We start from the raw sequence: 144179 nt of genomic DNA, 5'->3' as shown, positions 1-144179 counted from the left end.
TATTCATCTTATAGCTGAAAGTCTGTTCCCTATTTTCCCCACCCCAACCCCCAGCCCCTGGAAACCACTTTTCTACTCTCTGTTTCTATGAGTTCAACTTTTTTTTTTTGAAGATTCCACATATAAGTGATACCATGTGGTATTTGTCTTTCTCTGTCTGGCTTATTTCACTTAGTGTCATACCTTCTAGGTTCATCCACGTTATTGCAAATGATAGGATTTCCTTCCTTTTTCTAAGAATATATATATATATATAATTCAATTATATATACATTATATATATATATATATATATATATCACATTTACTTTATCCATTCATCTATTGACATACACTTATGTTGTTTCCATCTTTGGGCTATGTGAATAATGCCACTAGGAACATAGAAGAATAGATACCTCTTCGAGATAATGATTTCCTTTCCTTTGGCTATATACCCAGAAGTGGAATTGCCGAATCATATGGTACTTCTATGTTTAATTTATCCAATGTGCTTTAGATACATAGAAGATGCCTTTGGCGCCTACCATGTCTCTAGCCCCTTCTGGGGAGTTCAGAGGAGCAGGGAAAGGCAGTGAGCAGAGCCTCTAGGCAGCGGAAGCCCTGGATGAGCAGAAGCAAGAGATAGAGCTGGTTATTCAGCCATGGCCTTGGAAAGCCTGGATCTCCAGAACGACAGAGCTGTAGCGTGGAGAGCCAAGGGCAAATCCCACCCAAGGAACTGATGACGGCATCTCTAGAAGTGTGCTGCCCTCAGCTTCCCTGCCAGGGCTGGATGCAGTCTGGCTGTGCTGCCACTGCGGGTGCCCTCCCCAGCCCAAATGTCTGAGACCGAGGGCACCTGAGTGGGTCCCACTCCTCACTGCGTCAAAGAGTGAATTTACCAGTGAGTGTCAGGAGCCTCAGGGGATCAGGGTCTTAGGAGGGTGGCTTGGCCTGTGCTGAGCCCTGTCCTGTCCCTGAAACTTTGGGGCTTCACTTTCTCATCACACGGCAGTTTTTTGAAGAGGGCCCCTCATCTGTAGGGGCTCCCTGTGCAGCCAAGTCACGGCTACCTCTCCACAGGCGAGGAAGCAGGAATGGAGGGCCCAGGGACTCTCCCAGAGTCATTCACGAGGGGAGGGATAGAGCCAGGTTCTGCATCCAAATACGATTAAATACAAAGCCAGTATTTTTAACCACTGTGTTGGGCTACTCTATGGTCTATTTTTGTCATTTATGCTTATCGTGGGTATTGATATAGGAGTCTCCTAAAGACACCACGGATTGAGAGTGTCAAACATGAAAGCAAAACACGTTGTGGTGTGTTTTTTTTTTTTTTTTTTTTTTTTTGCGGTACGCGGGCCTCTCACTGTTGTGGCCTCTCCCGTTACGGAGCACAGGCTCCGGACGCGCAGGCTCAGCGGCCATGGCTCACGGGCTTAGTTGCTCCACGGCATGTGGGATCTTCCCGGACCGGGGCACGAACCCGTGTCCCCTGCATCGGCAGACGGACTCTTAACCACTGCGCCACCAGGGAATCCCACGTTGTGTTTTTAATAGGATGTCATCCTTCATATATGAAGATAAGGCTATTAACTCTGCGCATACAGCACACACGTTGAGCTTTTTTTTTTTTCTTAAAAACAGTAGGAGAATTTTGCTTATTCACATATATTCTGAGTGGGTCTCACTTGTCTTGTGCCCAGCAGCTTACATGTTGCAATACCTGGCATTTAAAGAGGAGTTTCCTGAAATAAAGAATGGAGGTGGGTGACCTAAGGGGAGAGTATGGAAAGACTAGAAAGGGGATTTTCTCTTCGCATCCAGTGAATGTGATATTTTCTATTCCAAACAGTAAGTCTAATTCACCAATTGATAGGTCAGGGAATGACTGGATAAAGATGGACAGAGAGAACCACTGAATTGCCCATGACAGGGCTGTGTGTGTGTGTTATGTTGTGTTCACCAAGATAAAATCTTCCCAGCCAGTTCCTGTGGGTGTTGGGGTCCAGGAAACGTGTGTCAGGATTGAGGGCAGGGGTCACAGGACTAAAATGCATATGATTCCCATGGAAGAATTATTGGTTTTACAGTTAATGGAGATGGAAATTTGCTTTTAATATGACATTTTTCTTTTCTTCTTTATACTAAAAACCTTATTTTATAAACTTATTACAAAGGTAACATACCTTCATTTTATTTTGTTGGGTTTTTTGGCTGCGTTGGGTCTTTTTAAAATTTATTTATTTATTTATATTTTATTTTAAGCTGCGTTGGGTCTTCATTGCTGTGCGCGGGATTTCTGTAGTTGCAGCGAGCGGGGGCTACTCTAAATTGTGGTGTGCGGGCTTCTCATTACGGTGGCTTCTCTTTGTTGCAGAGCACAGGCTCTAGGCATGAAGGCTTCAGCAGTTGTGGCTCGCGGGCTCTAGAGCACAGGCTCAGTAGTTGTGGCGCACGGGCTTAGTTGATCTGCGGCATGTGGGATCTTCCTGGACCAGGGCTCGAACCCGTGTCCCCTGCATTGGCAGGCGGATTCTTAACCACTGCGCCACCAGGGAAGTCCCAAAATCTTGACTTTCATCCTTGGTCCCTTGATTGTTCCTCCGAAGCACGAATAAGAAATTTCCAAAAAGATAGAAAGCCCGAATCTACATCTTGCTTTCTCAACATTTGTGGCCCTTGAGGGAGCTGAGTTTTCACTGTCCCTGCACCAGCCCCTATTTGCCACGGGACAGGGAAGCGCTGGATGGACCCCTGTCCTCCCTCCCTCGCAGGCTCTCATGGTTTCAAATATCACCTCTTGACTCCAAAATCTGGATTTCCAATCTCAACAGTCCATGTAATCAATCTTCTACAGAAAATGCACTGTTCACTCCACTTTCCTCTCTCCTTCGGTCGTGTTAAGACATCTCTATTACCAAATGCCAAGACTGTAACAACATCCTCTAAACTGGTCTCCCTCACTCCAGGGCCTTCTTCTAACCCATCCTTTATCCTGGGATTAGCTTTAATTTTCTAAAGCAACACTTTGAACGTTGGCCTTTTCCTTGTGCCTCTTTGGTGCCTCTTTGATGCCTCCAGGGTAATGTGCTAACACTTGACCCTGAAAATCAAAATGCTTTGCAATCTTGACCTTATTTACTTGATCGATCCATCTTTCTCATTATGATCCAGGTATGGCAGAAACGATTCGCTTTTACTGAAAATCCCCATGCTCCCCTGCATTTCTCAGCCTCTCTTGCTGTTAGACTGGGCCCAGGTGGCTCAGTTCTGCCTGAAGAGATGTGGGTAGAAATAAGGTTCGTCATTTCAAGGCTTGGCCTCGACGGCCCCTACCTGGCTCTCCAGTTCTCTCTTCAGGTTTTGTGGTGTCTCCAGAGGCCACTTATTTAGAAGGTTCAGCTACAATATGGTGGCACCTCCATCAGCCTGGGTCCCCGAGTGTCCATGTGGAGTACAGCCAAGTTGACCATCGTTGGATGTGTAATATGAGGAAGAAATAGGTTTGCTTTTGTGTTAAGCCTTTGAGATTTTAGGCTTAGGTTGTTAGTAGACCTCTTGATTCTAAGTTAAGAGGCAGGAGCACTCTTTATTTTGGCCACGCCACACGGCTTGTGGGATCTTGAACTCCCTGACCAGGGATCGAACCCACGTCCCCTGAATTGGAAGCATGAAGTCCTAACTACTGGACCGCCAGGGCAGTCCCTAGAGGTGGGAACACTCTTGAGCAGTTACACCAAGATGTGTGTGCATGTATGGGGTCAAGGGTGCATGTATGGGGTCAAGGGTGCATGGGGTGGGGAAAAGCTTCTTACACAGCTAATAAGTGGCAGGGGTGGGATTTGAACCCAGGTCTCACTCTACCATCTGAGAGGCACACTGCTCTCGAGACACTGAAGACTCAAGTCTGCAGGGCTAGCCCACAGAACTACCCAAGTTTCCCGGCATGTCTCTGGGGCCTTCATTCGGTTCCCATGTTGCTGACTCCCTTGCCTCAACTTACCGCCTTGTGCCTGGTTAGGTCTTTCTAGGCTCAGCGGTGGGTGTCACTTCTCCTGGGAACATTCCCGAAACTGAAGACATGAGTCTTTTTCCTCTCACAGCACCCTGGATATGTATCATAGTAGAGTACTTCCTGTCTGCTAATTATCTACTTCCTGTGTTCACTGATGATGTCACTCCGGGCAGCGTGGAGATCCTACCCCTGTATTCCCACTGCCTCCTTAATTTGCCCATCCTAAACCTTTGTCACGTTTGTTCAATAAATGAATGAACACGTGTCCGAATGACCACATCTAGAAGATGCCTCCCTGTTATTACGCTGTCTTGCATTAGAAGAAACGTGTGCTAAGTGTTTGCGATTCTTTTTTTTTTATCATGGTCACTTCAGAGGGTTGAAATTTTCTTCTTTCCGTTACCTCTGGCTATAACTTATTGACAACTTCAGCCTAAAATAGTATCTAGCAGCTTTTCACTGTTCCTGTTTGGGGAACTTCCTGACGGCACATTTCAGAAGGTGAATTACTTATAAATGCCCCTTGCTCCATGTCTCAAACAGGTGTCTGCTTTCCGCTATCTTTTACGGTTATTGAAGGCACTAAAGATTTTAAACTTTGCCTTTTTGACCTGCATCTGAAAATGATGGCTTTCTCCCCAGTTCTAATTCTGACACTTGGAGTGACAGAAGAGGGAGCTCGGAGTTAGGTAATCGTGGCCCACCTTTGGGGAAGCTTCTCCTTGCTCTAGGCCCGGATGATGGACGGCTTAGTAACTCTTGAGGATGGAAACGAATCTGCGAGGGAACAAGGATCCATCGTGCCGAGCACCTCGCCGGAGGACGGTCCTGGGTGTGAGGAGGCGACTGCCAGCGTGGGGAGAGAGACCTCAGAGCCCCCTCCTCCAGAGTAACGCCCGGACCTCCCAGGCAGTAGGTCCCCTTGCCAGTGGTGGTGAATCCGTCCTCACTGGCATCGCCCATCCAGAAGAGGATGTTGTGGTGCAGAGGGAGGGGAAGTAGCGGTCTCTTGGGCCCCCTGGTCCGCACCCTAAGCCCTTCACCCGTGGAGGGCTTCCTTGGTTGTGCCCAATACAGGGAAGAATGGGCCGGGCCCCCTTGCTTCTCCCCTGTGGCAGAGTGCACGCCCTGATCTGTGGCTGCCGGAGAGGCTGATGGAAAGGGAAGGGGGGCCCTCAAACCAGGCGCAAGATTCAACCGCTCCCAGCTCGTCCTTCTGAAAACCACCGGATCCCAGGACCGTGATGCATGGCCGAAGGGCCGCAAGAAACTGGTGCGACAGAGGCCCTGTCGCAGGTGAAACCGCCCACAGCGCGTGGCCTGGCTCCGCCACTGGGTTTGCACAAGGCCAGGACAACCGGTCAGTTCAGGGAAGGCCGTCACCTGTGCCCTCAGTCAGCGGGCCGCTGGCGCAAGGCCCCTTTCCCCCGTCCCTCACCCCTGCTGACACCCACACACACCGATGGTCTACAGCTTTGCAGGAGAACCCTTGGATTGTTCTTCCTGGGATGGTCTTCTAATGTTCACCCTGGCTTTCTCCTCTCGATTTACAGAGACTGTGAGAACCACAGAATTCAAGCTATTCCATGAAGGACGGAGCCTGGATGGGACCTCCGGCCCAATCCTCCTGCTATCACATCAACAGACCACATCTACCAGCCGAAATGTGGTCCCCTGGCCACACCCCCTTTTTGTCATATAACTGCTCCCTGACTTTCTTCTTCCAAATGACAAGGGCTTTTATTTTATTTGGTCATTTATAGTTTTTACAATAATGCTAAATTAACATTCAGAATTCTGACAAAGAAAAAAAATAGCAGATAAACCAAAAGCACAGCATTTATGTTCTTATTATTTTTATCACTGATTATTTTATTATCATACTTAAACTATTTCTTTAAAAATTATTTTTAAATTATTACATTATTTTATTATCATTAATTAGTTTTGATTCGTGTAAAATTTGCTTAACATAAATTTAACCATTTTCAAGGGGGCGACTCAGTGGCATTTGGTACAATCGCAGTGTTGTGCGTCCATCACCTCTATGGAATTCCAAACCATTTTCATCAGCCCCAAAGGAGCCCCCATACCCACTGGCAGTCCCTCTCCCCCCTTCCTTCTTCTCCTTGGCCTCTGGCAACTATTAATCTGATTTCTGTCCCTATGGATTTACCTATATTCAATATTTCATACGAATGGAATCACACAATATGTGATTTTTGTGCCTGACTTTTTCATTATTTTAAAACACCGTTTTCTACTTTAAGAAGTAGATAAAGTGGAAAACATTAAACTTAGTAGGATTATTAAGTGTTCACTCCTTAGTAGACTTTCATGTTCAAGGGTGTGGTGGTATTTTATTTATTCTTTTTAAATAAATTTATTTATTTACTTATTTACTTGTGGCTGCGTTGGGTCTTCATTGCTGCGCGCGGGCTTTCTCTAGTTGCAGCGAGTGGGGGCTACTCTTCATTGTGGTGCGCGTGCTTCTCATTGCAGTGGCTTCTCTTGTTGTGGAGCAAGGGCACGGGCTTCAGTAGTTGTGGCACGCAGGCTCAGTAGTTTTGGCTCACGGGCTCTAGAGCGCAGGCTCAGTATTTGTGGTGCAGGGGTAAGTTGCTCCGCGGCATGTGGGATCTTCCTGGACCAGGGCTCGAGCCCGTGTCCCCTGCATTGGCAGGTGGATTCTCAACCACTGCGCCACCAGGGAAGTCCCTTTTTTTTTTTTTTTTAAACCATGCTGTACTTTACATCCCCAGGACTAATGTGTCTTATAACTGGAAGTTTGTTCCTTTTGACCCCTTCACCCATCCCCCACTCCCTGTCTCTAGCAACCCCAATCTCTTCTCCACATCTATGAGTTCATTTTTTTTTAAGATGCCACATATAAGTGAGATCATTCAGTATTTGTCTTTATCCCTCTTATTTCCCATAACGTAATGCCGTCAAGGTCTATTGAGGTCCAAAAATAAACAAATATTTCGTCTATCCTTGATGCATCCCTCTGCCTGGGCAAACTAGTACCACTGCCTTATGTGTATTTTATTACTATTATTATTAATAATATACTTTATTTTTAGAACAATTTTAGATTCACAGGAAAATTAAGCAGATAGTACAGAGAGTTAGTACAGAGAGCGTATAGGAATATACTACCCTACACCCTTCACACAATTTCCCTTATCATTAATATCTTACGTTAGTACAGTACAATTAATGAGCCAGTATCAATACATCATTATTAAAATCCATAGTTTATTCAGATCTCCTTAGTTTTTACCTAATGTCCTTCTGCTGTTCTAGGATCCCATCCAGGATACCACGTTTACATAGAGATGTCATGTCTCCTTAGACTCCTTGTAGCTGGGACAGTTTCTCAGACTCTCCTCGTTTTTGAGGGCCTTGGCAGTTTCAAGGAGGACTGGTCAGGTTTATTATAGGATACCCCGTTACTGGGACTTGTCTGATGTTTTTCTCACCATGAGACTGGTGTTCTAGGTTTTTGAAAGGAAGGTCACAGATGTAAAGTGCCATTTTCATCACATGATATTAAGGGTACAGATCAACATAATTTATGACTGTTGATCTTGACGTGGGTCACCTCGCTAAAGCAGTGTTTGTCAGTTTCCTCCACTGTAAAGTTACTCTTTGTCCATCCCTTCCTGACTTTTAAATTTCAAAAAATCTTATTCTCGTGACTAGATTGTGTTGCTTATGTAACCAAGTGGATGCTTTGTGTAGACACAGCCTTGAAGGTTTGCGTGGCCTTGCTGTCTGTTCTGTAGTGCAATCGTCCAAATGGAGGCAAACATATTCAGAGGTCGTGTGTGCCCCAAACTGCAGCTGTGGTGCTGAACATGGGGAACGAACCACATTGACAGGAGAACCACAGTTTCTGCTGGAACGCTGGACACCTTCTGGGAACAGCCAGCAGTTCTTCTCTGCTTGAAATCTTATTTAAAACTCTTCCCCGTTTTATCAGTCATGGAATCACAGCCAGTATGAGCAAAAGCAGGAATGCAGGAGCAAATGACAGAATCAAGTTCGTGTAGTCATTCAACAAACGTTCTTACAATGGGCCCGACATTCAACAAGGGCACTTCATCTGGATAATTAAGCTCCCTGTGACAAACAGGGATTGTCCTTCTGAAGTGTCACAAACAATGCTTAACAAAGCGAGGGAAGCCATTTAATACATGGTGTATAATGGAAAACCCAAAAGTATAGCTACAAAACCTATGAAAATAGTCATGCTGTTGCTTCCATGAAAATTCAAGTCATGGGCGACTAACTCAAGGCTCTCGACACTGAGATTTAGGAATAAACCTTTGCCTGGATGTTCTCAGTTAGAGATAAAGGGTAACACGGTCGATGTGGATGGTGGAGAGGTTATGCCCAAGGCCCCCTTCCCTGTACTTGGTAACAACTCCAGGGTTCTTTGGTGAAAAACTTGCCATTCATAAAAACTTCTGAAAAGAGAGGACGGTAGGCACCCCTCCTTATCAAATAAGACTGAGAGGGAACTGAATACAGTTAACTGGGTAATTGGAGACTTTACACAATTATGTGGAAAATAACTTTCTGGGCCAGGAGCTTCAAATGCAGAACAGCACATCACTCCACGGACCCACGCTTTGGCTACAGCACCAGAGCATGGGAGCGGGCGGAGAGAGGGGAGGGAGGGAAGAGTATGTGGAGGACGAGGATGTCTGGCCGCTAGGCTGGGTAGTCTGTGTCTTGGAGGAGGTCATTCTGGGGCTCCTTTGAAGGCACAGGTGACAGGTGATGAGCAGCAGACAAAAGCCATTGAATAGTAAACACACTTAGAAAGGTGGTTGAGAGGAAGACAGAAAACACCCACCTGATGGCTGATTATCACCCCCCTGATCATCACAGTATGATTAACTTGTACAGGGCGTTCTGGTCTCCAAGGGCCGTCATATCCATTTTCTCAATAGATCTTTAAGAATGGGGATTTCAAATTGGTCAGTTCCTTTGAGTGACGTAACTGTTAATGAACTGAATGTTTGGTATCTGCCCCGAATTCATATGTTGAAGCCCTAACCCCCTAACGTGGCTGGAATGAAATGTAGCCTCTGAGGAAGGAACTAAGGTCAAATGAGATCATAAAGGTGAGGCCCTGAGCCAGTAGGATTAGTGTCCTTATAATAAGCGTCATCCGAGAGCTTGCTTTCTCTCTCTCTCCCGGTTCAGACACGCCGAGGAAAGGCCACATGAGGTCACAGTAGGAAGGTGGTCATGTGCAAGCCAGGAAGAGAGCCCTCACCAGAAACCGAACTGGCTAGAAACTTTGTCTTGGGCTTCTGCCCGATGTCTGTTGTTTAAGCCACCCGGCCTGGTGTTTTGTTATGGCAGCCCAAGCAGACTAAGATATTAGAGGCAGATGGAGCCTTTCAGCTGGAGCTTCAGGACTCTGCGGTACTTGCCACCGGAGGTGAGGAACTAGGTTCATAGACTTAAGTCGAAACCTTACGTTGGGGTACTTTGCAGTCACTGCCAAGACATGTTTCAGTCTCCTTGGAAAGGGTGAAAGGAGCACTGTGGTGGGTTTCCGTTAATGTCTCTGGTCCACCCGGCAGGGGGACCGGCTTATCTGGGTTTGTCAGGTTTCATCACTGTGAGTCCACCTCTGTCCCTGGCAAACCCAGACAGCTGGTCACCCTGCCACCCAGTAATCGGCCCTGGATATCTTCATTTTAATAACCTGGTTTATGAATAATCTGGATTCATTTTAGTCTGAAATGACTAACTGACCTTAGAGTGGGTCTCTCTGCCTGTTCCCGTAGGGCGTTCAAATGACGGAGCGGGCTGCAGGCACAGCTCCACTGGGAACCATCTTAACATACCAAGGTCAGGTATGTGTCAGGAAACCTGGAAGGCCACTGCTACCATCTAGTGATCCAGTAACACCATTGTTCTCATCGGCGGGTCACACTAACTCTGCAGAAAGCAAAATGCCCCCAAAGCTGGGACTTGGGGCCAGAGAAAATGATGGTAGGAAAATTGGAAAGCTGCCAGGCTTGTGGCCGAGTTGGGGAATTCCTGAAGAGGAGTTCCTGGGAGAAACTGAGTTGCATCAGGGTCCCTAAGGGCCTGGCTCTGGTGCTCAGGACAGGAAGGACCCTCCTGGAGAGGGGAGCAGGAAAGGGTGGGCTGATCCCATTTCCAGTGGAGTCGCCTTTGGGACTGTCAGCTGCCGTTGTGACTCCTACTAGCTTTGATCTCCAGGACAGGCCAAATGGACCCCTTCCATTTCCTTGAAATGGTAGGATTTATTTATGTCTATATCATCTCTGTAGACGTGTATGATGTGGGTTTCCAACACTGTGTTTCTTCAGCTGCACTTTCATAATTTATTCTGCCAGGCTCAGCCTATCCTTGACATACCAAGCCATTAACTTGAAATCAGAAAATGTCTGTGAGGCCTCTACATTCTTTCCTCTGATTATCAGGCCCTACGCTAGTTGGAAATAAAGTCACCAGGCTGGAAGAGGAAAAAGAATTGGTCTAAACGGTCATGGAAAAGTCTAAACAGAAGATTTTCTTTCTCTCTCCACTTGGAATGATTTATTTTCATGGTTTTATGAGACTTTAATGAGGAAACCTTATCTCTATGCCTGGTAATTATCAACCAAATTTCCATTTCCTGTCAGAAAATCCACAATAAGTAAAACAAAAATGGTGGAATCGGGAGACTCTTTGACCTCTGCAACCTGTATGGCTGAGGAAAAACTCACTGCCACATGGAAGAGGTGACAACGAAACACGTGTGTGACTTCCCTGGTACACCGCTGCTGCATCCGGACTGACGTGTAAGTCGATCAGTTCAGTGTAACTCAGTGCAAGCAGACGAAGTTGCCCTGGTCTTTCTGAATGCTATCCCACGACACAGCTGATTAGAACAAAGGAAAGTACCATTTCCCTCTTTAGGATTTAATGTAATTTCTAGTCTGGTAAACAGTTCCTTCTGCTGGATGAATGAGGTCACACCTGAAGCAAAGGCCTGACAAGATGCTATGGACTTTGCATTTTGAAAAGCTGAGTTTTGGGTTTTTTGTTTTGGGGGGTTTCTTTGACCACACATCGCAGCTCTTGCCTGTACATGAAGAAGCTACCATTTGGGTCACTCAGTGAAATTGCCATGATTCAAGCCATAAGGATGGGTGCTCCCCAGGATCTTGGGATTCAAGCAGAGCGCTTGTCAAACCTCCCAAACCTCTAGGATGGAAGAGGAGCTCAACTGAGCTCACCAGAAAGATGGAGGCCAGTGAGAGTGTTAGAATCTTCTTAGAATTTTAAGGTGCCATAGCACCCAGAGCAGCCAGGAAGTCAGAACACATCAAATCTTTATTTTCAGTTCCAGTTTACTTAACAAGGTGAGAATCTCTTTTTCGTACGCTTTTCTCTAGGTGTAAAATTTGTCATGTCCCAAATGACCTATGGATTTCTTTCTGCTTGTTCTGTCATTTGAAAAGAATTATGCTCATACTCTATTGTATATTTATTAGCATCTGGGCCAGTGATAAGAGAACCTGAATAAGAATGTAATGACTTACTTTAAATTAAAGAAATACTCTTCAAAAAAGTATTTTCGCCTCCCCTGGTGGCGCAGTGGTTGACAGTCCGCCTGCTGATGCAGGGGACACGGGTTCATGCCCCGGTCTGGGAAGATCCCACATGCCGCAGAGCGGCTGGGCCCATGAGCCATGGCCGCTGGGCCTGCGCGTCCGGAGCCTGTGCTCTGCAGCGGGAGAGGCCCGTGTACCGCAAAAAAAAAAAAAAAGTATTTTCAAGTCACTGCAGATAGGACTGGATAGGCTTGTCTCAGGTTCAACAAAGTGAACTCCAGGAGAAAGTAGGATGGCTCTCATTTGCCCTCGTCCCCCCTAGAGCTGGGTTCCAACTCCCTCACCCCATCTCTGCATCCCTCCCGTTCTTCCCTCCCCCACAGGGGCAGGCAGGAGCAGAATACCAGAAGATAGAGCTACTCTATAGCACGTGAGTGGTCACCAGCTTTAGACATAGCCGCTATTTTTATTATCTTTTCAGTGGTTAATTAATTTATACCCTTTGACTCTATATATTGGAGGGGTATTCATGTCTGGCAGGCTTTTTGGACTAATGAACGAGCCGGGTCAGGCCTTTTTTTCCTCCTCTTTTCTCCCTTGAGGAGCCATTACAATTTAATCACCCTGTTAAGATCCCAATGAAGAACGGGCTCTTGACATACCAGTATCATCCAGAAGAAGCACACACCAAGATCAAGCACTTCTATAAATTAAGACCCAGATGGTATACTGATCTAGAACCATACTGTCCAACAGAAATATAATGTGAGTCACAGAAGAAAATTAAAATTTTCTGGTAACCGTATTTACAAAAGAAAAACAAAACAAGTGAAATTCATTTTAATATATTTTAGCTCAAAGTATTTCCAAAACATTACTATTTCCACATTTATTGGATAAATTAGCCTTTACCCAATGTAAAAATGTTAATTAAATCTTTTCTACGTTTTTGCATTAAATCTGTGAAATCTGGTGTGTCTTTTATACGTATATTAAATCTCCGTTCGGACGAGCCACATTTTAAGTTCTCAGTAGCCACATGTGGCTAGTGGCTACCCGATTACGCAGCATGAATACACAATATTTATCTGCTCCAACTAACTACACAACCTCAGTCACTTACCACTTGCTGTTCTAGGTGCACAAGTGACCTAGTAATGGTGTGGAGTCTGCCCCAGAAAATTCTGCTTCCCCTGTTACCTCCACTATCCATTCTGAAGCAGAATTTAGAACAAGGGTTAGAATTCAGATAGGCCCGGCCCATCTCTGCCTTCAGAGAAGTATGCGTTAGTTCACCTGCAGGCTGTAAAATTTAGATCCCTGATTCTCAAAGTCCGGGCTGCAGAAGAATCAGCTTAGTTAAATTCAGGTGACCGGGCAGAGCTCCGAGCCAATCGATGATGGTTTCTGGAGGTAAGGCCTGGAAATCACCGCTCATCAAAGTCACCAGGTGATTTGAATTCTCCCTTAAGTTTGAGAACCACAGACCCTCAAACAACATATGACGGGGTTTCTCCGGGAACTTCTGGTTGCTACTCATCCAGGCCTTTGTACAGCTTCACGCGGCAACTCACATCACACACGTCCCAGGCCCACGGAGCCTGCTGGGAAGGCTGTCGGTCAATTTCCGCCCTGCAGGTTATCATTGCCCAGCTCTAAGCCAGTTGCACCCGGAGACCTATATAACACCCACGACAACTGAGGTACATCTCTGGGATGTATTTTTAAGACTCCAACTCTCCTTTTTGAACTTCTACCCTCTATTTTTGTGTGTGCCAACATAGCTGGGCATGTGCAACACATTATGCTTATACAACCACCATCCCCAGGGGCTTTCAGGATATTTATAAACATCTTGTCATTAATCTTCATGGCACCCTTGTAAAGGAAATAACTAGTGAGATTGTCTTTAACTGGCAGGAGGGAAATTGAGGCGTTCGAGAGTTGATGTGTGAAGAAAATTGGGGTCTACTGTATAAACGGTTTGTTAAATCACTTCTCTTTTTGGTGGCCACCGTGTGCCTTCCCTTTCCTGACCACTGAGCTCTGCCGTGGTCATGGAAACCCATTTGGAAACACTTCCGATAGAAACATTTTCCTGGACGTGTGCCAACTTCCTGCTTCGAGTGAAGAGAGAGGATCCTTCTATGTCCATGTTGGGAGACTTCAGGCGGGAGGTATGTTCTTCCATTTTATATTTATTTGGAAAGGAATGATCTCTAGATCCCAATTCCCAGGAGCCAAGGGGTAAGCATTTGAAATGAAGGGTGGTATCTTGCCGTGCTTACGTCCTCTTGCTCCCCAGCAGAGCTGGTGGAATATGATTAAGTCCCCCATAGGTACCTCTGGGTGCACATTTTCTCATGTGGCCCCAAGGCCATTTCTGTCTGTAGACTTGAGGAATCTTTCTGTCATGAGAGACAGATGTGTGTGTATAACTACCTCAGAGAAGGTGTCCTTTAAAAAAGATTTTTAAATTGCTCTCTTTTGGCTGCCTGATAATCCTCTTTCAAAACATATACCTTGGGCTTCCCTGGTGGCGCAGTGGTTGAGAGTCCGCCTGCCGATGCAGGGGACACGGGTTCGTGCCCCGGTCTGGGAGGATCCCGCATGCCGCGGAGCGGCTGGGCCCGTGAGCCATGGCCGCTGAGCCTGTGCTCCGGAGCCTGTGCTCCGCGGGGGGAGAGGCCACAACAGTGAGAGGCCCGCCTACCGCAAAAAAAAAAAAAAAAAACATATACCTTAATAAATTTATTTTTTTATGTGTGTTTTCATAGCATAATTTTGTTCTCTTTTTATTTTAAAGCTCTATTTTTTCAATTACAAATTCATTATAGAAAATCTGTAATATATATAAAATATAAAGAAGAAAATCAAAATCACCTACAATCCTACCACCCCCAGAAATAAGAAATACCTGTTACTATTTTGGTGTAATTTTTTAAGGTTTTTTTCCCTGGCTTTTGTTTTTTTGGGGGGGTACATATTTGAGAGGACATGTGGGAAGTGGTATTTAAAAAATCACAACATGGATACTAGGAATACTACTGGATATATAATTGTTTCTAAGTCTGTTTAGCAGTTAGAGCTAGAAAATATATATTTAAAGATAAAATCTCTAAGAGTTTTTATTGACCTTTTTTTTTACTTTCCACATCACTTTTTGAAAATTATAATTTTTTAAATTGAAGTATAGTTGGTGTACCATATTATATGTTACAGGTGTACAATATAGTGATTCACAATTTTTAAAGGTTATACTCCATTTATAGTCATTATAAAAATGGGATATATTCCCCATGTTGTACAATGATATTTCTAATTCAAGTTCAGGACATAGGAGTTTTATTTACCCTCTTCCAGTTTATATCTGCATCTCTTTTCTTCCACTCTGCAAATCCTGGTTCTCAATGACACAGGAATGATATAATTAGAATATCCCATATTAACTCTCATGCTTTACTCTACATTACTTACACAATAGTCTCAGGACAAGAGTACAGTTATTCCCACCACCAATAAGACTACTGACAAGAGTTAATTTTTTTTTGCCAAGTCTCTCCCCATTTATCTTCCCTCCATTTAAAAAGTTATACCATATCTACATTGCCAAAGCACATAGACACTGCACACTGCCCTCTCTCCCTTGTTCTGTAATAACTGTTTATTTCATGTTCATCACTAGGCCTTATGTCCATGTGTCCCTGGTCAGTTTGATTGTCTGAAGCTTGTGCTCTAATAGATTCATCAGAAAAGACTCGTGGGCACAGTATTTCCTAAGTTCTTTCCTATTGATAACAATTTGAACCTTTCATACTTGAAAGTCAGTTTTGCTGGATATAAAAATCCTTGACTCGCATTTTCTTTTCATTAGTATCTCAAATATGTTAGTCCATTTTCTTCTGTCCTTTTGTGTTGGAAAAGGCATTTTTTATTATAAATCACTTCCTCTTTTTCTTAGATGCCCAAAGGATTTTTTTCTTGGTCTTAAAATCCAGTAATTTGTGGGTTTGATATTAGTGGCTCTGGTTGACAGTCTCAGATATGTGAAGTATTCTTTTAGTATATAGTGTTAGTTTTTTTTCTTTTTAATTTCAAAAAAGTTTCCTTGTATTACAGTTTTAACATTTATTCTATTCCTTTGCTTTGGTTTTCTTCTTCTTGGATTCATGTTACTGTATATTCAGTTTTCTTTACTTGTCTTCAGTATCTGTCACTTTCTGTTGAGTCTTTTTTTTTTAATCTCTTAATTTTGATTTCTTAACCCTCCTTTTTACCTTATATTCCTCCTAAAGCATTATCTGTTGTGATTATTAACTCTCTGGTCCATCTAGCTTAGATTTTATTTCTGAAATTAATTTTATCTCTTATTCTTTCTTGAGTTCAACCCTTTCTGCCTTCTTATAATTTGATTTATGTTGTTCTTTCATATTGTTTTCTTAATGTATTTTGGTTCATCTTGAAATAGTAAGTCATGGTTTCAGTCTGCTTTGTGATCAGGTCTTTCTGGCATGATTTCACTGATTGTTGGACTATTATTCTGCTCCTCATTATCATTTAAAAATAGTATCTTAATATGGAATTTGACTTCAATACTTTTTACATTTTTATTTGAAATTAGTTTTTCTAAACTTTAGAAGGAGATGTGGTTCAGGATAGTCTTTCTGATTTTATACGGTATCTTCTATTGTTGTCATGTAGTATTCAAAAGTATGACATTTCTGGCTAGAAATTCCTGGCTCTCTTTTTTTCTGCCATGCTTATCTGGACCTTCTCTTTCTTTCGCCTCTATTGTCCCTGTCTTGCTGGATTTTTTTTTTTTTTTTTAATTTTATTTATTTATTTATTTATTTATTTATTTATCCTGTGTTGGGTCTTCGTTTCTGTGCGAGGGCTTTCTCTAGTTGTGGCAAGTGGGGGCCACTCTTCATCGCGATGCGCGGGCCTCTCACTATCGCGGCCTCTCTTGTTGCGGAGCACGGGCTCCAGACGCGCAGGCTCAGTAGTTGTGGCTCACGGGCCCAGTTGCTCCGCAGCATGTGGGATCTTCCCAGACCAGGGCTCGAACCCGTGTCCCCTGCATTGGCAGGCAGATTCTCAACCACTGCGCCACCAGGGAAGCCCGTCTTGCTGGATTTTGATTTAACTTTCAGCAGAGTCTCCTCAGTTTAGGGTCTTGTCCCAGCATTGAGACCTGACTGGTCAGTTTCAAGGGCTTCTAGTGGATAGACTGCCCCATCCCCTCCAGATGCCACTGTGGGAGTGGAGGGGTCCTTCTGAGCACCACCTGGTTCTGGAATATGGTGGAAATTCAGCTCCTGCCTGTCCTGCTGACACCACACTGAGGCCAGACTTTCCTGAGCAGCAAAAGGGTAGGGGGGTAGAAACACAGCTATTCCAGGAAGGGGATTTCTTAAACACCGCTTTCCTCCCTCTGAAGGCTTTTCTCCACTTCCTCCCATCATCCACTCCTCACTTCTCAGTAGCAAAGACAGATCAGACTCAGAAGGCATGGGAGGGAGGGAGCCGGTGACTGGAACTCTTCCTCCTTCTCCACATGCTACGTCTTTAGCATCCAAGGCTCTGAACCCCCTTCTCCTGTCTCTTCCAAGCCGTAGGGAGATGACAGTACAGGCTTGTGTTCGCATCTTGTTGAAAAGTCGAATTAAGCATGGTGAAGACAGGGTTCATTTATCTTTTCTTCCTTTCTTCCCATCTGCTGCACTTCCTCGTGTTCATGGCTAAAGAGGGGGCCTGCTGAAATGTTGAAAAAGGAACCCCTGCCCTCTGTATTTCGTGTCACACATTAGTCATTTGTCAAATCCTTCTACTTTCTACAAGATGTTTCCTAACTCTGGCTTTTCCAACCCATTGCTACTGTGAGGAGCTCTGTCCAAATTTAGGTGACCTGACCAGACTGTGCTAACCTTTTCCCCTCCTTCCTTCCATAATTCATTCATTTTATCAGGCAATTATCAACTATTTTGTGGCAGACTTTGTTGGTGCTGCAGGTTTGGTTTGGAGACTCCAAAAAAGAAGATACAATCCTGGCATTCTGCTTAACTTACAGCCTAGTTGGAGAACACTTGACAACAACTTATTACAAGGCAATGTGACTTGCTTTGCAATAAACGAAACAAGAAAAGAATGTGAAAGCACAAAAGCCTTACAGAGAATCTAGGCTCTGAAGGATAAATGAAAGTTTGCTAGATGGAGAGTGGGAAGGTCCATCCCAGACATGGGGCCAACGTAAGAGAGTTGACAATGACACATTCAGGGGCTAAGCTGAGAAATCTGAGGTGAAGCATTGAGAGATGTAGGGGGAAGTCAAACTGTAGAAAAGGATGGGAAGCAGAATTTGGAATTTAATTACATAGGAAAGAGAGACAAGGGTGGTTTTTTAACCAGGTGAGTAATGTGATCAGCCTTGCTTTTGCTGCCAGATAATCCCGCAGGCCAGGCAAAGAGCCGACAGGCATGAAGACATCAAATGGCCAAGAGCAAGATCCCAGAGGAGGCAGGGGGTGAGGTCCCTGACACCAGAGCCTCTGCTCTAGAGCTGATGCCGTCCTTCAGTAACAGGTGTTACTCCTGTTTTCTCTGAAATTCTCTCCATGCATTGCCCATAGCAACTGGAACATTTTGTTCTACAGAAATGAGAATTCAGCTGTGTTGAAAAATGGAAGAAATGACATAGGGAACGATATTCAGTATCTTGTAATAAACCATAATGGAAAAGAATATGAAGAGGAATACACATGAATATGAATCACTCTGCTGTACACCAGAAACTAACACAAAACTGTAAATCAACTATACTTCAATAAAACATAAATTTAAAAAAAAAAAATAGAAGAAAGGAAATGACTCTATTGTGAGTTCTGTGAGGACAGTAATGGTCTTTTTTCCTCTATGCATCCCCAAAACATAGCCCAGTACCTGCTGTGAAGGAGGAACTCAAGAAATCTTTGATGAACTAGACTCACTACTCCGAAAGCAATCTGAAGGGTGTGTTAGTTTCCTGTAACAAACTACCAGAAACTGGGTGGCTTAAAACAACAGACATGTATTCTCTCACGGTTGTGGAAGCGAGAAGTCTGAAATCAAGGTGTCGGCAGTGCCGCTCTCCCTCTAAAGGCTCTAGGGGAGGACCCTTACTTGCCTCTTCCAGCTACTAGTATCTTGATGGGTGGGGTTGCATGCGGCTGGTGTAGAGAGTGTACAGCCGGGGGGCCTAACCTGGTCAAGAGGGGTGTAAGGAAACATTTAGCCCGAGTTCTAAGGCAAGGGGACACTTACTAGATGAGGATGGGGGTACTAATCAAGGAGGAGAAAGTGATGTGAGGGAAGTGCCCTAAGGCAAGAAGAGCTTACGGAGTGAAAGGGAGGGTGACATGAGATCAGGTAGAGAGAAGGGCGGACCTGGTGCCAACCCCGATGAAGCTACAGGTGTGAGATTAAGACGCAGGGAGTCAATGTCGGGGTTTGGGCAGGGACGTGACCTGGTCTGACTTGCATTTGAGAGAGACCCTCAAATGGAAGAGAGGAGAACGAGCTGGAGCCAGCCCTCGGCATCTCAAGGAAAAGTGTCAGGAAGCCAACACACAATGATACGTAGAGCTTCTGGCTGGGATGCTGGTGAGAAGGGGCATGTGGGCTGTTACTGGTTTCCAGGGTGAAGCCATGAGGATGCTCTGGGAGAGACTGAGTACATTTGAGTGGTAACATTGGCTATAGACTGGACTCAGGCCGCCACAGGGATCATGGTTATTGCATTTTCATGAAATATTCCAAATAGACAAATCTGTAGAGACTGAGTGCAGCTTAGAGGTTGCCTGGGAGCAGGGTGGGGGGAAAAGGGGAGTGAGTGCTAACGTGCTCGTGGATATGGAGTCTCTTTTGGGGGCGATAAAAATGTTCTAAAGTTGACTGGGGCTTCCCTGGTGGCGCAGTGGTTGAGAGTCCGCCTGCCGATGCAGGGGACGCGGGTTCGTGCCCCGGTCCGGGAGGATCCCACATGCCGCGGAGCGGCTGGGCCCGTGAGCCACAGCTGCTGAGCCTGCGCGTCCGGAGCCTGTGCTCCGCAACGGGAGAGGCCACAACAGTGAGAGGCCCGCGTACGGCAAAAAAAAAAAAAAAAAGTTCTAAAGTTGCTTGTGGTGATGGTTGCACAATTCTGTGACTATACTGATGCCGTTAAATTGATACTTTAAAGGGAAGGATTGCATGTGAATTGAATCTCGATAAAACTGTTTTATTTTTAAAAAGTAAATACGCTTAGTATATTTAAAATCTAATCTCCTGCCTTCCTTCCTTCCATCCATCTGTCAAGTTTATAAGCTTGAAATGGAATATGCTTAGTCCATGAAATGAAGTATAATTATATTGTCAGTTGGGTGATAAGAAAAAATAACAACCCAAAAAGGAAAGGTTTGTTTAATTTGAGGAACTACAGACAGAGAGAATATCTGCTGTGTAAGCAAGTCTCCTCAGTGATATTCATTCTTTTTCTCATTCAACACATATTTATGGGACATTTATGAAGCATTTGAGGCACCGCACTAGGTGCTATTTTATGATTTCAAAGCAACACATAAGTAGAACTTCCATAGCAGAGACCTGAGACCAAGTTTCCCATGTTTTATAACCAGGCTGTCAAGGCTACCATCTCTCTTCCTCCTAGTAAGTAGTTTACAGGCGCTGACTTTGGTCTATCACAGATTGCTTACAAAGATTAAACACACTATCACATTTGGAAATCTCTCGATATTTACAGAAATGTAAAACATTTTCACAGAAAATTCATAAAAGAGCTGTGTGTCTTGAACAGTGAGTTTGTCTGGTAGCACCGTTGGGGATCTTAGACTCCCAGGGACTTGGGTGTGGAGAAGCCTCTCCATCACTGGGGCTTACAGACCCGCTTTGGTTTAAGAAGGGCGGAAATCTGACCCAGCTGGGATCAGTGGCCAATGCCAGCCTGATGGCTCCTGAAAAACCTGGCAGATTATGAAGTTGCTGTCAGGAGACTCAGGTCTACCAAGGTCAAATCAGAACCCATCTCTCCTGAGAGCAAACCCAGACCTTAGAGTCATGTGACTTAAAAGTGTTGTCCACGCCAGATCCTCTGAACCTGCATCTCTGGAAGAGGGCCAGATGATGCTTGCAGTCCCAGAAAGTTTGAAAACTGCTGTCTGTGGCTGAATTCAGACCTGCTGTGGATTTCCAAGAGCCCTTTAAAAGTAAAGAGAGTTGGGACTTGAGCCCAAGTCTGGGCTCTTGAAGGCTAGAAAGAATTTCCTGGGCCTGCTCTTATTTATGTTTAAGTCTTCAGAAGTTAACTGAGTTGGGTTCTGGCGATTAGGCCTATGGGCAGGGAAAGTAGCCATTCATCTTATCTTTAATTTAAAGATCATTCCTTTCATCTATCTTCAGTATTTGCAGGTCAGTCCAATTACCTTCCTCCTGGAATTAGCAATGAAGTAGTAAAATAGCCCAGGAGAAAAGGTGTGTGTATGGTCCTAGCAGATATTATTCCGATGGAACAAAATGCGTTTAGAGAAAGTAGAACTTCCCTTGGGAAAATAACATAACTTTAAAACAAAAATCAAAAGAAAAAATTCTAGCCAAATAATGAAGCCACTAAAATATATGTGTTGCTTTAGGTAAAAAGTTTTTTGCTCCATTCAGTGTCTGAATTTTCTTTATTATTTACCAATAGTCATGATTCCAAAAGTATCTTATTCTCATTTATCTATTCAAGACTACTTATCGAGTAACTATACTTTGTCAGACAAATATCTGAAATTTTATTATGTAAGTTGAAGATGTTAAGGATGAGGGAGGGGGAAAATTGGTAGAACAGAGCAGGGGGACAAATGCAAGACTGTGTACCTGTTTGTACCCCGGTGGACTTGGATGATCCACTTTTAATTGAGTCACTGGGTTTCTTTTAGGTCTCCTTCCTTCACAAGGGAGCACAGTGGGCCGCACTGGATTCATTAGAACCCAGTCCTTTAAGGAGAAAGAAAACTTTGAACAGTAGATGCCTATTTCAACAAGCAGCGCCAATGTTCTGAAAGCACTAATTGGCTTTCAGCCAGAGAACAAAGGCTGATTTGCCTTTCCAGTTGGTTCGATGGTCTGCTGGCACTTTAAAAACCCATTACATAAATCCTTAGAAATCTTTTGTGAAGATAAATATGATATTTTTAAGCAGTGATCCTTTGCTCTCATGATTCAAGGCCCAGGAACGGTTCCCAACCTTCTTGAATCAGGGTGAGCGTAGATTTTCATTTTTCAAGGTAAACAACACATAAGGGCTTCATCGTCCTGACAAGACCTGAACTTTTGCCTTTTCCTGACAAAAAGCCTCATTTGCAGATGTGCCTCATTTAGTGCAAACTCATTTTTAATGCGATGATATATGTATATGACTCTGATCATATAGAAATGCAGTTATCCCTTGTGTTGCAACAAGAGCTCCTACAGCAAACTTAGAGACTAAACTACAAACATTTCATCTCAGGCTCAGTGCCTCTTTTTCGGGGTTTCTTAAGGTCTCTGAGGCGGCACTTCGACCAGACTGTTTCCTAATCCAGTGGCTAAATGGTTAGTGACTGGGATGTGACTCCGTCGTGTGGCTGCCATTCCCTGCGCCCCACCATTTTCCTTGGAATTCTGGGTCACTCAGGGGTCCACTTTGCTGTGGCTGTTGAATAAGCAGTGCTCCAGAACACTGGTGCATCAAACTTACGCTTAATTGCATCACCATTTCAAGCAATGACGTGAGATTTCTTTAAGTATGTCCACACCATCGTCAGCCAGACACCCCCTTCCCCGCCCGTGATGATGTCAGGGGTCGCTAGTGTCTACACTCTGAGTGTAGGCAACCCAGCGCCTGCCGTGTGCATGTTCACACCACGATACGCTACAAGGAGGCTCACAGAAGCCCGTATCTATTGGAAACTCTTCTGCTTCTTCAGGCAGGGAGAAACTTTCGTGCACTCAGACTTTGGGAAGGAACGCACATCTTTCACTTTGTTCCGTGAATTCTGCACTTCCCATTGACTTTGATTGCTGGGTGAGCCAAGCTCAGATACGCCCTTTCTGGGACTTTGTATAAGGTGAAGAAACCCCACGAGCTGAGTTAGAAATAGCAGCTACTGCTTCGCAGGGGCCTCCTTTGTCCCAGACGGAAGGAGCCATACGGGATGCTGGCCGTAGACCCTGAGGGGGGCTCCCGGGTTTAGACAGGGCACAGGCAAGGGCCTGCTTTGTGCAGAGCAGGACAGAGAGGGGCCGGGATTCCATGGAATACCCGCCCAAGGTCTGGTCGCTACAGGGGTAGGCCCTGCTTAGTTCATCTGAGTACATGGAAAGAAAGGAGAAAATAACCTATAGTTGAACAAATGAAAAGCTAGGAGTTTCCCTACCTCCGGAAAAAGCAAAGTGTTTTTGTTTTTGTTTTTTTAAGAAATAGGGACTTTTATGTATAGAACCATCCAAGACTAATACATTTACAATTGTATGGCCTTGATTGAATTGACGAAGCTATTAGTGAAACAGGAAACGGCAAGGCCTCCCCCGTGGGGCACGGCACACACTGCGCTAGGCGTTCAGGACAGCAGCACCAGCAGGACCAAGGCCAACGTGCAGGCGCCCGGCCGCGCAGCCAGGGCCGAGCTGGCCGGGTCCTTCAGCATGCATGTCACCCGGGACCAGGACCCGTTGTTGGGTAGGGGGGCGACACCTGCCACGTTGCACATGACGTTGTAGACATCCACGGATCTGATGGGAGCAGCTCTGAAGTTGGATTTGAAATCTGAAAGGGAAAGGCAAGCAAACGAGTTGTCACGGTCACTCCTGGGCAGGGCAGAGACAGGCATGGAGTCACAGTGTGGAGGAATTACATTCAGCATCCAGGCAGCTTGGGACTGGAAAATCCGCCTCGTCCGCGGGGCCTGGCCAAGGGATTGTGAACCTGGAAGGAGATCTGGAAGGTTCTAGGTTATGATAGGAGGTTGCTTTCTATGGCTCGTGGAGATGTTTCTCTGAAAGACAGATCAGACAGCAAACTCTCTCTGTGCATAACTGTGCTTCCCTTATGACAACAGAGCTTTCCTTGGGGACCCAAGAGCCATCTGAAGCTGCTCATTTCTGCAAGCACTGCAGAGCCGCTGTGGTCACAGAAGGTTGACTGTCCTGCCAGGCTCCCCAAACCCAATCCAGCTGCATACTCTTCTTCCAGGCCACCTATCTGGCAGGGGCTGGTTAGCCTGGGTGCTCCCCAGTTCAAGAATGTTTCCCATTTTCCTGCCACATGGAGGTCCCAGGACTGGATGGAACCTGAAATTATATAGTTTTCTCAGTGCGCCTAATTCACAAGCAATAGCAACGGTCTCCTTGGGAGCCTTTCACTGGCAAATAAAGTAACTTAGCTGTGGCGAAAATAAAGAAACTGGTAGTGGAGTCAGAGACCTGAGTGAAGGCTCAAGGGAACTCATGAGGGAGAGGGCTGTGCCTCTACCCAAGGCTGTGCCAGACTCCACGGGGACACAGGCCCCCAAGGGCCTGGCTGGCTATTCACAGCATAGCAAGTAAGGGTGCTGAAGGAGGGACTTCAGTCCGAAGTGGACCCTCTCTTTCTCCACAGGAGGCAGAAAAGATGATGAATGAAAAGTGTTTGTTTAAAGAGTGACTATGAGACTTCAATAATATTCATAAGCAGCTTCACTTTTAGGTTCCCAACCAGAGCTTCCAACAAAGTACCCAAAACTTAAGAAGCTGAATTCAGGAAGGAGTTTTATCCATCAATAAAGGCCCATGCATGTGATTTTAGTCCCTCTAAAAAAAAGTTTTTTTAAAACAGGTAGTTTGGGGGCTGTAAAGCCAAGTTTTCTATCTTAGAAAATAATCTTTATAATTGCTCTGCTAAAATGATCACATATACTTGATTTAAAAAGCAAAAAACAGCAACATAGCCCAGAAGTGTCCACACCAAATTCTACTCTTGTATTAACCCTGAAATTATAAATACAGAAGGAAGCTATACACTGAAAACTCTGCCACAGCATATGTTAGACCCGGGGCAACTTCCCAAGTGACGGGTTTTGCTTATTTTGAAGAATTAAAGTTGAAGTCAGTATAAAGAGGTTCACGGGCTCTACAACCAGCCTGTAGCCACTTACTAGCTGGGTAACCTCAGGGAACAGGCATGGAGGTGGCGCCTAAATCTTAGTTCCAGCCACACTGTATGTGCTCAATAAACGGGAGCTGTTATTAGTAACAGAATAAATGCCCAGCAAGGGAAAGTATGGATCAAGAATATTCACCCTATAGATTATTTGAAGGGTTCACTTTACTTTCAGGGCAGGGAGGGTAAGAGTCAGCATCACCTCAGGGTAAACGCTTACTTTAAAAAATCCAGGGCTTCCCTGGTGGCGCAGTGGTTGAGAGTCCGCCTGCCGATGCAGGGGACACAGGTTCGTGCCCCAGTCCGGGAAGATCCTACATGCCGCGGAGCGGCTGGGCCCATGAGCCATGGCTGCTGAGCCTGCGCGTCCGCAGCCTGTGCTCCGCAACGGGAGAGGCCACAACAGTGAGAGGCCCGCGTACCGCAAAAAAAAAAAAAAAAAAAAAATCCAGAACTCCCTGGAAAGGAGAATGTGGAGGCTGCCCTGGAATGCCAACCTTTCCAATATCAAGGAAAACATTACAGTTAGAGGGTGGTGGTAACGCTTCCCCAGAGAAGAATCAGCTGCAGCTGAGAAATCAGTGGCAAGGTTGTCCCAGGGACGTGGGAGCAACTCCTCTCCCTCTGACTTGCCGTGGACCTGGATGTGAGATCATCCTGCCACATCACCTGGTGGCCATGTCCTGTCACATGGGAGGGTGGCAGACAACAGCATATCCAAGACAGCCGTCCCCAGCCTTTCAAACATCTCCTTCTTTAACATTTGGCAAGAAAATTTGAGATCAAGCTCTACTGACAAAAAAAAAAATGTTAGAAAAGATCATCTTTTTATGTTGAAAGTACAAAATCAAATCCGGTACATGTAAGCAGGAAGGAGAATTGGGGTTTCTTTCCCACTGCATCTGGTTCACGGCTTCCCGGTCTACAGGGCTGGGATTTGGGGCCCAGTGCAGAGATGATCCAGACTGGAATGAGAGCTTCTAGAAAATTCCTCAATAGCAAAACAATACCTGATCCAATTGGGAGAGGCCAGACAAGCCCTGCTAGCTCAAGATGGTGTGTGAACCTGGAATGGGAATCCAAGTTATTTCCATGGGTTTACATTTTTTGGATATTTAAACTGTTTCTCCTAAAGAGAGAAGGTTCTGGAGGCTCCCGCTGTGCCTGACCACCTTGGGCTGCTTTCCAAGTGAGGCTTGCTAGCTCGCTGGCAGCTCACTGAATCACACTCCTGCTGTCTTATCTCGAATGTGGAGTTCTCCACAGCAAGATTAGGTTGTTCAAATTAGAAACTGGGATTAACCAGAGAGAGGCTATCTTCCAGAATTATTTCCCTTTCTCTTAGCTGGACCAGACTTACTGACTTCTAAAGCTGTATCTGGGCAGCCGCAGCGATGCTCAGCGTCCTCCATGAGCGAGAAGTACCTACAATTAATCAGGTGGGATGTACCTTTATCTCAAAGTGCAGCTAGATGGCTATTAAAGGCCTCGCTCTTAAATTTTCTTCTGGGTAAACAGTCAGTGTGTAAAGCTGTTCAATCTTTCATGAGAATTAGAGCCAGAAACCTGATGGTTTGTGGGAGGCTCTCAAGGCTGTATCTGCCTGGAAACATTTTTGCAATTAGCCCAGTCCAGTCTCATCAGGGGTCGTCTTTCTGTCTATAAAAGACTTAGGCTTTTAGTTTTAAAGGAATGTATGATGGAGGCCTTTGCTAATGGACAAAATCTCCCCACTGAATTTAAGCTATTGCAGCTTTGGGTACTTTGTTTAAAATTTTCGGTTTGACGCTAGACGTGCTTCTGCTTTAAAATCTGCCCGAGACTCTTACTCATAAACACTCCAGCTGACAACTGTTTCACATTCATGATCTGATCCCTCTCTTCTGGGGAAAGAGGAGGCGATGTCTTTGAATGAAAGCCCTGCTGGCTAATGTTCCCCCATATGAAGGCCATGGCCCTGGAACGTCTGTAACCTGATCTAGCAGCTGTCACCTCCACATCCTCAAGGCTCCATCCTGAATTCACTCGGCTTTTGAGCTGCGCAGCTCTAGCCTGGGGCTTGGCTAACAGGGAGGGTCTGTTAACTGTTATCAGTTGATGGCGTCATACTGGGGCATCCTCTGAACTCTGTCTTAGGCCAATGTCACGACCCCAGTTGTGCTCTATAAATGTTTGCTGCTACTGGTGCTGATGCTTCCTTAAGGACACTGGAACCTGGATGACACGTGGGCAATGATTTGGACTGACATGTTCCCTAAGCTCAGGCTCCCAGAGGCGCCCAAGGAGGGTGCAAAAGCTGGCACCTTGTAGTTCTCCGCAGCTACTTTGTGGTAGGTAGAGTGACCTGAGGCAGATGGAATGAAGAGGGCTGATACATTTCTCTGTCCTGTGACATCAAGGAGAAGGGCACGGCTTCTAGGCGTGATCTCTAACCCATAATTTGAAAGGAAAACATGGATTTTCATGGGCTGAAACATTTTGATCAACATCCAGAGAAAGGAACATGGAATATGGATACTGGTGAAGCTTATTGTGTTTAATAAGGAGTGTGGACAGCAGGAAGGAAGAAGATTAGTAGCTCATGAGCCAGTCCACTGATTGCTGATGGCGGTTGACTGCTTTTTACTCTATTTTTTTTTAAGGGGGTATTCAGGTAGTAGTATGATCTTTAGAGTGTTTGATAAACTTTTCTAAAATGTGAATTTACAGTGCTGTTTATTTTTTATTTATTTTTTAAACGCATTTAAAGTTTATTTGCTAAAACTTTGCATTTTCAAGAGATTGCACTCATGGCCCCAGTTATCCTAAAAAATGAAGTGTGAAATGTGCTGCATCTTGCATATAAATAATTATTTAGGATTTAGTGTCCAGTGTATTCTTTTTTTTTTTTTTTTTTTTTTTTTTACAGTGCTGTGTTTATTAAAGCAAATAACCAAAGAGGCTCTCTCCATCTCCCCTCTCTTCCTGCCCTGGGAATGTAGGTCAAGGAAGGCGTAGTAAATTTGCTTTCACCCAAGACATCCCGAGTCGTTCTGGCTCATTCTCAAAGTAGTCACAGAATCATTTCCTAGCCTGCCGTTGAGCACATCCTAGCTTCTGGTGGGCCCTAAACCGAATGACCTGCACAGGGGTGGGTGCTCTGGACAGGGAGGAACTGTGGAAGAGTCGGACCCTGTGAAGCGATCGCGGCAACCTCAGGACGCGCAGCTGTCAGCAACCTGGTGCCTGATAAGCTTTCCTGGCCATCAGATGGCTGTGAGAGAACATTTTGATGAATTAAGTAAAAAATGAATCATAAACATGTGGAACATTTTTTTCACTGCGCTTGAGATTTAAAACTTACAAGGAAAAGTATTTGGCCACGTTTGCCAAAACCAAGAAGCATTTGAAAGCCAGCCAGCCAAAGACACTTCATGGAGACCGGCTGGGTTTGCTCAGCTTTGCTCATAAAGAGGGTCCATAAAGAAATCACTCCAGCTTTACTAGTGCCGTCAGCCCCCGCTGGCTGGCGCTTCCTTAGGAAGGGGTGACTAAGAGAATTGGGTCATGTCTTCCTACCGGGTCCGAAGGCCAGGAAGATGCCCCGCATGTCCCTGAGCTCGTTGTCGTATCCATGCCATCCGCGCTGCCAGCCTTCCCTCTTGCCAGTGCTGTTCATCCAGAATGGAAGCATCTCTCGATTCTGAAATCAAGCAAGGCATTGACATCGCCCTGTGTCCAGACATCCGGATGAGTGAGCATCCGGTCCAAACTACCACCCAGCGGATTTCCTGCTCAGCGGTCTCAGTCAGGGTCATCCAACCTCAGCTGGATCACTTCCTACTCCAGGTAGCTCAGACCTTTGGAGACGGCCCATTAAATTGCCAAAGAGCTCTAGTTCTGAAGGTATCTTCTTATATCGGGCTGGACTGTACCTCGTAAGCGGTTTTAGAGTCACAAGGTATAGCATGTCAGAGACAGAGGGACGTGAAAGTCTACCTGTGGTATAATAAAAAATATAGTTGGCCTTTGTCCCGGGTTCCCTGGCCCAGAATGCCTAAACCCTTGGAATTTCCTGAGTGATGGGAGTGTTTTGTTATTCGAAATGAGCCCTTTGCTCTGATACCTGAGTTTATGCTAATGAGATGACTCGTTGGGGTAGAGAGCTACATAGCTTCAGGAGAGGGACTGGTCACCTGAGGAATGAACCACAGGATGAGAGGGCTAGAACTTTCAGCCACATCCTCTGACCTCTAAGATGGAGTTCAGTCACGTGGCCATGATTTAATGACCCATATGCCATCGCAATGAGACCCCAGATAAAACCCCGGGAACAGCGTAGTCCAGGGAGCTTCTGGATTAATGAACACACTGTTGTGACGGGACGGTGATGCACCCAGAGAGGGCCCGGGTTCTCTGCACCACTCACCGCATACTTTGCCCTGTGCCTCTCTTCCATTTGCCTGTCCCTGAGTAGCATCCTTTGTAATAAGACTGTAATCGTAACTATAGCACCTTTCTGAGTGCTGTGATTCATCCCAGTGAATTATCGAACCTGAAGGGGGGCTGTGAGAACCCTCACATTTGTAGCCAAGTCGGACACAAGAGTGGGCAGCCTGAGGACCCAGGACTTGCGGCCAGAATTCAGATGTGCAGGCAGTCTTGTGGGACGGGACCCCTTAAAGTGTGTGTCTGCTCTACCTTGGGGTGATGTCAGAATTGAATCGAATGGTAGGACACCCAATTGCTATGGGAGAATTGTTGCTGGAAAACACAGCGTCTAATCGAATCACTTTGTTTCTTTAGTACAGCACGGAAGCCCCGAGGCAGCCGGCTTACCGCAATCCCAGGGGCGCCCGCCGCAGGGACCACCCGTCCTCCGGGGGGTGGACTCGGAGCATACGAGTCCCCTCCTCTCCATTGAGTCAACATTTGAAGATGGCGCCCGTGTCCCTCTGCCCAAGGCCTTGTGTACCTTCACTTTCTTCGACCATCCTTCGCTCACGATGGCTTCCAGAACTGTCACTGCCCTGTCACCCTTCTTTCCTGCAAAACTAAATTTTCTTAGACTGCAGCTGCTTACTTGAGAGACAACAAGCTTAAAGAAGGTTTTGCAAATCCTAAGGAGGCTGCAGCCAGTTGGACACAACCTGAGCCCTTCTTGGCAGACTAAGCCTTCATTTCCGATATTCCAGTCATCTTCTTGCTCAGCACAGGGCTTAATATGACAAGTTTTCCAAACGCAGGAGGTAGAACTGACTGGTTGTGATGACTGAGTGGAAGCAGAAGAGCTCAAGGACCAGGGATGTACAGGTTGGCTCACAAGACTCGTAACAGCACGTGTATTCTGTGTGCTGTACGGTTCACCAAGGGCCTCCCCCAGCATCCACTTAATCATCACCACCTCCCACTGTGGATGGTATTATTTTTCCTACCTTGGCACAGAGAGGCTAAGTGACACTCTTAAAGTCACACAGCTGTTGAGAGGCAGGGCTGGGATTGGAACCCGGGTCGACAGTCTCCTGGTCCTCATGCGCCTTCCAGGACCCCATAGCCAGAGGTCGCTGCAGGGCTCCTGCCAGCACTGGACAGTGGGCTGTCCCTGTCCCTTGCCTCTTCACTCACTGAGTGGTGGCCAGTTACAGAGTATGGAGATGAGATTTTGGAATAGGATGTGGGTTAAATTCCAGTTTGCCACTTTCCAGCTCTGTGATCCTGGGCAAGCTGCATTAGTTCTCCAAGCTTCAGCTTCCTTGCTGGGTGTGATAATACCTGCCTCACAGAGATTCTGGAGGATAACCTGGCGGTGCGCTAAGCCCAAAACACAGTAGGTGCTCGATAGATGGCTGGGGATGGTCACCAGATGCCACTGGCTGCGGGGCGAGGCGCTCGGGTCCTGTGCAGCAGGGTCGAGCCCTCCTTTGCTTATTTAGCTGTCATATCGCATTGCACACCCATCCAGTCTCACCCCATAAATCACTCCCTGGCATTACCGCTTTCCAAATCACACTGTTTCATTGACTCTGTTTCCTGAATTTCCACCGTCCCCATCCCGCCTTCTCCAGCTGTAGCTTGTATTTTTCAACGGGAATATATTTATTAACTTACTGCATTTCTGACTTATACTGTTTTTTGTTCTTTGTCTGTGGTGATGATCACAACACATCCCAATGTAGTTTCGTCTGCTAATTTCACATGCTGCTCCCCCACCCCAGTCTTTAGTGATTCCTGAAGAACTAGGTAGAACATATCACTAGAGATGTCACTAATCATGAACCCCATGGGGCATATGTGTCCCATGACCAAGGGACAGGTGGAAGAGAGATGAGGACTGATTTTAAAATTCCAGCTTAATTCCACAATTACAAACATACAGCAACAGAAAATCTCAGCCCTGAAGGTAACTAGGGATCTGTCTGATCATAGGTCAATCCACCAGTTCTTATTAACACGAGAGGTTGCTCCAGTGAAACAACTACTCTTACTGATTTTAAAAAGTAATAGTAAACTGGCTGGTTATGTGAGAAGCGAAGTGATTGAATGGATTACATGACATAATCTAATTACATTATGTAATTAACCTCAAGAAGGTGCAGGGATGATTTCCTTCCTTGTCCTCTCCTGGTGGCTTTCACCGTTTCGCTGGGTTCTGTATCCCCACATTAGCATCCCAGCGCAGGCCTGTGCAGCCGTGTGACACATACCACACAGGGGCAGCCCTGCGGGTGAAGCACCCCAGACCTCAGTCCCCAGACAGGGGGTCCTCAAGCTACTGGTTGAGCCTCACCCCTCCTGACCCTATCAGGCCCAGGGGCTGCTGCACAGCACCGCATAGTGACATCCCGGGGAGGTGCCCGAACCCTCCAGGAGAGCGAGGGTAGAGGGGTCTGTGTGTGAGCGTGAGTGTGTGAGCGTGAGTCTGTGTGTCAGTTTGTGTGTGTGAGCATGAGTCTGTGTGTGTGTGTGTGAGCGTGAGTCTGTGTGAGCATGTGTATGAGTCTGTGTGTGAGCGTGTGAGCATTAGACTGTGTGTGTGTGAGCGTGAGTCTTGTGTCAGTTTGTGTGTGTGAGCATAAGTCTGTGTGTGAGCGTGAGTCTGTGTGTGTGTGCGAGTCTGTGTGTGTGTGCGAGTCTGTGTGTGAGCGAGTGTGAGCGTGAGTCTGTGTGTGAGCATGAGTCTGTGTGAGCGAGTGTGAGCGTGAGTCTGTGTGTGAGTGTGAGTCTGTGTGTGAGCGTGTCTTATGTGAGCGAGTGTGAGCGTGAGTCTGTGTGAGCGTGAGTCTGTGTGTGAGCGTGAGTCTGTGTGTGTGTGTGAGAGAGAGTGAGGAGGCCACCAGACGGCTCTAGCGCAGAGCGCCGGCAGCCTTGCGGCTCCCCAGTAGCGGCCCCCAGGGAGCTCTGAGTGGCGGAAGGGCTGGCACAGAGGAGGCCCTGCGAGGCCAGGGGACCTTGTGTAGTGACCGCACATGGGGAGAGCGTGAGAAGAAGGCACCGTGAGGCTGTCGGGAGGAGTGAGGCGGTGTCTACCCGAGGCTGTGCCAGTCCGACAGGGTGACCAACTGTCCCGGTTTGTTGGGGACTGAGGGGGTCCAGGGATGCAAAACTTCCTGTTTTAAAACCAGGACAGGCCTAGGCGAACCGGGGCAAGTTGGTCGCTCTGTAATGAACACTCTCTTGTCAGTTCAAATAAAATCCTCACCAAGTCCACTTGTTCAGCACCTTCCAGTACCTTCCGGGACCCCTCCTCTGTACATGGGTGGACAGCAGTGCCGGGACGCCCCCCTTCATGAGCCCCTAAACTAGTTCGTCATCTCCCACAGGAAGGACCCAGAAAGAGTTCATGGGAGGAACACCGTGAGCAATGCTTGTTATTACGTTTATAGACTTGGGTTCTTTTATTTGGTGCCTGTGCTGTATTTTAATGCCTCACTCCACTACCAGCTCACCATGAAATGTCTACCAGAAGCTTGCTGAACTGGCGAAGCCAAGAGATTACTTATGAGATAAGACTTGTCGTTTCTAGACTAGATCTTTGTCTTATTCATCCTTGGCATTAAAAAAAAAAAAAAGTTGCATTCACTGTTTACCCCCAAATCAGCAAACCAGCTAATGAAGTTGGTTCAACAACTGCCCGGACCTGTCTCTTTGACTTGCCAGTTTTGGATGCCTTTCTGCTGCCGAGGTGCGATGTCTGGGTAGCACAGTCAGAAGTGGGGGTGGCACTGAGAACGAGGATCGGGGTGGAAGCGGGGACGGAAGGCTGGGGGGAAGCAGAGGGCGGCCTGAACAGTCTGTAGTCGTTACTGTCTGTCTGCACGTGGCCGAGGCACTTGCCTCCATAAACTGTCTGGTCATTTACTCGCTTTGTACTGTTGCATTTGGGGAATATATTAGCACGTATATTTCTCACCGCCTCCTTCCGATTTCCCCTCCGCATAGATCAGAAAATGGTTACTAAGCCACAGAGAAGAATACTCCTGAGGGGGCAGGGAATGCTTTCCAGCTCCAGGAAAACATCTGGACTCCCGGTCTTGCCTTGCACCCAAAATGACTTCTCTTGGGGCAGCCAAGGAGGTGGTAATCCGTTCTTCGTGGCTTCCCTCCCAGGCCAGAGGCGCCGTTCGGGGTCTTGTCTGGGTCTCCCTGCTCCATCTGGGTGACCCCCACTCCAGTCTTCCCCCTTGAAACTCACCGTCTACACTGCTGGATCCCAAGCCTGGCTGTGCACACAGTGCCCTGAGCTTATCCCGGCTCCTACTTTGGGTATTTGGATTCAGCAGGTCTGTAAAGCAGGAACTCTATCTAATCATCGTCCCCCAGGTGACTGGGATGCATCGTCTGGCCTGGAAACCGCTGGCAGTCATTCACCTGCATCTGTCCTGTGCTGTGTTCAGTGAGTATCCATCGTTTTCTGAGAATGCTTCGCGTTACGCTGGGTTACCACGCTGAGGTCAGAGGCTGTGCCTCAGGCCCCTTCGTGAGGTCCCACATAGCAGCGCAGGGCCTCCCTCCCAGAGAGAGCACAGGGCCTCCCCGCAGCAGGCGCAGAGTCCAGCATGGAATTGCTCACACAGGCTGCTTTCCAAAGAGGAACTGGGCGGCCGACTGGCTTTTCCCACATGCCATCGAGGCTCATTGGCCGGCGCCAGGTTCACTGTTGGTCAAACATTTCGACCATCACCCCTCGTGCCAGCCACTAAAAGTGTCATTCCTGTCGAGGAGTAGGATCAGGGACCCGAGGGTCCCCTCTTCCTCTCTTGATGAGGCCTCTCACCCCACCTCTAGGGCACTGGGGAACAAAGTTGAAATCTGGTCCGATTAAAATCAATAAATAAAATGTGAACACCTGTCTAAGGTGTGTGAGGGGCCTAATACAAATGAAATAGCGACTTCCCATGCCCTCCACGTTGCAATAAACTCACATCATCTCAGGCTGGAAAAGGCACCCAGTGATGTAGCAGAAGTGGCTTCGATTAGAACTCTTGTGGAAGGGAGCGCAGTCTGGCTGGCTCTGGGCTTTTGCTGCTAGGGTTAAGGTCGAGCTAGGCGTCTATTACAAAGCACTGTGTCTCTGGTTTTGTGGCATCATCATCATTTTTTTTTTTTTTTTTTTTTTTTGCGTTATGGGGGCCTCTCACTGTTGTGGCCTCTCCCGTTGCGGAGCACAGGCTCCGGACGCGCAGGCTCAGCGGCCATGGCTCACGGGCCCAGCCGCTCTGCGGCATGTGGGATCTTCCCAGACCAAGGCACGAACCCGTGTCCCCTGCATTGGCAGGCGGACTCTCAACCACTGCGCCACCAGGGAAGCCCCTGTGGCATCATCATTTTAAACCCTCCTCCCGAGAGGCTTCCTGTGGGGATGACTCCTTGGAGCCCCCCAGGAATGGTGGTCATGAACCTTCAGATGTGTGTTTGCCATGCGCCACTGTAAAGACTAGTCCCCCAACAGTTTCTCTTTCTCCGTCTTAGAAGGCTGCCTCTTTCTAGAACAGAATTTAATTGCTCAGGCCTCAGGCCCCGGTCTGACCCTGGCAAGCCTGCTGCCACATGCAGCCTAATCCTGGAAATGGAAAATGCCAGACAGCAAAATCAGCAGGGACCAAGGGCAGCAGAATTCCTTGGAGTGGAGGGAAGTATTGAGGAGAGCACTGAGTGGATGGGCTTCCTTTTACTCTTTTCTCCCCCTGGACATGTTTACTGAAGCGTGCCAACAGGGAGGAGGGCGTCCGTGTGGTCTCCGACAGGGCGTACCAATGACCCTAGTCACCCCCAGAAAGCAAGCAGCTTCCAGCCCCCAACACCAGCTTCCTGAAGCTCCATTACTTGGGCCTGGACAAAACCACTCCAGCTGCCACTAAAACTCAGAAGCCACATTCTCCAGCTTGTCTTGATTTCCCCAAATATTTTGGGTTCAGGCCTAACTGCCATTCAACCCCAGGCCTTAGAATTGAGCCCGGCATTTCATATCCTTTGCCAAGTTTCAAAGTAAATCTTTCCTCTGGAGACAAATTCGGGCCTCCCTTGGAAGCTTGGGCCTGAATTTGCCAGATTTCCCTCCACTCAGACGAGAGTCCAGAAGATCAAAAATGAAGCACCCTGTCTCACAATCTTTCACCAGCTTCTGGGTGCATCTGGCTGATTTTTTGAGCACAGTGGCATGAAGTGGACGCTGTTCAGGAGAGGCCGCAGGAAGTAGCTCCTGGAGCTGAGTAGGGTCTGGGGAGAGCTGATGTATCCGCCCGCCCTTGGGCTCCAGCTGTGGGCTAACTGAAGCTAGGACAATTGCCATTAGTGGTTTCAACACCTTTTTTTCTGTTGAAATCTCTTCTAGGGGTACTAATAATTAGCCAAAGTTAAAGGCCTGACTCAGCTTTCCTCTCTGTCTAATTGGTCACTGATTTACTAACCTACAAAATAAACAACCTGTCAACAAGTAATCAAGAAACAACTGTCTCAATATTTATGAATTCATCTCTTAATTCATATATCACAAACATGTACCGAGTTTCTGCCGTGTACTAGGTTCCACAGAGGGAAACAAAGGTCAAGATGCCACAGATCTGCCCTCAGGGAGCTTCTACCCCAGGAAGGAAGAGTTCAAAAGCAGACAAACAAGTGCAGCACCTGGGGAGTGACTCAGGGTTTTGTGAGATTCCAAGATGGAGGAAATGAGGGAAGAGCTGGGTATTTCATGGAAGAGATGGTATTTGGGTTGGGCTTAAAAAACAGGCGGGGGCTTCCCTGGTGGCGCAGTGGTTGAGAGTCCGCCTGCCGATGCAGGGGACATGGGTTAGTGCCCCGGTCCGGGAAGATCCCACATGCCGCGGAGTGGCTGGGCCCGTGAGCCATGGCCGCTGAGCCTGCGCGTCCGGAGCCTGTGCTCTGCAACGGGAGAGGCCCCAACAGTGAGAGGCCCGCGTACCGCCAAAAAAAAAAAAAAAAAGATAGGGAAACCTATTGACTTTGTCACCTGGAATTGCACAAGTATCCAGCGTGACGGCTGGCATCATACAAGCAAGCTCCCTGCCCAGTGGCTCCCCCAGTTTGCTTCTCACTGTGCTCCTTAGTATACAGACTAGATTTCCAACTACTGCCAGTCCCTTCTCTGGCCTCCCCTCCTGCAGGGACAGAAACCTGAAGGTGTTCATCTTCCCAGAGGACTAACCATGAAGAGGCAAAAGACACAGGCCACCTGCCTAGCTTAAGCCCCATCCTGTCACACCTGCCAAGCTCCTTTCTTCAAGGATGGAAACAGGGCTTCCTAAATGGAGGCCCCGCCCCTCTGTCTCCCTAAGACCTGGTCACCATCCTCTGTAAGCCCTCTCTTTGCTTGTCCTTGCCAGGGGACGAGGGTCACGCTCTTCACGGAAGCATCTGAGCCGAGCACAAGGTGGCCTCTCTCTCCCAGCCCATGTGCTTTTCTCACGGTCCTTTCCACTCACCCATGCTCTGCACCCATCTCTCCACCAGGGGGCACTGAGGCTGTCACAATGTCTAGGGTGGTCCACGGGCCCTCAGGAGGGTGGTCCACGGGCCCTCAGGAGGCTGGTCCAGTGATGCTAAATGTCCTTGGCATATGGGGTAGATAGGGACAACAGAGCAAAATGCAAAGTGGAGACATTCTGTGGGTAGTTTCCGCCAAACTCAAGTACATTCTTCCAAACTCCACATACCTAAAAAAATCACTCATCTGCTAAATTCAACAGACATCTGCTGAGCGCCCGCCCCATGTAACCTACCAAAGTTCTGACTCCAATGAGAGTACGGAGCCCCTGGGAGCTCCTGCCCTCGTGGAGCTCACAGTCCAGGGAAGGAGCCAGATATTAAATAAGCACGCATGCCATACAAAGGGATAAGCGTGCAGTTACAAGGTGCACTGTGTTATAATGGAGACAGAGCGTTATGAAAGAGACGGTCTGGGAGGAGAGGAAGCCTGCCTCAGCCGAGAGGCAGAAGGTCTCTGACAAAGTGACCTCCAGGCTGGAACTTGAAGGATGAGGGGCCGTCGACGGGGCAGGGAGAAGGGGTCGCTTTCCTGGCCGACGGAGTGGGATGCGGGAGGGAGGAAAGGGCCTTGAGAGTTAGAGAAACTGAAGGGATGGACCCAGCGGCACGTGCAGGGAGTGAGGAGAGGGACAGCGACGCGTCTGAGGCTGCCCGGGGCGGCGGGGCCTGAGCAGGCCCAGCCACGGGCAAGACTTCAGATCCCACTTTAAGTGCAAGGGGAAACCATCGGGAATTTCAACAAGGGGGGAGCGTGCTCCATAATCCTCAGGATACTGTAACTCACAACTCACAAGAAAAACAAGAGTTTGAGCAACTGAGGCTGTGAGCAGTCCCCCCCAATTCTTATATTTCTTATGTCTACCCACTAAATACAGAGACCATCAGTGTTTTTTCACACACCTCTCCTTAGTGACAGTGAGCCCTGTAAAATTAATCTTCATTTATCACGGATCATTAGAACCTTTAGAATGAGCTCCCCACTACCATCCCCCAAAAGTTTCAATGATACATGCATCCAGTTATTGTGCATTTTTCAGATAATAAATATATCTAGAAAATTGTCTTTTAAAAATGTTGGTCAACAACAACAGCAGCAACAGTAATAATAGCTACCTTGAATTAAGTGTCTCCTGCTTGCTGTTTCTGCATTGTGGATGTTATCCCGATTTTACTGAGTTAAGTGAGGCTCAGAGTTTTAAATGTCTTGACTAAGGTCCCAGAGCTAAGAGTGACAAAAAATTACAACCCGGATGTAACCGTTAAGCACGAAGTCCATCCAGTTCTCCAAAGAGCCTTCAAATCTTCCACTACAATGTTCAAGGTATTTCTGATTTCGTGGATTGGAATTATGGACTCACCCTTCTGATTCCTAGTGGGGTCTGGAGATAAGTCTCAGCTCCTTCACAAAAGTTCTAACGTTGGCATTCATTTTTTTCTTGCTTTTGTCACAATGCAACAAACTCTTCCTAACCAGCCCTCTCCTTTCCTCTCACCAACATGGGAGATTTGCACATACTTGAACCAGAATTTTCATATTTGTGAAAATGATTTTTCTAATGCAAGACTCAAGCGTTGGGTGTCAAGTGGTTGGATCCCAACGTACTTCATGCTCTCCTGACCTGCTCTCCACACCTGTACTCAGTGGATTCTGGTACCATCAAGAGCCCAATAAACCATCAGTAGAATCTAGAGTGCCTTCTCCTTCCTGATTCCTGCCTGTTTTTTGTTTTTGTTTTTGTTTTTTTGCGGTATGCGGGCCTCTCACTGTCGTGGCCTCTCCCGTTGCGGAGCACAGGCTCCGGATGCCCAGGCTCAGTGGCCATGGCTCACGGGCCCAGCCGCTCCACGGCATGTGGGATCTTCCTGGACCAGGGCACGAACCCGTGTCCCCTGCATCGGCAGGCGGACTCTCAACCACTGCGCCACCAGGGAAGCCCAGGTTTCCCTATCTTTATCTTTTTTAGTGACAGCTCTCCAAATGACCATTAAGAAAAAAAAAAGAACTCAGTTGCGTCTTCCTGTTAGAGCAGCTGCCTTAGAGTCTGCAAAACTTAAATTGGTGGCAAAAAGTTGGTGTTTATATGGGAATGGCATTTTTGCCAAGGAAGCCTAATCTTGTATGTTTACGGGATGGTGGTTGTAGGGAAAAAGGAAGGGGAGGTGGGATTCTATTTTATTGGCCCCAACCAGCATCGATTTGTCCTGACTCAGCTGTTTTCCTAAGCATGTCAAAGCCAGGAAAAAAAAAAAAAAAAAAGACTCCTCTGCTATCCAAACCTGGACCCAGAGAAGTTGCTTTCAGGGCTGAGAATTCGCCCTGCTGCAGATGTAAAGTGCAGTCCAGAACAGGAACATCCTCACCCGGGCTGTGCACTGGTATTTAGGTTACAGAGCAAACACAATGTTCTTTTACCATGTGGGGAGAGATTTTGCAAATAAGAATGTGGGAGATGAATAGTCCTGGCACAGTGCAGGAACAGGGATCTAGAACAGTGTTTTCAATTCTCTATAGTCAAGTAGGTATAATAAACAACAGAGAGATGTAAAAGAAAAAAGTCTAAGGCAGCAGGGAAAGAATGGGCACTCGTTTTTAGGATTTTTCAGAAGATAAAGAGATAAAACCCCAGTATTAAATCTAAGTAGGCTCAGAAATTATAATTTTCATATATGAATCTTAAAAATAAAAATCCGTAAATTTGAAGACAGGAGTAAAATGATTAAGGTATTCAGTCTAGAAAACTAAGGTACCGCAAAAGATTGACTAAAAAATACCTAAATTTCTCTCAGGACCAGGGACTGGCATGATTTTCTAAAGAAACATTTGTGTTTTTATGTTACAGACACTGTAAGTTACATTGATAAAACTGATTGCACTTTCGACTCTGAGTTGGCGGCCAGGAAGCTCAGAACCACCTTGGGTTCCATTCTATGTTATGGTAAGTGATTTTCAGGACTAACAATATCTACAATGCAGAGTCATGGAGAGAAACAGAAATAGTAACTAGGAGATACTTAATCCAAGATGGCTATTATTATTGTGGCCGATGTTGCCAACCAACATTTTAAGAAGAAATTTTTCTTGACAGATTTTTTTTTTTTTTTTTTTTGCGGTACGCGGGCCTCTCACTGTTGTGGCCTCTCCCGTTGTGGAGCACAGGCTCCGGACGCGCAGGCTCAGCGGCCATGGCTCACGGGCCCAGCCGCTCCGCGGCATGTGGGATCTTCCCGGACCGGGGCACGAACCCGTGTCCCCTGCATCGGCAGGTGGACTCTCAACCACTGCGCCACCAGGGAAGCCCTTGACAGATTTCTTATATGTGCAAATTTTATATTAATTTGACATTTCTGACCAGTTCTGCTTTGTTTCCTCAGCGACCAGCTGCTTCTCTGGTCTGAGAGCACACAGGAACAACTCAGTCCTCCTGAATGACTGAAGTTTGCGTCAGGGAATCCCCATTTTGCACACCTGGGTCGCTAGACGTCCACTCATTTTGCCTGATCAGTATTTCTGCTGATCGCCCCCTGCCCTCACTCTGGTAGATTAAATACCACTCTTAGGCCTTATACAGTCGTCCCTCGGTATCCACAGGGGATTGTTTCCAGGATCCCCTCGGATACCAAAATCTGTGGATGCTCAAGTCCCTTATACAAAACAGCATAGTATTTGCATATAACTACACACATCCTCCTGTGTATTTTAAATCATCTCTGGATTACTTATGATACCTAGTACAATGAAATGCTTTGTAAATAGTTGTAAATACAATGAAAATGTGATGTAAATGGTTGCCGACATCCAGCAAATTCAAGTTTTGCTTTTTGGAAATTTCTGGAATTTTCTTCCCCTGAATATTTCTGATCAGAGTTGGTTGAATCTACAGATGCGCAACCTCGAATTTGACTGTACTTTGTTGGCCTCGACCAACAACTCTCATGTGCCAACATCTGCTACTCTCTTTTACCCTGTAGTCTGATCAGTTTGTAACCCAGCTTCATACCCATACTGACAGTGATCCAGGCCCTGTCTGGGAACTGACTCTAAACAGGACGTGACTGCGGATTCCCCTTTGGGGTGTCTTACCAGCTGGCTGGGTATCAGAAGCTGATGCAAGGGCCTGGTGAGTTTGGAGTCCAGGTGGGCAAGGAGGAAGCTGCTGAAATCATCCGGGCACCAGGCAATTAGGGTTTGGGCCCAAAATGCAAGATAAGCTCTGTAAAATCAAGTTGGCAAACCAGAGACCTGGACCTGTGGACTTTTGTTTGCCAATCATTTCTCTTTAAGGTGAAAGCAAAGCCGAGCCTCTCCTGGCTTTTCGCTGCCCTAAAGCAATTGCTTTGGTTCATAGTAACTGTTCCACTTTAAACTGAATAGGCTACACTGTAAGCCTGGCTAATTGAGTTAAGGCCCATTTGTTAAAATACAGCAAGTCTGGAGCCATGAAGTCTAAACCATGGCTCTGGGTCGGAGTCTCCAGTTTGCATCTACAAAGTCACCTGACCGAGCCTTTGGATTCTCTAAAGAAGGAAATAATACAACAAATGAGACTTAAGCAAAAACGAAATTTTTCAGGTGGAAAAGGTAAATAATTGTTTACCTTTGGCTGTTTGATAGAATTTGTATAATGAATATCTTGTCATATGTTTTATATTTACCTCAGTTATGAACCATCCTTCATCGGCCACTAAGGTCAAAGGAGAGACAAATTTCCCTTTCTTGTAATAGAACCTGCTCGGGATGGCCTCCTTCTCGTAGACAGTCATGTGCTCCACTGTTCTCAATTTGTTATATATCTGCAAAGATAACCAAGAATGACCAGTTTTGCATTCTCTCTCTTAAATGTATGTGAATATTTATTGGACCTGGAGGAGAGGGAGGACTTTATAAAAACTTATTTATGTCAAAAATACTATAGTAAAATAAAAAGGTGAATGAGAAATTGGTCTGCCTGATGTTAAACACCACCAAGATCAAAGAAAAGCATTTATTCTTTGACTAGACCTAGAGCATGTCCTATCTACACCTGATTTTTTAAAATAAATTTATTTATTTTATTTTTATTTATTTTTGGCTGCATTGGGTCTTTGTTGCTGGGCGTGGGCTTTCTCTAGTTGCGGCGAGCGGGAGCTATTCTTCATTGCAGTGGCTTCTCTTGTCACGGAGCACGGGCTCTAGGCGCGCGGGCTTCAGTAGTTGTGGCACGCAGGCTTCAGTAGTTGTGGCTGGCATGCTCCAGAGCGCAGGCTCAGTAGTTGTAGCGCACGGGTTTAGTTGCTCCGCGGCACTTGGGATCTTCCCAGACCAGGGCTCGAACCCATGTCACCTGCGTTGGCAAGCGGATTCTTAACCGCTGCACCACCAGGGAAGCTCTACGCCTGATTTTAAAATACTAGTGACTGTTTGCCATTAATTACACTGCTAATTTTCTGATGAAGATGTAAACCCTGTACCTCTTTCCAATATTTAGCAGCAGCTTAAATCTTTATGGCTAAAATTAAAATCAACCGGCTGGTGTTGATTTGTTGGCCCTTAGTCAAAGCAGGCATATATTCCTGGGTAGAACTGAATATAAAATTGAGTTTATCAGTTCAACTCTGGAAAATAATTAGTCTTTAGGCTGTTTAGTAGAGAGTTTCTACTGGCCCCAGGAGTTATGATTTCTTACTTAAGAAAATCCATAATTCTTAAGGAAAGTAGGGGGCATTACCAGAAAGATTTTGTATAAGTGAAAACTCTGATGGCACATAACGGGTGTCACAAACTGTTGTGTCCGTCACGTGACAAACTGTCACCCAAACATAGCCCCAGTTCTGAATAATCTACCAACTGCTTTAGGCAGCTTGCAACTGCCTGATGTACACACCACATTGGAAGAAAAAAGCTCTTCCCAGCTCGCGAGCTGTTGATGCTCTAGCATCCTGGAGACCGCATGTCCCTAGGTGCCAGATAGGAGATAACGGATGATGTTCCTTGCCAGGAAAACAGAACTTCTTTGCAAGAAGCCATTTACTGTGGGACCTGCCAACGTGTAAAATATTCTTCCCAGTTTCATATTTAAGGAGTTCACGAGAAGCCTGTGCAAACATATTCAGCACCTCCACTTGCTGACTGTGGAGCCTGAGAAAAGGGGGCACCCGTCGGGGGAAGGGGACGAGGCTGGGGAGAAGCCGCATTGCGGGCACCGAGTTCCTCAACCCCAGACAGACAGATCTCAGACTCTCACGTGGGAGGAAGCGGTCAGGGCTGGGAGGAAGGTCTCTGTCTGGGCCAAAAGGGCCGGACCCCAGCCTACACCAGTGCTCCATCAATACCAACCGCGTCACTGCCGTGGGGAAGCAAGGGCAGGCAGCCGGCCCAGCCGAGGCTGATTCCCATCTCCCTGCGGATGCCCCGCCCCTGGCAGCGGTGGAGGCCTCCCCAGGGAAGAGAGGCCCAGAGCCCGTGCTGGGAGACGCCCAGGCCACACGGGGCAAAGCAGTCAGCCGGCGGGGCCACTCGCTCCTTCACGTTCTCAGCGTGGTTTACCCGCCACTCGGAGGGAAGGACTGTTTGGAAGGAGGGGTAAGCAGGGGCCTTGTCACCGAGCGCGCCGAGTCCCCGGGAGCCCTGCCCCACGCCATCCGCACGCCGTGGGAACTCCGCCACAGCCTCGTGGGGACGCCCCCTCGGATGGCGGTAATCGCCGTAGGCGACACACACATCGTGCCTGCAGCGGGTCCAGCTGCTTCCCGAGCTTCACGGCCGCCTAGGAGGGCAGCTACAGTGTGGTCAGCGCACGCAGCAGAGAAGCGGCAGGAGGGCCGCTTAGGGAGCTGCTCGGCCGCTGAGAGCGGGGCTCTGAAGCCCAGCCGGCCGCGGGGCTCCGAGCTAAGGGCCCGACCCACGGCACACGCGGCCTCAGCCTGTGCTCGTCTGTCGCCTTCTTCTCTCCAGTCCCTGGTGAGAACAGATCAGACTGGCGGCTTCCTCTGGAGAAGGGCCTTCTGTGCAGGCTTCCGCTGCCCCCAGCTGCGCAGGAGAAACGCTGCATTTTGGCCAAGAACGAAACGGCCCCCGCGCCACGTGCTGAGCACCGCACACCCCCCCGTCTCGTTTCGTGTCCACTAACGTTCAGGGCCCGTTTCAGAGGAGAGAAGACACAGGAGGATGAAGCACCGGACAGAGGTGCCTCGGCGAGGAAGGGAGCACGTGGGTCATCTGCCCCCGGAGTCCCGGCTCCCGAGGCTGCCCTGCGCCTCCGCCTTAACGCTACGCACAAGCTCAGAGCAGAGTCATGGCCTCCGGGGGTGCGCTCCGCCCCCGTCCCCCCACCCCCCTGCTCCCCCGTCTTGCCTCAGAATGCTTCCCGGGCGCCGGCCACACGCTCACAACTGGCCCTCGGTCCTTCACCTGCTGCAGGTCGTGCAGGCTGATGTACTTATCCAGCTCGATCACTCTGTCCATCCAGAAAATGTCAGTCATCCCGTGATCCGAGAAGATGACGACGTTGAGGTCGTCCTGCAGCTCGCGCTCCTGGGGGGAAACAGGCAGTCAGGACGGCGCCCCGAGGGGGACCCTCTCACACCAGCTGCCTGGCAAAGAGGTGTTTTCAGCTACGGGTTATAGGAGAAAGGCTTCTTCCCCAGTTCTGAATTTAAGCATCTGCTTGTCTGCCCTGATAAGACACGGTTCAAAATCATAGCACAAGTGCTGCAGGGAGGGAACGAGCGGCCAGTCCCCATCCGATTAGCGCTGAATAGAATACATACGAGGCTCCGACAGCCTTTCTGTTTTCATCCTCTTTGGGTCTTTCAACCAACTTGTGTGGGAATACGACAACGATCACTCGCCCGTTTTATACATGTGAAAAATTAACCCCACAAAAGTTTAAAAAAATAGTATTTTAAGTCAGACAAAGACAAATATCATATGATATCACTTATAGATGAGATTTTAAAAAATGATACAAATGAACTTATTTAAAAAACAGAAATAGACTCACAGACAGAAAACAAACTTATGGTTACCGAAGGGAAAGTGGCGGGAGAGGGATAAATTAGGAGTTTGGGATTAACAGATACACACTACTTATATAAAATAAACAACAAGGACCCACTGTATGGCACAGGGAACTGTATTCAATACCCTGTAATAGCCTTTAACGGAAAAGAAGCATATATAATCTCCCTATTTATCTATCTCTCTATATATATATCTGAATCACTTTGCTGTACACCTGAAACTAACACACTAACACAACATTGTAAATCAACTATACTTCAATAAAAAATAAAATTTTAAAAAGTTTAAAAATAATACTTTGCTAAAAGTCATTCAGTAAGGGTATGGCAGGATCAGGGAGAGAACCCAGGCCTGGGTTCCACACCCACACCAATCTGGTTACCAGACTGAATGGTTTGGTAAAGCATCAGGCCATCTCGCCAGCTGAGCCAGGCGGTAATGCAGATCTGGGTCATTTCAGTGCCACTGGCCTGGCTGTAAGACAAGGGAGCTCGTGGTACCTGGGGAGGCGTTGTGTGAAGAAAAGAGACCCCTCAGACCCTTGAGCTGGCCCAGTCAGCTCTCAGCAGTAAGAAGGAAGATGTCGAGGGGTGGGACAGTCAAGGAGACAGAAGAAGAGTGACAGAGGGAAGGTTAGCCCAGTGGTCCTGCTTTTCGGTCACCTGGATCCACTTGGTCATGTACTTCAGGACGGTGTCCACAGCCCTCAGGGCTTCTTTCCTCTGCGGCGACGAGGGCCCATAGTGGTGGCCTTCCACATCGATGCGCTCGTAGTAGATGGCCACCAGGTCCGCCTGGCCGCTCCTGGGGAGGGGGCGGGCAGGGTGAGAGCTGAGAGAGGCCCTGCCAGCTTTCTCCCCTCCCACCCGGCGGTCCTGGCGGAGGCATGGGCGTCCTCCAGCCCGTGCCCTGTGGTCCAGGCACAGCTGATACCTTAAAGAGAACAAGGGGGTTCTCCAAGGGAGAGACAGGAATACTGCACCAAGACGTGCCAGTCCTGAGCACCCTGGTGACAAAAGTCAGAGGGCATGCTTATGGGTCACCTCCCCTTTCAGCTCATCATGACCCAGGAATCGGAAGAGGTGGCGACAGGCAGGGGACAGTTCTGACAACTCCCCTCACCACCGGCTGTCACCAGAAGCTCAGCGAAAAGAGAAGCAATCATTCAAAAAAACGTCTCCTCGGATACGGAGGGTGGGAGGGAGACGCAGGAGGGAGGAGATATGGGGATATAAGTACATGTAGAGCTGATTCACTTTGTTATACAGCAGAAACTAACACACCATTGTAAAGCAATTATACTCCCGTAAAGATGTTAAAAAAAAAAAAGTCTCCTCCATTATTGCTGGTCTTCGAGGAAGCCTCTAAATAAAACACTAGACTGTAGGTTTCACTGACCCGCAAGAATAAGAACAAGCTTTACCAGGCAACCTTGTAGGAGGCAGACGGGTTTGTGTTTGTGTTCAGGGCCTGACGTCTCTGGGGACCCAGGAAGGGTCAGCTCCAGGGTGGGCACAGGGTGAATTCTAGCACTGACCACACTTTCTGCATCCCAGAAAAACGCCCCCCTCGGCCAGAGTACTGGTGGTAAAAATCCAACTATTTAACCCTCCGTGCGAAGCTGAGACTGAGTGGGAACTAGTGACAAAGCTGGAGTAGGAGGCTGAGGGAATCAGGGGTTGGGGGAGAAAACACCGTGCGATGTGCCCCCTCCTCCACGCAGCACACAGCTTCCCACTGTGACTGCCCTGCCCACGACGTCCCCCAAAGCACCTGAACAGAGCAACGATGCTGATGACGGTGATGGTGCGGGTAGCGGTAACAGCATCGGACAAAAGAGGAAGCAGTGGAAAAGGAATGAAGGCTAACTCCTTTGTTTGGACTTTAAGGGTTAATAACTAATCCTCTTGGCAGACTGCCTTATTTCTCTTGAAAAACTCTATTTAAACAAACACACAAGTGAGGCGGCCTGGTCTCTCCTGGTGTGGTCTCCCCCGACACTTGGAATGAGAGAACGTGTATCCCCAGCGCCTGTGGCGCCTTGGGCCTTGCAATCCACAGAAGAGGAAAAGGAACCTCACAGAAGTTCCAGAGCGTGGTTTGCACAACCCCGCCCATCCTTCGGTCTCAGGAAGATGGTGCTTCTTCCAGGAAGCATCCCTGATGCCCAGGCTCAGTCGGGTGGCCCTCCTGGCCACTCCCACGGCTTTCCTGGTTCATCTCTGGGTTGTGATTTTTCACACTGTGCTGTAATTGCCCATTTATGTGTCCTTCCCTTCCCTCTGAATTGCGGGGGTTTTCACCCTGGGATGCATTCATTCTCCATTGTGTCTCAGCTCAGCCTAGGATCTGGCATACAGTAGGAGCTCTGTAACTGTCAGCTGAAGGTATAATGATAGTAAGTGCTCAATAAATGATAGTTATGCTAGGTCGGGCACTATGTTGAGGGCTTTGCATACATTATCATAATTCATCCTCAGAGCAACCCTATCAGGCAGGAATACATTAAACAGAGAGTTCGGTACCGTTGTCCACATCACACAGCTCATGAGAAGCGGAGCCAGTGCTGAGCCCCAGGTGGCGCTCCAACACCCTGACCCAGATACTCTGAGAGAACGCAACAGCCCACACCCATGGGGAAACATTCTGCTAAACCCAAATGACCACATGGAAGTGGTTCTTATTCTGCTATAAGAATCCCACCAACCCCAAGAAAGTGGGGCATGAGACAAGGCAAAGGCAGCAGGGAAACTGAGTCACTTTCATTTCTCGGCATGAGCTCCATGTCTGCGGCTTGGATGTGCCTCCAAATTCTGGATCTGAGATGAAAAGTGTCCCTAGAGAAAAGCACTTGCAGATTTTGCAGATGAGGAAATAGGCCAAAAAGGATTCTAGGCCTCACAGACCTCTGAGACACGGCTAGGACTGGAAATGTGAACTTCCACATCCAAGGTCAGAACGCTTGACTCCACCAGCCCGGGCTTTTGAATGTCCACACCGACTCCATTCACTACACGGGGATCGGTTCCAGAGGATGTTCAGCCTGGCGTCTTCCATCACCATGGTCATACTTGCCAAGAGGGCACAACACCTTTTAATGATGCTGTGATGTTCTTGTACCCTGAGGTGTACTTCATTCACAGTTTGGAGGATATACTGGTTTCCAGTTAAGGGAAATTGCTAGTCAAGTGTTCTTTTCTCTTTTTAGAACAAAACAGACTGGCCCTTCTTTTTTTGTGTGTGTGTTACGCGGGCCTCTCACTGTTGTGGCCTCTCCCGTTGCGGAGCACAGGCTCCAGACGCGCAGGCTCAGCGGCCATGGCTCACGGGCCCAGCCGCTCCGCGGCATGTGGGATCTTCCCGGCGGAAGGGAAGCAGCAGGCGGACTCTCAACCACTGCGCCACCAGGGAAGCCCAGAATGGCCCCTCTTTAACAAATGCCATGTCCACCATCCTCCACGATGGGCATTGGGGTAAGTTATTGTTTGGTTGTTTCTCACAAATATTATCATCATTCATACTCGCTAGTATGAATGACTAATACAAATGCCCCCTGCATCTACAGACAGCAGAGAACAAAAAGTCACTAAGGGTTCCACACGTGTGCAGGCAGTAGGGAAAAGTTCTAACTTGGGAGTGGCATTTTCATACATATCCCTAAACTCTTCTGAGGCCCATGTTCATTACACTGATGGACTGATGGTATTTCTGCCACCACGTTTGAAGATAATGGAACTTTCCACAAAATCATGCCCTCGGATATGTCTCCGCATTTAGCTGCCTTTTGTATTTGTGCCTGTAGCATCCCAGATGTGCTGGTTCACACAGAACATCCTATGTTTAGGTGTGTACACTTCCAGGGTGGGGCTTGTATGTGGGAAAAATTTCACAAGGTTTACTGGTTGCACTAAAGCTCAATGAAATGCTTTCAGGTCACTACATTTTAGACACTTCACCTTAATACAGCAGCCACTGGGCTGGTTTCTTTAAGGCTATTTGCCATAGTCATAAATCTCCATGTGATCAGAAAGCTAACAAGTCTCACAGATTTACCTGATGGCTCTGTGTCAGGAAGCTGTCAACCCCAGATGCCAGGAAAACTGGAATTGCGATGGTTGACATTCGGGGATTTATACATATGCCTTTTGTGAAAGACCTCTATGTTGGAGCTCATTGATTCATGAGGGACCTGAGTCTTCAAGGGCTAAGAGCTCTTGCCTGTTGGAGTTTAGCTGACAAATTCTTGGTGGCCAGCTGTTTTCCACATGGATCTGGTCTCCATCACTGGTCAGCTCATTTGTAATGGAGCGGTTGGGTGAGGAGTGATGGGTGGAAACGCCTGCAGATCTGTTATTGGCCATTTATAGCTTTCAGCCCAGGAACCATGCCAGAAGGACATGTGGCCATCAGCCCAATTACCTGAGAGCTGCAAGGGGCCCCCAACCCTGGATTTCAGGGACACTCAGGTCTCCCATTACCTTAGGATCCTGTCCAGATTTCTTTTCAATGTAAAGAGTTCAGAATGTCACATCCATTTTCCTTACTGAAGTGGGTTGGAGAGAAATAGGGAGAGAGAAATGGAAGTAGTTTAAAGGAATGGTTGAAGTTGCTGTGCATTAAAAAAAAAATTGAGGGACTTCCCTGGTGGCACAGTGGTTAAGAATCTGCCTGCCAGTGCAGGGGACACGGGTTTGAGCTCTGGTCCGGGAAGATCCCACATGCCACAGAGCAACTAAGCCTGTGTGCCACAACTACTGAGGCTGCAATCTAGAGCCCGCGAGCCACAACTACTGAACCCGTGTGCCACAACTACTGAAGCCTGCATGCCTAGAGCCTATGCTCCACAACAAGAGAAGCCACCGAAATGAGAAGCCTGTGCACCGCAACAAAGAGTAGCCCCCTCTCGCCACAACTAGAGAAAGCCCGCAGGCAGCAATGAAGACCCAACCCAGCCAAAAATAAATAAATAAATACTTTTTTTTTTTATTGAAAACTTAGAAATAAGTCAGTTTCCCTGACACACTCTTGTGTGCTATTCAGACCATTACTGATTTCTGTATTTTTCAAACTGGGTGTGATAGTTCCATGTGGAAGAGAAAAAAAAAAAAGGTTCTATGTACTAATATGCTAATAGGCTTTGTACATTTCCACGAAGATGGCAGAGTAGGCAATTTTTCCAAACTTATTCCACCAAAGATCTTCCTTCTTTTGTCAAAAACTTATATCTTCGGAGAGTCAGGCATTCACTATATCATGATTAGAGAAACGCTGACATTCACACTGCTTCTCTATTTTCCATCAACACAAAGAAGAAAGTCCTAAACCCCTGGGGACTTCCTTGCTCTCAATTCAACGTTTCCAAAGGGTGCCCCTACCTAAAATTACTCAACGCACAATCATCCTCTACTAGAGGGTAGCAATCACCGTGTGAGAGGCTCACTACCTCTCTGAGACATATTTCACCTATACCAAGCCTTCTTAATCCACTTTAGCATTCATTATTGGTCCCGGAAACAGGAAGAACAGCGGCATGGCTAAGAATTTGGGACACTTACTTGAAGAAGTCAAGAGCATCGCTGACTGCATTGGCAAAATTGATATCCGTTGGGACATTTTTATATTCTAGGCAGTAAGTAGGTCTGACACCAAGAATCTCAACCTCACAGCCTAAGAAGGAAAAAGATGGTAAATGGTTACTTTCTTCAATAATCAAGGTAGGGTCATGAGCCTATTTTAGGAAGCAAATACCATTAGTCAAAACAAAAAATTTTGTTCCTTTTCATGAAATAAAAGAATGTATTATTGATAAGTGGTGTATTTAACTCTAATTTTGTTTAACTGGAACAGAGGCTCTTAAATGTCATTCCTATACAGCACTGGTGTCTCATGACAGGGACTAGCAAAGATTGGTTAATGGTTGTCTTTCCCAATTTGAAACAACAGTAACAAAAATTAATTAGTACACAGAATGTCTCAATTAAAACTTTTTTCTATAGATTTTTTATAACTGCTAATTCTTCTAGTGCATCTTTGCCTATTCTAGAACCAAGTATGAGGTAATATCTGATTAGCCTGAGAATAAGAAAATAAAGACGTCACTAGTCTAACTGGACTCAGAAGTACTGCACTGATGGGCAAGTCTAAAAATCACTGAGTTAAAGCAAGGATCCTGAGCCAGGCCCTTACCTCTCCCAAAATGAAGTAAAAGAATGAAAGGTATTCAGATGTTAGGAGCTGCTGTGGCCTCAGCTTTTCTGCCCCAGACCCCTGAACAAGTTGAAATGGTTGCCCCGAGGAAGAGACATCCAACCTCATTATCAGAAAATAGGGCAGGAGAGGAATGTGCCAGCCTCATTTTGTTAGTTGGGTGTATTTATTGGGCACCTACTATGAACTAGTCACTATGTTCAGACATAGTGTCTCCATCCTGTGGCATCCCAGAATCTAGCCTAGTAGGAGGAGGATGCCGTGCAAACAGTGTAACAGTTGAAGTCTAAAGTGAAGTGCACATTTACTGGGTGGTGAGGGAACTCAGAAGAGGCACATTTAATGCAGATATTATTTCCTTCTGGAAGCTTTCCTCAAATCCCCATGTTGGGCTCAGTCTTACAGACTGTGTCTGGCCCATGCGTTGGGGTTAGAAGTGGGAAGAAAGGGACGTCCAAGCAAAGAGAGCAGCGGAAGCAGAAGTTCAAAGTGAGAAACAATAAGGTGTGTGTGTAGAACAGCAAGCGCGGTAACGTTCCCAGGCAAGGGGGTCTGGAGACCAGATGGGGAGCTTTCTTGTAGCCCAGAGAAAATGATTCCCACTTACACTTGGTATGATCCTTAGGAATCCTATAAAATAGCTGATGGTGCCTTCATTTTACACAGGAGGAACTGAGTCGAAAAGGTGAAGCGACTTCCCCATTGTCTCAGGGCAATAATGAGGAAGGGCTAACATTTGAATCTAGTTTTATCTGACTCCAAGACTTTAGGTATTCTTTTAAAACAGTATCTGACGAATTCAGACATGCAAGGACAGACATTATGGACATTAAGGACAGACAGACAGTTTTCCATACTATTAAGATTTACTCAAGCTAATCGAGAAATAAGTCAAAATAAAAGAACCCAAGAATGAATAAGATAGGGTTTTAAAATAAATAGCAGTAAATGATGAAATCACAAAATATAGTTAAGTATTAGTAATATTAATGTAGTTATGTGAAAATATTTTATTGAAAAATAAGGTGCATATTTTTAAAAAATGTTTAATGTAATAACCTGGATCTAAAGTTCCCAATTATTTAAACAAAAATGAAAGGAAAAGCATTTTCATAGTTGTTGGAGGGAAGGGATGGTCAATATATAGTGTTCATTCTAGACATTGATTTAAAAGTTTGGAATATACAGAAGAAAGTTGTATGCATAACTTCCAAATCACTAAAGGAAGAAAAAGAGGCATACAAAATTAATCAAATATCAAAGTACATGAAAAGAAAAAAAAAAAGGAAATATCTAGGAAGCACTAATATTGAAAGCATAATAAAAGAGAAAATCAAGTATATTCGTTTCAAAATAAATGTGAATGGGTTACACGCTACAAGAATGTCAACATGAAGTAACTATAAACGATTTTTTTAATTTACAGGTTAAGTAAAATGACACAGCAAGGTTAGATATAAAAGAATAGACCAAATAAACTCCCCCAAAAGTAAACCAAAAAATCAGCTCTATCAATAGTATTCAAGTTGATTATGGTCTCAAAACCCTGAAACAGCTACAAATCCACATTAACAGTTTAGAATGTAAATGAGTATTTATATATCATAAATATACACAAATATACATAATTGTTATTAAAGAATTCTTATAAGAATGGAATTGTTATAAAAACACAAAAGTTGGAAAAACTGATCGTATCCTCATCCACAAAGAAAATCTCATTAACTTCCAAAAAAGTAGAAATTATATAGCACAATGCATATTATCTGACCACAGGTAATAAAAATATAAATTGATTATAACAGTTAACTAAAAATAAATCCAACTCCTTATAAATAAAAAAGAAGGGCTTCCCTGGTGGCGCAGTGGTTGAGAGTCCGCCTGCCGATGCGGGGGACATCGGTTCGTGCCCCAGTCCGGGAAGATCCCACATGCTGCGGAGCGGCTGGGCCCGTGAGCCATGGCCGCTGAGCCTGCGCGTCTGGAGCCCGTGCTCCGCAATGGGAGAGGCCACAACAGTGAGAGGCCCACGTAATGCAAAAAAAAAAAAAAAGAAAGAAAACCTTTATGAAACGATGTAAAGAGGAAATGAAAACTTCACTGACAGGCTAGTTATTAACAGTGAAAATTCTACATTTTAAAACTTCATGGGGGGACTTCCCTGGAGGTCCAGTGGTAAAGAATCTGCCTTACAGTGCAGGAGACGCAGGTTCAACCCCTGGTCAGGGAGCTAAGATCCCGCATGCTGCGGGGCAACTAAGCCCGCGTGCCACAACTACTGAGCTCACACGCCTCAACTAGAACCTGCACGCCACAACTACAGAACCCACGCGCCCTGGAGCCCGTGAGCCACAACTAGAGAAGAGAAAACCCATACGCCACAACTAGAGAGAAGCCCGGGCACCACAACGAAAGATCCCACATGCCTCAACGAAGATCCTGCGTGCTGCAACTAAGACCATATGCAGCCAAAAATAAATTAAATAAATAAATAAATAATAAATAAATCTTAAAAAAAAAAACTTCATGGGACACATTTTCATTTAGGTCTGAAGCAAATCAGGGGCGCTGCCATCACCACTATAATCTGTTACTGTTATAGAATTTCTTATCAAGGCAATTAACAACAAACAGAAATTTTAAATGAGTGCTGGAAATCAGGAGGCATGCATGAGTGTTCCTCTCTGGGAACATTTTTAAAAAATTTTTGTCTGTAACCCTTGGCAAAATACTCATTTTGTTTCATGACACAGTACAGAACACACACTCTCACAGAAGAAACAGAAATTTCACTAAAATATGAGCAAAGCATGCTAATACTTTATTCTATTCTGTTTTATGTGGGTTTTTAAAACACTGGTTAACAATCCACAAATTGATGTCACTGTCCGTTATGAATCAAGATCAGTGTTTGAAAAACACCAGTATGAGGCACACAGCCAGGAGTGGGTTTCTGGGTCACTCTCCTCCAGAGTGGCAATGTTTGGCAATATTTATATAAATTTTATTGTATACATTCTTTTCCTTGAAAACCACTTCAGAGAACATATTCTAAGAAAATAAATTTGTATATACAAGCCCCTTTATTACAATATTATTTAGAATATAAAATTAAGAAGCAATTTAAACATTTGGTAATAAAGGTATGGTTAAATTACAGCACATCCAAATAATGAAATACCATGCAGGCATATAAAATTATTATGCCTTTTGTATTTACTGCCATACTATTTTAAGTGAAAAAAGGCTAGTAAGTAGTTTGTGAAGGATGATCTCATTTTTGTAAATATTTAAAGCATATTTAGGGCTTCCCTGGTGGAGCAGTGGTGAAGAATCTGCCTGCCAATGCAGGGGACATGGGTTCGAGCCCTGGTCCGGGAAGATCCCACATGCCATGGAGCAACTAAGCCCATGCGCCACAACTACTGAGCCTGCACTCTAGAGCCCGAGAGCCACAACTACTGAAGCCCACGTGCCACAACTACTGAAGCCCGCGTGCCTAGAGCCGGTGCTCCGCAGCAAGAGAAACCACCGCGATGAGAAGCCCACACACTGCAACGAAGAGTAGTCCCCGCTCATTGCAACTAGAGAAAGCCTGCGTGCAGCAATGAAGACCCAATGCAGACAAAAATAAATAAATACATACATACATTTATTTTTTTTTTAAATCATATTTATGTCTAAGAAAGAGTGGAAGTGAATATAACAAAATATAAGATGCTAAAATTTGTGTGGCTGCCTTGGTAGACTTTTTTGGGCTAAACTGAAGCCATTCTGAACTTCTTTCTTCCTTTCCATCCCTTACTAAAGAAAGAGGAAAGCTTTCTCATCTGCCCAGGGTCCCTTGTGAGTAGGAATGGTCATGTGACTCACTACTGGCATTGAGATCTGCTGAGATGCTTAGAGTGGGAGGCTTTGCTTTGATATGAAAAAATTAACATGAGTTGCTAGCACCACCTCTTTTCTTCTTTTGCAGTTTGGAATGTAGGTTGTAAGGACATGATTCCTGGACCGGCAGCAACCATTCTGAAACCATGAGTCAACAAGCATGAAGGGAAAAAGTTAATATGATAATATAGAGCAGAAGGATCGAAAGAGCCTAGGTTTTTAAAATGACATTGTTAAACAGCTGAACTACATAAAGTACATACTTCTTATGTGATACAAATAAATTCCTATATGTTTAGTCACTGTTGGCCAGGTTTTCTCAAACTTGCAGTAGATAGTTCATAGTTATGAACTGATACAGAAGTATCATAGTTGACTTTTATATTCTTATTATTGTTTATCGAATTGCACTAACTTTCCTAAAATAAGTATCTGTTATTTTTGTAATAAGAAACCAAAAACATATTTTTAGTGATAACTTCCAACTTCCTTCTAATATACCCATTAAGACACAAAAGTTCTATTGTATGAATATCCAGTTTTTAAAAATTATGAGTAATGCTGATATAAACATTCTTGTACATGTTCTTTGATGTACTTAGGTATGCATTTCTGTTGTAATATGTGTAGGAGTAGAATTGCCAGATTTGGGGTGTGCATATGTTCACCTTTATTAGATAATGCCAAATAGGCTTTCAAAGTTGCTATATTAATTTGCTCCTCCTGGCACTATATGAGACTTTGTTACTCCACCCTTGTCATCACTTGGATGTATAACTATTAATTTCCATTTAAGAATGACTTTACTTGCATCCCACAATCCAAATATCCATAGTTACTTCTTCTTTGAACCATGAGTTATTTAGAAGTCTCTGGTTATTTTCCAAATATATAGAATTGAAATTTTTCTTTTTATTATTGATTATACTTTAATTACACTGTAGTCGGAGAACACATTCTGTATGGTTTCATACAGTTCCAATTTGTTGAGAAATGCTTTATGGCTAAAATATGGTCATTTTTGACAAATGTTCCATGTGTACTTGAGAATAATGTGTATTTAGTGGTAGTTGGGTACAGTGTTCTAGTAATATCAATTAGGTAAATATGTTAATTATGCTTCATAAATTTTCTGTATCCTATTTTTTTATTTTCTTATATTATCAGTTACTGAGAAAGATGTCTTAAAACTTATTATCATTGTGAATTTACCCATTTCTCCTTTTGGTTTTATCAATATTTGCTTTATTTATTTTGAGATTGTGTAATTAGGAGCATGAAAATTTAGAATTATTACAACTTCTTGGTAGACTGAACTTTATATCAATGTGAACTGTCTTTCTTTACCTTAAAAATAGTCTAAGCTTAGAGTCTGCACCGACTGATGTTATAGCTGCACCGGCTCTCCTTTGGTGAGTGTGTGCTATGTCTTTTAAAAATGCTATTACTTTCAACTTTTCTGCATACTTACGTTTAATGTACATCTTTTATAAGCAGCATATATTAGTTTTTGCTTTTATCCAGTCTGATAGTTGTTTTAAATGTGAATTTCTATTAAAGTTTAACATAGATACATACAAAGTGAATAAATGGTAAGTGTACTGTTCATCCTGACAAAGTAAATGCAGCTGTGTAGCCAGCACCCAGATCAGGAAACAGAACATAACCTTCACATACAGGCACCTTCTCATGCCCCATTTTAGTCACTGTTCTTCCAAGTGTAAACACTATTCTAACACTGTAGATTAGTTTTACCTGCTTTTGAACTTTATATAAATAGACTCATTCAGATTAATTGGAGCATTTAATGAAATATTAGTAAAAAAAATAAACGTTTACTTGCAAAGTACTTAAAGAAATTTTTATGTTTAAATCAGCCACCTAAATACATGTCTTGTATTCATTACACATTTGACAGTTTTTCTCTCCTTTCTTAATTCCTTTTGGATTATGTATGTATGATTATTATTGCTCCTTTTCCTCTCCTCTATTACCTTGCTATTTGTATATTTTAATTAATCTCTTTCTGGAATAGTGCCCTAGAGATGATTTTTTAAAATTGAAATATTGGTCAATCGAAATCTAATATAAATTTGCACTCCCACAACTTCCCAGGCAATGCAAAAACATTTAAACACTTTAACTTTGAATTTTACATTTCTCCTACCTCTGTGCTTCTGTTGTCATGTATTTCCATTCCATATGGGTTTTTAATCTAAACATTATTATTACTACTATTATTATTAATTTAGTTTTTCCTACACATTTACCCTTTCTGTGGCTCTTCATCCCTTCCTCCATCTCTGGGCTTCCATTTGTGATAATTTTCCTTCCACCTTAAGAATTTAGCATTTCCTCCACTCTAAATGTGCTGACAATAAATTCTCTCAGTGTTCTGTCTATAGAAAAAGTCATTATTTTGCCTTCCTTTTAAAAAATTTTTTTATTTATTTGGCTACGCTGGGTCTCAGTTGTGGCACGCAGGATCTATTTCCCTGACCAGGGATTGAACCCAGGCCCCCTGCATTGGGAGCACGGAGTCTTAACCACTGAACCACCTGGGAAGTCCCTTACCTTCATTTTTGAGGGGTATTTTCACTGGATATAGAACTGATCATTATTTTTCTTTTATCATTTGGGGATATCATTCTATTGTCTTTCTGGATTCCAGTATTTCTGTTGGAAAGTCAGCTGTCAGTCTTATCACTGCTTCTCTGAACAATTTTCTACTGCTGCTTTTAAGTTTTTCTCATTTCTGTGGTATCAGCAGTTCTGAAATTCATGGGTTTCACAGCACTTCTTGAGTCTATGATTTGATATTTCTTGTCTGTTTCAGAAAGTTCTCAAACTTTATCTCTCAAATATTACTTGTGTCTCATCTTCTCTCTCTAATCCTTCTGTGGCCTTTTCACTATGTCCCATATGTCTCGAACATTCTTTTCTGCCTTTTTCATCTTTTTGCCTATTTAAGCTGGAGAGCTGTCTTCAGTTATAGAGCTCACTTTTTAAAAAAGATTCTAGTTTACTAGTGCAGGTCTCCATTTTGTCATTTAGTTCTTTCATCATAGCTCTCTTTAAAGTCATATCGGTATCTGGACCAGTGGGTGTAAGTCTACTGTCTACTGCTTTTCTCTTGATTTTTCAGTCAAGACTTGTTTATTTCTCCTGAGTTTCCAGTCAGACCTTTTTTCCCATATTCTGGTTATTTTTTATAACTGAATGCTGCATATGGTATACAAAAAATTGTAGATATCATTTGACACTCCATATGTTGTTATCTTTTTCTAGAGAGCCCTGGCTTTTGCTTATGAAGGGCACCTAGGCTATAGGCAGACCATCTTAACCCAGAGTGGATTTAGTCAGGGATAAAGATGACTCGAAGCTCAGCTTGGGCTTTATGAAGGCTTCAGTCCTCCAGAGGGTTTCACCCCTAGTTTACTTCTAGCTCCTTCTTACTCCAAGGGCATTGTCCTTTATTGTCCCAACTGAAAGTCTAGGATGTTTACTAGATCTCTTCTGTTTGGTGGCCTGTGAACTCCACAATTTTTGTCATTTCCCCCATCCTGTGATTCTGTCAAAACCTCAGTTCAGTTTCTTAGTCTCTCAGCTGCTGCTTCTGCGATCAGTGTTTAAATGAAGGGGAGACATGGTGCCAATTTCCAGATACACCTTGTTCTCTAGGTCTTAGTCTGTCTCTGATCCATCACACTGTGTGCGCGTGCACGCGCACACGCACACACACACACACACACAGAGTCCAGCAGCGTTTTCAGTTGTTGCTGGCAAGAACAGTTGTTTCAAAGTAGCTTTGCCTGTCATTGTACCAGTGGAATCCCAAATTTCAATAAATGATCTTTTAAAATAAAAAGTTACATTTTATTGGAAATGCATCTCATAATGAAAGGAATAGGATGCTTTTAAAAATCAGTTTGTATATCCATGGATGAATATGATTGATCTCTAGAATGAGACAAGTTCAGAATCCATTCTATTCCTATTTGTTAAATCTAAGTGATAAGAAAGTTGTTTACATAAATAAGTAGATGGAAATAGAAGTAGTCTGTCATTTAATTCTTTGAATAGCTCCTTTGAATGCCAACATTCACATAGTGATCTATCATCATCAATTTTTAAATAGTGTTTCAGCTGACAACTCAATTAAGTTTTTCTTAAATAATTTAAAAGAGAGCATTGGGAAATACTTGACTATTTTTACGTTTTGTTATTTTGTCACTAGATGCATTCTTTTCTATACACCTACACCAACATTTTGAACTGTTTCTTTGTTTGGCCCTGGAGGCTTTTATATACTGAGACAATGCACCTTAGTAAGGTTCTTGATTGCTGAGGGATACTCCTTTCTTATATAAAGTAGGAAAAGGACATGTTTTTAATCAGGACAATTTTTGCAATATATATGAAAGTTGATGATCTTAAGACAGATTCCCTTAAAATTAATCTTGCTCTTGGAAATCCTTACAGTTTGAAGACACTGAACCAGGAAACTAGGCATTAGTGCTGCTACTCTAAGGGAACTGTAAAGTTCAGAAAGCAGCAGGGCTTAGAGTGGTGCAGGCAGTTGGAGGTAAGATATGACTGAGAGTTGTCATTTATTCTCAGGGTTGTTCCCCAGCTGAAGCTCTATAAGCTGAGCAGAGAGAGGAAAAACCTTGACTGCAGAGCAAACGGAGCATTATTGCTTACTGTCTCTTCAGATAAGCAGAGAGCCAGACAGAGGAGTGAAAAGATTGTGTCTCAACCCAGCAGAGATGCCCTGACGCTGCAGACACAATTAATTTGGATCGAAGCTACATACCTTCATGTGGCCCTGAGAAGGGAGAGACCGGTACCCAAGTTCACAAAAACTGAGGCAAGTGCAGTCATTCTGCACTCTCTGTCCTGAATGGTCTTTCCCAGGTGAAATCTCCAAAGTCACTAGACCTCTAATCTTAAAACCCAGAATGAATAAAAATGACCTGCAAAGGAAACAGCCAGCAAGCAATGACAGATGCCACGATGCAATGGAACATGGAATTAGTGAAGGTGGTAGATTTAGAGAGAGCAAGGCTCATTATTCCTGGAAGAATTAGTCTGGGGGCTTCATTTGGTTTTCCTTAGTCTTTACCTGATGGAAATCATCAGACTGGAAGGGGTGTGTTGTGTGGATCCCACGCGCTATTTCTCTAATCAGGAGCCTGTGGGCCCCTTTCTGGACCCACCGTGGGCTCAGTCCATGAACCTAGGCGCACTGCTCAGCCTCTTGGGCTGTTGCCTCCAGGCCATTTTCATGGCCTCCCAGGGAGTGTGGATCTGGTCAACTGAGGTCCTTCAGGTCAGCCCACTGTGCCTGAGGAAAGCAGGGATTCCTGATTCTCTGCACAGGGGTGTGTGGGGACACAAAGGCAGTGGCCTGGCTTTTGCAGTTTCAAAGACCAACCAGGAATTTGGCAGTAAGATTTTGGTTTCACCAGTGCTTCAAGGGCAGGCTTTGACTTTCCTCCATCTTATTTCCTCGTTGTTCCCAGGGAACTTGAAAGGGAATTGCCCTTAATTAGGGCTCATTGTTCAGGTCCTCATATTATGTCTGTCTAGAGTCTGCCTTCCTGCTGGGATAGTCCCATCTCAGCAACCTAATAAATATATCCTGAGCAGAAAATATAGAGTTGGATGGAACTTAAAGGACAACCAAAGAGGACCACCACTAAGCCCATGCATCTTTGTGCCAAAAAAAATTTTTTTTAGTCACTTCTTCAAAACACTTAACTTACTTCTGCTAGACAATTTTTTTTTTTTTTTTTTTTTTTTTTTTTGCGGTACGCGGGACTCCCACTGCCACGGCTCCTCCAGTTGCGGAGCACAGGCTCCGGACGCGCAGGCTCAGCGACCATTGCTCACGGGCCCAGCCGCTCCATGGCACGTGGGATCCTCCCGGACCGGGGCACGAACCCATGTCCCCTGCATCGGCAGGCAGACTCCCAACCACTGCGCCACCAGGGAAGCCCTAGACAATTATTTTAATATATCTATTTTGTCATAGCAACATGACTGTCAGAGACCAACATATTGTCAAAACAAATATGCAAATCTATGACGACTATAGTGTGAGCCACGCCCCCGTGGACACAGCATCCGGGCACAACGAACAGCTTTCACGGCCCTTCACGGCAGCCTTACATCAGTGCCTCTTATTTTGCAGCTGAGAAAACAAAGGCCTGAGATGGGAGAAGTGACTGTTCCAAGGTCTCCTTGCCACCTAGCAATCAGCTTCCTGGCTCTGATACTTTTCCACTGCTTTCCTGACTGATCCTGGCTTCCTGCCAACTCCCTCCAAGGAAGCTGAGCCCATGAAAATCACATTTCTCTAAACTTCCTGGAACACACGTCCCAGCTTCCAAGTGCCGCCCGGCTTCCAACTTCCACACACACCTTGTGACAATAACCCCTGTGAGCTGCGTTTTATGGGACATGAGGCAGGTGTACTACGGTTGAATATGTGTCTCAGGAGAGCTTATCAAAACAGCTAAGTTAATTAACTCTTAGAAACATGTCACCTTTTCCAGGAAGATACAGCCCATGCACAGGAGCTTATGGGGACAAGTCCTTGGGGAAAGTGTGGCCTTTGATCTCAGACACCCTTTCCCAGGTCAGCCGGGCCCACAGGGCTGGGAGGTCTCTTCTGATCTGGGGCGGGGGGGGTGGGCTGGCCTGAACACAGGATGCCATGCAGACTGGCCTTGTGCACAGGGGCAGACAGGTGAGATGAGAAGCACTCATCCATTAGAGCAGATTCTGGAAACTCAACTGGAAAGGACTCAATGAGTCCTGAGAGGAACCTGAGGGCAGAGGGGCAGGTGCCTAACCCAGGCTGGGTGTCTGCTTTAGGAAGGCAGTGGCAAAACCTTAGCAAGGCATCACGAGGCCAAAGGTGAGACGCGATCTCTGCCTCTGTGAGTCAGCTTTAGACGGGCAAGTCTCTGTGCCAGGGTCAGGGACCGTCCTCTTCCCCAGCAGGCCCAGGTGAGGAGTGAGGGACTCCTGGTGCCCCTCATATCAGCCACGAGCAGCATCTCTGGGTCCGAGGCACATGCCTCAAGGTCATCTAAATCTTGCAAGTGATGTCATGCTCCCCAGGGGGAAGGCATCTCGACTGCTGCACACGTGGTGGTCCCCACCAGAGCCTCCTCCCGGAGCAGGTGGTTTCCTGGTATTTGGATCCAAGAAGCCTGGGCCTCCTCGGGATGCAGGATGCCGGCAAGCCCTTGACCACAGGCTCAGCCTTGCCAGCGGCTTTGCCAGAACTCTAGCGCCGACCCAGGGATTCCTCACCCTCCAGTCCTCCAGTTTGAGCCTGTGATCTCCAGGTCTTACAAAGTGCCCTTTTCCTCCCACCATGTATCTGGGGGAACTCTCCAACTTCTGAGTTGGTTCTGAACCACTTCCAGGAATGGCTGGGAGCAGGAGTGAGTGCTGCATGTGGCCCTGCAAAGCCAGCGATCTGCACATCTGGGCAAAGAGCCCAAGGGCCACCCCAGTGGCCACACCTCGAGCACTCAGTGCCACCTCTGCACAGAGTCCTGTGTGCACAGCTCGCCCTGTCCATGGCTTCTGCCCCGCAGCCCTGAGGCATCAAAAAGCCAGACTCTGTCCTCTTTCCCTCCTCTGATGACCCAGTGGCCAGACCCCTCCATCCACCCCTTTCCTGGGAAACTCCTTTCCCGTCCCTGACTGGCCATGATGGCCTGTCTCAGAACTCTCATGGCGATTTAAAACAGGACTTGTGTTTCACTCTGTGGCCTTTGCTGCAAGTGTGCATTTGAATCCCTGATGTGACCTTGCAGCATTGTTTTGGGCCAAGAGTGACCTGGCCAGAGCTTCCCCCTCCCCCCGTGCACCCCATGTGACACATTAGAAGGACACAGGCTGAAGCTCCCTTTTAAGAATCGGGGGGCAAGGGTGGGGTTACTATATAGCTCCTAACCATATATTCTGGTCGGATATTCTGTATATCCTATCTCATTTCACGTGCCCAGCAAGCCTGAGAGGTACACGTAGTCATTCCTGTGGGACAGATAAGGAATCCGCCGCACAGAGAGATTAAGTGACTGCCCCCAGGTCCCACGGCAAAGAAGTGGCTGAACTGGTCTCTTTCCGGTCATGTTCTGGCTCTTTACGTTGCCCTGAGGTTCCTCAAGGGCTCCATCCAGCACAGCAGGGAGAACAGGAGGGGAGAGGCCGGGAGGGCACGGAGCTCTCTGCACACAAAGGGCTCTGGTGAGGTGAAAGGGCCACGTCTCTGTCCCACCCTAAGGAATCCCTCTGACAGACGCTGGATCCGGATCCGACAGCCAGCGGCCCACCAGCTGGGAAAAGCACTGCAGAGGTGGCTGAGCCCCTCTGCCCACTGACAACGAGGGCGTGTTGGGTGCCGAGGGGGAAAGTGGAACAGACCTGGGGGTGGGTGTAGGCCTGCCTCGGCCACCAAAGGCCAAGCCTCCAGCATTCTCTGCCGGGGACTGAGTTTCAGGAAGTCCCGACTCCGGGCTCTTTTCTTCACTTTATCAGGATCCTTCCCCCTGAATCCCTCTGCTCCCACCCTGGGCTGTGGAGGGGAGCTGAACTGGCAAACCTGGGATGGCCGGTGGGAAGACCCTCCCCGGCCTCGGCCAAGCTCAGGGAGGGACCCTGCGCGGGGCGTGGACTCAGGCAGCCCCGGCAGCAGCCCAGCCGGCTTACTGTGTCCTGGCTGTGTGTTCTGGGAACTTCCATGCCCCCGTCTGTAAAGTGGGGATGACAGCAGTCCTGTCTTAGGACTGTTGTGAGGATTGAGTGAAATTATGTCTGCGAAGTGCTGAGTTCGCTTCAGGTGCTCAAACTACTCATCTCTTCTCCTTTCCCTGTTGATGTCAGGTTTCAGAGAGGCCAGCGCCAATGACACAGAGTGACCCTGGGGACTGGGGCAGGGGGGAGAGAAGGACAGGAAGAGGCTTCTTGGGACAGTGTGACCGGCAGAGATGGGAGTGCAGGGCTGGAAGCCACGCCGTGGCTGTGGGCACCCAGGGCAGGCACACTAGGTCTGTGCACCAGGCCCACTGCAGAGGGTCTCTCGCTGTAGTCCTCAGCCCCTCGTCCCACACCAGTGATGTCGGAACCTCTGAGGATGCAGCCTGGGCTCTGATATTTCATAATGGCCTCAGGGGATTCTTAACATACCCAGGGTGGAGAATCACTCCTAAGGAGGGAGAAACAAGAACAGAGATGTCCCTTAAACAGCAAGAAAGGAAGACCCAGCGGGAGTAAAGAGGATCATGACCTCGTCCAAACGATTACTTCCCAAAGGCCTCACCTCCAGACATCACCACATGGGGGACTAGGGCTCCAAGGTACGGATTTGGGGGACACGTTTCAGTCCCCACCAGTGTCTGCATCCTTGTTCAGAGAGTCAACTGTTGATCACAATTACCCTTTTCAGACTTTCTGTAGCAAAAAATAAACTTCCATTGGGTTAAGCCACTGAGACTTTGGGGCTTATCTGTTTCTGCAACTGATATGACCTAAAACACCTTTGTTCCTTAAATGCAAGTCCCTTTACATACCAGGGCCCAAGTCCCTGATTCTTAAGATCTGGCCATTTCCAGTTTCCGATCTCTTCACTCCTGCCTTAGTCACTCAGCTGCAACCTTGTCGTATTCTTTGTAGTTTCAGGAACACAACATGCCCTTGCCTGCTCATCTTTGAACCTTAGTACATGTTCCTTCCCTCTGCCTCAGATGCTCCTAGGAATCTGTCCCACCTGCGCATGCATTACCGTGTCTATTATAGTCCCAGCATCATCCATGGTGGATGGTGACTGCTGACTCCTTATCTGGCCTCCCGACCTGAGGAGATGTGCTTGTTCATCGTTAGAATATACGAACTCCCAGCAGGAGTCAGAGGGTTCACTAACCAGAACAATAAAAGGTGGGGGTTTTTTTGTTTTTTTAATGTTACTTTTCCTGTTTAATTGAAAATCGTCTTTGCGGAAAAAAATCATGGCAAATTTTATTCTTTGTACACTTTGTTTTCTTCAAAACCAGTATTAGATGAGGTACAACGATCATTGTCGCTATTCAAGCAGACTCTCGGGCAATAGAGGGAAATTAAAGGCTACCCTGGGGTTATTATAATGGACCTTTCTTGAGACTGAGTTGAAAAATGTTAAAGAAATTAACAGCTACAAAGTTCAGAGCTTGCCAGCAATGCCCCAGATAATAAATCCACACGCTGTCTCTGCCGCCCCGCAGTGTCGCTCGACAGTGAGTCCAGGGATGGCCACTCCCCTCTTGAAACCATTTGGTTCCTCTGGTCTCTGTCACAAGAGGGGCCAACAGATTTCAGCTGGTGTCGCTCTCCAGTGGCGCCTCCCCTGCCTCTCGGGTGACATCAAGCCACCCATCAGATGCCTTCAAAGGATGGCATCACTCTCCTTACACTTTTCCCAGCTCTTCTGGCTTCTCTCCTGCTTCCCGAGGAAGTCCAGCTTTGTTTCCTCCGCAGACTCACTCGCCCCATCTGATCGTTAAGCATGAACCTCCTCCACTCCAGGCTGTGTCTGGGGCCATCGTCTCTCTTCACGTGGGCTCTCCCCCGGCTGACCTTCCTGCCCACAGCTTCACCGGCCCCGGGCCCTCCCGAGAACCACACATCTGTGTATCTCCAGCTCACTCGTCGAGCTCCAGGCACACAACGCGACATGTCTCAGAGTCAACGCAGATGTTCCTCTGCCTCCAAACCACTCCTCTTTCAATTTCACGGAATGGGCAAAGACACACCTTCCCTCCTTAGTCCTGTAAGCCAGAAACCAAGTGTCATGCCCGTCACTGCTCGGTCCCTTAATCCCAAATCTGGTGCATCACCAGGCCCTGGCAATTTCAATTCCTAAATATGTCCCCAACCCACCCATTTCTCCCCACTTCCTTTACCCTCATCCACACTGTTCTCACCTCTTTCCTAGGTCTGTGCGGTACCTTCCTGACGGGTTGGTCGCCCCTCCTCCAGGCCCTCTGACGCCTAGGTCCCTTTCTCCACGGTGCTGCCAGAGTAATCTTGCCAAATTCAAATATGGTACTGTCACCTTCTTCCTTAAAACCTTCCAGTGACTTCTTACTCCTCTCAGGATAAGACCAAATTCTTCAGTTGGCCCATGGAGCCTGGCCTGGCCTCAGCTTCTCTCCAGCCCATCCACATGCCACATCCATCCCTTAACATACGCCGTTCGCTGGGTCTGGATGTTCCCTCCCGCCAGCTCCTGCGCTCCCACCCTGCTACCCTGTCCATCCCCTCAGGTGTTAACTCACCTCACCCTCTGGGTGAAACCAGATCCCCTATTAGATGAGGTCATAATGCAATATACTTTTCACTGTTATACTTTAAACAAGTGTCCTTTTCATTTCTCTGGGCGAGTATCAGATTATCACATGTCTCCTTGACTGAATGGATGGTAGGTTCTCTGGGGGGCTGGGGGTAGGGTGGGGAGAGCTTGTATCTGGTGTTGCTCACAGTCGTCTCCTGAGAGCTTATTACAGTGCCTTGAGTCACACCCTTTTAAGATGTTTTATGAAGAAACAGATTTGCCATGATTTGTGAAGAGTGGAAGTTTGTCCCTGGATTTCTCTTTAAGGCTTCCTAGTTACCGTAACAGATGCTGCTGAGAAACTATGGGCTCTTTTGGCCAAGACACCATCCTGCAAAAGGAGACTGGATGTGGCTGGACAGCTCGGAAGACTTCCGAGTGCTGGGGGAGTCACCCCTGCAGGCAGCAGTCCAGAAAGGCACCACCTCCTCAATTTCTCTGCAGCAGAAATGGTTGACCCCTAGAAATCCTGCAGGATGCTTTTGAAGATAGATCACTTCTCTGAGACAACCTCTAACTTGCGATGTGAATTTGTAATCTCCTTGTTGCTGACGCAGACAGACAAGAGCAATGAGGCAGACCTTACCCAAGTTACCAACAAACAAAGGAAAGGACTCAAGGTGAATCTGACCCAGAGAGTCTTAGAGAATTTTAACCCAAGCCTACTCTTGGCAGACAACATTAACTAGAGGAGTCTGGGCTTCATTGATACTTTACTGAGTTTCTAAGACGTTTCCCTCACATTGAAAAAAATCAAATCAACTAGATATTATACATATGTATGTATTGCCACGTCAAAGACCATCTGGCAGTCCTCATCATTGTAGTCTCTTGTATTACATGAGCACAAAATTGTGTGTATAGTATGTATGTGTTTGTTTTTCTAATAAAAAAAATTCCATAGTTTTTATCAGTATCCTAAGGAGGCCTTGATTTACAAGTGTAGGAACCAGCAAACTACATACAGAATAAAGCCTCTTCTGGTCCTAAAATTACATACATCTTAAAGCTTAATGCCAAATTGGTGGCAGTGTTGGAAAATTTAGTGAAAATCTGGACCCCCTGTATTTGATTGTTAAATATTTGCCTGAAAAAAAAATTCAGTTTTTATGCAGATATTTGGAGTCATGTAGGTAGAGTCCAAGACCTTGGCTGTAATGCTAACCCACACATTTGCATGATTGATGCTGGGCTCCGGACCTCCCCTGAGGCTAAGCGCATTCATCTAAGTGCAGCCCAATGGAAGATTGTCAGGGACCCAGCACAGCAGGGAAGCGGAAGATTCTGTGAACAACCACAACTCCTGATCCTAGTCAGTACGTGCCTCCTCACGCATCCAGAGGAAATCCTCTTGATTTTAACAACCAAGACTTGACTGGAGCTGAGTCAGATACCCATCTGTTAACTCCCCAGCCAGCCCACCTCTGGGAAGTAGGGGAGGAGAAGCCAGCTGGAAATGTGTCTTTCCCCACATAAAAGGTGTCTTATTTGTCTCAACACCTGCACAGGACGGGGAGAGACCAGCAGAAGACCCCAGACCCACACCCAACACCCTCCCGGAGCCATATGAATGGTTGCCCCCAATTCCTCCTGACTGCTTGGCCATAAGGAGTTAATACTGCAAAATCATGACTGAAGATGTAGAACTGAGAGTCTTCAGACCCTTGCTCCAAAGAGTTTTTAAACCACAGACTCCTAAAAGGCTGCTGTTTTTTGTTCCTTTTTTTGTATTTCATGATAGCCGTAAGAATAAACTTAAAAACTGCTGCCATTATGTAAGGGAGCATCGACTGTCCAAGGAGTTCAAACTCTACTTCCATGCAATATCTTATCAATACTCATCCTCCTATATTCCCCCACTTCACCTCCTCCCCCAAGGCATCCTTCTCTTTGGGTTGCTCTTGATATGAAGTGAATATTGGAGCCTCTTCTTTCCCCCCACTTCAATGAAACTCCTTTGACCTCAAACCAGAGGGATGGAATAGGGGAATAAAATTAGTGAATGACACACACTCAGCTCTCATCCTTTCCAGAGCACTCCTAGGTCCTGGTGACGCTGGTCCTGGCTGATCTGGGGGAGCCTTACCCCCCAGATATTTGAGTTAGGGCCTGGGATCATTCCCTGAGGCACATTTTCCTCTGCACAGCTCCACGGCACCACTGGGTGGGGTAATAAAGGGTCTGTTTACGATATTAAATTTCTCAAGGCTTGAGGTGGGGTCTTTTGGACTCTTTACCAGTGATCAATTTTTCAGTCTGCTGCTTTATCTACCTGACAGGAAGACTTGAACTACTGCCATTTCTAAATTGCACTTCTAAATATTGACTTAATGGCAAGGCTCAAAGTGTCATAACACAGCTCACTGGAGCAATAAAGATTTTCCAGGCCTCATCAAGAGGTCTGTACAATGTCTGGTGGCGACTGGAGAAGGAAGAGGAGGGTTTGAGAAGAAAAATAAAACCAAGTCATGTTTAGAAGAAATGCCACTGCACTTCACTAAATCTTGCGGAGACAAATGAACACTCACTGGGCTATGAGCTGTGGCCGGAGGGGACCAAGGTGGAGGGAGAAAGGACAGCAGTGATCGTTAATCCCTCAGCTGTCAACCAGTAAGAATGCAGGGGCCAGAGCACGCCTGGCTTGGGCTGGGCGGCAGGGCCTTCAGAGACAGCTGGTTCTCAGGGAGCCTTTATTTGTGGATCCAGTTTAGAAGGACTGGACAGTGTCTAAGAAACAGGAGACTTTTCATCCCATTTCTATCAAGACTTCAACACGACCAGATGGTTAGCTAATCTCCATTTAGATCACTGAGGAAATTCTAGGAGGTTATCTGTTTTAGCTTCTGCCCTCCTGGTAGGGAACTCCATAAACTGATCTCAAGGCATATTTGTCACATCACATTAGCTGCTGAACTGTGAATCAAAGAAAGCGATTGGCCGTTTCTTGCCCTTCAGGAGCTATTTTGGAGGAGCGACAAGATATTTTACAGTCACGTTAGCATTGAGACTTTGTAGCTACTCAGTGGTACATGAATTCAAATTGCTGATTATGATTAAGGAGCCAGACTCTCCAGGATGAGATAAAGAGTGATGTTCTGTAATACAGCTGAGAGAAGTCTGAGACATGGCAACCATCTCCTTTAAGATCTTCCCCCTCTTTCCACGAGCACTGGCATCCATGGCTACCCAGAAGGCCATCCGAGGAGAGTGTATGTGCAGGAGGCATGTGGGGATCTGGGAGGAGATGCCGGGGGAGGTGCTCTTCAGAGCAAGAAGAGATCAAGTTCCAAGACACAGAAAGTTACATTAACCGGATACTGTGGAAGATGGCCCTTATGGAATCGGGACAGCATTCGTCTTGATGGTCCTCAGGTTCGTTTGGAGGTGGTCCCTGAGAGCGCGTGTTTGCTCCCTGCCCCCTCCCAGGCCTGTGCCTGTGGGCCCTTGTGTTTGTTGATGATGATTGCTGAGAAAGACCTCAAAGCACAGCAACGTCTTTCAGCTCTGGATCTCGTCACGTTGGGCTGAACCTGAGCTGGGCTCCTCTATCAAGTCTGATTAGCTTGGCTGATGCACCCACTTGTTTTCTTAACCTTACGTCCAACTCTGTGAAAAGTTGAGCCTCCATTTAAGGTAGAGTTCTCTTCAACCCTTCCCGTGCTTGAAAGCTTCTTCTTATGTCAGCCCAGGTGGCTGCTATGGACCGAACCCCAGGCGTCTTCTGAAGCAACTCCAGCACTCCCCCGACACTGCATCTGCCCGCAGAACCAGCCTGTCTGTTTGTTCTCCTGCCGGGTTTTGAAGTAACGCAGCTGCCCTGGCCGTCCTGGGCTCACCGCTGGATGCTAGTCTCTGCCCTGCGGCAGCTTTCAGGGCCCTCAGCACAGCGCAGCCGTGGGCCTACTTTCCCTGCTCTCCATCCATCCTTGCTTGACGCTCCTCCTCCGAGAGCTGGCACAGCCTTGAGCCCCCGGAGCAGCTCTCCATGTGACCACCTGCAGCCAGCATCCTCCAAACTCTCGCTCCAGGCCCACGTCCTCGGTGTGGCCCCCTGTGACTCAGCCCGGGCCCGCTCCCCCGCCCCCCAGAACCCGCCAGGCTTGCACAGTTCCATCAGGCGGCCGCCGTCTCCAGCCCAGGCCAGCAAGATCCATCCACATGCTTCTCCCCACTTATCCCTTCATTTCTTCTAGGCCTCCCTGATCTCTTCTCCCACAATGACAATCATCAGTATTGCACCATGAAGAGCTAGGAAAAACGTGTCAACAGCCACGTGCATGGAAAAGTTATACTGTCCACTCACCAGGAACACACCCTACCAATGCGAAGTCAGTGGTGAGTTTGAGTATTCTGTTGTCACTGAATCCTGGCATCCTTAATGAAAGAGTTTGGCTGACAAGATGAGAGTCTCCTGAAGCCCCCTCACAGCAGCCAGGGCAGTCTGCATGAGTGCTTACCTCCCTCACTGAAGTAAGTTAAGTACTTTAGTTTCTCATTGATTTAGGATGTACAGGAGGAATGTTAATATAAAGGGACTTCATTTAATGCACAGCCAGAAAGTTGTAAGAGCTTTGAATCCTCTTTTCAGTATTGTAGGGGAGCTCAAAATCTGTAGAAATGGTACTCCAAGTTCTTTTGTAAAGCAAATAAGCACCCTATAATTTATCTCTCCAGTGTATCCAAAATTTTACCCATGAAAACGCATAATATACTGCAGAAACACTGATGAACCAAGGGAATTAGGAAATGGCATTATGTCTGGTCTGATGTTAGAGAGTTTGAATCAAAATTTAAAGAAACATGTCCATAAGAAACATGTCCATAAGAAACATGTCCAAAATTTAAAGAAACATGTCCATAAACATGTCCATAAGACATTTCTTGAACAAAGACCCCATTATCTAAATCCTACCTTGGTCTTCAAACACGTCTACATGCTTTGTTCTCAGAGACTACAATGGTGCTTTGAGATTTGGAAGGTTGGACAGGCACGGATGTCAACACACTCACCTGGCCAGTAGTACATGTAGACCTTCCTTTTGGCCTTGGTCAGAGTGATCCACAGAGGTTCTGATCCGTTCCACCAGAGAGGCATCAGGCTGTCTCTGTTGACCCCTATGTCAAATGACTTGTTGGTGGCGGGGTCCCACATGTAGTTCCCAATCATCTGATGCACCTCACAGTGGCGACCTATGTTAATGAAAACACAAGGCTGTCAGTTTATTGCTCTGGTATTCTTACATTTCATCTTTATTTTCTGAATTTAAAAGCCATTCAGGCTCATTTAGGGAGGACAGAAGAGCATAAATATTTGCTTTTGATTTTTTTTTAAATCATAGATGTTTCTTCTCTCTTAGATTGTACCATAAAGGCAAACAATCCAGTAAGAAGTCCAATATTGATTGAGGATGGGGACATTTTGAGTGAAGTTAATTTGCCATGTCTGAAGCTATTTTAAGTTAAACTGAGGGCATCAGGTGTAAAATCTGACCCACTGTTCGTGGCCTGACGTCTGAAGAAGCATCAGTGTGGACATTGTAGATTTCCGTGGCACGTGGGTTATATTCTCAACCCAGAGCTCTCTCTGCACCCTTTCCACACCCTCCTCCCACCAGATCACAAATCTAGATGCTATGGAGTTTGTTCCCTTTTTTCCTGGATAAGAGGAGTTATCACTTCAGCGCTGGACAACAATAGAACCTATGACATTTGGAACAGGATGGTGAAAAATAGATTCTTTTTTTTTTGGAGGGATACTAAATTTTATAACAGCTGTATTGAGATATAATTCACTTGCCATAAAATTCATCCTTTAAAAGTATACATCCAGTGCTTTTATTGTATTCACAAAGTTGTGCAACCATCACTACTGTCTAATTCTACATTTTCATCACCCCCAAAAGAAACCTCGTGCAAATTAGCAGCCACTCTCCATTTCCTCCTACTCCCAATCCCAGGTACCCATTCATCTACTTTCTGTCTCCATGAATTTGCCTATTCTGGATATTTTGTATAAATGGGATCATACAATATGTGGCCTTTTATGTCTGGCTTCTTGCATTTAGCATAATGTTTTTAAGGCTCATCCATGTCGTAATATCTATCAGTACGTCATTGTTTTTCGTGACTTAATAATATTCTACTTTGAAAAACAAAGCAAGAAAACAACCCTCCCAAAGGAGTGTTACATAGAGAGGAGGGTTGCTTCTGTTGGTTACAGAAGTGAAAGACACAGCGCTTGGAATCTTTTGAAACATTAGGCTTAAATTATTTATTTTGGAGCAATCTGTTACATCTTTAAAGTAAAAATAACACAAACATTGGCATGTGCATCAAAAATTGCTGCAATTTTAGTGAGCGTCATTTGGCATCGGGCTGAAACACGCTTCACGGAGCTCACTGACTGTGCTTAATCAAAGTGGCTTTTTTTTGTTTGCTTGTTTGTTTGCTGTTGCTCTGTCTTCTTGCCAGCAAGCCCCCCAACACCCACACTTTATTTTTAATCAGAAAAAAAGGAGAAACCGTAAAATAAAACTTTGAAAATTTGTAGGCCCAAAATATCTTAAAGGAAAAACCTTTTATTTCACCACAGAAACCCACGGATTCCACAAATGATGCTTGCAACTTAAAGCCCTGAGAGCCAAACAAAATGATTTTTACCCAAAGCTGTAGAGTTAGTTTTTTGACCCTGACTGAAGCTTTCACATGTAAACTGATAAAATTAAAAAATAAAAACTTTGAGAAAATGATCCAGTGATTAAGGAACTTCTTAGTTTTATTTATTCCTTCAACTAACATTTATTAAATGCTCCTATGAACTATACATTGTGATAGGTGTAGAGACTCAAATCTGAATAAATGTAGTCCCCATCCTCAAGTGCATTGTTATGTAATACTCAACAAAGGGTCCTCTGCATAAAAGAGACAGGCCTCCTGGGAGGCACTAAGAAGGGGACCATGTTGTAGTCTTTTTTTTTAATAAATTTATTTATTTTATTTAATTATTTTTGGCTGCGTTGGGTCTTCGTTGCTGCACACAGGCTTTCCCTAGTTGAGGCGAGTGGGAGCTATTCTTCTTTGTGGTGCGCGGGCTTCTCATTGTGGTGGCTTCTCTTGTTGCGGAGCACGGGCTCTAGGCGTGCGGGCTTCAGTAGTGGTGGCAGGCGAGCTTCAGTACTTGTGGCGTGTGAGCTTCAGTAGTTATGGCTTGCAGGCTCTAGAGCGCAGGCTCAGTAGTTATCACACACGGATTTAGTTGCTCCGAGGCATGTGGGATCTTCCTGGACCAGGGCTCGAACCTGTGTCCCCTGCATTGGCAGGCAGATTCTTAACCTCTGCGCCACCAGGGAAGCCCAGGTTGTTGTCTTACTTGGAGAATTATGAGGATTGTCACCATCTTGGGTGCTCAGGATAATTCCTACTATTAAAAGTAGAGGCATCCTTCTTATTGGTTTTTGCTCAGGATATATGTTATCCTTTTGGTGTATCAGAGTTTAACAGTATTAAGGGAACCTGCCTCATGAGTAAAAGTTCTTATCTATTTCCTTAACCCAAAATACTGCACCCCCTATCTAAAAATTTCTATCATCCTAATGATGCTCACTCACCCTTTTCACGAGGCAAGATAATCATGATAATAGTCGTGGGAAATGTGTCCTTTAGGTTCTTTCTCTGTAGATGCTCTCTAGTGCTCTCCCAAGGGCAGGGAGGGCATCTCACCTGGTGCTGGTGTGTACAAACTCACAGGAAGGGTGAAAATTAGAAGGGGGTATGAAAAGCGTTACTGAAGTCAGTAGACCAAAAGGAGCCTCTGAGTGAAATCGCCAGGAGAGCGTCGGAAGGGCTACAGCTATCGGATATGGGAATAGTAAGGGAAGGTACCAAGCGGGGTTGTGTGTGTGCAGGAGTCTCTACTTTTAACTGGAACTGTTTCAACTATTCTAGAAGGAATGCGTGAAACCCAAATCTAAGCAGGGGCCTCACGTGATTCAGTTTTCAAAACGTGCTACATTCAGAGAAGCATGGAGCAACTGAAGATATTTTTTTAAGTACTTATAACCTTTACTTGTAGATCTCAGAACCCCACAATATCATGTGATAAAATTTCCCTCTTCTTTTCAACACTCACGTTCAACACTCTAGACCCAAAGGGTGGTGCAGGATCTCTCACCTCCTTTGCTCTTTTCCTCATGGGTAAAATATTATGGCCTCCTTTAGATTGTAGAGCCGTAGTGTGACTGGATTGTGGTGTGTGTGTGTGTGTGTGTGTGTGTCAGAGACAGAGACAGAAAGAATATTCTCCCAGAGAATTTCTGCTAAATTCTCTACCTCTCACACTTATTTTTTTAAAACACCCGTAAGGCCTCATTGAGGAGAGGTAGGATCTATGTGTGCAGTTAACACACAGTTCTACCACATTTTTACATTTCAGATGATGAAGCCCTGTTTCCTGCGGTTCTCTGGGTCCCTTAGCTTTTTTCATAATGGGTCTTCTCTCCTCACCATTAGGTAGGAGGTAGCATTCGCTTTCATAGTTTCTTTTCATACCAATTGGCTGTGGTGCCCGTAGACTCAGGTGAGCTTCAAAGCCTTTAATTATGGCGTTCTTCAGGGAAGCGTCTTTGAGACGAGGCCTCCAGAGACGGCTTTGGTTCCTGTTCCCACCTAGTGTCCTGGCTGGTCTAGGCTGGCCCAGAGAGGCACATCCATTCTATGGGGAACTCAGACCCATGGAGGTAAGTGATCCATTCCCACTCCCCCGAGACCCAACCCTTCTCCAAAGGCTGGACTGAGGCACCAGTGTGGAGGGTCCTGCCCACTTCCTGTGAGTGAATGGTGCTGAAGAAGACCCTGCGAGCAGTGGTTTTCCTTATATGATTAAAGGGTTTCCAAGTGTCGAGGGAGCTGTTTCAACAAGAAGGTCATCTCAGACCCCTGTTTAGAAAGCGGGTTTTATTCTTTTAGTGGATTGGGCCTTGAGTTGAAGTGAGAGGGTGTATTCTTCAAAGGCTTAATCACAGATGCAGTGCCAGTCCCCAGAGGCATCCCTTTGTTCTGGGAAGCACTGCCTTTCATGGAAGCCAGCAGGAGACGTACGCTCTCCATCTCATCATCTGCTCCAATCTTCTCTCCCAGCTGAGCTGATTTTCCTTCCCGTGAATATATTAAGGCTGGTAGTCTGTGTTTGTAACAGTATGAGTCTGCTCTTCCTCAAGCTGGTTTCCTTACCTACGCAGGCCCTCTCTTGCTCTTTGGTTTTTATTGCTTGGCTGAAAGAACACAACACAACACAACATGAGGTACTGGCTTCTGCAGCCTACAAGCTCTGGTCTCCGTATTTCTGCCTGACCTGTATCTATTTTTATGCATCTGCAACGTTGCTTGATTTTTCTCTGCTTTGGGCTTTCTAAGCAGACCTTGCTGTAGTTTGATTATTTGGACCCTTTGCTCAAGGCGTCAGTAGAACCCTTCCTGACACTGTCACAAACCACAGATCTCAGGTGGCTTTCGAGTATGGTGTAAGGAAGGTCTACTTCTGCTCCTCCCCACCTCTTCCTCCTCCAAATGCAGCTCTGTGGGTCTTTAAAATTTGTGCCAGAGGCTCAACACTCACTGTGAAAATGCAGGCAGCTCCTAGTACAAACATTTCCCAACACAGATGAACATTTTTCTCCCTTTTCCTCCCTTATCCCTAAGACCTAAGAGTTTATAGACTTATTAATATAAAAAGTGGCAGTCAGCCCGAAACTTGACGGAGCTGTGGACTCTTAACCCATCTGTAGACCCCACCTCAGCTCAAGAGCTCCTGCATTTGACTGGGAGCTGCTAGTGGCTCTCGCGCGCCGGGGGGCCAGGGTGGGGCCACTGTTTGTCTCTCTCAGTGGGAGCTGATGCAATAGCGTCCATACCTAGAACTGCTGTAAGAAAGCAGCAGGATAGGACACCTTCATTTTTTATTCCTCAAAGCCTTAGACAGGTGTGTTCTGATGTAATGACCATCACCAGAAGTTTCTTAGCAAGTACCCATAATCCTCTGCACCATATTAAATATTTCCAAACATCTCAGAAATGGCTGGCATTCACATCAAATGAGATGCTTGAGGATCTGCCCATTTTACCCGGAACTGGGAATCAGTAAGGTTGCTGCTACTTAGTCTTCAATCAGTCTTAATCTTTTCTCATTATTTTCAAACACTGAACATTAATTCCTTTTATGGTTTCTTACTTCATTTATTCTTTTTTTTTTCATTCACTCAACATATATTTATCAAATAATGTTTACATGCCAGGTATACAAAGATCAAAAGATGTGGTCCTTGTCTTTGAAGTGCTCAGAGCCCAGTAGGGGCAACAATAGTGGTTAAGGGGACAGGTCTTGGTGTCAGAGTGCATAGGTTCAAATCCAAGCTCTACTATTCACTATCTGCATGACCTTGGACAGGTAGCTTACACCCCCCTGAAGCCTCAATTTCCTCATCTGAGTAACGGGCTTAATAACAGTTACCATGAGATATATACATAAGCAGTCCTCTCTCTGCCTGGCAGTATGGGGCCACAGAAATGACCATGCTAGCTGAAACCATGCAAAGCTATCTTAATAATCAATGGGGAAATTACAACTGTTCCATGACCTTTAAAATTATTTGTCAAAATATTTTAAAACTCTCTTACTGTAAGTTATAAAGAAAATAGTGAAATTAATATTTATTAGTACACTGTAATTTAAAATATTAGGAATATTGAGAGTTAAAGAGTTTTACTTATTTAAAAAAAATCTTATCAAGAATGGTGTGAACAGTGCTTGACTTCCTCCTAAGATATAAAACAATACAAGGGAGCATCTTTTCTATACTGAGGCAAATTTTCAGACCCTTTCTAAGTGTGGATCGTCTTCAGACATTTTATCCTTTGTGTTTTCAGTGTCATGAAATATGTCTGAGACTTGTTTTAATGTGAAGTAGTTTTGCTGGTGTCACTTCCTCTAGGACATCTTCCTCCTTTTCATCACAACCCCTTTCTTCGTCGATAAGTTCGCCTTCACTAAGCTCCTCCGGCTGCATAGTGAGTCTCCAATAGTGCCAGTGTCAACATTCCCATGGTCAACTATTTCCTCTATGATTCCAATTCCTTTTGATTCAAATCCTGCAAAGTTATTTGCACAGTAAATGCAAAAATTTCTGCCACACCACACACATATTACTTGCTGTCACTTTCTGCCATGATGCTTGAATGTTTTCAGTTGCATGTTCTATGTCATATTTCCTCCAAAATTCAGCTAAAGAAATTGCATGATCTCCCACTGTACCCTCAATAGCCTGTCCAAAAGTCCATCTAAGATAATAGGCTTTAAAAAGTGAAATAAGTCTATGGTCTATTTGCTGGATTATTGAAATTGCTTTTGTCAGAAAAAGAAAATGTTCAAATCATCAGGTGTCCAAGAGAATCAGGGTGACCTGGAGCATTATCCAACAGTAGTAGTTCATTAAAAATTAAATTACCTGCATTTATCACTGGAAGACAAAGAGGGAACACAATTATATGCTTTGCTGTCTGTGTATGAACTAAATAACAGATGGGCAGCAACCAATCAGCAACAGACCTTGAAAGAAGTGATGTGATTGGTCACTGATTATGATGCACATTTGTTATTTACACATGATTTGTGGACTGATGAGCTAGGAATTAAGGTTATATTTTATGCTGCAATAGTTACAATTAAGGTTGCCAGATTTATTTTAGTTAATATACCATGGTAACTGAAATTTGAATCATGTTGTTGCAGAACTGGTATTGTTTAGCTAAACTGCAGTAATTGGATTTTGTGCTTATCCAAACAGTGCAAAGGGAGGAGCGTGTCTGTGTACAGAGACACATGTAAATACATATATGAATACACAGCACACAGTAAAAACTGTTCTGATTAACTTATATTATTATTATTAGGGTAGAGAGTCACACAAACAAATGTAATCAAGAGATCAGCTGGAGCCTCCTTTCTTTCGAGGTCTCCACATGATATGTCCCAACCCTGTTTCCACCAGACTCTTGCACTTCCCTGCGACACTCACTGACTTGCAGGCATCTCTACTTCTAGCCTCCTGCTCCCATAACATATGGCTCCCCAGAAGTGAGGCTCAGTGCTTTACGGCATCACACAAAGAAACCCACTCACATGACATAGTCATGAGGGGGGTGAACTTTACTGGGGATCCAGTGGGGTGCAGAGGGGAAGACTGAACACAGTGCAAAGAACTTCACATTGAGCGCTAGACATCCACGTTATTCAAAGTCATTCCAGCCTCCCCCTCCAGGGCCTCCTCCTCGGCCTGTCGTTGGAAAGATCGTAGCCTTGCGCATCTTACTGACTCATGTCTGCTCCATTCTGTGCTCCACAGCACCCACCTCCGAAACTTCTCTCGGGACCTCAAAGTTTTCTCAGAAGCAGTTCAGCCCTCCAGAGCTCCTGCTGAGCTCCTAAATTTGCATAGCTCATTAGCTGATAGAATGCTGAAAAATGTGGGGGCGGGCAGGAAGAAAATAAGGAAGGAAGAAACCAAAAGAAAGTGTTTCTTTGAACAGGAATCGCCGACTTTAGAAGGCCATTCTAGTCAGAGTTGCCAGGTTTATTTTAGCAAAAAAACAAAACAACAACAAAATGCTGGAAGCTTCCCAGTTAAATTTGAGTTTCAGATAAACAATTTTTTACTGTAAGTATGTCCCAAATACTCCATGGAATGTACCTCTGCGAAACAATTATTGGTTGTTTATCTAAAATTCTAACTGAATATCCTGTACTTTATCTGGCCACTCTAGAGAAAGCATCCTTTATTTGTCCCTATTTCACAGTAACAGTAAAGCCTAAGAAGTGGAATCAGGAGGTGTGGGCGGAGCCCAAAAGGAATGTAGAACGAGGAGTGGCGGAGACTGCCTGCAAGAATCAGAGGAAGCTTCTAGAGAGCTGGGAGTTGAGAGCTAAGTAGGACGTTTCCGGGCACAAAGAGCACTGCAGACAGAGATGACGGCATGTGCAAAACTATGACGGGATTGGGGGGTATGGATACTTCTTATTCAGGGAAAATGTAGAATCTTGCTCTCCATCACTCAGGGTTCCCTTTCCTTGAAAGGCGAGATGCTCTTAATGATATGCTGAGCTAATACCATTCAAGACAGTCAGAGCTTCACTCAGCCAAGGTCCTGGCACAATACGTCGCTGGTCATTAAAGGGGTGATTTGCAAAGGGGTGGCCAGGGTCCTGGGGAGCCAAAGAGACATGGTGAAGCACCCCAGGCTTAGTCGTCGCAGGGAGCCACTTCCACGCACCCTGCACCTGCTCCCCAGGCTTGAAGAGCAAGTGCAGCGGGTGTGGCCAGCAGGGAGCCTGGTGGAGATCAATACCCCGACTCTGCTGTCCCTCCCGCTGTCCAGCTGAGGCGCTGCACCTCCTGGGGCTCCAGGCAGGCCAGGGAAGAGGGAGCAAGGCAAAGAGGCAAACAGACAATATCCAGCACAACCGCCAAAGAAAATCGTAAGATGTGGCTTTCTCAAGAAAATCATGTTGACCTCTTGGGCAGGAGTCCTTAATTAAACATGGGACACGACCTGAGCCTGAGGTCCCCGGCAGAGGGTCTTATGAGTGTGTACGATCCCACACACATCTCAGAAATGGAAGGGACCTCAGCTGGCCTCCTGGTCTAACCCTCCACCTGAGAATTCAGAAGTGAGGAATGACTCTCTGCATTTTATATATATTAGCTGCAAAAGGGTTGAATATTTTGCTCACTGTCCCAGTGCTAATAAATGGTGTGTGCGGTGCAGGGGCAAAGAGAACACGAACAACCTGAACTTGAATCACCACCCTTTCACCTTTCACGGCTGCAATAGATTTAGTGGTTACGTTTGTATTTTGGAACATAAAACTACGCTGGTTTCAAGATGAGACCTCTTGGCTCTTTTTTAAAACCATTTACTTATGTCTCTAAACACACATGCAGAAAAACAACTACATAGCGAATGGTATCGCTAAACACTCAGGTTCCACAGCCAGTGAGGAATTTCTCTATTATACAAGAGGCTTTCTTAATTCTTGGTGTATAATCACCTTTACAAAGTAATATTAAAGCCATTAGTTGTGTTCTTCTGACATCCATGTGTTTCCATTAGATGAATATGGCTATGTCTACTAGATACCAAAACAGCCGGGTGAAAAGTGAAAAATTAAGTTATATTTTAGGCACATCAATTTAGCCAAAACATAGAGATATAAATACAGGTTACAAAATATTAATACAGACCTTGGAAATGATTCTTTCCTTAGAACATATACATTTTCACCCAGAGGCAGCATTCAGGTGAGATCTGAGTCCACAGCTGCAGGCAGGCCTCTGGGGCCACCCGCTGGAAGTCTGGGTTACAGCCATGTGTGATGGGCACACGGAACAGGCTGTGGGCAACCTGTCCATCCCTGGGAGGTGATGGGTACGATGGAGAGAGGACGGACATGTGGTCAGACAGATCAGAGTTGGGGTTAAGGGGTCTTCCCCCTTTCTAGTTGTGTGAATTGAGGCTAATCTTTAACCTCTCAGAGCCTCATTTTTCCATCTCTAAAATGGGAATAACATTACTTCCCTGGCTGGATTGGGGTGAGTATTAAAGATAAAAATAGTTAACACGTGTGTAATGCTTACTACGTTCTAAGGATTGTTCTAAGTTCATCTGTTACAGGTTGAACTGTACCCTCCCAGAAAAGATACGTTGGAGTCCTTAACCCCTAGTAGCTCAAAATGTGACCTTATTTGGAAATTGGCTCTTTACAGAGATAATCAAGTTATTGAATAAAATGAGGTGATAGGGTGGACCCTGATGTCCTTATAAAAGGGGAAATTTGGACACAGAGACAGACATGCACAGAGGGAAGATGATGTGAAGCCACAGGGAGAAGATGGCCATCTACAAGCCAAGCAACAGGAGGAGCCACCAGAGGCAGCAAGAAGCAAGGAAGGACCGTCCCCTAGAGCCTTCAGAGGGACCACGACCCTGCCAACACCTTGATTTCTGACTTCTGGCCTCCAGAACAGTGAGACAATACGTCTGTGTTGTTCTAAGCCACCCAATTTGTGGAATTTAAAGCAGCCTCAGGAAACTAACACATTTAATCTTCACGACTACCCTAAGGGGTAAGTACTATTGGTGGCCCTACTTTACAGGTAAAGTAACTGAGGCCCAGAGAGGTAGCCTGCCTAAATTCTCACACCAGTGGGTAGAGTGGAGCCAGGATTCAACCGAGGGAGGCTGGACACGGAGTCCTCACTCTTCAGGACTACGACCCACTAACACTAGTTCACCAGTGTATGACCCGGCACTTGATACAACCCTCAGCCTTAAGAAGCCCGCGGAGAGGGAGCTGCTGCCACTCTGTGCTTGCTTTCATGCCATCTGTAGAGCTCCTTCCCTCAAGGACAGGTTGACTTCAGGGGACCGTTCAGTCCAGGTGTCAGGTTCCAGGGATCAGCCCACTCAGGAAGCACTTTACCTGGGGCACCGCATGGATGGGCTAGAGGCCAGGTTAGACTCGGGAGGGGTCATAACCTGAAGGCCAAAGGCCTGAGCCAACTTGACGGGTGTCTGCTGATAAGCTTAGTAACAGGACTAGTTACCAGCTCTTGGCCACCTTCCATGTATCTGAAACTAGGTGCTTTGTGCTTCCATCTCATTTAGTCTTCAACACAAGTCTAAGAGGTAGATAATACTGTCCTCATGTTGCAGGTGGGAGAACTAAGGCTCAAAGTGGCTGTGTGGCGAGGCCAGCACCACGCAGCTAGTAAGAGAACGGAGCCCCAGTTCAAAGCCAGGTCTCACTGACTTAGTGCCCACGTTTTTCCCAGCAGCTGCTCCCTTCTGGCCACTGGGTGGCTCACCAGCCCCATAGGGCTTGGTCATTTTAATAGAAATTGCCCCGCAATCCAGGACTGCCTCTAAGACTCTCACCAAGGTAAGCACATGAGGTGCTCAGATCTCCAGAAAGCCAGATGCTCCTGCCTCTTGCAATGGATTATCATGCACAGACTTTACCATAAATATCTCTGAAGGAGGGAAGGCTGCCAGACGAGGGATACGAACAAAGCGGACGGGAATCTTACCCTCCCTCTCCCTCTGGAAGGGGTCCAGCTGTGGAACGAGAGGCTCCCAAAGGTCTGAAATCTGGAGATCTCAAGCTAATGGGTGCATTTTAGAGAGTGAATGTATGTATATACATCACCTCAAATTGACATGACGCCAAGAGGTAACTACACACCAGATCCAGAGCCAGGCAGCCTGAGCACGTTATATAAGCCAGACTTTCCCACCGCTAGACTCCTCTCTGAGCTTTTCCTTTAGCATTTGGAGGGTCTAAAGATGAGTTTAGACCCTGTTTAGACTAGTGAATTTTCAAATAACTACTTGATACCCAAGAGACTTGAATTAACAGTGCATTGCTCAAAGTTAACTACCTAACTTACAAACCGAAATTTGCTTTATGGATCACCTCTGCTAGGAAATATATCTTATTTTCTTAAGTTGTTCAAAGACAGAATTTGGTATGTTAAGAAGTGGTTTCAAATGAAATATGCAAGATCAAGTTGAAAGACAAGTTCACAATTTGCACATTTTTAAACGCAACTACTGATGTATGTGCAGACACAGTCCTGATCAAGTCTGAGTCACAAATATTGCAAGACCAAGATAACAGGCTTTGATTATAGTGTGAAATATATGGACTGCAACAAAAATAACCCCAAAATGTTAAAAGGGGAGATATTTTTTGATTAGAGATATTCATGCTCATAGTTTTGAGGTCACTGGGCTCAAAAGAATGTATTGTTTTATTTTTCTGGAGTGTACTAGCTTGGTGCAATTATTTAACAACTAGAATACAGGGAACAGAAACAAAAATTATTTTCCTGAATAAGGACAAAAATGTAAGTTTGGGACTTTTTGTTTTAAACACTCTTTATTTGGGGAAAGCTAATTTTTATCAAAGTTCAAAGAAATTTCCAGACAATTTAATCTATCCTTACCTCTGTGCAGAGTTGGAAAAGAGCTTGAATTAATTACTGCATTTAAGATGGAATCCCTTTTGAAACACACTCCCATTGTACTAAGTATTTCTAGGGACTTCTAAAGATGGTAGGTGTTTGGAGGGGGAAAGTCTGTATTCCTAGCCCTTATCCTTCCATACATGAGAGAGACCCAGCCAATATCTCCATCCACAAGCCTCTCCGCTCTCTCCCTGGTCATAAAGCTTCCATCTCCTCCCCGATCATCCAGCCACCCTCCTCTTCCCCAGTGACATCAGGTCGGCCACATTCCTCACACCACTAGGAGTGGTTACCTTGGCATAAAACAGGCTCCAGCCCCCTCCCGTCCTGTCTGCCTTCAGGTGGTGGAAGGCCCCTTTTTTGTTCTCTCCCCGTAAATCCACCCAGGACAGGAGTCCTCCTTGCGCCAGGGCAGGGGGGTTCTTTAAGTTCTCCAGCTGCCCCGCCTGTGACTGGGGCAGGGGTGGGATAAGGATGGAGAGTTCAATGATGTAAAAAAAAAAGGGGGTCACATTTAGGTCTTGGATCCAAGCCACATTCCCCAATCCATCTTTTCAATTGGTGTAGAACCTGGAATGGCTGATGGGTGAGCTCCAAAGACAGGTACCAAAACATTATTGGATCAACCACTAATGTCAGGAATTGATAAAGAATGATCAAATTCAGCTATTCAGGTGTGTGAGGTAATCGACAGCTTTATTGGCTCAATCTAGTGTGAACCAACCAATCTACAATAAACAAACAAACAAAAACCTATGTGTGAAGTATGATGCTGGCCCATCAAGTTCACTGCCTTGGGTCAGGTGTGACCACAGAATAGTGAGACCAGTCTCCCAAGTCACGAGAGGAAAAAACAGTTTAGGTCATGGTTGTAGCCACAGCTTATCTGCCCTGATCAACGAGCACCGGCGATCAGCATATAAACAGTGTTTGGAGCTGACACTGCACCTGGCCTAATGATGTGTGTATATAATCCTCCTTGGGTGCTCTTAACATATATAAAATGTGTTGAAAGATAATTTGCCTTAGGGATGAAAGAGTAACTCAAATGAGCAATTCATCACTTGGTTAGGTGTGAGGAGTATCTTTTTTTTTTTTTTTTTTTGCGGTACGCGGGCCTCTCACTGCTGTGGCCTCTCCCGTTGCGGAGCACAGGCTCCGGACGCGCAGGCTCAGCGGCCATGGCTCACGGGCCCAGCCGCTCCGCGGCATGTGGGATCTTCCCGAACCGGAGCACGAACCCGTGTCCCCTGCATCGGCAGGTGGACTCTCAACCACTGCGCCACCAGGGAAGGCCCGAGAAGTATCTTTTTGATGTATTGATAGTTTCCCAGTCCAAACAGTAGACATCTTTGGAATAGAGGAGCTTTTTGAGTTAAAAATAGAAGCATCAGGAAGGATGAAAACTGGCAGGAACCTATGAGAAGCACGTGGCCTAGTGGAAAGCATTTGGGGGCCCAACAGACCAAAGTCTATCCCTGCCCGGGATCTCATACAAGTCACTGAACTGCAGTGAGCCTCAGCTTTCTCCTCTGAAAAACGGAGATAATCATACCTTTGTCCAGAGTTAAATAATTTGGGGTAGGCAAAACTTTAGCACAGTGTCTGGTACGTAATAGGCATTTGATAAATGCACACCACCACCTAAATCCTCCTTTAGAGGGCAACCCTGCCTCGTATTTACATACCAACTCCTGAAGCAGACTCTCAAATCTCCTTGAAGGAAAAAAAAAAAAAAAGCACTACCACTCATTACCATTGCTCAGGAAGGTTTGCAAGGAGTGAATCCCAAATTCAGAAACGAACCACGGGGCTCTGGATGGCTGAGAAAGTGCCTCCCCTGTGCCTGGGAAATGCCTGGCCTGACACTGCCCTCTACTGGCCGTCACAATAATCTCCACCACCCGCAGCCTCACCCACGGTCTTGCTGGGCGCCACGCACCTGTAGGAGCCTCGCATCTTGTCCTTGCATCTCACGATGTAAAGGCACCCCAGAATTTCTAGCTGCTTGTGAAGATCCTAAATATGCCAAGAATTCAGGCCGAGGCAGAGCGCGTGGCCAGCGGGGCCAGGTGGCCACACCCCCAGGGCGGCCCCCTTAAGTCAGTGCAGCAAACGTGAACCGTGCACCCTGCGGAAGGAGGCGGGATCCCGTGGTCTGGACTTGATTCCTTCTAGGTCTCTGTTGTGTTTCCACGTCCTCATCCCCATACTCCACCTCACCCTAATCCTCGTTTCATTTCACTTTTCTTTTTAGGATCGTTGCTTCTATTTGGTATTTTATTACCCTTGACCCCAGCCCTTTATCCCCCTGCTTCTCTTCTTTCCTCTTTCGGTTAAGGTCGGTGATCGTTTTCTACCCCAATCTGTAATGGTCACTGCAGTGGACATTTAGCTTCTCTAGCACCCTTTGTTCTTTTAGGAGCAGCTACCACTGCCCCTTGGGAAATTCCTTCCCTCCATCCCCTACACGTGGTCCTTTCAGGAGCTTACAAGACCTGACCTCTCTAGCTGCGGGTTAGTGGGCATCCATCCCAAGCTGTGCCAGTTAGAGTGCCCACCCCTGGCCACAGGGACAGGTGCTCTAGGATCCAGGCTGGGCGGGTCAGAGCTGTGGCCCCCACACTCGTGCTGGGAGACCCAGCTGGGAAGAAGTGCCCCCAGCGTGAATACACGCTCCCTGGGGGGAGAAATCCAGGCTGCAGTAGGGGCGAATGTGGATCACGTGGGCTGTAGGAAAGGAGCAGCGGAGGCCGAGGTGGCGGTACGGTCCCGGCAGGGTTGGGCCCTTAGCTCTGCTCCCAGATCCCCCTGTGCCGCTGGGTGCAGGGACTCCAGAACCTTCTCTCTGCCGAGAGTCACAGGCTTGGACCTCCACCACGGGCATCCTTCACCTTTTCCGGGACTCAGCTCCCTGGAGCTGGCACATGGACTCTGTGGGCATTTCTGGGCACTTTGCCCTCTTCCCTCTGAACTCACAGTGCCTTGCCCAGACATGGCTGCGGAGGCTGCTGACTCGGGACCACGTTAGGTGGAGGCCCTGGACCTGCGTGGTGCGTGGCTTCTGAGCACCGGGCCTCAGCAGTCTCGCTGGGCTTCTCCCTCCAAAGCTTACTCACCCATGGCAAATCTCACACGTCAGTTTGCTTTAAAAGTGCTCATGGTCTAAGTCTAGGTTCGCCCCTGCTGAAGAGCTTAGATACAATTTAAAAGTTCTCTATTATGGAAATTTTCAAACGTCCAAAAACAGTATGATAAACAACAACAGAGAACATTCTGCCCTGGTTTTGTATGTTTTCCTTCCCCTACTGGAATATTTTTAAAGCAAATGCCAGACATCATATCTTAAATCTTAAATACTTCTGTGCCTATCTCTCATACTGAAGAAGTTTTTTTTAAAAATGACACTTTTGGGGCTTCCCTGGTGGCGCAGTGGTTGAGAGTCCGCCTGCCGATGCAGGGGACACGGGTTCGTGCCCCGGTCCGGGAAGACCCCACATGCCGCACAGCGGCTGGGCCCGTGAGCCATGGCCGCTGGGCCTACGCGTCCAGAGCCTGTGCTCTGCAACGGGAGAGGCCACAACAGTGAGAGGCCCAAGTACCGGAAAAAAAAAAAAGACACTTTTGTTTCATACCCAACAAAATGAACGATAATTCTTCGCCATCATCTAGTACCCAGTCCATGGTCAATTTTCCCTGATTATCTCAAAAATGCCTCCATGCAGTTGGTTTCTTCAAATCAGGGTTCTAACAAAACGCATAGTGTATTTGGTTATGACTCTTGGTCTCCTTTAATCTGTAAGGATTCACCTCTATTTTGTTTATTTATTATTTATTCACCATTTATTTATTGATGAAACTGAGTCTTTTGTCCTGAAAACGTCTCATATTCTGGATTTGGCCAATTAGAGCATCGTGGTGTTATTGACATGTTCCTTCAGCTCTTGTATTTCTTACCAACTACTAGTTTGATCTAGAGTTCTGATTAGATTCAGGTTCAATTTTTTAACACAAGAATCCATTACAGATGGTGCTGTGTACTTGCTCCTGCACCACGTCATGTGCTCAGAACATCTGGCTGTCTCGCTTTTTGTTAAGCTTGATCTGTGGGTTTGGATGGTGTCAGGCTAATCCATTTACTATAAAGTTTCCCATCAACCTTCACCTACTGGTTTTAGCAACCACTGATGATCCTCACCTACATCCATCCCTTTTATAAGGGTTCCCAAGTGAAACTATTTTCTGAAAACACGTTCTTTTTTGAATCTCTCTTTGCCTGAATGTCCCTTGCATGGAAGTGGGTGGGTGTATCAGTTATCTACTGCTGTGTAACAAACAAGCCTCAAACCTTCAGTGGCTTAAAACAACAACAATCATGTATCCCTCTCACAAATCTGTAGTTTGAACGGAGGTTGGAAGGGAAAGCTCTTCTCTGCTCTATGTGGCATCAGCAGGGGCAGCTCAAAGGCTGGGGGTGATGAACACCTGGGTGCTGGAATTATTTGAAGGCAGTTGATGCTGGCTGCTGGCTGGCACCTGAGCCAGGGCTGTCAGTTGCTATACTACACATGACCCCTCCGTGTGGCTGCTTGTCTTTCTCGAAGCATGGTGACTGTCTTCCAAGAGTGAGCAACCCAAGAGAGCAAGGAGAAAATACTTGGCATTTTTATGACCCAGACCCAAAGGTCACATAGCATCACTTCTGTTGTACTCTACTGATTAAAGCTGTGAAAGCTTTAACCCCCATGAAAGCATCAGTGAACCACGTACCCTTTACCGAGGGTTTCCTAACAATACACTGTGCGCAGCACTTACTCCGAAACCCCTGTGAGATACGATTTCCAAGTCTCTCTTTTCGGCCTCGCAGCTCCCAGGATCCCCCTCTCTCTCACCCCTCAGCTCATTCCAGTCCCAGTTTCCAAACCTGCAGACCCACACCCATCTCCCTGCTTCAGCAAACTAAAATCCACCCCCCTTCCCGATCAGCGAGGACTATAAACAACCTGTTCCTTTCTTCCTCTCACAATGATGATAGAGAGAGAATTCCTGTAAAAGAATCGCATAGTAATCCCTGAGTTGAGTTTGGGGCTGACGTGTACATGCTGCTATTTTTAAAATAGATAACCAGCAAGGACCTACTGTATAGCACAGGGCACTCTGCTCAATACTCTGTAATAACGTAAATAGGAAAAGAATTTGAAAAGGAATAGATACATCTCTATGTATAACAGAGTCACTTTGCTGTAAACCAGAAACTGACCCAACATTGTTAATCAACTGTACTCCAACATCACATAAAAATTTAAAAAATAACTCCTGAGTTAAGGGCAGCTGTGATTTTCATAGCAGCCCTGTTTTCTCCCTTCTACACCACTACTGAGTTGATGCCAAGGGTAAGTGACAGAAAAGCCCTAGGCTTGGGGCTACCTCTGCAGAAGAGGGCACTTTATCACACCACTGGGAGAAAGCAAAGCCGGTGCTAGAATGGGAATCTATAAGTTGTCAACTTGTGGGCCAAAAATTAGGCACTCTCTCTAAATGGAAGCTCCGCCAACTGCAAAGCTGGAGCTGAATTCTCATTCTGCAGCACTGAGAAGTAGGAGTCCACTTACATCAAACCTGCTCTGCATTCCCACCCCCAGTGGGGCAGTGCATATGTGAGAACAGAACTAGAAGACCTGGGCCCGATCTGCCATAAACCACCAGCTGCACTAGCATCACTGTCCCTCCAGTGGCACAAGGTCAGATGTCCACAAAAGTGGCAGGTTGTATGTGGGTGGGATGGAGGAGAGGACAGTGATACCTGTCCAGTACAAAACCATCTTAGGAGCCGTGTACCATTGTTACCTCCACTGAACAGAGACCAGGAGAGGCTGAGTATCCCAAGTTCATGTAGTTGGTAAAGGGCAGAGCCAGGGATCCGACTCCAGGACCAGCGCCCTTGGCCATAGACCAAGGCCTCGCCAAGCATCATCTTCACCATCACAGCCAGCAGGTACCAAATACTGAGTCTATGTCAAGTAGGATACTAGGGGCATCACCAGAATTCTTTTTTAATCCTCACACCGACCCTATGAAGAAGATACTACCATCATCCTCTTTTCACACAGGGGAGCAGATGGAAGCCCAGAGGAGTCAAGTGGCTTATTCAAGGTGATGAGGGGCCGGGAGAGAAGGTGTGTGCAGGTATCTGACCTGGGGTGTAGCTCTTGAGTGCCGTGCCACGCTGCCTGTCCACCGGGCCACAGGGAGCACACCTCCTTCTGCCCTGAACTGCAGGAAGGAAGGACTGTGCTGAGGATCAGAGCTCTGGATACCACGGGGTGGGGGCATGAGCTATGAGGAATGAATGTTCTCAGGCTGGGGATGAGGGGTCTAAGGAAAACCCTGTTAGAGTTGACTGAACCTTTTTCAAAGTGACTCAGTGGGAAATTTCATCATGAGAATTTAGCACAGGATTATGAAAGCATCAAAGCATGAGCAACAGATATCTGCATACCACCTTTGCTGCCCAGGCCCTGAAGGTTGTCACTGCAGGGGGAGCATGTGGGCCAGAGGAAGGAATCTGGGCCTTGGCCTTGAGAGACTCTGCCTTCAGCTACAACCTTCTGAGGCTCAGTTTTCTCATTTCTAAAGTGGGACTAAAAGAATCTCACCTCTTTGGACAAGATTAAGAAAAATTTAATATCCTTAATCCTTAAACTTAAGGATACAAGAGTCAATAAATATGAAAATGTTTGAGAAATTTTTGGAAGAAAGATGCTACATAAATGTGGTGTGGTGTTTGTGTGTACTACGCGCACGCCATGCTTGTATATGTTATTGCACCAAGGGATTTTTTGCTTCCTATTAGTACTAAACCAGATTGTCAGACTAATGGGACCTAACAAGAATATCTGATTCTATTAGGCAGATATTGAATATGTAGAAATAACTGAATAGCTTTTAATTTTAGATTTCCAGCTGTTGCACAGCCAATGAAATAGATTAAACTCGAATATTATGAGCATAGATACTTTTCACCATTGACAGGCAAGTGAGCAACACTGACGTGAATGCTCTGGAGGACTCTCCCTCTACAATATAACTACAATACACAATATAACTAGATCCTGGATAAAATACACACACACACTTGTGTGTGCATGAGTTTAAAATATTGCTAAGCTCACAACTGGTCCCAGGTCAGTAGTGTCCCTTCTTTCCTAGAAATGCAAACGAATATCTTCCTTCAAGGAAAGTTCCAATTTAAGCCCTCAGATTTTCCATAGACTAAGTTCAATCAAATACGATTTAAAAAAAAAAAAAAAAAGGCCAAACACACAGAGAAATAAATCGTGTGGCTCAGGCAAGTAGTTCTCAGAGAAGAACTTCTCAGAGAAGGCAAGTGTCCCTTGCCTTCCTTCCATAGTGAAAAATCATTGCTGGGACACAACAGCCCAGCCAGTGATGCTAGTTTCCAGCCACCCTTGCGTCTAGGTGGAGCCATGACCCGTGCTTTGGTCAACAGAAAGAAGGCAGAAAGTGGCAGATTCCATTTCCAGGCCTGGCCCACAGAGACCACCTCTGGGATCCTCTACGGGCTCCCCTGTCCACGAGCAGAATGTTGGTGCTCAGGGTGATCTTGGAGGCCACATGTTGAATATGGCAGAGGCTTCCTCAGTCAGGGTCCAGGGACCTTTCAGGAATGACAGCACAGAGCAAAGTCCCACCTCAATCTACCAGCTTGATGTTATGGGAGTAAGAAAAGAAGATCCAGAGTGTCAAGGCACTGCGAGTTTGGAGTTTAAGTGTGCAGGAGTTGAATCTACCTTAACTAATCCGTCCTTGTGAGAGTCAGCAGAAACAAGAAACCACAAACTTAGCACCAAGGGCTTTAGAGTTTGGAATTATCATATTTAGAATATGAAATGAGCCTTATGACATGTTGAAAGAAACAAAAGAGAATCAGAATTATCGAAGGGCAAAAGACTATCAAAAATAAACAGGCAGGATTAAGAAGGAATCAAACAGCACTTTGGACATTAAAAATATAATCATTTGAATTAAAATTTGGTGGTAAGCTAAATAGCAGAATAAACACAGCTGAAAAGGTAGTGAAATGGAAGACATAAATGAATGACCCAGAGGAAAGAGATTAAAGAGAAAGAGATTAAAATATGAAAGAAAGACTGTAGTGGGCTGAATGGTGGCTCCTCAAAAGATACATCCACTCAGAGCCTGTGGATGTGACTGTATTTGGGGAAAGCTTCTTCACAAGTGAAACTAAGGATCTTGAGATAAGATCATCCTAGATTATCCAAGTGCCCTTATAAGAAGAGGAGACCCAGAAACACAAAATGGAGAAGGCCGCGTGGAGACAGAGGCAGAGATCAGAGTGATGAATCTACAAGTCAAGAACACTGAGGAATTCTGGCAGCACCAGAAGCTGGGAGAGAAGCACAGAACATTCTCCCTCAGAGGCTCTAGAAGGAACCAACCCTGTCAACATCTTGATTTTGGACTTTTGGCCTCTCGAACTGTGAGAGAAAAAAATTCTGTTGTTTTAAGCCACCTAGTTTGTGGCAATGTGTTATAGCAGCCCTGGGAAACTAAGACAAAGGCTAAGAGATAAGGAGAATTAGAATGAGAGGTTCTATGTTACATCTAATAAAAGACTCATAAGGAAGAAGAGGGAGAGTGGAGGAAGGGCAACATTATAAGACGTAACAACTGATACTTTCCCAAACTGATGAAATACACAAATCCGTAGATAAGTAATCCAACGCATCAAAAAGTAGGTTAAATTGTAATATCGAAATTCATACCAAAACAAACTGTAGTGAGAATGCTGAACATCTGCTTCCTCACAGTACGTACCTGGGAGCAGAATTACTGGGTCATGGGTAGTATTTTCCCAGGACAGTTCTGGTTTACACCTGTTGTTCCTGATTCTTAGCTCCTTTTTCATTTTCAAAAGTGTCCTGATTTGCACAGATTTTGAATGTCACCAAATCCCTCCATAGAGACAAACAGAGCAACACAAACATCCCATGGACAACATCTATGACAAAACTAAGTGACAAATTCTCCCTGTGAACCTTTAGGTAAAAGCCTCTGGGAACAACCCAACCAAGGCTACCAAGAGCCACCCGATGTCAGCATCCATGCAGGGCAGCAGAGGGAGAGCTGCAGGGACCCTCTTCTGGAACTGTACAGACACCTTAGACCTTTTTACACTTGTCACCATGTCCTAACTTGAATGACCCCTTGTCCTAATTTGGATTTTTTAAAATGTAGTATTCTTGCCAAAAACAGTTTAATGAATCTAACCATGAAGAAAAATCAGACAAATCTAAAATGCAGCCAGTTTACCACATAACTGTCTGGGCTTTTCAAGTATGTCAACATGGTGGAAGTCTAAATGAAACAAAAAGGCAAGGATGCCACTCTTTTTTTTTTTTTTTGCGGTACGCGGGCCTCTCACTGTTGTGGCCTCTCCCGTTGCGGAGCACAGGCTCAGTGGCCATGGCTCACGGGCCCAGCCGCTCTGCGGCACGTGGGATCTTGCCGGACCGGGGCACAAACCCATGTCCCCTGCATCAGCAGGCGGACTCTCAACCACTGCGCCACCAGGGAAGCCCAAGGGTGCCACTCTTAATGGAGAGCAAAGAAACATGGCAGCTGAATGGACTGCTTGAAACTTGATTCGATTTTTATTTCAGGAAAGGTTATAAAAGATATTTTGTTGGCAATTGAGAAAATCTGAAAATAACTGTGGTCATGTGTGAGAATATTCTAGACATGCGGAGTGGGGGAGATGAGGTGTCATGATGCTAGCAATTGACTTTCAACTGGTTCAGCAAGCACAAAAAACAAAATAAAACAGAAACCTGTATTTCTCAAGTGAGAATAAAAACAAACATGCCAAATGTTAACAATTTAGAGAATCACAGCACACGGATACTCATAATACTATTTCAGCGTTTTTGTAGCCTTAAGATTTTTTTTTAATTATAAAAACGTGGGAGATATCCATATGATGGACTACTACTCAGCAATAAAAAGGAACACACTATGGACACGCCACCAGGTGAATGAGCCTCAAAACTATTATGCTCAGTAAAAGAAGCAAGACCCAAGGGACCACATATTGAATGACTCCATTTATGTGAAATATCCATGAAAGGCAAAGTTAAAAAGACATAAAGTAGATTAGTGGTCCTCCGGGGCAGAAGTGGTGACAGATGAGAACTACCAATAAATGTGCATGAGGGGTAAGACCTCATGAGGGATGAGACCACCAAGATGAGAAGAGAGAACAGGCAAAGACCAGAGAACAAGAACCAAACTCTTCTTGGAGCCTCAGTGTGAAGGGCTGGCAAAAGAGAAGTCAGTGGAAGTTACTAGAAGGGGAGATTGAGAGGAGGATGGAAACTTGGGACCCAATAAAGAGACAGTCTGTAGAAGGCAGGGAGGGTCAAAAGGTAAAATTCCACAGAGAGAGGTTGAAAGATGGCATTGGATGTTGCTATTAGAAGGTCTTGGGTGAACATAGGGAGAGCAGTGATGGTAGAAGGATGACATCAAAAGTTAGACTGCCGGGGCTTCCCTGGTGGTGCAGTGGTTGAGAGTCCGCCCGCCGATACAGGGGACACGGGTTCGTGCCCCGGTCCGGGAAGATCCCACATGCCGCGGAGCGGCTGGGCCCGTGAGCCATGGCCGCTGAGCCTGCGCGTCCGGAGCCTGTGCTCCGCAACGGGAGAGGCCACAACGGTGAGAGGCCCGTGTACCGCAAAAAAAAAAAAAAAAAGTTAGACTGCCACTCATACATCTGCCCGACCCTGCTTCCACCCTCACCCTCGCTGGTCCCCATTCTCTGCCCCAGTAGCCAGAGTGATTTTCTAAGATGAAAGTTATATCACACCACTCCTCTGCTCAAAACCCTCCCGTGCCTTTCTCTGCACTCAGAATAAGGTCCAGAGTCTGCATGACCTCCAGGGACCTGATGTGGCCTTGCGTTAGCTCAGGCCCTTCGGAAAGGAGACAGTGAGAGAAGAATAGACATGCATGAAATTTGCTGAGGGAAGCAGCTGTTACAGGTGAAGAGGAGAAAGCAGGAGTAGGTGGGAGGATCCTCCACTTGTGAAGGTCTGACATCTGCGAAAGGAGATGGAGAAGGAAGGGACTGGGAAGAAAGGGCCTCTGCAAATGTAAGAAAGTTTGGCCAGATTGATGGGGGTCCTTCAGCCAGTCACCCATTAGAGGAATGGGCAAAGGTAGGACCCCGGCCTTGCTCAGTCATTGGTTAGGATCAGCCTGGGGGAAGTGGGGCTTCGGCACCGGCACAGTGGTGGGCCCAGCGGGCAGCAGGGGAACCATGGGTTAACCAGGCTCCCCGCAGCTGGACGTCGGAGCCGAGCATTTCTGTGGCCGCCACACCCCTTGTTAGGCCCCGGGCCTCGTCTGCCACTCTCCCCATCACTCACTTCTGTTGTGGCTACCCTGGTTTTGCTGTCCCTCCAAGATCCCGAGCATGTTTCTGCCTCTGAGCGCTCATCCTTGCTGGTCCCTCGTCTGGAACTCCTTGCTGTCACATATCTATGTGGCCAGCCCCCTTACTCGCTCCAGGTCTTTGCTTGAATTCTATCCTATCAGAGAGGCATTTGCAGACCACTCTACATAAAGTGGCATTCTCAGCGCTCTCGGAGCCCTTAACCTTTTTCACTTTTTCCATAGAATTTTTTACTACATGACTTTATTTGTTTGTTTATTTGTCTGTAGCACTTCGCAGGAATATAAGTTCCATGAGGGTGGAAACTCTGGCCTGTTTTGTTCATGTGTATCTCCAGTAGCTAGAAGAGTGTACCTCTGGGCTCACGAAAGGCACTGGATGCTTTTTTTTTTCTTTTTTTTTTTTGGGTTCTGGGGCCTCTCACTGTTGTGGCCTCTCCCGTTGCGGAGCACAGGCTCCGGACACGCAGGCTCAGCAGCCATGGCTCACGGGCCCAGCCGCTCCGCGGCATGTGGGATCTTCCCGGACCGGGGCACCAACCCGTGTCCCCTGCATCGGCAGGCGGACTCTCAACCACTGTGCCACCAGGGAAGCACACTGGATGCTTTTTGAGTAAAGAATAAATGAAAGATGAACACCTCTCATGTCCACATAGCAAGTGCTCTGGGAATATTTATGTAATGGATGAATGAGTCAGGCACTGTTCCAGGAGCTGTGGATACAGCAGTGAACAAGACTCCCCACTATCACAGAGTATACATTCTTTAATAAAAATAAAAGACTGATTATTGGATGCTAGAGTCTAATAGATCATTTATGGGAGCAGAAGTATCTTGTCATAAGTCTCTCTGAGCTAACATTAAAGGCACGTGCTCTCTTAGGAGCCTATCCCAGGAAAGAATGTAACATGGCCACGAGTTGAACAAGCCCAGTGGTCTTTGCTTTCATTCTCGTGTTTACGTTTCAATTCCAGAAGTCAAGCATTGGTTTTCATTGTGCCTGAAGCCTTTCCCTGTGGTGTCTCCTTGTGGAAACGGTAACCGAGCTCAGCTGCAGTGGGGAGATTCCGCAAAGCGAACATTTTCTTAAAATACCAACCCTATTCTAGTTAACAGAATCAAACGTCATTCAAGATTTTTGCTCCAAGTAAAGAAGGTCATTTCTTCACCAACTGCCGTATCTACTCCTCCCAATATTATCTGAAGATCTGGAAACCTATGTTCCATTTGTGTCATCGTGGGCACGTGATGAGAAGCTTCCATCCTGAAGCCGCGCCTTGGCCTGACCACTCTATGTTTGCTGGTGGTCGCTAGGAGTCCCCTCCGTGGGAGCGCAGACGGGCGTCTCTTGTAAGATGTAAAGGGAATTCAGGAGAAGCCACCTGTGGAAAGTGATGCCAAGTAGCTCCAGAGGTTGGAAAATGTAGGAACAATTTAGTTTCAGGGAGAAGCAATTCTGATGAGAAAAGATTCAGGAGAATACCAATTAAATGGTGGGGACATTTCAAAATAAAGACATCAAACCGCAATTGTGAGATTCATTGGTAATCCACTGGGCCCACTGACAGGGCCATTTTTGCATTTTATTTGTTTCCTTATGTGACAGAATAGGTACTGATACCATGTAGAAGTCAACATCCGGTCTTATTAACACTTGACTTGAAACCGAATCCATCTAGAAAGATTGATAGGAATCGAAATGACAGGTAAGGTGCTTAAGCAAGCCAATGTATTTGCCATTCTTTTAAAAAACTTCATTTCCTGGATTTTCCATCTGTGACCCTCCAGGGCGGCCACTTGGCCTGTCAGGCTGTTTCAGAGGGTTGGAACCTAGCAGCTCTGTGTGCCTGGCGGGCCAGCAGGCCCTGCGCGGGGAAAGTGGATTGGAGTTGGTACAGTGAACAGCTCCTCCTGGCTACACCGGAGAACGCCTCTCTCACCCTCCTCCTTTCCCTGCCACGGCTCTACCTGGGGGTTATTCCAGTGAAACAGAGGGGATGGAGTCCATTAGGTTTTTCCCAAGAAAGAATTAAACTTTGTTCCTCAGGTCAATTGGTAGTGAAGGATGTGATTTTAAGTAGAAATTTCTGGCCTAGGCTTCTAATCCCCCAAATCCGACCTCGAGCCAGGCCATTTTCCCCCTTTTTAAAATCATAACTCGCGAGGCGTGGGGGGCAAAAACTACACTCCTGCTTTGAAAAATAAATGTATGGTCGTCTGGCTTCAAATGCTAACCGCAGCCGCAGTGCCCGTTCGGTTCAGGAGCGACGCAGTGAAGAGGGGCACGATCAGCTAACAGCACTGCCTTCCCCGTGACCTGAGCCAAGGTCAGAAGGTTCGGCGGAGGCAGAGCAGAAGTGGTCACGACGACAGATAAGAAAGAGGACCTGGGGCTTCCCTGGTGGCGCAGTGGTTGGGAGTCCGCCTGCCGATGCAGGGGACGCGGGTTCGTGCCCCGGTCCGGGAAGATCCCACATGCCGCGGAGCGGCTGGGTCCGTGAGCCATGGCCGCTGAGCCTGCGCGTCCGGAGCCTGTGCTCCGCAACGGGAGAGGCCACAACAGTGAGAGGCCCGGGTACCGCAAAAAAATAAAATAAAATAAAGAAAGAGGACTTTGCCACAGCATTTGAACTCACTCCTCGGAGCCCTAAACCCCTTCATTATTTTCAGAAGAGCAACTCGAAACCAGAAAGACTTTGAGGCTAGCGGGTTTAGAAATCACCGTAGCCAGACTTGAACCAACATCTCTCGCTTCTAATCCATGACCCTTCTCACGCAGACACCATCAAGAGACAGGGAGGAAGTGACCAGGCCAAGCCCAGATAGGCACACGAACACAGAGAGGAAGGGGGCTCATGTGAGGGGAGAAGTGGTTACGTCTGGCCGTGACCTGAAAAACTATAAAATATGGCGAAGTCAAATACAAGGTAATCTTGTTTGGGCAGAAGCATTGCCTTTTGATTTCACGTTATTAAGAAATTCATATTCTCCTGCTGACCACAAAACCACCTGGAGGTGGAAGCTGGGCAAACAGGATACCTTCTACCTCACACCATGTCGCCCGAGGGGACTGCTGTTTCTGAGAACTGTCCCAGACTCTCAGTTATAAATGGCTTAAACTCCCAAACCTAAAATCTCTTCGGAATAAGACTGAAGTTGTTTTAAGCCACCAGAGCTCTGGATTACTCACCAATTTGGAATTTAGTGAAAAGGTAAACCATAGGAGTTTTAAACTGGGTATCTACTTGCCTCTTAAAATATTTGACAGAGTTTGCAAAATACTTAATTATACCCATTTCTGCTTTGCATTACTAAAACCTGTCCTGGGTCGGGTATGGATTGGGGCTGAGGAGAGAGAGTCATAGGACAATGTCTGAGGCAATCTTTGCCACGTCCATTTGGATTTTTCATCTGCTGTGAAGCTAAAAAGGTCCCCCTTGATGGCCTAGCAGCAGGGACTGCCTTTCTGTAAGGAGTGAGGGGTGGAATGGGGCAGAGAATAGCTTAAAAGGAAACTGGCTGAGTATTTAGGATAAAGCAGCTTCCAAGTAATTTTAAAAGAAACACAAAGAGACACTTACGGAGCTCCTGCTAAGTGTGAGGGTAGATGAGACACTTGAGTGGGAGGGTCCTGCCCTCACTGGGACCACCATGCCCTCCCAGGCCCCCAGAACCAAGTGTACTTACATGCAGCTAGTCCGGAGCAGCACCTCGGTGGCCTGGGCCAGTGTCCCAGATGGGTCTTATCAAAAGAAGCCTGTTTAAACCATTCCTCACAACTGTTCAGCCGTGGCCATTTGAGATAAGCAGCTAAGTGTCTGAGGTTGAATCTCCTCTTTTGTACTCAACCCCAGAAGCGCGTATTGTTCGTATTGTCCATTGAGACACACAAAGGAGGGTTTAAAAACAGAGCTGTCCGTGAGGCTGCCTAGTCTGGAAGAAGCTTGGAAGGGCCGTGACACATGCACTGTGCAGTCTGTGTGCACAGGCGTGTGTCATGTGCGTAATGCAGCTACAAGGTCACTGTCTGAGGGACGGACACTTAGCTGGCCACACAGGACTGTGCTGCTCTGAGAGCCACTTCTTTGAAGGTGGGAAGTCCTAACAGAGCACAGGATCCTATACTCACAGTTCTGCCATCCTGGGGCTCTGTGAGCTTGAGTGAGTAAGTTAAGAGCTCACATGTAAAAAGAAACGAGATTGAGTTATTTGTAGTGAGGTGGATGGACCTAGAGTCTGTCCTACAGAGTGAAGTAAGTCAGAAAGACCAAAACAAATACCATATGCTAACACATATATATGGAATCTAAAAAAAAAAAAAAAAAAAAAGGTTCTGAAAAACCTAGGGGCAGGACAGGAATAAAGACGCAGACGTCGAGAATGGACTTGAGGACACGGGGAGGGGGAAGGGCAAACTGGGACGAAGTGAGAGAGTGGCATGGACATATATATACTACCAAATGTAAAATAGATAGCTAGTGGGAAGCAGCCGCATAGCACAGGGAGATCAGCTCGGTGCTTTGTGACCACCTAGAGGGGTGGGATAGGGAGGGTGGGAGGGAGACGCAACAGGGAGGAGATATGGGGATATATGTACAGGTATAGCTGATTCACTTTGTTAGAAAGCAGAAACTAACACAACAATGTAAAGCAATTATACTCCAATAAAGATGTTAAAATAAATAAATAAATAAAAATAAAAATTAGGACATCCAAAAATAATTAATTAATTAATTAAAATTAAAAGGAAAAAAAAAGAGCTCACAGCCTCGATTTCCTCATCTATAAAACCAGGTTAACTACGCCCACCTTACATGGTTTTCTGAGGACTGACTGAAATACTATTTGAAAGCACCTGGGCCTAGGCGCTTTAGACACAAGGATGTAGGAATCCTGCAGATGTTTGGGAAATGTACATCCTGTTCCCTCTTTTTTTTTTTTTTTTTTTTTCCCCTGGTACGCGGGCCTCTCACTGTTGTGGCCTCTCCCGTTGCGGAGCACAGGCTCCAGACGCGCAGGTCCAGCGGCCATGGCTCACGGGCCCAGCCGCTCCGCGGCATGTGGGATCTTCCCGGACCGGGGCACGAGCCCGCGTCCCCTGCATCGGCAGGCGGCCTCTCAACCACTGCCACCAGGGAAACCCCATCCTGTTCCCTCTTGACTAAATCTGGCGGCTGTAACAAAGGAGGACAACAGGAGTGCTGCAGAGACAGAGGCCTCCATCGTCCTCGCAGACTCTGACTCCACCAACCAGAGGCTGCATGGTGAAGATGCTGAGTGATGGACTGGGCTGGGGGGATGCAGAGGTCCTCGTTCTGGTCCTGCTTTATCCACTTCCTGGCTAGGTGACCTCACACAGACTGCACACCCTCCCCAGATTTGAGTTCTCTCATCTGCAGATTTGCCCTTACATAACTCCCAAGGTGATTATAAAGATCGTCTGAAGGTATCAAGATTAGAAAGGAAGAAGTAACTGTTTTTATTTGCAGGAAACGTGATCTTGTAGATTCTTGTGATGCAGAGAATCCTAAGGAATCCACATAATTCTATCAGAACTAATAAACAAATTCAGCAAGGTAGCAAGATGCAAGATCAACACCCAGAAATCAGTTCAGTTTTCATACACCACAAAAGTGAAATTAAGAAAATAATTCCATTCATAATAACATCAAAAAATAAAATGCCTAGAAATATTTTAAAAGAAGTGCAAGACTTGTGCACTGAAAATTATAAAGCAGTGTGGAAAGAATTTGGAACCTGAATAAGTGGACATCTCATGTTTATGGATCAAAAGACTTAATATTGTTAAGTTGGCAATATTTCCTAAATTGTTCTATAGATTCAACACAACACCTAACAAAATCCTAGCTGGATTTTTTTTTCCAGAAGTTGAAAAGCTCATCCTAAAATTTATTTGGAAATACAAGTGACTCAAAATAGCCAAAACCATCTTCAAAAAGAAGTAAGGGGGCTTCCCTGGTGGCGCAGTGGTTGAGAGTCCGCCTGCCGATGCAGGGGACACGGGTTCGGGCCCCGGTCCGGGAGGATCCCACATACCGCAGAGTGGCTGGGCCCGTGAGCCATGGCCGCTGAGCCTGCGCGTCCGGAGCCTGTGCTCCGCAACAGGAGAGGCCATAATAGTGAGAGGCCCGCGTACCGCAAAAAAAAAAAAAGAAGAAGAAGTGGGAAGACTTACACACCCCTATTTCAAAACTCACTACAAAGCTACAGCAATCGTGGTGGTGTGGTCCTGGCATAAGGACGGACATAGGAAGTAAAACTGAGAGCCCTGGAATAAACTCTAGCATTCATGGTCAGTTGATTTCCTACAAAAATATCAAGAAAGGAATAGTTTTTTCAACAAATGGTGCCAGAGCAACTACCTCACACCATACACAAAAATTAGCTCAAAATGTATTGCAGACCTAGATGTAAGAACTAAAAGTATAAAACTCGCAGAAGAAAACAAAGGCGTAAATCTTCATGATGTTGGATCAGTCAGTTATTTCTTAGATATGACACAAAAAGTACAAAAAGAAAAGACTGAGATATTGGACTTCATCAACATCAAATGCTTTTGTACTTCAAGACACTTCAAAGTGACGACAACCCTCTGCCTGGGAGAAAAATGTTTTCAAATCATATACTCCATAAGAAATATATATCCAAAATATATAAAGAACTCCCAAAACTAATAATAAAAAGACAACACAATTTTTTTAAATGGATAATAGAATTTGAGTAGACATTTTTCCAAAGAAGTTATCAAATAGCTAATAAGCACATGATGTTAAGCATCTTAGTTCTTAGGGAAATGTAAATCAAAACCACAATGAAATACCCTGTCACTCCCACTCGAATGGCTATAGTAAAAAAGGAAAGACAATGACAAGTGTTATTGAGGATGTAGAAAAATGGGAACCGTCATACAGTGGCAATATAAAATGGTACAGCCACCTTGAAAAACAGTTTGGCAATTTCTCATGTTAAATGCAGCATTACCATATGACCCAGCAATTTCATGCCTAGGTATCTACCCAGGAGGAATGACAACATATGTCCACACAAAGGCTTGTACATGAATGTTCACAGCAGCCTTATTCATAATAGCTGAAAAGTGGAAATGACCCAAATGTTCATCAGCTGGTGAATGAATAAACAAAGCGTGGCCTATCCATACAATGGAATATTTTTTGCCAATGAAAAGGAATGATGTTCTAATACAACATGGATGAACCTCAGAAGCATTATGCTGAGTGAAAGAAGCCAAATACAAAAGAACACATGGTTCCATTTATATGAAATGTCCAGAAAAGGCAAATCTTTAGAGAAAGAAAGAAGATGAGTGGTTACCTAGGGCTGGAGGTGAAAATGGGGAGCAACTACCCAGCCCAAGCTTTCCTTTTGGGATGATGGAAATATTCTAAAATTATATTGTGGTGATAGTTGCACACCTCTGTAAACATACTAAAAGTCACTGAGTTGTACACTTACAATGGATAGATTTTATGGTATGTAAATTATACCTCAATAAATCTATTAATAATTTTAAAAGATCACTTGAGAGCACAAGTATAGAGATCCACATATAGGACCTCATTAGCATATCAAGACTAAGTTAGGGCTTCCCTGGTGGCGCAGTGGTTGAGAGTCTGCCTGCCGATGCAGGGGACACAGGTTCGTGCCCTGGTCCGGGAGGATCCCACATGCCACGGAGCGGCTGGGCCCGTGAGCCATGGCCGCTGAGCCTGCGCGTCCGGAGCCTGTGCTCCGCAACGGGAGAGGCCACAGCAGTGAGAGGCCCGCGTAACACAAAAAAAAAAAAAAAAGAAAAAAGACTAAGTTACATCCCTCAGATTCCCAGCTACACAGTCAAATACCAGCCCCCAGGTCCTCCAATGCAGGCTTTACCCACAAAGTCTTGTCCAGACTTTCCATCTCCCTACTGGTCTCCAAACCCTGCTGCTACATGCAAAGCCCCTTTTTTGTTTCTTCTTTTTAATTTTTCTGTTTGATAATACTGTCCATCTCCTATAGAAACTTCTTCTTTCCTTGATTACTCTGACCCTGTTTGACACCTGATTTTCATTTGAGGTCTTTGCTAGAATGTTCTGTGATAGGTCTTTACTTCTTGCCTCCTTTCCTGTCTCTTCTTCTATGTCATGCTCCCTAAACGTAAGAAGGTCCCCCAAGGTTTCATGTTGACCTCTTTCCCTTCTCTTGACACAATCCTCCCAAGGAGCCTCATCTACTCACATAATTTCCACCTCTATGAGGACAACTCTGAAATCTGTATCTCCAGCCTTCATGGCTAGTAAAGAAATCACCACCCAGGCGTCTTGCAAGTGCCCAAAGTATGAGACTTAGATACTGTATTGATATATTTTATTGAAACATTAGCCAGTATATTCCCTTCCATCATGTTTCAAGTAGGTGTCCAGTCCCTTTTGTCTTTGGAGAGCTGATATTACCTGCAGGACACACTCCTTCCTTTGGGACATTTTATCGTCTCAAACTGAGCTCATTTAAACACACGGTGGACATGACTTTAAAGGAGAGGGGAGGAAGGAAGGCATATAGGCCCTGAGGGAAGCAAGGAAGACAGGAACACAGGATGGGCTACAGAATTCTGGGGACTTGACTCCCAGGCTCCTTTATTCTCACCCTGGATTTGGATGGCCTCTCCCAAACCCACACTGCTCAGAAATGTCAGAGTAACCATCTCAAGGCCCACTTCTGCTCTCCAAACGCTCCCCGTTATTCCCGCCTCTGCCCCTGGACTTGAGCGACGCCATTCGCCCTCTCGGCCCTCCTGCCAGGTTTCAACCTGGCCAAATCCTTCAGGCTTCACTCAAACACCGTCACCTCAGCAAACCTTCCCTCTTCGCCACACACCCTTAGAAATGGTCCCCGCATCCCCTGTGCCTATTCTGTCCTGGCCTATGACTCTTTCTGCACACACGGAGTTGCTCAGCTTAACTGCAAGCTCATCCAAGACAGAGGACATGTCCCCTCAGAACAGCACCTCTCACCTAGGAAATGATCATATATCCCCGCATAGGGAATGATCATACACAAATGTACTTTGTGAACATACGTCAACATTACATGCTGTTGTAATTACCAAATTCTGTGGTTCAGACAGTAAGTGGTAAAGGAGCCAGCAAATGGATGAAAATGAGATCTCAGAGCGCCATCCAGCTCTGAGATGTTACTATCTGTGGGTCAAGGCCTCGTAGAGGGGGGACATCTTATTTTGGCTGCAAAGAGAAAGATGGGTGGAGGGCAGCTGGGTCCGGGCTGGGGTGGAGGCTCGGGGGTTCCAAGGAGGACGGCAGTAGAGCGCTTCCAGAAGTAATAAGCAGGATAAGCAGACGGAAGGACTGGGCGTTCTCAGAGAGGCCTCCAACCAAAACAGGGAGGTAAAGAGGTCATTCTGCAAAATTCCACTCCCGCAGGGGTTGCACAACTGGCCAACAGAACCCTGATGATCCCTGTGTTTGAAGGGTAGGAATCAGTCTGTTTCCGCTGACGGAAGCTCCTGAGGTGAGATTCACCGCACAGCTGGCTAGTCAGTTCAAAAGGCTAGTCAAACAGGTGGTTGAGAATTGAGTAAATAAAGGCATTTTTGTTTCCATTTGATTATTTTAGCTTTTAGCAGCTGTTAACACAGTCTGAGAGTGAAGTCTTTGGACCGTGACTTTCTTATCTGTTCCATCAGAACTTGGTGAGGTCAGTTAAGGCTTGTGAAGAACAGCAGCCAGCCTCCGATAACCAGCCAAGGCCTGGGAAGTTGAAGGGGGGAATGGCTGAGCTGAGTCTAAGCACCCTCCACCCCCAACACACACAATCTTCTAGGCGCTTCCACCACCTTCCTGACCGGATCTTTGATGAAATCTACACACAAAGCTTCTTCGAATCCCATCTCCACTTCGGCTTACACATCCCGGGAAGCATTAAGGAGGGTGAGAAAAAAGCAAAAGCAAACCAAGCAGGGAAGCCCGTCCAGGAAGGAGTGGAGTGTTCAGAGAGCACAGGCAAAGCGGCCGCGCGGATAAACAGGCAGGAAGGATTGGAAGGGATTCCTCGGCTTCCATCCCTGTACATCTGAGGGAGGCCAGACTCTGGCCTGACTCAGAGGCCTGTGTTTGGTGAGGTTCTGCCCTTTTATAGATGCTGGAGCCGAACCTTACGCCCCGGTCTCTGTTCTGCACAATGAGGTAAATAAATGCGCTAGCATTCCTAAAGCATCTTCTGCTTTTCGCATTTTGTAATTCTGAATGTCTCTGGGGGAAATTTTGGATTGGGATGTAGCGGGTTTTGTTACATAGTTCCAAGCTCATTCACACAGTTTTAGTGTTCTGTTTTACACCGACAAATGCACACTAAAATGGACTATGAAAGTCATACACAGAAACGTACAGGGAGGGGTGTCATGTTTTGGGGTGAGGCCAGCTGGCTAAGCTGTGGGGGAATGGGCCAGACTGGGAGTAACCAGAACCTGGAATGAGATCCACCCACAGAGCCCAGCAAAACCGGGAGAGCCTTGGGTGCTGGGAGGTCCAGGACAACAGGCTGAATGTGGCAGGGGTGCTCGTTTGGACCTGGGAAGGAGAAGCACAGCCCACGTGAGGATGAAGGAGGGAACTCAGAAGCCTACAGAGTATGGCTGGAGGAATCCAGTATCCAGGGAGGTCGACACAGCAGTTTGTTAGAAAACAGTGGGACCTCAGCTGATGAGGTCCAGAGACTCAGAAGACAGATAAATAATATAAGGATTCCACCGCGGGATCGAACGCAAGTCTAGTTCCTGGCACCGAGCCAAAGAAGCGCAACAGACACGAATCGACTGTCTCTTCTGAGCAAGCTCTGGGCCCAGATGCTTTGACTGCCCACATTCCACTACACTCACTGTGAGCGAGTGTAGACCAGCAGCAGGGTAGATTGCCATGCGGATGGCCTGGACTACAGTAGGCGGAGGGCCTTCAGAGGCTGGACCCCAGGTGGGCTCTGGTAGACGGTCTCCAGCCCTGCTCTGCAGAGGGAAGCCCCTGACTCCCTGCCCACACTCTTGCTGCTCCAGCAGGGCTTGCCAACCTGCTGCCCGTCACACATTTTTGTTGGGCAACCTGGGGTGAACAGACAAGGCTGCTCTCCCCAAGGGGATGGGGTGGGGGGACCGGGCCCCCGAGCACACCTGTAACCCTCTCACGGCCCACAGCACACAGGTGAGGATGCTCTGCTGCAGATACCTGCATGAGTTCTCCCAATGACCACACCTGTCCTCCTGACTCAGCCCTGGCACCACAGGAGCGCTCCCTCTTAAAGGCGGGCGCCCAGGGGAAGCTGCTTCGTCAGGGGGGCGAAGGCTCGGCATTTTCCTCACCACAAGCCTGTCTGTGGTTTCAGCCTGGGCAGCCCTTCGTCCAGATGAGTCTGCCCCACGTGGCCCTGTGACCTGCCTGTCAAGCCTTTGCCCCCTCCTCGCTCCGGAAAGCGCCGAAGCAGGAGTAGGTTACGATCAAGCACAAGGTGTGACGCGAGCCACATGCTACACACAGGACGCAGAGGAGCCCCAGGCCCGCCCTGGGTCCTCGCTCAGGAGGCCGTGGACACAACGGCCTTATTCACGGACGGGGACCCTGAAACCCCAGTAGGTGTTGTCTAAAGTGTCTCTGAAATCAGTGTTAACATGCTGACTCAGGCTCCCTCTGGATCCATTCTAAATGTTCTTTAAGCCGTTTGTGGCGTAGCACTGATGATGAAGCAGGTCCTGAGAGCAGCCTTGGCAGGAAGCCTGTGGTCCCAGCAATCAGCAGTGGGGAGAGGGCAGAGGGAGTGAGACAGGAGACCAGCCTGGTATGGAGACCACCTGGCTCCAGGAAGGGGACCTCCTAAAAGAGGGTTTGCTGTGCTTATAATCAAAGACTTTCACCACAGCTCTGCCCGCCAGCCTCTCCGGCCCCTCCTGCAGGGAGTACATTTCCAGCAGCCGAATGAACACCCTGGCATCACCGTGGAAGCCAAGAGAAACATACTTTTTGAAAAGCGGCACTTCGGTGTCGAGAGGTCTGATGACGAGCGCTGAAATAATGACGTGCCGGGAGAGATTATTTTCGTAAATTCTTGGAACGCTCTTTTTTCTCCGGGCTTGAGCCAGTGAGTGGTCCTCACGGCTTCTGTCGCCCGACACCTCACACACCCGGCCTCTTTCTGCAGGCGGTTTACTCAGGACCCATTACACGCACCATAGCTTTAAGTGGAAACGTGAAAAGGTGTTGTTAGGTGTCTCTGGGAAGTAAGTGACAAAACTGAGACAAGAGTTCATGCAGATGAGAAGACAGATTTAATTGTGTGTTTGTGAGAAATGTCCTCCACCAGCCGTGGGGCAAGCAGAGAGATGAGAAGTCCATATACTGCGGTCCGCTGGAACCCAAAGGAGAAATTTCTCTCCTTGACCCCCATGATTATTCCACATGTTTCTGGAACTCTCCTTTAAGAGCTTTCTCTGATCCCCTAAAGGGCCAACTCCAGGTGAATATCCAAATCCAACCTGAAATCTATTCTGATGAAAATTTACTTCGTCAAATAAACAGCCGTCCAAACTTTCCCATCTTTGCACATAGGAGCCCCAGACTTCTGAATTTCTTGTAGGCTTGGAATTGACTCAGGTTCCCTTCTTTTCAGCTCTTCCATATTCACTCACTACCCAATCAGCAAGTTCTGCCTCGAGGGCGCTCCTCAAATTCAACTCTTCACTTGTAGCCCATCGGAAAGAATAGATGCTCCAACGTTTGAAGTAGAAAAAAAGGAAAGGTGGAGCCTACTGAATTATCTTCAATTTAGCTTTCAAAGCCTTCTATCAATTGCATGTCCTTTTTCTTTTTTTATAAAACAAATTCCCTCTCTCTCTCTAACCTTCTACCCTGTACCGGGATGGTGAATGGGCTTAGCACCCTTCCCTCTGTCTTGTTAATGTGTCTCTGACTATTTCTCTGACTTTACTTGTGCTGTGTCCCTCATCAGAGTCTTTATAGATTTTTTTTTTTAAGATCTGGCCCCAAATTTATCTCCACTAAAAATCTTTCCAGTCATCTTTCAGTGTTTATTCCACCTTCTAGATCCACCTAGATCCACCTTCTCCACGGAACTGTTCAAGACCATTATAACTCCCAATAAGACCTGTATCCCTGAGCTGCAGACACTTAATCTCTGTGCCATTCGTTTAAATTAAGACCTACAAGTTTCTTATAAAATGCACCTAATATCCATTCAGTGCATAAACGTTAAATATATCCCCGCCACCTCTACGTGAGGATTACATATCCTGAACTATTGGCGTCAAGCTTGGCAATATGATTTGCTTTGGCCGATGAAACGGGAGTAGCTGTGACTCGTGCCACCTCTGAGCAGAACTTTTAAGCATCATTACACTGTTCGCCATTTTCCCTTTTCCCTCTGCCATGCGAGAAGCACGTCTCACTTAGAAGTGGCTTTTTCAGCCTGTGTCTCAAAATGAAGAGGAAATGGGGCAGTTAATCCTTAAAGTCCATGCACATGAGTGAAAAAAGAATCTTAGTTGTGGTAAGCCTCTGACAGAGCTTGTTACTGCAACATGATTTAGCCGAATCCTATTGGTAAAGTGGGTAATATGTACAATTTGTATAACGGTGGTTTTACACAAAGTTTCTCATTCTGTTCTCACAACCAGCCTATTGGGTAAGTTTTACTTTCTCCATTCTACTGCTAAATAATATTAAAACTCAAAAGCACTTGTTCAAATCCTGCAAGTCAGAAAGTGAGAGAACGGATGAAGTTAGATCTTTGGCAGCAAATCCATAGCTCTTTCCACTATACCATGTACTGTGAGTTGAACTGTGTTCTCTAAAGAGTTATATTGAAGTTCTATCCCTCAGCACCTGTGAGTGAGACCTTATTTAGACACAAGGTCTTTGCAGATGTAATCAAGTTAAGATGAGGTCACGAGGACGGGCCCTAATCCCTAATCCCGTATGACTGGTGTCCTTATAAGAAGGGACACACAGGGAGAACGCCATGACAGTGAAGGCAGAGACTGGAGCGACACTTCGATGCAATCTACAAACCAGAACTACCAAGGACTGCTGGCAACACAAGAAAGCTAAGAGAAAGGCATGGAACAGATGCTCCCCTAGAGCCTTCAGAGGGAGCGTGGCCCTGCTGGCACCTTGATTTCAGACGACTGGCTTCCAGAACTATGAAGCAATAATTTCTATTATTTGAGGTCACCGCGTTTGTGGTAATTTGTTACAGCAGCCCTAGGAAACCAAACACCGTGACTACCTCAGTTTCAGGGCATAAACCATGAGAAATTCTCAGGAAGTAGGTCTGGGGGTGGAAGTGGTGTGTCTAAAGAAGCCTTCATTCTTCCATTGGCTGCCCAGTGTCCCCATCCTGCCTGTGTTAGTTTCCAAGAGCTGTCGTAACAAAGTACCACAGACCAGGTGACTTGAACAACAGAACTTTATTTTTCACAATTCTGGAGACTAGAAGTCCCAAATCAAGGTGTCATCAGGGTTGGTCTTTTCTACAGCCATCTCTCCTTGGCTTTGTAGATGGCCACCTTCTCCCTGTGTCTGCATATGGTCTTCCTTTGGTGCCCATCTGTGTCCTGATCTCCTCTTCTTATCAGGACATCAGTTATGTTGGATTAGAGCCCACCCTAACAGCTCCATTTAACTTAATTGCCATTTTGTGTTGCCAGAATTGCCACATTCTGAGGCACTGGGGGATAGGACTTCAAGATACACACTTGTGTGTTGGACAAGGAAGACACGATTCAGCCCATAAACCATTTCATGTTTTCAAATATCTAAGGAGCCTCTCACGAGCCTTAAGCAATCTGGAGTGGAGACTGAGAGCACAAGATGGCTGACCCTTTAAGTCACCAGACCCATCCCTGGGTCTGACAGCCAGGACCACACAAAACATGGCCTTCGCTGTCCTCTCACAGTTGTTCGCACGGTTCTGAGCCATTGGCCTTGTTCACACTTCACTGATGCCTCTGCCTTCTTCGCTTCGGCAGTCTTGGCTGGAGTTAGGCTCTGTCTAGGGCTACGCTGATGACTAGTGTTTCGCTGCACCCCCTACACCCCAGGCCTTTGAGGCCCAGCACCCTCCTCATGGGTGACTCTCCTTTCAACCCTCTTGCAGCCCCTGACCTTATAGTCAAAATGTAAAACAAAACTCATAGGGGCTTCCCTGGTGGCGCAGTGGTTGGGAGTCCGCCTGCCGATGCGGGGGACACAGGTTCGTGCCCCGGTCCGGGAGGATCCCACATGCCGTGGAGCGGCTGGGCCCGTGAGCCATGGCCGCTGAGCCTGTGAGTCCAGAGCCTGTGCTCCGCAACGGGGGAGGCCACAACAGTGAGAGGCCCGCGTACCGCAAAAAAAAAAAAGGAAAAAAAAAACCGATAGACATATTCTGAGGTTATATAAGATTACTAGGCATAAACGGTAATCGGTTCACCTAAATATCTGTTCATTGCTTTCATAAAGCAAAGCATAATTTCAGTCTTTTCCTCTGCCTGCTACTTTAGTAGTATCTAAAATCAAAATAATAATCAAGTTCCCTGAAACTCTGAACGCTTTAATCATTATTATAATGCTTCTTCACTAGGATACATTTTGTTTGAAGACAGAGCATGGCAAGTGAAGGGAGGGTGGCCAGGGAAGGCATATCCACTGCAGTGACTTCGGGGAAGAGATCTAAAAGAAGCAACGGAGCGAGAATTCCCTGGCGGTCCGGTGGTTAGGACTTGGTGCTTTTACTGCCGAGGGCGCGGGTTCAATCCCTGGTCAGGGAACGAAGATCCCTCAAACTTTGGGTCTTTCTGGGGAAAAGCATTCCAGACAGACGGAACAGCAAGTTCAGGTGTCCTGGGATGGCCACCTGCCTGGAACAGGTGAGGAAAAAAGGGAGGAAATGGTGGGGAATGAGGCTGGAAAGGGACTGGGTGACCTGGGGCCAGTTCTGTAAGAGCTTGAATCTACTGGAGGGTCTGAACAGAGGAGTGACACCATCGGGCCTGTGTTTTAAGAGGACTAGTCTGGTTCGCATGTGAGACAAACTGCAGGGCAGAGAGGGTGGGGGACCAGGAGCTGTTGGGAAGCTCTAGGCTCCCGAGGGTGCGCCCTCTGGTCAGGGCCCCAGGGGTGGAGGCAGGAGAAGCAGAGGCTTTGCGATCCATCCTGAAAGCGGAGCCGACTCAGCTGCGGGAGAAAAGGTGGTGAGGAAGATGGGGAGGGGCCGACAGAAGGGACCGAGGAGGAATCAGTGAAACAGGAGGAAACAGAGAGAGGAGGGCGTCCTGGAACGGAGGGCGCTATCAGGAAGGAGGCCACCAGAGCAGAGGACTGACGCTTGATGACCAGGAGGCCGCTGCTGAAAACCAAAGCATGACGGGGTTTTGCAAGAGAGAGAGTAAACGGGGAGCAGTGGGCACCCCAGACAGAGGCATCTAAATCCAAGCAAGGGGCTTCCCTGGTGGTGCAGTGGTTGAGAATCTGCCTGCCAATGCACGGGACAAGGGTTCAAGCCCTGGTCTGGGTAGATCCCACATGCCACGGAGCAACAAAGCCCGTGCGCCACAACTACTGAGCCTGCGCGTCTGGAGCCTGTGCTCCGCAACAAGAGAGGCTGCGACAGTGAGAGGCCCGCGCACCGTGATGAAGAGTGGCCCCCGCTCTCTGCAACTAGAGAAAGCCCTCGCACAGAAACGAAGACCCAACACAGCCCCAAATAAATAAATAAATAAATTTTTAAAAATAATAATAATAATAATAAATCCAAGGAAGCCAAGCCCTGGGCTGAACAGCCCGAGCAGATGCTGATCCAGGGGGAGGAGAGGCCAGGGTGCCCTGGAGAGAGGCCATGTCCATGCTGCTTGTGCTGTGGGCGTGCAGAGGCCGCCGCAAGTGAAACTGAATTCCCCAGAAGGCTGAGGATGTGGGCTTTTTTCAAAACATGATTTCTCAAGTACTTTCTGCATTGATTTCCTTTGGTCCAAGTGACAGCCGGTTTTAATTTAAGTCGGCTATTTTCTTAAAGGCAAGGGAAAGCTTGCCTTACCCGGCAATCCCTCGCTCCAGAATGTGAGGCCTTGATATCTGGGAAGAATTTGCTTCACGTGTCATTTCTAGGAGGGTGGTCAGAACTGCATCGGCACAGATATTAATTCTAAGCAGTTAACATCCTTGGTTTTGCTTTGATTCCATTAGAGGATTAATCAAGTGCCTTTATCCAGGCTCTGGCTGCTTCCCGGACTGGTCATAAGGAGACCTCTGTCCTGGGTCCCAGGTCATACACAAAACCTTCTGGGCACACCAGGGCTCGGGTCGGGGCCCTGCTGGTTGCTGTATAAGAACTGGCCTCTGAGGCCTGCCCTCCAATCTCAGCCCTGCTGCTGAGGTTCTTAGGTGTCTGCAGTGAAGCACACAGTCTCCCTGCACATTATTTACCAGTTTCTAAATGTTAACATGATAATGACATACTGTATAGCAAACATCTCAGGATATGTTCATCTCTTGGCAGATTATGTTCAGGAAGATTAAATTCTAGACCAGCTTCCCGGCTACTCAGGACATTTCTGGGCCACCTTCCCCAAACACTGAATCAGAAGTGCTCAAGAGTTACAAACAAATGTTGCCATTGGCTTTGGCAAAATGATGCTACCTTATGCTGCCTCAAAACACACCCAACGTTTTCTCTTACGCGTGATCTGCATTGAACAAATCACTGCTTTTTGTCCGTGGATGTTATGTTAAACTTTACTTAAATCAAATGGGGATTTACCTCAAAGAGAATAATTTTACAAAAAGATCCACAGTTAAAGATTAAAACAGGGCACCCTTGGTGGCGCAGTGGTTGAGAATCTGCCTGCCAATGCAGGGGACACGGGTTCAAGCCCTGGTCTGGGAGGATCCCACATGCCGCGGAGCAACTAGGCCCGTGAGCCACAAGTACTGAGCCTGCGCGTCTGGAGCCTGTGCTCCGCAACAAGAGAGGCCGCGACAGTGAGAGGCCCACGCACCGCGATGAAGGGTGGCCTCTGTTCGCCGCAACTAGAGAAAGCCCTCGCACAGAACCGAAGACCCAACACAGCCAAAAATTAATTATTTAATTAATTAATTAAGAAGATTAAAACAGAAAGCTTCCCCATAGCAGTTACACTATGGTTATATTTTAACTAAAATTAAGTTGATCTACAGACAGCTCTTCAGAAAAAGAGCTTATGCATCAAGTAAGATATTATGATAAACGCCACGCTTGGGGCTGTTTATTCCAGCCTTCAAAATGCTTTCACATGCTACTCCAACTGGAAGAAAATTCTCCTCTCTTCTGGTCTTGCACAGCATATTAGGAAACTACCCATTGGTCCTTTGTGTAGTAGTCTGCTAGGGCTGCCCTAACAAAGTACCACCGACTGAGTGGCCCAGCAACAGAAATTGGTCTCTTGCAGTTCTGGAGGCTGGAAATCTGAGATCAAGGAGTCGGCAGGTCTGGTTTCTGGTGAGGCCTCTCTCCTTGGCTTGCAGGTGACAGCCTTCTCACTGTCCTCATGAGGTCTCTTCTCTGTGGACGGTGATCCCCGATGTCTCTTCCTCTTCTTAAAAGAGCATCAGCCATAGCAGAGCAGGGCCCCACTCTAACAGCATCATTTAACTTAATCACCTCTTTAAACACCATGTCCTTATATAGGGTTACATTCTGATGTACTGGGGGTTGGGATTTCAACACATGAATTTTGGAGGGGCACCATTCGGCCCTTGCTACTCATCTGAGATATTAGCAGGTACGTGATGTGTCTTACCTGCTCAACTTGAATGTAGGCTCCCTAGGTGAATGGCCCTGTTTTAAGATTCTATGTGTTCCCAGTAATCAATTGTCTGATGGATCTTCTTTTTTGCAGGGAGGCGGGGTGCCAGGCCACACAGCTTGTGGGATCTTAGTTCCCCGACCAGGGACTGAACCCAGGCCCTGGTCAGTGAAAGCATGGAGTCCTAACCACTGGACCGCCAGGGAATTCCCTTGATGGATCTTCTTGATCACTATTGGAATTGTGTTCACATTTGTCCTGATGCAAACACATTTTGAAGGGAAAAAAAAATCAGTCACGGTGGCTTCATGTCAATGACTGGGCTAGATGATTTCCAAGGTCCCTCACAAATCCTGTGACTGTTCATTTCATCACCATCCACGTGGCTTCCCATGAAATTCTCCTCTCTAAAGATCAGTCATTTGCTTAATTTCTAATATGTAGGCCTCCCAAGAGGTGCCAGTCCTAACTTTTCTAATTTCATGTCTGCTTCTGGCAACACCTGAGATTCTGGCCGGATTAGGACCCAGAAGCTGAGGAAACTGAGGTTCAGGGCAGTGCGATGGCTTGCCCAAAGTCTTCCCGACCCTGCAAGGACTCCAACCAAGTTCTCCCAGCTCCCAGGCCAAGTTCTTTCCAATAACCCCATCATTCCTCATTACGAAAAGAGAAGAACACCAAGGGCTTTATGGCTTATGGGCAATAATTCATGTAAGGAAGTGAGATCACAGACTGCCTTATAAATTCTGAGGAACCTTAAGACAGCATATCTTTTAGTACCGAAAGGATCTAGCATGAGTCTTTCGTTGGTTCATAAAATGTTCATATGCTCAAACCATATGTTTAACTACTATTCCCAATGGATAGATCCTTCCTTATATGAAAAAAAGAGGAATTTTTCAACATCAGGTGGAAAAAGCAGCATAGATATTGGGGGAAATAGTCTAGATTTCTTGCTGAGTCAGTTCCAGGGCAGTGGAGATGGCAGCATCCTGATGGCCAGGCCACCCCAGCCCACAATCCCACCCCAAGCTTTTATGTCCACTCAGTAGATACAAGACAAGTCACACCCAAAGACACTGGCACATGAACATGAGTCTTGCTGGACACATCCTATATACAATATTGCTTCTATAAAAGTGAAAAAGCCAACTTAAGCACCAAGCAAGCTTTCAAGTCAGATCATACATTTTACCATCAAAAACTCTAAAGGCGGGCTTCCCTGGTGGCGCAGTGGTTGAGAGTCCACCTGCTGGTGCAGGGGACACGGGTTCATGCCCTGGTCCGGGAAGATCCCACATGCCGCGGAGCGGCTGGGCCCGTGAGCCATGGCCGCTAAGCCTGCGCATCCGGAGCCTGTGCTCCACAGCGGGAGAGACCACAACAGTGAGAGGCCCGTGTACCGCAAAAAAAAAAAAAAAAAAAATCAAAAAACTCTAAAGGCGTAAGCTGTATGGAGAGCCTGTGGCTTTCTCGGGCTAGACTCAGTTTGAAAGTAAAGGTAAGATCTTTGTCATTCATGGGACCTGCACTGTCCCACCACGAGAAGGGCCCTTCTGTTGTGCCTAGACCAGAGAAAATACCCACAGCCTGACAAGAAAGTGTCTGCGTGACTAAGGCTTTGTGCAAATTAGCCCTTGTGCTGATATCAGGAACGTGGATCAGACACACAAAGGGCCGAGTCACTGGCTGCGTTTCTCCGTGGAGACTGTAATGGTCCCTTTTTGCTCGTTGGAGTCTGACTTGCTAAAACGGATTTTGTTCCTCTTCCACTGAGACTGACAAAAGTGCACGTGGCAGTTTGTGAATCGAGCCTCGCAGCAGGGCTCTGAGAGACAACTGGTGTCGGGGTGGCTGCAGGTGTGAAACTCCCCGGACAGTGCTGAAGTCGGCCTGTGACACACAATAACCTCTATGTGCGGCCCGCAAACGGCTTCCCTGCAAGGGCAGATCCGTGCCAAGGGAGGACGAGGAGACTTTTGTTCATCTTCTTTATCTGAGAGATGCTGATTGTTTGTCTGTTGGGGGAGATTTTTGAAAATGAGCAGATAAATTCCTTGCTGTGTGTCGTCTGGACTTTTTTTTTTTTTTTTTTTCTTTTCTCTCCATGCCTTTATTTCTAATTCTCCAAAATCTCTTTCCCTGTTAATTTTATGGCATTTTTATGTACACATGCATACAGTATCCACGTATGAAGTCAGAGATAGCAATTTGTCTTTCCAGGATCCTTGGGCTTTGCTGTCCTGTGAAGATCCATAATGAGATACAAGAGTTCTCATCCCCTTCCTGTTAACAGAATTTATAGAGTTTTCCCTGCGCTCAGAGCACATAGCTAAGCCCTACATAAGCATCAATACCAGTGCATTCTTACCAGCCTCCCTGGACAGCTTGCTAAATTCTTTCTGAGCGCCTCTCGCTGGCCCTTACAAAGGTTAGCTGATAAACAAACCGGAAGCTAGGAATCTCTCACTGTGTGAGCACAGATAGAGGATCAAATTCGTGGAATCACATTTGGCGTGCTGGCAATCCCAGACGAAGGTCAGTTTTAGGCAAAAGTCAGCTTTTCCAAACCCAGCCACAGTCTGGGTTAGCTGGGGGGTTGGGTTTTGTTTTGTTAACAGATGCTAGAAGTTAAAAATGGGAATCTGAACTACACATCCATTTTTTCTTCTCCATGTCATTTTACCTGGCCCCAAAAGGCAAAAGGAGCAAGTAGCATTGCTAAGTAATACTTCAGGATATGACCTGAAAATTCCCTCCGAGGCATCCAGGAATCCCACATGTAACTTTCATAATCCAGCACATTGACAAACAAGCCAAAACAGCTCCAGGATGACAGATGACTGCAGGGCAAGGGGACAGGAGAAATTTGATACAAATGAAGCCCTGTGGACTTTTTAAATTTGAACTTAGAAAATACGGAGTAGGCTAGAATTCTTTATTTGTAAAACAAATAACCCCTTTAACAATCATCTATTCGTGTAGTTCTCTGTTCTCCACGCTGAGAATCCAAAACAGTCCTGGGGATAACTTTTGGAAAACAACACACCCATGAAAAAAAAAATCTCAGCCAAGAACACACACTTCCTGTCTATCTCTGGTGTCCCAAAGGATGAGGGAAACCTGAACACTTACATGAGACTCTAATGCCAGGAGCTAACTGCTACTGTTGGACTCCAGCCCGCCCCTCCCCGCCCGGAGGAGGACACGGTACTCACCAGTCATTAGGCTGTAGTAATTGGGGTAAGAGAGACTGGGAAAGTCTGGGGTCAGGTAATCCACTTTTACCCCCCTGCTCACAATCTCTCTGAAACCAGGCAAGGACTCCAGGGCCTCATCACTGATGTAGTCAGAGCGAAAACCATCCAGCAGAAACACCAGGAGCTTCCGGCGGGCCGGGGCTGGCTGTGCCAGGCTGAGAACAAGGGCCAGCAGGAGGGCCCCGAGCTTCTCTGCCATGCTGCCAGGAGCCTGCCCGAGCACGGCTGGCACAGTCGTCCCTTTGCAGAGACTGAGGATGGAGAATCTGTAGCTATTCTCTCTTCTAGGGGCTGGACCTTGACTGCTGGCCTTCCTGAGCCAAGTTCACTTTCAGAATTTAAAGGTACAGCACCCCCTTTTAAAAACATCTATGCTCACCCTTTACTAGAAAGTGCGGAGATCGACCGCTTCAGAGAAGCCAGGTTCCCAAACAACCCAGAATTAACACCAGGGGAGAGAGTGCAACCTTACTATTTGGGGCGAATGTTCCAGAAATACAAGCGCCCACAGAGAGGTGGAATTTGAGAAGATGACAGAAGTTAGCACTAACTTTGCAGTTGGGCTAACCATAGAGAGGAGGCAAGGAAAAGGGTGATCTCTTGATTTGCTGCCAGCCCACGCCTCTGCCCAATTTAAACTCTCTCACTGACTTTTTCGCTACAATTTAGTAACACAAACCTCTTAACTCGGGATGTAGACAAGAGACCATAAAATTCGTCTTGGGCATATCTGTGGACTTTTCAGCAGGGCCTCCATCTTCATAGCATTTAAAAACAAATTATTTGTCTATGTCTCAGCCACTTCTTCTTTTCGTATGCATCCCTATACAGCGCTTATTGTTACTTTTCAAGTTGCCCGTGTCCAAACCCAGATGTAGGAGGAGATGCCTCTCAGCAGAGCCAGAGAGTTCCACAGTTGAAAACAGACTTGGGGGTCATTATGGCAGATTGGTCTGAGGTAGCATTGCCCCAAGAGGGCAGCAATCAGACAGAGAGCTGGAGGGTGAGAGTTTGAGATGGACAAGCACAGCGAGAGATAGCCAGGAGGCTCCATGCCAAGAAGAACCAGGCAGAGGCGTGACCGGGAGGCCGACCAGGAGGTCGGCAAAGGGCAGCAAACACAGGTGGGTCAGGAGACCAAGCATTGAGTCCAGATGCCTGCAGTTCCCTAGGCTGGGTCTTTCATTTGGCAGAAAATTAAATATAAAGGCTGATAAAATGTGCATGGCCCATAGCAAGCCCTTGCCAAATGCTAACTATTATTAGCATTATAACGTTGCTTGGATCCTGGTGAAACTTGCAAGGCCCTGGGCAAAGCTTCACAGGGACTGAGGGCGGTCAGACACCAGCCGCTCTGATCTTAATCAATTCTACAATGGCTGTCACCCTACCTCCGCCCTCTGCCTGTGCCTTGTCTTCTTATCCTGTTCTATTGCATTTAGAGTCAAGCCCTCACATGAGACCACTGGTCACTTTCTACATTGTGCTGGGAAGAAAAAAAAAAAAACACCTAGGCCAAATTACCATTCCCATCTCAGCTGGCTGAGACAAGGATCAGACTTCATTTTCCCAATAAAAGTAATGCTTTTTACAATTAAAAAATTAAGAGAAAGAGGACAGCTTATTCTTAATATTTTTTTAATTTGAAAACACAATGTTATTCTTATCTCTTTGAGTTATGTTGTACTGTTATTCTAAATGGAAGGAAGGAAGGAGTAAAGCAAAGGGAAAGGTGCTGATGCTGACGAGTCGATGGACTGCCCTGGCCGTGACCATCACACACACACTGAAAGAATTTCCTCCGGTAGGGAGGGCCTGAGGAGGCAGCAGATAAAGCTAGATGCGCTGTCAGTTCCTGAGTATGTCCAGGGTAGGGGACTATGGAGATGGCATAATAATGCAAACCCACATGAACTGCCTTGGGGGTGGCCCCTGAGCTCCCTTGGGGAGAGGTTAAGGACTCCAAATGTTAAAGATGAATATAAAAGGGGCATCCACTTTCCTCCGCCTCTAGCGGGAGGTCCAACCCCAAATATGGCTCCCTGAGCGCCTTACCCAGTTGTTGAGGTGGGGAATCCTTAACTAACAAGCTCCAAATTAGAGTGTCCACAGATCCCCAGAGGACCCCAAGGCTCCATGGATAGCGCTGTGATGCGTCTGGGTGTGGGCACTGCTGCTGTGCACTATATAGTTTTATGATGAACATGTTGATTTATGATCATGTTTAGAGAGTTTCTCTAAAGTTTTGGGTCAATAAATTACTGTAAATAAGCATCTTTAATAAACATACCAATATATGAAGAAAGAAAGAAACACATGGGATGGAATTCAAACCAAGGAAGTCCCAGCACTGCCTACAGTAAGACTCTTGGTCTTATGTTGCCTTGTGGCCTAGAAAAGGTTGGAAAGAAAAGCTAAAAGCCAACAAGGAAAGACAACAGATTAGGAAATGTGGTTATAATTAAGTGCCCAAAGTCTTGTGGTCCAAGACCTGGTATGTCTGTTATCTAGATGTCCTCAGCTGGGGGGTGGTCATCAGCATCTAATATGTAAAAGTGCTCCTTGCCACTTGTTTTTCAAGGGTTGACAATGCTAAAAAGGTCACTGCCCACAGAAGTTTAACCCAGATAAGGCAGAAAAATGAAAAATTTCCTCCAGAACTTGGAACGAGCTTTGCCCTGAAAGCTGTTCCAGGTCTTGCTAGGGACATGCACGAGCTCTCAGGAATGTGCTGTCCAGATGGGTCAGCACTCTGGAGCCTTGCCTCCATGGAGAGGCAGATGAGATGGAAGGAAGGAGTCCTGGGCTTAGAGAAAAAAGACACGATTCTAGAGCCTGGGTTCTGGCATTCTGCAACTGTGTGATTCTGAGAAAGTTGCTGCCTTTCCATGCTTTAATTTTCCCCTCTGAAAAGTGACAGAGGTTTTAAGATCCTTCCCAGAATCAATTAGAATTCAAAAGTTGTGACCCAAGTCAGCCCATGTTAGCCAACATCAGCCTTCACTGATCCTGTTAATCCATCACATTTTTGCCAGCCCATGTGGGCCCATGTCAACCCTTACCTTCCCTAGAAATCAGCAGTCTTGGATCCTCAAAGTTCTTGCCCTAAAGCCTGACCATGGCAAGTGTCCCATCTGCCCTCTCTCTGGTCAGGCCTTGGAATTAGAATCTTAATACATTTTAAAAAATTGAAATCCTACAGAACGTGTTCTAGATTCAGGATAATATTCATCTAAAATTAAGATTAAATAAAGACATTTTCAGATAAATGAAAGCTGAGAGAATTAGTCTCCAACATACCTGTACTACAGAAGCAAGCAAGATGGCGGCGGCGGCTGCTCAGGGAGGGAGAACCGGTGGTGGCGGAGGCAGTAGTGGGGCTGGCAGAGGTTCCAGCTGTGGGACAGGCAGTAGCCGCAGCGGCTTGCTGGACAAGTGGAAGATTGATGATAAGCCTGTAAAAATTGACAAATGGGATAAATCAGCTGTGAAAAATTCTCTGGATGATTCTGCCAAAAAGGTACTCCTGGAAAAGTACAAGTATGTGCAGAATTTTGGTCTAATTGATGGTCACCTCACCATCTGTACCATCTCCTGTTTCTTCACCATAGTGGCTTTGATTTGGGATCATATGCACCCCTTTCCAGAGTCCAAACCTGTTTTGGCTTTGTGCGTTATATCCTATTTTGTGATGATAGGGATCCTGACCATTTATACCTCATATAAGGAGGAGAGCATCTTTCTCATGGCCCACAGGAAAGATCCCACAGGGATGGACCCTGTGATATTTGGCAGCTGTCGTCCAGTCTCAAAAGGTTCGATGACAAATACACCGTGAAGCTGACCTTCATCAGTGGAAGAACAAAGCAGCAACAGGAAGCCAAGTTCACCAAGTCCATTGCTAAGTTTTTTGACCACAGTGGGACCCTGGTCATGGATGCTTATGAGCCTGAGATATCCAGGCTTCATGACAGCCTTGCCACAGAAAGAAAAATAAAATAGCTACTTCTAAAAGCAGCCATCTTTTGGCCGGATCATGCTGAATTGAGGGGTGAGGGAGAAAGAAACAGAGAACTTAATATGGATAAAGTAAGAAATGTAAAAAATGTCCGTTTTGTCTTGAAATTTTAGTCCATTCTGTATAAAGAGAATTTTCTAGCTCAGATATGAGAAGTTGTAGCTCTGATATCTAGCTGTAGCCTCTTTGGTCTGCTGATTGCATGTTTTGATTTGCTTTTCTGGAAAAGCATTTTTGCTAAAAACCGTACAGACTTCCTCCTTCATACCTAGCAGTACTTTATATAGTATAGCTTTGTGCCATGCAGCATTTGAAGACTCAATTTTTTAAACTGTTAACCTGTTGTTGACTTTATTGTGTTAATTCCCATTTCAACAGCTGTTTCCCTTAATTCAGGATACAACTTCTTGTGTATGACAGTTTTCCTTCACACACACATTTTTGTGGGTGTGTATATATCTGACTTGGGGAGAACTGGGGAGAAAAACCCGACAGCTTTTTAATTTGTTTAAAAGAGACTTTCTGCCTGTTACATTTTGTGCTCTTAACCAATTAAAGAAGCCAATGGCATTTTTAGTTTAAAAAAAATAAAAAGAAATACTAAAGAATGTCCTTCAGATTGAAGGGAAATAATACAAGATAAAAATTAAGATTTACAGGAAGGCAATAAAGAGTATTAGAATTGGTAAATATATGGATAAACATAAAAGAGTATATATTTTTCTTTTCTTAATGTCCTAAAACAATTGTTTAAAGTAAAAAATAACACTCTGATGGGATGTATAAATTTATAACTTATGAAGAATTAAAAGATATAAAAAACAGTAGCTTAAAGACAGTAGTAGAATGTTTAAATGGAATTAAATTGTTGTGACTTTTTTTTTTCATTTATGAAATGGGAAAAGTCAGATGTGAAGAATAAAATCTAAAGTGATCAAATAGTAACTCTAAGTAGATTGTAACAAGGATACATATTATAATGCCAAGAGCAACCACTAAAAAATACTACAAAGAGGCATAGCTAATAGAGAAGTAAATTACCTCAACATAATAAAGGCTGCATATGACAAACCCACAGCTAACATCATACTCAGTAGTGAAATGGGAAAGCTTTTCCACTAAGATCAGGAACAAGACAAGGACACCACTCTCACCACTCCTATTTAACATAATGCTAGAACTCCCAGCCAGAGCAATTAGGCAAGAAAAAGAAGTAAAAGGCATCCAAGTTGGAAAGGAAAAGTAAAATTGTATGCAGATGATACGATACCATATATATAAAATCCTAAAAAAAACCCCAAAAAAAGTTTAAAAAATGAACTAGTAAATGAATTCAGTAAAATTTCAGAATACAAATTAATGTACAAAAACCAATTGCTTTTCTATACACTAGCAATGAATTATATGAGAAAGAAATAAAGAAAACAATCCCATTTATACAATAATAGCATCAAAAATAATAAATTATTTAGGGATAAATTTAACTAAGGAGGTGAAAAATCTGTACACTGAAAATCACAACACATTGATGAAAAAACTGAAGACACAAATAAATGGAATGATATACTATGTTCATACATCAGAATAATTAATATTGTTGAAATGTCCAAACTATCCAAAGCTAGCTATAGATTCAATGAAACCCCTAACAAAATTTCAATGGCATTTTCACAGAAATAGGAAAAACGATCCTAAAATTCATATGGAACCATAAAAGATCCTGAATAGCCAAAGCAATCCTGAGAAAGAACAACAAAGCTAGAGGCATCACACTTCCTGATTTCAAATTTTATTTGAAAGCTATAGTAATCTAAACAGTATGGTAGTGGCATAGAAACAGACACACAGACCAATGGAATAAAGTTGAGAGCCCAGAAATTAACCCACACTATGCAATCAACTGATATTTGACAAGTGAGCCAAGAATACTCAATGAGGAAAGAATAGTCTCTCCAATTAGTGATAGGAAAGCTGTATCTTCCTACACAAAAGAATAAAACTGTTTTACACCCCTGTCTTACACCACTTGAAATAATTCACTTGAAATGGATTAAAGACTTAAATGTAAGACTCAAACCCATAAAACTCCTAGGAGAAAATATAGGGGAAAAGCTTCTTGACATTGGTGTTGGTGATAATTTCTTGGATACGACACTGAAAGCACAAACAACAAAAGCAAAAATAAACAAGTGGACTACATCAAACTAAAAAGCTTCTGCACAGCAAAAGAAACAATCAACCAAATGAAAAGGCAACCTATAGGGCTTCCCTGTTGGCGCAGTGGTTGAGAGTCCGCCTGCCGATGCAGGGGACACGGGTTCGTGCCCTGGTCCGGGAAGATCCCACATGCTGCGGAGCAGCTGGGCCCGTGAGCCATGGCCGCTGAGCCTGCGCGTCCGGAGCCTGTGCTCCGCAACGGGAGAGGCCGCAACAGTGAGAGGCCCGCGTACCAAAAAAAAAAAAAAAAAAAATGGGCAAAGGGCCTGAACAGTCATTTTTCCAAAGACGGCATACAAATGGCCAACAGGTACATGAAAAGATGTTCGATGTCACTAACCATCAAGGAAATGAAACTCAAAACCACATGTCACCTCAGACCTGTTCAAATGGCTATTACCAAAAAAGACAAGCGATAACACACGTTGGCGAGGATATGGAGAAAAGGGGACCCTTGTGCACTGTTGGTGGGAATGTTAAATTGGTACAAATATTATGGAAAACAGTACGGTGGCTCCTCAAAAAATGAAAAATAGAACTACCATATGGCCCAGCAAACCCATTCTGGGTATATATCGGAACGAAATTAAATCACTGTCTCAAAGAGATATCTGCACCCCCATGTTCACTGCAGCATTATTCACAATAGCCAAGACATGGAAACAACCTAAATGTCTATTAAAGAGTGAAAGTATAAAGAAAATGTGGTACGTATATACAATAGAATATTATCCATAAAAAGAAGGCAATCATGCCATTTACAACGACATATAAAGACCTTGAGGGCATCACATTAAGTGAAATAAGTCACAGAAAGACAAATACTGTATGTTCTCACTTATATGTGGAATCTAAAAAACCAAAATCATAGAAACAGAGTAGCATGATGGTTGCCAGGGGCTGGGGGTGGGGGAATTAAGGAGATGCTGGGTTTAAGGGTACAGACTCCCAGTTATAAGACAGTTATAAGATAAATAAGTTCCAGGGCTTCCCTGGTGGCGCAGTGGTTGAGAATCTGCCTGCTAATGCAGGGAACACGGGTTCGAGCCCTGGGCTGGGAGGATCCCACATGCCGCGGAGCAACTAGGCCCGTGAGCCACAACTACTGAGCCTGCGCATCTGGAGCTTGTGCTCTGCAACAAGAGAGGCCGCGATAGTGAGAGGCCCAGGCACCTCAATGAAGAGTGGCCCCCGCTTGCCACAACTAGAGAAAGCCCTCGCACAGAAACGAAGACCCAACACAGCAAAAATAAATTAATTAATTAATAAACTCCTACCCCCAACATCTTCTTTAAAAAAATAAATAAATAAATAAATAAGTTCCGGGGATCAAATGTACAGTATGGTGACTGTAATTAACAATTCTCTATTATATTCTTGAAAGTTGTTGAGTAGATCTTAAATGTTATCCCCACAAAAAAAGGTAATTATGTGAGGTGATGGAGGTGTTAACTAACCTTATTGCGATAATCTTTTCATAATATATATCTGTAGTGAATCAAAACAAAAGAAAGAACACTCCGCAAAGCATTAGAATTAAAGGTAAAAAAGAGTAAAAGGCAGCACTGAAGAAAATTCGTACAACAATCATTCTACTTGTTCCTACTAGCAAAGTAGTTTTATCTGTGCACACTTTAAATTAAACGGTCTTCAAGAACATACTCCGTATATAAAAGGCAGCTAACGAATCACACAGATTAGTTACACAGATACTACGCGGACTATCTAAGAACTGTTAGACTGACTCCTAATCTCATGCTCTGGTCCTACCTGGCCATTTCATGGTGGGGAGAAGGGCCCCTCTCTTGATCACTGAGGGAGAACCCACGATCCGCCTTCAGAGGGAGCCTCCGACTCAGGTCTCACCCCTCCAGAGTACAGACAAGGGCTGAACTCACCCCACCAAAATTCTAGTCTGCAGGACTGGGCTATTATATATCTTTTGAGGTTCCTCATATAATTTTGATCAAAAGAGAGGCTTGGGAGCCACTGCTGACAGTGACAGGCAGCAATGGACAAGCCTGAACATGGTCACGTCATCATCAGATCCGCATTTTAGAAAGCAGGCTCTGGAAGCCATGGGGAGGCAACATCAGTGCCGGCAGAAGCAAGAATAATAACATCCATCTTCCTTGATATGAAGAACTTTACATGCAAAAATTCACTTAGATCTTCTGATAATTTTGAAGGTAAGTATCTACACCCCGAAAATGCAAAGAAAATCAAGGTTCAGGGAAGCCTAATGTCAAATAGCCTGAAGTGTCAGAACTGAAATTCAAGCCCAGGTCTCTTTTATAGCTTTATATTTTAGGGGAATACATTCAATTTGTGAAATTAGGAAGAAAAATCAAAGACTGTGTAAAAGAAAAAAATAATAAACCCTAAGTATCTTTAGCTTATCTTGATTAAACTGAGAGGGGGGAATAGAAAACCACCACTAGAACACTGCAGAAATAACCGTCACAGGCAACATCCACCGACGGATGCTAAAATTAGTGGGAGAACCAGAAAGTGAGGAAGTGTACAAAAAGCAAAAGGATGGGGCATACCAAAGGGACATGGGAGCCAACCTGAAAGAGCTCCCAGTTGCCAAAAACAGAATAAAATAAATGACGCAGTACTGGAATATTAACCCAAAGTATAAAATAAATACACAAGTCCATACTGGTATAAACAAATAATTGAACAAGCAAATAAATAGGGAAGAAGTGACAAATCTTCCTGTGACAAAAGAATTCTAGATAATATATGCCGATGCCCTCATGGCAAGAGGTAGTACTTAACCCCTACCTACTCGCCATCAAGGGTAGGCTGGACCTAGTGACCCACTTCCAAAGAAGAGAGTAGGGAAAAGGGAAGAGCAGTGACTGTGCAGTAGAGAAATCTGGCAAACACATCACCCAGGTGATGGGGGTTAATATCACCAGTGATGTCATGCAGACCTGATGTAACCCCTCATATAGCAAGATGAGACTGGCACTTCTCTCTGTGGTGTTCTTTCCAAAACTCCAAAACCCCAGTCTAATCGTGAGGAAAACACCACACAAGCCCAGACTGGGGGGTATACTACAGGATAACTGGCAAGGACTCCTGAAGAACATCAAGGTCGTGAAAAACAACAGAAGATCAAGAAACTGTCACAAACCAGAGGCAGCTGAGGAGACATGACAACTATATGCAATGTGGCCTGGGATCCTGGAACAGAAAGAAACATGAAGCAAAAATCAGTACATCCAAATAAAGTTGCTTAGCTATTAGTATTGCACCAATGTTAATATCTTAGTTTTGATAATCGTACTCTGCTTATGTGTGATGCTAACCTTAGGGGAAGCTGGGTGAAGAGCTATGGGGACACTCTGCCTTCTTTCTGCAATTTTTCAGTGAGTGCAAAACTTTTTCAAAATAAAGTTTAAAAATTTAAATTGAAATCAGAAGCCTGGCATCAATAAGACAAAAGTGTTTTTGAGAATACAAAACAATGGAGAAACAATTGCCCTTGTTTAGAAGCTAGCAGAGGTTATCTCGAATATACACAGTCAGCCCTCCGTATCCGCAGGTTCTGCAGCCCTGGATTCAACCAACTGTGGATTGAAAATATTCAGAAAAAAAATTCCAGAAAGTTCCAAAAAGAAAAACTTGACTTGGGGTTAGTAGATGCAAACTATTACATGCAAAATAGATAAACAACAAGGTCCTACTGTATAGCACAGGGAACTATATTCAATATCCTGAGATAAGCCATAATGGAAAATAATATTAAAAAGTATATATATTTATAACTGAATCACTTTGCTGTACAGCAGAAATTAACCGAACATTTTAAATCAACTATACTTCAATTAAAAAATAAAAAGAAAAGGGAATTCCCTGGAGGTCCAGTGGTTAGGGCTCTGAGCTTCCACTGCTGGGGGCCCGGTTCGATCCCTGGTCGGGCAACTAAGATCCTGCAAGCCATGTGGCATGGCCAAATAAATAAATAAGTACAGGGGAAAAAAACTTGACTTTACCACTCACTGGCAAATATGTATGTAATATTTACATTGTATTTACGACTACTTACATAACATTGGTATTGTATTAGACATACAAGTAATCTAGAGATGATTTAAAGTATACAGGAGGATGTGCATAGGTTATATGCAAGTACTACACCATTTTATATAAAGTACTTGAGCATTCACGGATTTCGGCATGGGGACAGGGGAGGGTCCTGGAAACAATCCCCTGTGGATACCAGGGGAGGACTATACATGCTACTACCACAAGAATGAAATCTGAGTTATTCTGCATCTTGTCATGGTAAAGTTTCTAAGCCTTCTTACTGAAAGAGGCAAAAGATTTTCTGTATATCAAAATATTTGTTCTAGTGGTTGCAATGACAGAAAGCTTGTAACACTGTGACCATTAAAAAAAAAGTTTGTTAAAGGAAATCATGGATGCTGTGCTACTCCACTGTGCCCTAGAGAAGCTGTCATATATGACAGAAGCTGTCATATTGTACAAGGAGATATATACACGGATATTTATTGTTGCAGTGTCAGTAATGGCAAAAAAAAATTAGAAATAATCTAAAGGTTCATGAACAAGAGTATGAATAAGTGATATCAATATTCATAGAAAAGAACACTATACAGCCGTCCAAAAGAATGAACTAGACATAAATGTCTAGTTCTTGAAGATCTCAAGAATAATGGTGAGTGAGAAAAACAAGTTGCAGATGGATACACACAGTATAGAATATTAACATAAAAACATGCAGCACGATATTCTATATAATAATAGTACCAACACCACAGAAATGACAAACACCAAACTCAAGATTGAGGTTTCCTCTGGAAAGGAGAGAGGAGAATGAAATCAGAGACAGGTACACTGGGGGTTTCAACTTTGTAATGTTCTATTCATTTAAAAAACAAAACAAGGAATTCCCTGGAGGTCCAGTGGTTAGGACTCTGCAATTTTACTGCCCAGAGGGCCCGGGTTCAATCCCTGGTCGGAGAGCTAAGATTCCACAAGCCTCAACATGGTCAGAACAAAACAAAACAAAACAAAACAAGAACATGAAGTGCATATATATGACAAAAGGCTACAATTTCACAAACGTGAGGGTTGGTACAAGGATGTTGTTTATATTATGCTCTTGGATTTTATGCAGGCCAGAAACATAATATAACTTTAAAAAAAATCAGCAGGCCCTGGTGATTAATTGAACATGTGGGTGGTAAGGGAGAGAAAAGGGTCTTGGATGATTCCCAAGGTTCTGCCTTCAATGACGCAGTAGTACATTTGTCAAGATCGGTGCTGTAGGAGAATCGCCATCTTTAAGCAATCACCTCATCATATAAATCAGAAAAAAGAGGGAAGTTAACCTAATTCAAACCACCATCCAAGGTAACAAAGGAACTTTATCTTCAAAACAGAACTAAGGAAGTGATCTCAGCAGAGCCGTCAAGAGCGAGCAATTCCAAGTCCTGGCTCAAATACTCTTGTACAAATGACCTCATGTTCTCTCTTTACATCTTTGCTGGATAAATAGAAATCATCATGTATGCTGAGAAAAGTAAAATGGATTATTTAATAATTGCATAAAAGTTGAATGTAAAAACTCATGTAAAACCAATAGAAACTCCTCAATGTTTTTAAGAAAACTGAAAAAATGGTTAGTCAAAGGAATATGTTTGAGTTTACATTAAATACGTGACATATGAAGGGAAAATACAGTAGCATGTAAACCTTGATAAAGAACTGGCACATCTTGGTTGCTGCCAGATGGGAAGAACTGCTTTGAAAAAAGTAACTAGAATCACAGAATTATAGAGTTGTGATTGGAGAAATAATCTAGTGGTAATCTGTTAATTTCGAAGAAGAGAAACCTGCATGTCAAATAAGTATAAGAATTTGCCTGAAGGATCACAAAGGTAAATAACGGCAGAGTCCAGAGTAGGTATAATCTCCCATATTAAAGCTTTTTAAAATTTCAACTTTATTGGGCTTCCCTGGTGGCGCAGTGGTTGAGAGTCCGCCTGCCGATGCAGGGGGCATGGGTTCGTGCCCCGGTCCGGGAAGACCCCACATGCTGCAGAGCGGCTGGGCCCGTGAGCCATGGCCGCTGAGCCTGCGCGTCCGGAGCCTGTGCTCTGCAACGGGAGAGGCCACAACAGTGAGAGGCCCACATACCACAAAAAAAAAAAAAAAAAAAAAAAAAAATTCAACTTTATTTATTCTGCCTCTCTTCCCACCCCACTCCCTTTGTTTATTTGCCTGAAATACATTTATTTCCTGCTTGTAATGGTCCACAGTCCCTTATTTGAAACCCTATATGGGGCCAGCTATGTTTGGGAGTTGAGCGTTTTTCTGGTTTGAAAAGGTAACATGGTGCGTGTAGAATATATCATATAAACACCTGCAGCTTTAGAAGCATCACCCAATAATCAAATCTGTTAATATTTCCACAGAAAAAATGTATACACGTTCACATTAAGTGGGATAAATAAAGACCATAAGTAGCCTCCCATTACATCAAGGTGAGTGCATGCCACCCAGTGAGTTCAGATAAGATCAGGATTTTCCTCAAGTAAGTTATCAAAATCTTTATGTTTTCAGAGCCTTTTGAATTCTAGAATTGTGGATAACGGCATAAGCTTTATGTTTGGGAGAAAACTCTAAATGTATTAGGTAAAGATATATACTTTGCTCTTAGTCTACAGGGCGTGGTGAGGCCACGTCTGTGCAGAGCGTGGCTAGAAAGATAGAAAGGGAGGGGTGGAGCCAGTCCCACGGCTGCCTGGGGTCCTTGCCAGCTCCCTTTCTAGTCCACGGTACCCTTTCAGTGAACCCCATTTTCACAAGGGGGTCTGAGGGAGATGGATCTTGGCACCAACAACCAACAGTAAGACTAGTAGCTGTCAAGTCACATAAAGTACTTCTTTTGTACCCAGGGCCTCACTGGTGGGTTGCAGAAAGAAGTCTCCAGTCCCCCTCCTTGAGAAATTGAAACGAATGTTAATGATGCACCTGCCTTAACTGGTTCAGGTGGAAGCAGAAGTGGCCCAGGTCACCTAGGAAGATACCTTCTAGACCTATGTTTATCCAGGCAGAAGAGTTTGGTCTTGGTTTGACCCAAGCTCTCCCATGACTGCAAGGGGCGGACCCCAAACGTCCAGTTACTTGGAGTCTATTCAATGAAGAGATCCACGGATTGAAGCAATTTGCAGATATGAATTCATTACAGAGACAGTTTATCTTATTGAAAACAGTGACTAATTTTGAACACCAGATGCTGTTATTATGTAAAATATGTGCAGCACTCTAACCTTATGTTGTAAAAGAGCTAAATATACACATCACAGAGAATGTATATTCCAAGCCAATGTTTGCTGCCTGCAACTGAAGTTTAATTTTAAATCTGGTTATAGAATTAATCTATATAGAGGAGTTCAGCCAACTTATCAGTTAATTGGAGTAGCTTCTTGATCAAGATGACACCATTTGCCAATAAAGCAAATGTGTTTACTTAAAAAAAAAAAAAAAAAGGAAGTACAGTCAACAAAACCTTTAAAGAGCCTGATGGGGATGTCATTTCTAGAAATATGATGAACTAAATACCCAGACTGACCTACCTGCTGAAAACCACTAAAATGCCAAGTGATTTCATAGCGGAGACCCTTTTACCTCCTCAAAACACATGAGCAATATGGCACATCCCTGTTAGTAACCATGGTTTTTGTGCTAATTCTTCCAGGTTTGAATCAGAATCTCTGCGTGAGTATAAGAAACAGAGGTGAGGTGGGCGCGTGTTATTATCCAATAAACCATCGCATCTCTGAGATATGCCACACAGGGTAGCAGGCTAAAGTCACTCGACTTCATTCCTACTGGGCCCAGTCTGCAGCCACTGGACTCCTGTGGCTGATGTGTCTCCACATTGCTTCGACTAGGCTCACAGGATCTCCACACTAGACATTTTACCTCACGGAAAGCAATCTCTTTAACACAGAAGTTGCATTTTTTACTTTTTTTTTTTTTTTTTTGCGGTACACGGGCCTCTCCCTGTTGTGGCCTCTCCAGTTGCGGAGCACAGGCTCCGGACGCACAGGCTCAGCGGCCATGGCTCATGGGCCCAGCCGCTCCACGGCATGTGGGATCCTCCTGGACCGGGGCACGAACCCGTGTCCCCTGCATCGGCAGGCGGACTCCCAACCACTGCGCCACCAGGGAAGCCCCAGAAGTTGCATTTTTTAAACCAAGAGATGTCATGAGCAAATCTTATGTCAGGAAACCCAGAACTCTCTAACAGAGAAAACACGCCCTGGGTCCCATTTCAGAACACTATTGTCGGAGGACACATGGTTGCCACACGGCTTGTCTGGGGGAGCAGTGGCCTCTGTTTTAGACCCTACATGACAGCACTTGAAATCTTTGGGATTCTATGTTTTTATCAGAATTAGTTCTAACAACTTATTGGGTTTTATCTCTACAAAGTTTACCATCAGGGAGAAAGAGAAGATTTTTCTTTTTTTTTTTAATGATAAGCTGCCAATGGCTAAGTAAAAAAGGACCTTGGCTTCGAGTGGCAGGAGTGACTATGGAAGAGGGAGCCGTGGGTGATGGAGAAGCTGTTCGCTGAGGCCTGCATTGAGGATGAGCGCGGGATTTGCCCCCTTCATTGTCCACCTGTTACGTCTGCCCTGGATACCATTTTAAAACACACACAGGATTTCATCTGTCTATGACAAACATGAAAAATGGCCTCAGCTCTTCAAAGAGCTGTCTCCCTCTAGTGGCCGAAGATTTTTTTTTAGAAAGCCTCCTAAGCCTACAAAGGAGCCTGTGTCCCCTAAGAACATAAAACCACTCACCTTGGTGGGAAGAATGTAAACAATCCTTGAATTTGGAAACATCGTTCTAGCATGTAATTTTGTAAGTTTCCTCGCTATAAATCAGGAGTAATGCCAGTTTCAAAGGGTTATTGTGAGAAAATGTCTGAGCATCATCAAATGAGATCCACAGAGGAGCACCCCAAGGTCGCAGCTGGGAGGCTGGCGAGGCGCACTCACTGGCCAGGTGCTGGCTTTGGCACTGAAGCATAGAGGTCGAAGAGCAAACGGTTATGTGTCATGAACCCTGCCTGTCACTTCCAAATAGCAGGAACCAAGAACCTTCAGATCTTCAGAAGTCAAGACTATGGACGTCAAGGTTGGCTGTAGAGACTGCTCCTGACAAACTGGGGGTGCTCTGTGGTAGGCAGAATAATGCCCCCCATAGATGCCCATGGCCTAAGCCCTGGAACCTGTGTATAGGTTACATGGTGAAGATGCAATTAAAATTGCTAGAGACCGCACAGGGAACTCTACTCAATACTCTGTAATGGCCTATACGGGAAAAGAATCTAGAAAAAAAAGAGTAAAAAAAAAAAGTGGATATATGTATAACAGATTCACTTTGCTGTACACCTGAAACTAACACAATATTGTAAATCAATTATACTCCAATAAAAAAAATTTTTAAATAAAATAAAATTGCTAGCGAGATTATCCTGGATTGCTGGAGTGCACCCACTGAAATCAGAAGGGAAGAGGCAAGTAGAAGAGGCGGTCAGGATGTGTTGTGAGGACTAGAAGACCTTGAACCACGGCTGCTGGCTTTGAGGAGGAAGGGGGCCACGAGCAGAGGACTGTGGGCAGCCTCCAGAAGCTGGGAAGGGCAAGGAAACGGACTCCCCCCAGGAGTCTCCAGAAACAAAGGCAGCCCTGCCAGCATCTTGATTTCAGCCTTGTGAGACCCATTCTGGATTTCTGATATCCAGAACTGTAAGATAATAAATGTGTATTGTTTTAAGCCACTAAATGTGTAGTACTTTGTTACAGCAGCAATAGGAAACTAATACATGCCCTAATTGCTATCCCGGAGGAAAGAGAGAATACTGTCAGACCTTGAACTTACTCTATTCAGAAATGACCTGCCAGTAAGCCTCACCATGGACTCAGAAGACTCAAATCTGACCAAGTTCAGATATTAGAACATGGACCCCATAGCGTAGTTTCTCAGGGATCCTCCCCATCTTGAGAGGGATTGGTCTTGCCATTCTCCCTAAGCCTGGCCAGGCAGCAGGCACATTCACGTGGGAAATCTATTTCTTCTCTTGTAGAATGAGAGGGCTGAATTAAAGAACCTCATTGGTCCCCTAGAGCTCTACAGATTCTATGGATCTACAAGTCCTTAGCCTTTCAAGCAAAGTAACAACAGCGATACTTCTGCTTCTGCAACTCTATCTGTTCCATGATGAGTTCCATCAAAGTGAGACAAGGAAGGCTTTTCTGGCCATTTACCTGGGAGCCCAATCCTTCCTGCCCAGGAGAAAAAAGGGAGAGAACAACGGGTGTTGTTCCAGACAAGCCCTACCCCGCTCAAGGCTGTACTTTCTTTCAGCTTCTCCTGCCCCAGCTGGAAGGCAGCCACCACAGTCTCACAAGTTCACACATGCTGCCTGAGGGAAGGCTTGAATAGAAGTGCCCCCGCCACTGCCAGGCTGCTGGAAAACAGGCTCGAGTTGCCACCCACAGGGGCTTCAGGCTGAGCTGCTCACAGCAGCAGCACCACATCTTCAGCTTACTTAACTGTCTGCAATAAACTGGAGGTTTTGGACCTGCAAAGCATGCTACTGTATTTCACTAAACCCCACAGATCCCAAATCACTACCCTGTGCTGACTAAGTGTTTCTTAAAGGTGATACGTTTCCAGAATGAGTTACAATACCTTTCATTCCCCAAGCTGGACAATTTCGTGCACATGACAAGCCAGTGCACATAAAGCTGTAGCTGGGCCTCCCACGTGACTTCTGTGGGGAGCCACTGCCATTTACTTTGGCTGAGTCTTTTTGGAGGACTTTACTGTCGAAATTCTCACTCTGCCTGCGTGGTCAGTAAATACTCTTTTCCAGCTTCATTCCAGGCTCAAAACCAGTGTGGATAAGTTTACTCATGGGTTTGATTCAGCTGCATCTTGTTTCTATGGAAACCCAGGCTGCTCCATAAGCCCAATTCTCTATTCCTACTGCCCAGCCCACCTTTCACCGGCAACTTTAAAGTAGATTTTCACCTTCCCTGGGTACTAACCTTTGACTTTCAGAAGCTGACGTAGCTTTGTGGAATGTATACTATCCATCTGCAAAGAACTCACAAAGAGCTGAATCCAAGATAGCCATTTTATACTGTGTGGTCTTCAGACATGGAAGCCCACTCAATTGTGAAGACAAACCTGGTGAATTCTCCAAGAAGATCAAGTACAGCTGTGATGAGAAGGATGCTCGACTGCAGAGTGCTATGATTGATTGGCAATGTCTGCCATAGGCTTGGGGGAGGCCGTGGGGGGCGCACGGTCTCCCTGAATCAAACACTGTATGTCCACTTCAGAGCAAAACAGCGTATTCAGTATGTTATTCACATGGGCCTCTAGAAGTTCAGATCCAGAAGTTCAGGGGTCAAGCAAGAAGGTCGCCAGAGTCACTTCTGATCCTCCAGAGCACAAAAGCCTTCTAGAGTCAGGTTCCTTGGGGCATGGGTGCTGATGGGTCAAGCTATATGCTTGTCTTGAGCATTTGATACAAACCATTAAGAGTTAGACCTGGGCTTCCCTGGTGGCGCAGTGGTTGAGAGTCCGCCTGCCGATGCAGGGGACACGGGTTCGTGCCCCTGTCCGGGAAGATCCCACATGCCGCGGAGTGGCTAGGCCCGTGAGCCATGGCCACTGAGCCTGCGCGTCCAGAGCCTGTGCTCCGCAACGGGAGAGGCCACAACAGTGAGAGGCCCGCACACCGCAAAAAATAATAATAATAATAATAATGTCCCTCATCGTGCTTGCCCGTTTTAAAGATTGGCTTTCCTCCCCCTTAGGTACCTCTTCCAAGAACGCTTCCGTCAGCAAAATCTGCTGCCCATGGTCCCTGTGAAGAGGACACGGGCACCCACCCCCTCCCTAGAGTAACAGGAGCTGTCCGAGGAGGCTTGTGCTTGGACATTTTCTCACTGGGTCCCAGGCCAGCCCCATGACCCGACCTCAGAGCGACTGAGCTTGTAGAATAAGGTGCCCCTGAGAAATGGCAGATGCCAAGGTCTAAAGTCCCTCTTCCTTCCCGAACACTCTCTAGAACCGCAGAATCTCAGAACTGGATGGTGCCCTTCAGAGACTCATCCTTCAGGCCTCTAGTTACATAGATGACGGCCCTGAGCCCTGAAGAGGGAAACAAGTATACAGTCAATGGTACAGCCAGGAAGAGACCCGGGTGTCCTGGGAGTCTCGGCCCAGTGTTCTTCCCACCACCAGCCTCCAATATTAGAGGCATCTAATAGCCATCAAGCAGCGGCCAAAGTGAGCCCTGACCCTTCGTCCTTCCATCTGATGACACTCTGGGAAGGGTCTGTCCTCATCGTCCAGACATAAGAAATTGAGAACAGGAACTTGGAAGGGTTCCCGACCCAGGGGGCGAGTGGAAGCCGAAATCTAGTGCAAGTACAGGGGTAGAAAATAACAGCACAACGAAAACAAGTTCAGAGAGGTGCTTCCCAAACTGGTGGGTTCTTAGAACTCAACTTTAGAAGTCAGCCTTCAAATGGCCACTAGGTGGAGCTCTATTTTCAAAATAAAATCTTAATCCTTTGGCTCTGAACTGGCTTTCAACTCAAATGGCCTTAGCCTGACAATGTCAAAGGCTTATTGCAAGGATTTGCTCACCAAGCCCACTGGCTCCCAACCAGATTTTTTTGCCAACCTGCAGTCTACAGTCTGTAAGGCCGCCATGAGCTGAACTTTTTCCATTTCAGTCCCTCGATTATTGTCTTAAAAGTAAATACAATGGAGATACACATATATATTGAAAACAGAACCAGGGGAGATACAAAACGTGTTTATCTCAACAAAGAGAATTTAAAATATATATTTAAAATATATTCTAACATAAAATATATTTAATATATATTATATAAGTAAAATGTAAAATACACTTATGTATTTATTTTATGTATAAATGTATAGAGTATATATTTAAATGTATATTTATCTATTGCATTTTATATATAATTGTACATATTATATATTTAAATCTCTTTCTGCTCTTGAGTGTTAAATACATAGTTTGTAACTCTAATTATATATAAAACACCTGTTGAATATATTATATATTATATATATTTTTTATATAATAAAATATTTTAAAATGTATATTTAAAGTTCTCTCTGTGGTTGAGTGATAAATACACGCTTTCTGGCTCCAGTGGTTCTGTTTTCCCCATAATAATCACTGAAAACCCTGGGAAAACAGAATAGCCTTTTTATTGACCTGTTCAAGGTTTTTAAAATCTATGTTTCTCCAGCCCGTATTTGTTCAGATATAGTTGAAAATAGAAAAGACAAGGGGGAGAGATTCATTCAAAGAGAAATAGGCATTTGCTGTTGATCTTCCCTTAATCAGGACAGAAAGCGCAGAGGAAAATAAGAGAACCTACTGTACCTATGAGGAAGAAAGGTTTTAAATAGTCTCAACCAAATATGAAAATATGAAACTTCTAATTTCCTTTAGTGCCAGTTCCTAACATACAGCTGATCGAGAAAAAGTATTTAATATTTTATAATTATTTATGCTGCTTTGAGGAAAATCATGTCAGTGTCTCACATAAAAAAATAACACATTTTTGTTTTTTTAATGAGATCTGATCAGCAACCCTAAAATGCAATTTCTCTCAGCTGCCCAAGGAAAAACAAAAACAAAAATTTACACCATCACCAAATCTAGGCTTAACAGATAATCAAATGGAAAATGTAGACAAACTCCATTAATGGCACAGCAGACAGAACTGGCTGGAAGGAACACCTACCTACAGTCTTCTCCTCAAGCACATCCAGGTTTCACTTCAGGAAACGGAGACCACATAAAAGAAGTTGGAAGGTATGTTGTACAACCCTGCAGTCTGCCCTCTCCTTCTGGGACCCAGGATCTGAACCCTGAAACAACCAGAAAATCACACAAAAGTTCCTCTTTGTGATACCTAGTTCCTCACTGTGATTCCACCCCCATCCCATTCCCCTTTTAATCTATATTCATTCAGAGATAGGAATAACTTTAAAAAACAAAAATCCTGTGCAGAAAGTAGAAGGAACTGGGGTTAGCTCATCACGTTTTAGGAAAAGCAGTGCCCACAAGTCCTCTAAGTAATACAAGAGGATGAAATATACTGATTAACAGTATATTAGAAACCTAAGCTTTCCATGCACTTCTTGGACTCAGAATACAGTATCAGAGAACCAATTAGACAAGGTAGGAGAAGTTGGCAGTCTGGTAAAACAGAGCTTCTACAGGTCAAAGTTTGCCAGAAATTGAGAACAGGAACTTGTATTGTCCACCTACCCTCTGGCTATTGGTCCAAGAATGAGATTCCACACAAGGGGACGTGACCACAGATAATCAGCTCGCCCTATCTCTTTACAAATGCTAGCTCTACACAGATGTCACTTCATTTAAGGATGAACAAATAAAGGCGGAAACCCTATGGAGGGAGCTAATTCTAAAAAGCTACAAAAAATAGGAAAGGGATTTTATCTTGATGATCCAGAAGAATGGTTTCTCTAAAAATAGTCTACAGCAGAATCCAGAAGATTCAACGAACTGGCAATCTCTACAGGATATAAAAAGATATAGCCTCTATCAAGCAAGGGCAAGAAACCATACAGAAAGAAGAAGTGAAGATGAAAATTGAGCGATATGAGATAAACTAATGCTTTCAACAAATATTTATTAAGAACCCATTTTGAGCCAAGCACTGTGCTAGGGGTGGAGAATACAGAGATGAGTGAAACAGACATAATACCACTTTGGATGTACATTATACTTAGGTGGGGTTCATGGACAATACAATAATAAACAAATAATTTAAAATGTGAGGGACTTCCCTTGTGGTCCAGTGGTAAAGAATCTGCCTTACAATGCAGGGGACACGGGTTCGATCCCTGGTCAGGGAACTAAGATCCCACATGCCGCAGGGCGACTAAGCCCGTGTGCCACAACTACTGATCTCACGAGGTGCCTCAACAAGATCCCATGAGCTGCAGGCAAAAATAAATAAATAAATAAATAAATAAATAAAATGTGACAATTTCTATTAAGAAAATGAACAGGGTGCTTATTTAGGGAATAACAGGGGGGTACCTACTTAGATAAAGTCATCAGGGAAGGCTTCTGTACAGGGGTGGTATTTCATCTGAGTCAGCTATGAAAGCAAGTAAAGAGCATTACTGGCAGAGAAAGCAGCAGGTCTTAGGGTGAAAAAAAGTGTTCTGCATGCTTGAGGAACTGACAAAACACCAATGTGCCTGGCGACTGGTCCAAGATGAACTTGGAAACATAAGCAGTGGTCAGATCATCTAGGACCTTTACAGCCAGGAAAAGCACTTTAAATTTTAGGTACAAAAGGAAATTGACTGCAAATGTGTAGGTGTATGTTTGTGCATGTGGGTGTATTTGTATGTATCTATTTGTGCATATACATACATGCATATACATATATTTAAATATATGCATACATTATTCATTGCTACGGTATAGAGAACAAACAAGAAGAGACAATAAAGGAAGCAAAAACAATCTCAATTCAGGGATGAGATGATGGTGCCTTGAACTGAGGTGATGGCAGTAAAGATGGAGACGAACTGACAGTTGAAAAAAATATCTGGAGGTTGAAACAATTGTAACTACTGATGGACTAGAGGAAGTCAGGAAGGACAGCAAGGCATTAAGCATGATTCAGGTGTCTGGCTTGACAACGCAGATGAACAGAATACGAAAGAACAGTAAGAAAGACTAAAAGTGCAACAGCAAAACTAAAACCACGTTGCAGGTACTGAAGAACAGAACTGAAATGGCAGAAAATAGAAGGTAGGCTGTGAGGGGCAAACTTGAGAGACTCTCCCACAATGCAGAGCAAAAGAGAGCAGAGATTAAAGAGATGAGAAAGATGACAAAGAATACAGAACTCTTTTCTGGATACTTGGTGTTTCTAAAGAAGGAACCAAAGCAACTGAGTAAAAACAATGATCGAAGAAAAAAGAATCGTGTCCTGAAATGAAAAATACCTAAGTCTAAAAATGTAAACACTCATTCTTTACCAAGGAAAATTACAGTCCAACATCTGGATATTTCCTTGAGAAATGCTTGAATTTACAAAATAAGTAATCAGATTTTTTTTAAGTTATCTGGAGAGAAAAATGCAAAATCAGCATGGCCTTAGACTTTTGCTCCATAACAGTAATTACCAGAAGGCAATGGAGCTACATCTAGAGGTCTGAAACATAACAAGCTCGACTCAACAATTCTACAGAAAGCCCTCCCTGTTACTCATGTGAGAAAACAAAAAAAAGATATGAACACATCCACAAGGGCTAAGAAAATACACTATCCACATGTTTTTCACCCACAAAAAAATTACTCAACTTCTCTCTAACAAGGGGTGACTCAAGAATGGAGAAGTTATGATACAGAAAAAGTGAATGGGAATGTTTTAATTTAATCATAGAAATAAGTCTAAAAATTTGTGTTAAATATATTTTCAAAACAGAAAGCAAATAAAATGCTCCATTATATTTGAAAGAAAAAATATACAATGAAAAGTATAGTAAACTACTAATAAAATTCTATCTAAAATCCTGAATATCTACAAAAATTGGGAAAGGTGAGTGAAAATGTTGACAGTGAGTGAAAATACTGATTTGTTTTGCATGATTGCATAATTGCTGTGAAGAAAATGAACAGGGTGATGGTTTAGAGATTAGGAGGCAGAACTACTTAGATGAAATAGCCAGGGAGTCTCTCCAAAGAGCTACAGTTCCCTGACTCTTCAGTAGGTGAAGCTGAGGTTCCAGAAGAAGGACAGGATATTTATATGTTGATCCCTTAGTATTTAATTAGGTCCAGAACTGACCCAGTTGGAATAATATGACACAACTGGAACTCATAACCAATAGAGAAATGGGAATTAAAGGCAACTTATTTCTTAATTCATTCTTAGCTGATATATATAGGTGGTTTAAGAACATAGATCAGGCAGCTTATCCTTCATCTTATAATTACAATAGGGTAGTGTTTGGTGAATAAGTACAAAACTTTTAGCATATCAATCAAGGTAAATCGATACTTATTTCTGTATCTTGTCATCACAAAGCTGAACAGAATAGCTGTTTATAAAGAAGGGCAAAGAGCTTTTCTGTAATATTGAAAAGTTCGTTTTCACAGTTTCAAGGGCAACTGGCTTATAACCATTACCCATGAATATTTATTATAGGAAACTACACTGCAAACCAAAACTATTTATTATCAGGCTTCTTACAGAAAAAGTTTGCCCACCCCTGATCCAAGTGGATACTAAACTCACCATTTTTATAACTTTAAATGAACAAGCAATGTTCTATAACAAATATTTCTCCTATCATCCATCTATCTATTTACCAGTCATTCTGGGCGGGGTAGGAGGAGGAAAGACAGGTCAGGTAAGGTAAGGCTGTCCTCATCCAATGCGCAGGGCCAAAGCAGAGGAAGATCAAAACTCCAGTGTAGGGCTTCCCTGGTGGCGCAGTGGTTGGGAGTCCGCCTGCCGATGCAGGGGACACAGGTTCGTGCCCCGGTCTGGGAAGATCCCGCATGCCGCGGAGTGGCTGGGCCCGTGAGCCATGGCCGCTGATCCTGCGCGTCCGGAGCCTGTGCCCCACAACGGGAAAGGCCACAACAGTGAGAGGCCCGCGTACCACAAAAAAAAAAAAAAAAAAAAAAAGAGAGAGAAAAAAAAAAAAAACTCCAGTGTAGCCCCAAGACTGTCCCACCACATTCCTCCAACTTTCCAGGCAGATTCTAAAGGAAGAAGACATCCAATTAGCGCCAGCTAAAATTACCTGAAAAGGTGAAGAGCTTAGCGTAGTTTCCAACAGCTGGGGCCTGTGACCTGAGCCCAAGTCAGCCTGGGAAGAGACTCCAGATGCTTGTCAGAGAGACCCATGCTCGCTCCCTTCTAAGCTTCTGAATTCTGTTAACTTTTTCCTTCTTGTGCCATTGAACAATCTTTATAAAAAACTCTTTGTCTTGACTGAAATCAGTGGAAAATGATTCTTTTCTTTTCCAATATTTGCACTGGGATGGTTCAGATGATCCAAGTGCTCAATGAGGCCAGGTGTGGTGGCTGCAGGATCTGGGAGAACAAGGGGCACACCTAGGTGGGGAGCTGGAGAAAACATATCTGGGGCAGGGCAGTGGGCAGGAAGGGCCGGGGTTGAGCTCCTTCCCACAGGATTGGCTCTCCCATGCTGCAACAGGGAGGGCCTCTCCATCCAACAGAATTCCAGGAGTCAAGTTACATGTTGGGAGAGATGAGATGGGAGTCCACTTGGTGCTCTGTGCATGGTGTGGAGAAGTGACTTTCCTCTGGGAAGCCAAGTGGGTAGAGATACCCCCTGGGAAAATGGTAAAGTGAGAAAGTTAAACATTGTCACATGTAGCCAGGCCCTGCCCAGAAACTTCAGGCATCCAGTGGCCACAGACTCAAAGCTTCATGCCAGCTTGAGCATCTTACTGTGGCACCCCACCTAGGCCTGTCCTAACAATGCCCATGTTTCAGATCTTCCTAGACCCTCAACCCTCCACCTCTGGATTGCATGTTTTCTATGGAGACAGGTCCTGCTTTCTAGATTTGTGACCATATTCTGATAAATTCACCACAAGGTCAAATGAAGTCCCTGCCACCCTTTGTGTAAGATATTTGAAATTTTTGTAGATATACCCAGTCTTGAGAAGAAAACTGAATGCTGAGGATTTCTGGGTCATTTCCTCAGTATTGGATTTCATTAGTGGGTTTTAGACAACCCACACTGAGGCTTTGTGACTGTCACATATGAATGTCACAAAAATAACAGAAACGTGCTCTCAACTTCAAGGATGACCATCAGAGACCAATAACCATGGTAACAACCAGAAGCACCCTACAGAAGTGTGTTGGATTCTTCCAGGCCCTGACATGAGCTTCTTCATTCTTTGCTTCCACCCTCCTGCTTTTCTACTTCTTCAATTTTCCTTTTCCCCACTTTTGCTTGATTCCTTCCTGCCCCCCATACTCTGGAATTATTCCTGGAAGACAGGTGCATGCCAGCATGTCAGCCCCATGCGGGCCGGGAGAGGGTTTTCTGCTTTGTTCCCAGCTGTGCCCACAGTACCAAGAACTGTGCCAAGCACAAAATGGGAGCACTGTTTTGTGAATGAATGAATGAATGAGGTAGCTAAGGGCCCCGGGGACGTTGTCACCGTTATCGCATTTCTAACGCCCACCAGGGTTGCAGGCCAAAGCCTATTGCTTTCTTTTTTTTTTTTTTTTTTTTTGGCGATACGCGGGCCTCTCACTGTTGTGGCCTCTCCCATTGCAGAGCACAGGCTCCAGACGCGCAGGCTCAGCGGCCATGGCTCACGGGCCCAGCCGCTCCGCGGCATGTGGGATCTTCCTGGACCAGGGCACGAACCCGTGTCCGCTGCATCGGCAGGCGGACTCTCAACCACCGCACCACCAGGGAAGCCCGCTATTGCTTTCTTGATGCCTCATAGGGGCATCAACAATCGGTAAATGTTTTCTAGAATCTCACCCCTCCTCCAACAAGTCTTCAGTGAGATGAAATAAAAATTCCCTTTCCGAATCTGTGTTTTTGGGTACCGTCCAGTTCTCAGTCGAGCCAAGACCAAAGCTTTGACTCTTGGGATGCTTCAGAGCTTGAAGGAGCCCTTGGAGCTCATGTGACTTCCTGCACGGGTTTCTATAGAGAATTGGAAAATTGCACACATGCCTGGAAGACCATTAAGTTGTCTAAAGTTCTGTTCCTCCGGCTCCACGCCTATTCAGTCTGTAAAAATGGCCCAGCAGAGACCGCAAGACCTGCCGCAATCAGCGGCTGTCGTAAAGTGCGGCTGCCGTAAAGTATGGCTGTCGTGAAGCTCAGTCCCCGAAAAGTGTTGCTGTCGTAAAGGCAAGGGTGAGTCCTCCTCCTTACCCTCTCCCTTTAGATCAGTTTTCCAGACCTTCCCTGAGCAGTGGGTGTGCACGAGGCAGCTCAGAAATGAACATCCTGAGGGGGCGCTGACCAGACACTCCACCAAGCACTTTTCCTGCGTTTTCTCATTCGATCCTTCTTAGAACCCTCCATTATTAGCCCGTTTCCCAGATGAGGGAACTGAGGCTTAGGTGGGTTAAATGGCTTGCCCCACACCACAGTTAACTAAGTAGAGGAGTCCGGACGTGAACTCAAGTCTGCTTTGCACTAAAATTTGTTCTCTTAACTTTTACAGAAAGTTCCAGGTGTGAGGTGACAAGAGTTACAGGTGCTTGGGCTCTGCGCTCTCAGGAAGTCCTCACTTCAGAGAACAGATGCCTCCCTTGTAAATATCTTGCACACTGAAACTGCTGGCCAAAAAAAAAAAAACACGGTTTCTGCTTCTGCATGTTTTGTTGTAAGCATGTAGCAAACCGTCTATATTTAGCATAAATGAGTGTTTGTGAGTGGTCCCGGGAATCTAAATATAATGTATTTTGTTTCTAAGTTACAAACAACTAACTTACAAGGGGAATTTTGGTCTTTAGCCTGTTTATTAAATCAGGCACTTTCTGAACTTTCTTCTACAAGAGGAGAAAAGGAATGACCTTTTACTGAATGTTCCTCTGTGCCACCGTTGTACAGAATGAGTCCATCTATTCCAGTAGCCCAAGGAGAGAGGCCCTTCCCTCAGTTTATAGGTGAGGAAATGGAAGCTTAGACACAATGAGAGGCAGAATCAGGATCCGGACCAAGTTCCAATGCCAAAGCCAGCCTGTTTCCATGGTTCCTCTGAGCTGGCTGGCATCCTCCCCACACTGAGCATCTGGGGCAGGCTGGAAAGCAGGCCACCACGCTCCCAAATGCTCTCCCAGCGAGCGGGAATCATGCGGTCAGGGTGCACAGCA

At 45.6% G+C, this 144179-nt stretch overlaps 2 protein-coding genes across 2 annotated transcripts; one reads left to right on the top strand and one right to left on the bottom strand.

Annotated features, from left to right (window-relative positions):
- Positions 1-23207: 23207 nt before the first annotated feature.
- On the bottom strand, positions 23208-117135 carry ENPP6 (ectonucleotide pyrophosphatase/phosphodiesterase 6; the record flags this gene model as incomplete). Its single annotated transcript, XM_079726545.1, has 8 exons — positions 23208-23413; positions 28343-28466; positions 41423-41560; positions 44100-44279; positions 45431-45572; positions 50324-50435; positions 71263-71442; positions 116895-117135. The coding sequence occupies 8 exons, from the start codon at positions 117133-117135 to the stop codon at positions 23208-23210; spliced, it is 1323 nt and encodes a 440-aa protein (XP_079582671.1).
- Positions 117136-120258: 3123 nt separating this feature from the next.
- Positions 120259-120938, top strand: LOC307068647 (signal peptidase complex subunit 2-like; the record flags this gene model as incomplete). The annotated part of the gene is given in 2 exon segments (XM_079726626.1): positions 120259-120715; positions 120718-120938. Coding segments are annotated over 2 exon segments (678 nt in total).
- Between the last annotated feature and the right edge of the window lie 23241 nt (positions 120939-144179).

Source organism: Hyperoodon ampullatus (genome assembly GCF_949752795.1).
Source record: "Hyperoodon ampullatus genome assembly, chromosome: 20".
In the NCBI taxonomy this organism is placed as follows: domain Eukaryota; kingdom Metazoa; phylum Chordata; class Mammalia; order Artiodactyla; family Ziphiidae; genus Hyperoodon; species Hyperoodon ampullatus.
The sequence above is the reverse complement of the archived record's forward strand: the minus strand, read 5'-3'. Positions and strand labels throughout refer to the sequence as shown.